Source organism: Gorilla gorilla, chromosome 4, assembly GCF_029281585.2.
Source record: "Gorilla gorilla gorilla isolate KB3781 chromosome 4, NHGRI_mGorGor1-v2.1_pri, whole genome shotgun sequence".
NCBI classification, from domain to species: Eukaryota; Metazoa; Chordata; class Mammalia; order Primates; family Hominidae; genus Gorilla; species Gorilla gorilla.
The window spans coordinates 136,037,816-136,163,863 of record NC_073228.2 but is presented as its reverse complement, the minus strand read 5'-3'; the positions used below and the strand labels follow the sequence as shown (position 1 = coordinate 136,163,863).

At 42.3% G+C, this 126,048-nt stretch overlaps 1 protein-coding gene and 1 long non-coding RNA gene across 21 annotated transcripts; one reads left to right on the top strand and one right to left on the bottom strand.

Annotated features, from left to right (window-relative positions):
* The first annotated feature begins 24,518 nt into the window (after positions 1-24,518).
* On the top strand, positions 24,519-59,976 carry P4HA2 (prolyl 4-hydroxylase subunit alpha 2). 20 transcript variants are annotated; one of them, XM_063706752.1, is made up of 16 exons: positions 24,546-24,652; positions 25,221-25,356; positions 33,813-33,912; positions 34,606-34,702; positions 35,107-35,258; positions 38,394-38,531; positions 41,922-42,161; positions 43,113-43,306; positions 44,665-44,841; positions 48,397-48,467; positions 48,702-48,801; positions 53,631-53,684; positions 54,292-54,357; positions 57,088-57,156; positions 57,553-57,649; positions 59,502-59,976. In XM_063706752.1, exons 3-16 carry the CDS (start codon positions 33,831-33,833, stop codon positions 59,570-59,572), a joined length of 1,608 nt encoding a protein of 535 aa, XP_063562822.1. In that variant the 5' UTR covers positions 24,546-24,652; positions 25,221-25,356; positions 33,813-33,830; the 3' UTR covers positions 59,573-59,976. The 20 variants fall into 20 exon arrangements, with proteins under 20 accessions (XP_030866512.1, XP_063562822.1, XP_063562826.1 ...); XM_063706756.1 differs by lacking the exon at positions 54,292-54,357 and adding an exon at positions 54,183-54,242; XM_063706754.1 differs by having other exon boundaries at positions 25,221-25,510.
* Positions 42,406-67,350, bottom strand: LOC134758587 (uncharacterized). The gene is made up of 3 exons (XR_010133939.1): positions 67,139-67,350; positions 64,881-64,959; positions 42,406-42,986 (listed from the first exon to the last, which is right to left on the bottom strand). It is a non-coding gene; the product is annotated as an uncharacterized lncRNA (long non-coding RNA).
* Positions 67,351-126,048: the final 58,698 nt, after the last annotated feature.

Below are 126,048 nucleotides of genomic sequence, written 5' to 3'. Positions count from 1 at the left end.
AAATTTAGCAGTGGCCTGGCCAGGACTGTCTGGTCTCTGGCCTGAGGCCCCTCCTTCTCTTCTTGACCACTAGAACTGACATCCAGGGCTACTCAGAAGGCAGGAGAGGCCCATGCTACTTCCATATTTCTTCCTCCCATCCTTCTTTTTTTTTTTTTTTAAATAGCAGCTAGAACGAGCTTGGAACACTTTCATATTTCTACATTCCCAATAAAATAAAAAAGGAAGAAATGTGAAAATAATGTTTCAAGAATTATGGCATTTGTTACTTCTGCTTTGTTTATTTATTCATCAGATATTTTTGAGAGCCTCCTATGTGTCAGGCACTGTTTTAGGCCTGAGTGTTAAACTATTAAGTTTTATTTATTTATTTACTTATTTATTTATTGTTATTATCTTTTAAAAAGACACGGGATCTCACTATGTTGTCCAGGCTGGTCTCAAACTCCTGGGCTCAAGCAATCCAACCACCTCGGCCTCCCAAAATGCTGGGATTACAGGCATGAGCCACTGTGCCAGGCCTTAAGTCTTTATAATACATATTTAAAATGGATAGCCTCATTTGGAAATAACTTCAAAGATTTAAATTCCAGTCTTCCTGGTTCTTCGTCTCAGGAGGGACCCCCATAACTCCTGATGCCCATGATTTTCTCACTGGTATAGATTAGGCCTCTGTCTCTTGATCCTGAGGGGTCCTGGGGGCTATGATTCAGATTGGCAGAGGTGGTGAAGCTCTCTTCAGGAGTCTGGCTAGCATAGGCCTGTCGCTAGCCTATCCTCCCTGCCCCATCCTTTCTATCTCTTACGATTGGCCCTCTCCCCTGCAGTGCCAGCTCCTTTAGTCACTGATTGGTCTTGGTGAAGTGCCCTGCCCCGTGGTGCCCAGCACTGCCCAGTGGTGACTGAGTCACAGGCTGGCGGTGACTGTTCAGGCTGATCTCACCTCCGGGCCTGGCCATAGGACGCCAGCTGTGGCCACCGGGTATGAGCCTGGCCGTCTGTGTTACTGGGAGAGTCAGGCAGAGCCATGTCGCCGAGTCCAGTAGCTGCCAGCTGGCCGAGAGCTCTGGGAATCCAGGTGCAGGGGGCCATAGGGATTAAAGTCGGAAGAGCCAGATCCAGGCCTGTGAGGGTGAAGCTGGGCTGAGGTTGCTGGAGGCTCTTGAGAGAATGGATTGGAGCAGGGCCCATGAGTCAGCCTCATGTCCTGGGTGGCTATTTTCTTGGCTTCTAAGAAAATCAAAATTCTTTCTCACTTCCCCTCCCAAGACTAGGTCCACAGCTGTGTAGATTCAGGATCAGCAGTGTGGAGTTGGAGGCAGAGCTTTCAATGGGAGTGGGACTGAAATCCTCACACCCTGCATCTCTCATACCCACCCGCAATGGTAAGAGCATTCACAGGACTTGAGCTTCCACCAAGAGGATGCCTGATCAAATTGTTTGCCCCCTGTGAAATCACCATATGAATGGGAAGATAGGCTTACTTAGGAACAACGGAGTCTGTGCCTCTCCTGCAGGAGAAACCAGGAGCCTAAGAGAATGTATAATGAGAACTTCCATGTGTGGAGAGTTAAACAAGAAGCTGTCTCATCCCAGGGAAGATGAAGAGAAAAATGGCGGATCTGGGCTTGAAGTGCACACAGTGTTGGAAAAGGCCCCACCTAAGGCTCTAGGACCAGCAGTCCCTGAGAAGTAGCTGTGTGTAGGATTAAGACAAGCTGACTGCGGAGAGCTGTGACATTGGGCATTCAAGCATGAAGCATTGTTGGCCCAGAGAGGGTGCACAAGCATTCTCCCTCAGAGAACCATGGTGTTCCAGAGCCAGAGAGAGATGGAGAGCTTCCACAATCCTTGTGAAGATCTGTTATCCTGACACCAATATATCCCCTTTAAGAAAATGGTGGCCCCCTCTAAATTGTCAATATAGCAAATTGGCTCCCATAATATATTGAAACACTATTACCACCTTGGGGATTCTTTTTCAAATTACAAGCTTGATTTAATATAAAACCTAATGATTAATACATTAGATTAAAATGAAGAAAGGAATCTTGTAATTATCTCAAAAGGCATTGACAAAATTCATCAGCCATTCACACAATAAAAGTTAGAAAACCATGAAGAGAGGAAATGTTCTTAACATTTTAAAGAACAGATATAAAAAACCAAAAGCCAGGGTTAGATTTAACAGTCTAGAAAGTTCTATTAATGGGAGAATCCAATGTCCTCTTCACTACTGTTGTTCAGTGTTGCTCTGGAAGTCCTAACCAGGACAATAGGGTGAAAAGAAGAAATAAGGGAGAAGTAAAGGAAGTAAGTAATAGAGTCAAAATGATCATTATTTGCAGATATTATGATTTTCCTTTCATAATATCCAAGAGAATCAATTGAAAAATGATTATGACCAGTAAGAGAATCCAGTAGGATGGAGCAGAGTAGAATAAATTAATATATGTATATAGATTTTAATAGCTTTTAAGAGTGCTAAGTCACAACTGATTGGAAAATGTGATGAAAACAATTTACCATTCATGATAATGGTGAAACATAAAAAATATCTAGAAATGAATTTTGAGTACATCAAAAGCCTATAAACTTTTTTCTTTTTTATTTCCTTTTTCTTATCCTAGTGGTGGTGAGAACAAAGGGCCTATGAACTTTGATCTAGGATAGATTTAGAAGAAGACAAAAGGTATGCATGCATATGTCATGTTTCTAGAAAAATCAATATTTTTAATTTATTAGTAAATTCAATACAATTCCAAACAAAATTCGTTTGGGTGGGAGGAATTGACAAGATGATTCTAAGGATCAACTGAAAAGTAAGTATGAAAAAAACCCACAAATATTGGATTAAGAGACTAATAAAGTAAGATTTGCCCTAAAAGTATCAAAGTATGCAATAGAGCTAAAATAATTAAGAATGTGATAGCAGCATAGGAAAAGACGAATATGTTAGTGGAACAAAAGAGAGTCCATAGCATGAGATAAAGAAAACATTTTAATTCAGGGAATAAAAGGTAGTTTACTCAATAACTCATGTTGGGGCCATTTACTATTATGCATAAAAAATAAGGCTATAATTCTATATGCTATATAATTTCCCACATTATAAAGTAAATCCCAAATGGATTCATGATCTATATATTTTAATTTTCCCAATGTGAATGCTTTTATAAACTACTCATATGCTTAAACTAAAGAAATGACTGGTAAAAAAATATATAGATTAATATTTTTATAATCATGGTGCTGTGGTTTGAATGTGTTCCCCAGAGTTCATGTGTTGGAAACTTAATCTACAATGCAACAGTGTTGAGAAGTGGGCTCTTTCGAGGTGATAAGGTCATGAGGGCTCTGCCCCCAATGGATTAATGCCAACAGAGGTGGGTTTGTTATTGTGGGAATGTGTCCTTGTGAAGGAGGAGCTCGGTCCCCCTTTTGTCTCTCTCACCCTCTAGCCTTCTGCCATGGAATAATGCAGCAAGAAGGCCCTTGAAAGATGCTGGCACCTTGATATTGGACTTCTCAGCTTCCAGAATTTTGAGAAATAAATTTCTTTTCTTTATAAATTACTCAGCTATTGGTATTTTGTTATAGTAACTTGAAGCAGACTAAGACACTTGAGGTGAGAAACATCTCTTTCGTGAAGATAAATACTTGAAATATGTTTTCCTGTTACATATAGATTTCAAACATCAGAGAAATATGCTGCAAACTGTTGGTAGTTTTTATTTCTGGGGATGGTATTTTGGGACATTTACTTTTTCTGAGTTATATATTTGTACAGTGTTTTAATTTCATATAAATAAATTTTACTGTTTGTAATTAGAAAAATGAAGATAATAAAAAGGAAAATAAAGACAACAGAAGGACAAATACTGCTTCTTATGTAAGAACCTTACAATAATACACTTCCATTTACTTCTCCCTTCTTTTTTGCTAATGTTGTTATGCGTTTACCTCTGTATTTGCTATAAACTCCATAATAAATAATCATTATTTTTGCTTTAAACAGTCAACTGTCTTTTAAGTAATTTAAAAAACAAGAAAACCTATTTTCTATTTACTTGTTAGGTTTACTGGTAGCACTTTTTCTTTTGTTTAGAGCTGAATTTCCAACAGGTATCAATGAGCCACCTCAGCAGAGAAATGGCTTATTTCCCTTCAGCCTTAAGAACTTCCTTTAGGCCATGTGCGGTGGCTCATGCCTGTAATTCTAGCACTTTGGGAAGCCGAGACAGACGGATTGCCTGAGCTCAGGAGTTCCAGACCAGCCTAGGCAACAACAGTGAAACCCTGTCTCTACTAAAATACAAAAAATTAGCCGGGCATGGTGGCGTGCGCCTGTAGCCCCAGCTACTCAGGTGGCTGAGGCAGGAGAATCGCTTGAACCCAGGAGGCGGAGGTTGCAGTGAGCTGAAATCGCACCACTGCACTCCAGCCTAGGAAACAGAGTGAGACTCCGTCTCTGGAAAAAAAAAAAAAAAAGAACTTCCTTTAACATTTCCGGTAGTACAGACGGACTGGTGATGAATTCTGTCAGCATTTTTTTAAGATCCTGAAGTATTTTTATTTTTCATTCCCCACCCTGTCCCCCCACCTTTTTTTTTTTTTTTGGAGACAGAGCCTTGCTCTATCCCCCAGGCTGGATTGCAGTGGCACGATCTTGGCTCACTACAACCTCTGAATCCCGAGTTCAGGTGATTTTCATGCCTCAGCCTCCCTAGTAGCTAGGATTACAGACACCTGCCACCACGCCCAGCTAATTTTTGTATTTTTAGTAGAGACGGGGTTTTGCCATGTTGGCCAGACTTGTCTGGAACTCCTGACCTCAGCTGTTCCACCCGCCTCAGGCTCCCAAAGGGCTGAGATTACAGGTGTGAGCCACCGTGCCCAGCCTCTCATTCCCCTTTTAAAGATAACTTCTCTGGATATAGAATACTAGGTTGCTTTTTTTCTCATAGATTATTTAATATTTAATATATAATTCCTATAATTTTATTGTTTTCTGTCTTGCATTACTCCTGGTAAGAAATAAATGGTGATTCTGATCGTTGTTTCCCTTATGTAATGTGCCTATATTCTTTTATCACTTCTAAGATGTTCTATTTGGTTTTATGATTTTGACTATGATGTTCCTAGATGTAGTTTCCTTGTTTTTATCTTCTTTGGAGTTTTAAAACCCCAGCTTCTTGGGATGGTGTATTAATAATTTTTTAAATCAAATATAGAATTTCATTTACCATTTAAAAGAATTTTTTTTGCCCTAATCTCTTTCTCCCCTTTCCTTCTGGGACTCCAAGTTTATGTATATATTAGATTACATGATACTGTTTCAAGGTCACTTTGTTGAGGCTGTGTTTGTATTTTTCAGTCCTTTTACTTTTAGATGTTTTCCATAGTCTTGACTTCAAGTTCATTGATCTTTTCATTTGTAGCATCCAGTCTACTCATAAGTTTATCTAGTACATTTTCCATTTTGTATATTGTATTTTTCAATTCTAGAATTTTCATTCAGCTCCTTTTTTATAGTTTTCATTTCTCTGCTGAGATAGCTCATCTGTTCATTTATTATCTCTATCTTGTAATTTAAACTTCTTTAACATATTTATAATAGCTGTTTAAAGTCCTCATCTGCTAGTTCCAATATCTGTGTTACCTCTGGATCTATTTCTGTTGATTATTTTTTGTCCTGGTTATGAATCATATTTTCCTGCTTCTTCATATGTTTAGTAATGTTTGACTGTATATTAGGAATTGTGAATACTTCATTGTTAAGAGTTTGGATCATGTTTAAAGAGTGTTGAGTTTGTTTTATTAGACAGTAAATTCACTAGAGGCTCAATTTGAGCCTGAGGCTTGGTTTTAGGCTTTATTATGGCAGGTCTAAGATACTGCGTATTACAGGCACAGAGTAGCCCTATTCTTAAAGCGTGGACTTTCTTGGGTTTTCATTGAGTGCTCAGGTGTTCAACAAAGTCTTTTCACTCTGTTGATCAGAACAGATCTCAGAATCATGAGCCCTCTAGAATCCCCACTTAGTTCTTAGACCCAGAGAGGTTTTTTTTTGTGTGTTTTTTGTTTGTTTGTTTGTTTGTTGTTTTTAATCCACTAGGCCTATGGAATCTTGCTCTGCATGTGAGGCTTAGACAAAGCCTCAGGAGCACCTCTGTATAGCTTTCCAGAGCTCCTTCTTTGTGTAGCTCCTTCTTCTTTGATACCCTATCCCACAAATTTCAGCCACCTCAGCGTCTGCTATCTATGATCTTTGTCTCCTTCACTTGATGAGACCATTGTTCTCTCTCTCTCTCTCTTTGGAGACAGGGTCTCACTCTGTTGCCCAGGCTGGAATGCAGTGGCACGATTATGGCTCACTGCAGCCTCAACCTCCTGGCCTCAAGTGATCCTTCTGCCTAAGCCTCTGGAGTAGCTGGTACTACAAGTGTGCACCACAATGCCTGGCTAATTTTTTAACTTTTGTAGAGACAGGGTATTGCTATGTTGCCCAAGCTGGTCTCAAACTCCTGGCCTCAAGGAATCCTCCCACCTCAGCCTCCCAAAGTGCTAGGATTACAGACATGAGCCACTGTGTCTGGTGCCATCGCTTTCTGGGCACCACTTCCTTATGCCATGGTTTGGAAAGTATCCTAGGCAAAGCACTTTCCCTTTTGTTTCCCTTCTCTCAAGGACAAAGGCTATTTTATGTTCAATGCCTATAATCACTGGCTATAAATATTTCATCGAGTTTTATGGTTGTTTACAGTGGGGAGGAGAGTTTATTACCAACTTATCAGTTATGGTTGGAACCTAAGGAAAGTTTGAAAACTAAAAGAAGAAAGAAAAGGAAAAGAAAATAGGGACCCCTAATTCAAGATGTGGATCTGATGTCATAAATGTCTAAGAGTCTGAGCTTCATCTCAAAGCAGCTAGGCCAGTTGAGCATACCCTGCTGTAGTTCTTTCTAACCTGGCATCAGAATTGGACTGAATAAAATGTACAGTTCTGGCCACTATAGCAGGTTGTGTCAGACTTATCCTTCTGCTGAAAACAACTATAAAAGTTGGACAAAATGTATAAAACAACTATTTGAAGGCATTTGAGAACAACCAATACAGCTAAGAATTGAGGAGTTATGATCCTGGAGAAAAGGGAATAATGTGTAGTGAGTTCCACATTTACCTTTGCTTTTTCCCTAGGGGCATTTCACACATTGTTACTTGAGGGAATAGGGGCCAAGCAGAAAGCATCAGTCTTACCAGACTGAGGATACAAAGGTCAGAGTTCAGGGCTGCCGAAGAAGATGGAAATTAAGAAGGAAAATTCCAGAAGGTAGGAAAGAAGAGAGAAGGAGCCCAATAATTGCATGCAAATTCCTCCAACTTTATTGGCTTTTTTTTTTTTTTTTTTTTTTGAGTCAGGGTCTTGCTTTGTTGCCCAGGCTGGAGTGTAGTGGTGTGATCTTGGCTCACTGCAGCCTCCCTCAACCTCCTGGATTCAAGCCATCCTTCCACGTCAGCCTCCCAAGTAGCTGGGACTACAGGCGCAAGCAATCATGCCTGGCTGACTTTGCTTATTTTTTTGTGGAGATGAGGTCTCACTATGTTGCCCAGGCTGGGCTTGAACTCCTGGGCTCAAGCAATCCTCCAGCCTGGGTCTCCTAAAGTGTTGGGATTACAGGCATGAATCACCATGCCCACCCTATTGGCCTCCTTTTAGCCTATCAGGCTAAAGAACTGAGCAAATTGTAGTAGTCTTAAAGTGTTGGGGAGACAAATTGGAATTCAACTTCTATCAAGGTAGAGAGGCCTTGGTAAATGCGTAGGTGTTCTGCTAAGTCCCAGAAGGGTCACACACTAGGAGAGAGGGTCACATCCTAGGAATAAGAGATATGTCCTAGGACAATAAAGAACCACACCAGCCAAAACATGACATAAACCAAAGCCTTGACAGGAGTAGGGTATTTATTTGGTACTCTGCCTTCCAGAAGTCAACTTAATTCTCTCTTTCTGGATGGGTACAACATCACCCAGAGACTTTCCAACTTTTCATCCAAAATGTGTGTCATCTGATAGAGAAGTATGAGACATGCTAAAAAAAACAAAACAAAACACAAACAAAAAAACAGGGCCAAATGACTAAAAATCAAGAGAAAAGGCAGACAATGGAAATAGACCCACAGGTGTTTCAGAAATGAGAGACTTCCAATAATTATGATGAAAATGTTCAAGAAAATAGAGGGAAAGTAAAAAAAAAAAAAAAAAAAAGATGAAAAGCTGGAGAATTTAAAAATAGAATTGCCAGAATACTGATAAAGATAGCAGATAGGAGGCAGGACTAGCTTGCAGCCCCTGCTCAGACAAACAGAGCAGTGTGTGGAGACTCACATCCTGAACTTTTGCTCCAAGAACTACTGCAGGAACATACCAGGAAAGCCAAGAGAATCCACAGACCCTTTGAAGGAACTGGATCACTACTGCAGGCTCCTCGAGATGCAAAAAAACTGTGAGTCTGCTTGTTTTCTCCGCAGGGAGGCTCATGGTCTGGGACAAGTTCTCAGCCCTGGGCACTGGCTACCTGGAAATAGACTCAGTACTGTTGTGGGGGCATGGTAGGAGTGAGATTGGCCTTTAGGACTGTGGGTTGCATGGGAGCAGGGTGAGGCCTGTGACTGCCAGCTTTCTCCCACTTCCCTGGCAAACCCGTATGACTCAGCAGAGGCAGCCACAATCACCCCCGGGAGTATAACTCCATCGGACTGGGAACAACACCCCTATCCCCCACGGCAGCTGCAGCAAGCCCTGGCCAAAGAGAGGCTGAGCTCTGAAACGCATATCCCTGCCCCCACCTGATGGTCTTTCTCTACCCACCCTGGTAGCCAAAGACAAAGGTCATAATCTCTTGGGAGCTCTATGGCCCTGCCCACCGTCTTAACCAGGTGTCCCTAGGGCAAATTTGCATTCTCTTTATAGGACTGCAGCAGATGTGCTCTTGAAAGCGCCACCTCCTGGATGGAGGCCAACCAACACAAAACCAAGTACCCTCACAGAGTCCACTTCACTCCCCTGCTACCCCCACAGGAGCAGGTGCTGGTATCCATGGCTGCAATATCTGAAGATGGATCATATCACAGGACTCTGCAGACACTCCCCAGTACCAGCCTGTAGCCCGGTAGCTCCGCTAGGTGGCTAGACCCAGAAGAGCAAAAACAATCACTACAGTTCAGCTCTCAGGAAGCCCCATTCCTAGGGGAAGGGGGAGAACACCACATCAAGGGAACACCCCATGGGACAAAATAATCTAAACAACAGCCCTTGAATTCCAGACCTGCCCTCTGACATAGTCTACCTAAATGAGAAAGAACCAGAAAAACAATTCTGGTAATATGACAAAACAAGGTTCTTTAACACCCCCAAAAGATCATACCAGCTCACCAGCAATGGATCCAAACCAAGACAAAATCTCTGAATTGCCAGAAAAAGAATTCAGAAGGTCGATTATTAAATTAATCAAGGAGGCACCAGAGAAAAGTGAAGTCCTACTTAAATAAATCAAAAACATGATACAGGATTTGAAAGGAATAGTGTCAATAGGGATGGTAGCAGTTCTTCTTTGAATGTCTGATAGAATTCAACAGTGAATCCATCTGGTCATGGATTTTTTTTGTTGTTGGCAATTTTTTTTTTTTTTTTAAAGAGATGGAGTCTCGCTCTGTCACCCAGGCTGGAGTGCAGTGGTATGACCTTGGCTCGCTGCAACCTCCGCCTCCCAGGTTCAAGCAATTCTCCTGCCTCAGCCTCCCGAGTAGCTGGGACTATAGGCACCCGCCACCATGCCCAGCTAATTTCTTTTGTATTTTAGTAGAGACGGGGTTTCACCATGTTGCCCAGGCTGGTCTCAAACTCCTGAGCTCAGGCAATCCGCCCACCTTGGCTTCCCAAAGTGCTAGGATTATAGGCGTGAGCCACCGCGCCCAGCCAGCAATTTTTTAAATTACCATTTAAATCTCACTGCTTGTTATTGGTCTGTTGAGAGATTCTATATCTTCCTAGTTTAATCTAGGAGGGTTGTATATTTCCAGGAACTTAACCATCTCCTCTAGGTTTTCTAGTTTATGCATGTAAGGTCTTCATAGTAGCCTTGAATAATCTTTTGTATTTCTGTGGTATTGAAGCAGCTTCATTGTCTGGGGAAATACCCTAGGTTCGTCTTGCACTGAGAAGATTAACAACACAGACACACACACGTGAAGCAGGTTAAGGAGGGGAAGTTTAATAGACAAAAAAGAAGAGAGAGTGAGCTTTCTTATACAGAGAAAGCAGGGCAGGTGGGATGTGATCCATTTTATAGAGAGGCTTGAGGAGGCGGTGTTTGATTTACACAGGGGCCAGGGGATTGGTTTGACCAGGTGTAAATGGTTACATAGCCCGAGAAGAAATTGGCCATCCCACCTTAATCTTTTATTATGTAAATGTGACCTCTACCTGTCTGGTGCCATTTGAACCTTGATTCCTCATTGTACCACACATAAAATTAATTTAAGATGGATCATAGACTGAACTATGAAACAATCAAGCTTCTAAAGGAAACCATGGAAGCATAGTTTCATGACCTCTGGGTAGGGAAACATTTCTTAAATGGGACATAGAAAGCACTAACCAAAATATAAAAGATTAATATGTTGGATTTGTAAGAATTAAGAACTTTTATTTATCAAAAGATCCTATTAGGAGAATGAACAAGCCAAAGCACAGATTGAGAGGGAATATTTGCAATACATATATCCAACAACAAACTCATATGCAGAAAATATACAGACTTCTACAATTCAGTGAGGAAAATGCAGAAATCCCAATAGGAAAATGGACAAGGACTTGAACAGTCATGTCACAAGAAATAACTAATAAACACCTAAAAAAGATGCTCAATATCACCATGGAAATGTTCTTTTAAATTGCAATGAGATATTGCTACACACCCACCAAAATGACTGAAATTGGAAAAGCTAACAATAGCAAATGTTGACAAAGATATGAAGCAACTGGAACTCTCATTCATTGCCATTGGGAATGTAATTTTGTTCATCCATTTAGAAAAATGGTAATATCTACAATAGCTCAATATATGCATGTCTTATGACCTAGGAATTTCACTCCTGGATTTTTATTATATTTAAATAAGTGCTTGTGCCCACCAAAAGACATGTGCAAACATATACAAAACAGTTTTATTTAACATGACTAAAAACAACCCAATGTTCATCAACAAAAATGGATAAATTGTGTTATATTCAAACAATGGAATACCACATAGCAATGAAAAAGAATGAGGAACTATTACAAACAAGATAGATGGATATCACAACCATAATGTGGAGTATAAGAAGGCGACCCGAAAGAATATATATTGTATAACTTCACTTTTGTAAAGTTCAAAATCTGACAAAACTAATCAAAAGTGAAAGAAGAAAAAATAGTGGTTAACTATGGGAGAGTTTACTGACTATGAAAAGGTACATGGAAGCCCTCTGGTATTCTGGAAATAGTCTATATTTTTATGTGGGAGGTAATTATGTGAATTTATATGTAAGCAAAACACATTGAGCTGTATATTCAGACATGTTTAGTTTACTGTATATTAACTATATCTTAATAAGTAAGTTTTTAAACAAAAGCACACTGGCTGCCCATGCCTCTCTACCCCTGCTAGTGGGGATTCGTGAGGCCCGAAGAGGGAGATACTATTAATAGCTTTCCAGTGTATAGAAGATGGGCTCATATTCGCACCCCTAGTTTATGGAGCAGGGCATACCAATTGCAGGTCACACATGGAACCCATTCATGCATACCTTCTTCCTCTCTCTGCATGCCACTATTGGTTCCCCAAATCAAAGAGGGCTTCCAGGGTGACCTGTGTGTTTGGCCTTGGGGGCTTGTGACAATAAACTGGGGAGATGTATTAGTGTGCTAAGGCTGCCATAACAAAATATCACAGCCTGAGTGGCTTAAACAATAGAAATTCATTTTCTCATAGTTCTGGAGGCCGGAAGTTCAAGATTAAGGTGTCATCAGGGTGGGTTCCTGGTGAGGCCTCTCTTCCTGGCCTGTAAATAGATGGCCACCTTCTTGCTATGTCCTCACATGGCCTCATCTTTGTGCAAATGTGGAGAGATACAACTCTCTTGTCTCTTCGTCTTCTTATAAGGACACCAGTCCTATTCAAGTAAGTCTTCACCCCTGCGACCTCACTTAGCCTTTATCAGCTTTATTAACCTCTTTATAGGTCTTATCTCCAAATGCAGTCACATTTAGGTAAGGGCTTCAACATATGAATTTTGAGGCTATGCAATTCAATCCACAGAAGGAGCTGATTTACTTTTTACACCCATGTCAATTTGGCCCCCTCCACCCCACTGATCTCAGAGCATTTCCTGGGGGTCACCTCAGTGTGTTCTGCAACAATCCCCTGCCTCTGAGCCAGACTGACAGCTCTGCCCTGCCACCCATTGCTACTTCTGCTGTCCATGGCTCTGGGAGGCCTCTGCTCTGCTGGAAGTATCATCTGTGTTGGTCACCACTGGGGAGAGATGCTGTTTACTGTTGATACCCCCAGCCCAGTCCCAATGGTGGTGGGGTGTATACTCTCTCATTAGGCACTTCTCTCTACTTCCTAAACACAGCAAGGCCCAGAGAGGAATGAGGCCCTGCCTGGCCACCATAGGTCTCCGTGGGAATGAGCCATTCCCTCTCCCAGCCTTTGCTCATTCTATCTCCTCTGCTGGAATACCATTCTCCCAGACCTCCAACACTTCCCCTGGCTGACTATGCAGGGAGGCCCACACCTCATCCTCCTACCTGACCACTCGGCAAATGAGCCTCCCCTTCTGTAGTCTCCCTCAGCCTCTGCGATTCACCGTCAATTTCTTCATCTGTGCCTCCTCTCCCCCCATAAAACAAAACAAACAAACAAACAAAAACCAACATGAGCTCCATGCAGGCAGGGTGTTTTTCTGACTCATCTCTGTGTCCCTGGGTACCCAGGACTGGACACAAGGGAGGTGTCAGGGGATGTCTGTTGACTGACTGAATGTGAGTAAGTGAGGGTGTAGAGGGTTCCTGAAGCCCTAGGCTGAGTGACCAAGTATGGAAACCCTGTTTGCCACACTTCAGCATGGCCAAGGCAGCTGGTCTTCTCCTTCAAAGGCAGTCCTGAGGCTTGACAGGTCATAGAGCCAGGCCTTCATGTCTAGGCTGCAGACAGCTTCCTCAAAGGCCATCTCCTCTTCCCTACTGATCTTTTCCTGCTACTCCCCATTGGTTGAACCCAACCAGAAGCTGCAGGGCAGGTGAACCTGTTGATGCTATCCATATAGGTCAGCAGTCAGGACACAGAGCAGGGGAAAGAGGAGACAGGAGAGGAGATCTGGAAGGGTAAGAAGATGACATCTGTCAAGTGTTAGGTAACACTTGGCACAGGGAGAGTGCTCCATAAATTAGCTGTCCAATCACAGAAGCATCCCAGAGCATCATAGAAACCCAGATGAGGACTGCCCATCCTGCTCCTCTGGCTCTTCTCCTCCAGGAGCTCCTCTCCACAGAGCCAGGATATGCTGGGTATGTTCAGAGTTCAAGGTCTCCCCATCTCCTTTCCTAACTTCACTGCATTACTAGTCCTTGGTGTTTTCTTAGGGCTACTGGCTCCTATGGCCCGAGGCTTCCCAAGGCTACAAGTCAACTTAGCTGACCATGAAGGCCCCTGATCACTATGGGCTGAGGAAAGGATTTGGGGTCTTCCCAATATCCTCCCTGCCTCCTCAGCCAGTGGAGGTCCCAGCATTGGAGTCATTCCCCAGGGCCTGGAAAACATCTCTCTCTTCCCGTTGCTCATGATTATGCAGGCCTAGTCACAGGTCTCAGCTAAACCTTGGCAGGTTGGAAGGATGGGGCACCAAGTGGAGGGGCTTTTTGAGCAAGGCTGGGGCTGCTCCTTTGAGTGAGCCCTGTTGAGCTCCATGCACCCTCTGGTGGCCAACCTCATTTTTGCAACTACAGCTCTGGACAAGAAGGAAGCAGCTCCCCTAAAAAGATTCTCCCAGAAGGCCTCACACACCTTTGCCCTGGGACAAAAATAGCTGTTGGTGCCCCAGGAGAGAGTGCAGAGAAAATTCCAGATCTTGATGAGGGCAGGGTGTCAACCTGGCCTACAGCTGTTGGGTGACCACTGGGGTGAGAGGGCAGTACTTGCCCCCAAAATTGCAGCCACCAATGACAGCATCTAACGGCCCAGCCAGTTTGAGGAAGCCATCTTTCCACCTTCACCACCTTGATCATTCACTCTTCAGCCAAGAAGATGTACTGTCCAAGCCATCCCTTCTCCCATGGGCTCTGATTTCTGCAGATGATAGAGGTAGACATCTTCCTGATTCCAAGCCTGCAACTAGCTGGTTCAGGGTCAGAGTAAGTAATAAGGCCAGAGCCTGGTCCAAAGTCAATATCAGGCTCTGGTTCAGAGTCAAGATTAAGGGCAGAGCCAGAGGACAAAGGACAGAACCTCCTCCTTCTCATGTGAAAGGCCAGATCCACACGCTTGTGTATGCATGTGAATCCCTCTGTGCGTGAGCATATAAATGTGTGTGTGTGTGTGTGCATACGTGTGTGTGTTTGTGGGTGAGAGCCCTCTTACTAGAGGCTATGGCCAAGTTGCTCTGTTTTTCAGGCACTAGAAGGTCAGGGATTATCAAGCTTCTCACAGGTTTATGCAAATGTTTGAAACATGAAAAAAACATAGAAAGCTATAAAAAATGTAAATACTAAATATAGTAAATGTTAACAGTATGTCATAGTCATAGTCAACTGAAGTTCAGCCATGTTCTTGTGTGGTCAAGTTTAAAATGTATTTATGTGGGATGTGGGTGTGTGGAATAGGTTTGATGTGGAATGAGGTAGTCAGGACCTTTGGAGGAATGAGTGCCCTGGCCTCCTTGTGATGGGTAAGAGTCCCAGGGCAGTGTACTGCAGGGCCACAAGGCAGGGCTGACTAGCAAGTTCAAATGCTGGTGTCTACTGAAGGGAAGGGGAGATTAGAGCTGCAGCTGGAGCTGACACTAGCAGGGCAGTTGAGGGCAGGAAAGAGGCCACAGGAGGGTTTAGGGTCCTTGAGACAGGAGTGAGCAGGCCTCAGCCACACCAGTGATTCAGGCTTTTGTGATTATGTGGTAGCAGACTGGGATTAGGGCTAGCCACTGACAGCTCATGTGGTGATTTTTTTTTTTTTTTTGAGACGGAGTCTTGCTTTGTCACCCAGGCTGGAACGCAGTGGCGTGATCTTGGCTCACTGCAAGTTCTGCCTCCTGGGTTCAAGCGATTCTTCTGCCTCAGCCTCCCAAGCAGCTGGGACTACAGGCACGCACCACCATGCCCATCTAATTTTCGTATTTTTAGTAGAGATGAGGTTTCGCCATGTTGGCCAGGCTGGTCTCGGTCTTGAACTCCTGACCTCATGATCCACCCACCTTGGCCTCCCAAAGTGCTGGAATTACAGCTGTGAGCCATCGCGCCTGGCCAATTTTTTTTTTTAATTAGCAAAAGATACTCCCTTTTCAATTCACTTTATTTCCATCTACTGAAAACTTATTGTAATGACTATGCACATCTATGATGGCTGCCATGTAAATGGAGACATCATTGTGCAGTGCACCAATTGAGCAATGTTTGATTGGGCTAGGATCACTCATGGATAGATTCATGGACGCCAGTCTTGCTCCTGAAAGGATATAAGGTGCCTTACAAACATGTTTCATTATAGCAAAGTGAAGTACATTCATTTAAAAATAGAGAGAGGCAGCCTGGGCAACATGGTGAGACCCCGTCTCTACAAAAATAAATAAAAAATTGGCCAAGTGTGGTAGCATGTATCTGTGGTCCCACCAGAGAGGCTGAGGTAGGAAGATTGCTTGAGCCTGGGAGGCTGAGGCTGCAGTGAGCCTCTGAACTCCAGCCTGTGTTTGTACACTGCACTTCAGCCTGGAGAGAGTGAGACCCAAAAAAAAAGTGAGTCTCAAAAAAAAAGTGAGTGAGTCTCAAAAAAAAAAAAAAAAAAAGAAAAAGAAAAAAGGAGAGGAAGGGTGGCACCAGGAGAGTTTGTGCTGAAACTGTCATTAAATGGGTGGTTACCTCGCAATGAAAGGAGTCTCGTATTTGAGGAAGCCAGACACTGTGATTAGGATTCCATGTCAGCCTGAAACCCAGAAGAGTGCTGGCGTGTTCTCTGGAGGCAGCCAATTTTCACTCTCTGTTCTTGTACTGTCTGGGGGCTGCCACTAATTTCCTTTAGCAAGGGCTGCTCTAGGGTAACAGGGCTGAGGGGGCTTGGATGACAAGTAGGACCTCATCCCTAAAAGGGAGTTCAGAATGGGGGGCAGAGCATTCAACAAATATTTACAGAATAAATGAATGAACAAAGGAACATAGCCCTTCCTACTTTACGTCACCAATTCTTGACTCTATCCACTTCTCTCTCTATTCATTGGCAGTTCCCAGTTCAGGTCACTATCAGCTGTCACCCCGCCTCAGCCAAGCTCTGCTCCTCCTTCTCCCCCTCTCACCCACAGTAGAAAGGGTGTTTTTCCCAAATCCCAAATCTTATCCTGCTTCTCCCCTGCCTTTGCTCTGGGGTGTCTGCTCCTTGTCTTCAGCCTCACATCCAAATCCTTGTTTGTGGTCCATGAGGCCTCAGGTGATCTGTCCCTGGGATCTCTGCAGCTTTACCTCTTATTACTCCCCTACTGTCTGCTCGACCGTTGTTCCCCAATCAAGAGCTTCCAGGGTTTGGCCTTGGAGGCTTGTGACAGTAAACTGGGGAGATGTATTAGTGTGCTAAGGCTGCCATAACAAAATATCACAGCCTGAGTGGCTTAAACAATAGAAATTCATTTTCTCGTGGTTCTGGAGGCCGGAAGTCCAAGATTGAGGTGTCATCAGGGCGGGTTCCTGGTGAGGCCTGTCTTCCTGGCTTGTAGATGGTCACCTTCTTGCTACGTCCTCACATGGCCTCATCTTTGTGCAAATGTGGAGAGATACAACTCTCTTGTCTCTCCTCTTCTTATAAGGACACCAGTCGTATTCAAGTAAGGCTTCACCTCTATGACCTCACTTAATATTTATTAGCTTTATTAACCTTTTTATAGGTTGTATCTCTACCGGCTTCCTGACATTTTAACAAGGCCTGAAAAAAACATTAAAAACACTCAACTTTCAGCCTTTTAGATAGTAGCTACATCAGATGCCCAATAGCTATCCTTAACCCTCACCTTATCACCTATCCCTAATCCCCACCCAGCCCCAATATAGGGTCAGGACTGGGGAAGGAAGGACGAGTGGCTGCTGGACTGTAATAATAATTCTAAAAGTGTGCTTTACAGTATATACATCAAAATATCAGATTTCAAGCACCATGCCTAGCTAACTCCTGCCCTCTGGACATTTGCACTAGTCCAGAGCCTCTCGCCCAGGATGGAGGTGAAGTGAGGAGGAAAGTTGTAGTGTAAGCTCACTCTTTATACCATGGGGGGCCTGCCCTGGACTTGCTGTGTAATTGCAGTTCCTGAAGGTCTTGGCATGCCTGTAATGACAACTCAGCCTGATTGCTGACTCTGCTTGTCTTGGGTTGCAGGGGTCCATGGGGGAGGCAAATGGTAGGAGAGTTGTAGCCTGCTTTGGTTTTTGCACCCACCAGATGGGTTCAGGGATTAGGGGGGCACTCTCTAGGGACACACTTGGTCCTGCCCAGCCTGTCCCCACAGGCTTCTGGGGATTCTGCCAGATTATCTTTCCCTTTTCCAGGGTCAACCACCAGGCTATAAGACCAGACTACTGGATAGGCCCTATTTCAGAAGCAGTAGGGCCACTACTAGGTAGCCCCACTCAAGCCACAAGTCTTGCTGTCTGTGTTTGGCCTTGAGTCAAAGCGCCAGCCAATTGAGACACACTCGGCCTTTCCTCAGTCTCTAAGGGGAGAAACCTAGGGTGGGTTGAGGATTGTTTCCAGGCTCCAGTGGACAGCTGCATGCGGAATGTACCGAAGAATACAGATGTGTATCCACATATACAATGCCCTCTGTGTGGCATTGGTTGAACCTGAGGGCCTTGCTCTGGGAAATTCCATGGAAGGCCAGATAGTCGTAAACCCTGACCAGACCTCCAGCTGCTGCAGTGGTTCCAGGGCCTGCAAGAGTCATCAGCATTCAGGGAGGCTTCAGTGCCAAGCAGTGGAGCTTGCCCCACTCCCCTTCCTCAAAACAGGGATCACAGGTGAATAGGAGTGGAGGAGACTGGGGCAGGGCAGGCTGAGTAGGCCCCTGTTTAGAGTTAAGGGCTATGCCACACCCACCCTCCTATTCATCCAATTTCCTGTCCGCCCAGCACAGATGTTTTTACTATCCCTTCTGGGGAAACACCAGGTTCTTCCTTCGGGGTGGGGATGGCAGGCAGACAAGTCCAGACTGCTTCGAGGAGCCATTGGCCAGGGATATTGCCTAGGGACAGCATGGAGGTAGAGCCTCATTTGGCAATGCCCTGGCCATGCTGGGGTGAAAGGTCATAGGCCATGCCTGATCTTGAGCCTAGGAAGGGTCTCTAAGACTGGGTCTAGGTAGGCAGTACCTCCTACTAGTAGCCTTTCCCAGCTGGAAAGGCTTGGGCTTTTCCCTCCCTAGGCAAAGTTGCTGGGCGGGCGTCTGCTTATCTACTAGTTTTTATACTAGACAGAACAGAGCCCCTTTGATATATGTGGTCCCTGAAACCCCCGCCTTGACCTCAACTGGCGATCAGCAAATGTTTGTTGAGGGAACGCATAAATGAACACCATAGAGCTGTTCCAGAAGGGAGGTATGGCCTTGTTCATACAATGGATCTGGGGAGAAGGGATGTGAATCTCTACAAGATGCTGTGATGTGTGGCTGTTAAAGATGGTTGTGGATTCATTAAGTGACACACACTGGGTGTACTCAGTGAGGTCTGCTAGAGGCCACAATAGTGGGAATGTCCACTCATTCATTCATGTATTTTTGTTCACCAATTTCTCTCTAGGCTCTGGGTGCCTGACCCTATGCTAGAGCTGGAGACACAGTGATGAACAGGTTAGAGGCAGTCCCCAGGAGAGCCAAATGGTAAATGAAGTAGACATTGAATGAGGTCAGGTAGCACGTGTGAAACTCATCCATGAGGAGTTTTGGGGCCTATGGCAGGATCTGGCTCAGGCTAGACCCAGAAAGCCTTTTGAAAGAAACAACCTCTTGGGAAGAGAGTGTTCTAGGCAGGAGGAATAACACATTCAAAGGCCAGGGAACTGAAAAGTGCCTGGAGTGGCTGCAGCATCAAGTTTGAGGCTGTGCATAAGAAGAGAGACCATCAGGGCTGGATAAAGGGGATTGGCAGCATTGGCAAGATTTGTGTCTACCCTTGGGTCCATGGAATACCTTTGAGAGGTTCTATACGGAAATAACATGATGGGAATCACATGGTTACAATGTCATTCTGCCCTGTGTAATGGAGTAAGGATAGAGGGAGTGGAGTAGAAAAGTGGGCTAGGATGGATTGTCCAAGTGAGAGATGGTGGTGTCCTGAATTTGGTCTGCGACAGCAGGGTTGGGGAGAAGTAAGTGAACTGAGAGAGATCCACCGGGTAAGATCTCCAGGGTGGGCATGCAGTGGGAAAGAAAAGGGAAGTGACTGGGAGATGGTGATATTTGCTGAGATGTAGGAAATGCTGGGGCAGAAGCAGTTTGGGTGGTGTGGGCTGTGGTATGGGGGAGATGTTTCATCCTGGCTGAACCTGCAGCTGGAGATGCCCCAAAAGCAGTGGCAGGGGGGTCCCCATACGGGACTACCCCAAACCATCCTGAAATGGTTGGGATTCCAAAGAAAGTAGCACCAAATGCCAGGGTGATCAGTCCAAAGCATTTATTAGGGAAATTTCTCGGTCTCTGAGGGGGTTGTAGTACATCCTCTAGGCAGACAGCGAGACAGGGATGTTCTATCTAGGTATGCCTGCTGCAAGGGGGGTCTGGGTATGGAATTTATATGAGATTTTAAGCAATTTGGCTCAGGGTCGGGGCTAGTTTCTTTCAGTGTTTCGGGCAACCATCTAAACACCTTTATCAGTGCCTGGGAATGTTTAAGGCCCCAGCTTGGGCTCAAGCCTACAGGAAAAAACCTTCGGCTGTCTGGGTCATAGAGTGGTCAAGGCATTTGGTATTTGTCAGGAGAGAGAAAAAAGTGAGGGAACCTGGGGGACCCTACATGAGATAATGAGTTCACTTATCAAGTGGCCATAAAGAAAAGGCTGTGACGATGTGGGTCTGGAGTGGACCCAGGCTGGAGATTCAAAACTGAGTGATAGATTTACATGGGTCCAGAAGCCTTTGAGGGCATGGAGGAATGTCAAATGTAGTGGATTAAATGGTGCCCCCCAACCCCACCAAATTGCATTCATGTCCTACTACCTGGATCCTGTGAATGTGACCTTATTTGGAAAAATGGACCTTACAGATATTATTAAGTTACAGGTTATTAGGGGAGCTGTTGCAGTGGTTCCAGGGCCTGCAAGAGTCATCAGCATTCAGGGAGGCTTCAGTGCCAAACCTCCCTGGATTACCTGGGTAGACCTCCCCATCTGCCCTGGATTACCTGGGTAGATGCTACAGCCAATGACAGTTATTTTTATAAGAAACAGAAGGGCAGAAGATGCAGACACCGAGGAGAAGTGCAGGTGAAGATGGGGCAGAGATTCGTGTGATACAGCCACAAGCCAAGGAACTCCTAAGCCACCAGGAGCTGGAAGAGGCAAGGAGGGGTTCGCCCCTAGAGCCTTCAGAGGGAGCACACCCTGGTAACATTTTGAGTTTGGACTTCTGGCCTCCAGAACTGTGAGAGAATAAACTTCTGTTGACTTAAGCCACCTAGTTCGTGGTAATTTGTTGTGGCAACCCCAGGAAATGAATAGATCAGGAGCCCAGATGGAGTCTGAGGGCCTTATGTTAAGGGCTGAGTGGTGAAAGTGAGGCCACAAAGGCAGAGGTCAGAAATGGTATCTTCTGGGTGGAGGCAGGTAGAGGAAAAGGAATATAAAAACAAACGAATGGCCACTTCCTGCAAGGCAGGAAGACCAAGGAGACATGATCCTCAGAAGTCCTGCCCCTTCTCAAGGCTGCAGATTTTTAGGAGGGTATCTGACCAATGCTGTGGTCCTGAGCTGCCAGGACTCCAAGACCCTGCGGAGGTCTTACTCATGCCTTTGGAGACTAAATCCTACAGTGTGGAGCAAGGTATTGAGGAGATATCCATCCATTCAAGGAGTTAGCAAATATTGAGCCGAGTTCGGTGGTGGGAAAATGGCAATGGACAAATGCATGCATAGTTTATGTACTCCCAGGCCTCCCAGGCCAGTCGGGGAAGACGTTACCCAAGCGATCATTCAGTTCTATCAACTGTGGCGAGTGTTACGAAGCACACGGGGACATGAGAAGCTGTTATGGGAGGTTTTGTGTGTGTGTTTTTTTTTTTGTTTCTTTTTTTTTCTGAGACAGAGTCTTGCTCTTGTCACCCAGGCTGGAGTGCAATGGCACGATCTTGGCTTACTGCAACCTCTGCCTCCTGGGTTGAAGTGATTCTCCCACCTCAGCCTCCCTAGTAGCTGGGATTACAGACACCGCCATCATGCGTGGCTCACCGCAAGCTCTGCCTCCCGGGTTCACGCCATTCTCCTGCCTCAGCCTCCTGAATAGCTGGGACTACAGGCATGCATCATCACACCCGGCTAATTTTTTGTATTTTTAGTAGAGACGGGGTTTCGCCATGTTAGCCAGGATGGTCTCGATCTCCTGAACTCGTGATCCACCCGCCTCGGCCTCCCAAAGTGCTGGGATTACAGGCGTGAGCTACTGTGCCTGGCCATGCCCAGCTAATTTTTGTATTGTTGCAGAGACGGGGTTTCACCATGTCGGCCATGCTGGTCTCGAACTCCTGACCTCAGGTGATCCGTCCGCCTCAGCCTTCCAAAGTGCTGGGATTACAGGCGTGAGCCACCGTGCCTGGTCTGTTATGGGAGGTTTTGACCTACTCAGGGAAGTAAGGAAAATCTCTCTGCCTCTGAGGGAATCTGAAAGATTCTGAAGGTTTTAATCAGGGAGGGAAAAATTTTTTCTAGACAGAAGGAACAGCATGTATAAAGGTCTGGGGTGGGGAGGGGGAATGGCCAGTTAGAGAGACTGGAGGAAGTTCGACGTGGTTACAGAAGTGAGCAGAGGCCAAACCATGTGGAACCTTATAAACCACTTTTCGATGTTTCTCAAGATCAAGGCAATTTCCCAGCTGCAAGTAATGGGCTCAGATCTGCATTTTGAGATCATCATGGTTGTAGTGAAGGAGAGATGAGAGGGAACAAAAATGGAGGAGCAGCCAGTCAGGAAAGCGTTGCCATCACTCATGTGAAAAAGATGGAGAGAAGTGGGTGGATTAGAGGGAGATTTAGGGGTAAAATTGAACAGACTTGGAATATAGGTAAATAGGGTCTGGGGACGAGGGAGAGGGAGCTGCCAAGTATGACTCCCAGGCTTCTGGTTAGGTAACTGATGGGAAGTATCTCCTTCAGTACAGCAGTGAAGACAGGATGTGTGGAGGGGGAAGATGTGGGGGGAGAACAATAACTCTGTGTTGGACATGTTGCCATTGAGGTGCCTGTGGACACTCAAGTGGGAATGTACACTGAACAGTGAGTTATATGAATCTGGGGTTCAGCAGTAAGGATAAGGGTAAAGAGAGAAATTTGTGTCACCTGCGTGTAAAGAGAAGCGTGAAGTGGAAAGCCTAGACCTGAGTTTTGAGGAACCCCCAACCTTTACTAATAGGGAGAGGATGCTGAAGAGGCTTGAGCAGAGGTGGCCAGAAAGGATGAGGGGAAACCAAGGGAAATCAGTGTTCCAGAGGGGCTGTGGTCATCGCTGGGTGTCAGACACTGCTCAGGGCCCTGGCAGATGAGGTCTGAAGAACAGCCGTTGAATTTGGAGATTGGAGGCTACAGTTTATTGAGACCTGGTTTGGTGCTGTTAGGGAGCTAGAAGGCTGACTGCAGGGCCTGAAGAGTGGGAGAGACAGCTCCTTTAGGGCCTGAAGAGTGGGAGAGATATGAGGATGGGGAGACAGCTCTTTCAAGAAATTCCGCTGCGGTTGAGAACAGAGACACTCAGTGGGGTCGAATGAGGGTTTTGTTCCCATAGTAGAGGCTTGAACACATTTACAGGCCAATGGGAAAGATCCAGTTGAGAGCGGGTAGTTGAGCCTTCAGGAGAGAAAAGGGATGTTCCATGGGGCAAACTCCTGAGAAGGGGGAGGAGATGGAAGGAAGCTTCTGTGGATGTAGCAGATGCAGGAGGGTTTGTGTAGTTTTAGCCGGGCTCGAGCCGGTGGCTGACGCAGGCAGGAACAATGGCTCACCCATGTTTTATGTGTATTTCCGTGTGCGTGCTCCTGCTTTCCCCAGGTCTGGGCCGCCTGCCTGGCCCGTGTGCCATAGGGAATATCCACACTGGGCCTGGGCGGAGGCTGGGCATCTTCCGCTCTGGGCTTGCTCCCTGATGAGATTCTCAGACCGTGCTTCCCCTCATTCATGAGAGGAAGGTTCACAGAGCAGGCGTGGGAACCTGCCTGGCCGCCAGGGCCTCCTCCCGCTCAGGCTGAGGTTTGCTGCATCTCTGTCCTTATTCCCTTCCAGACTGGATTGGCTGAACCAGGTGTCCACTCTTTTTGGCCCATGGCATAAAGAAGGGTTTGGGCAACCCAGTGTGCCCCAGGTTGTTACCGCCCCCCCGCCTCCGCCCCCACCCAGCCTTTGATGGGCCCGCTTCTCATCAATCCATCACCCCTGCACATGCCACCAGGACTGCCTGGACCAGAGCCCGGGACTCTCTGAAACCCACTGAGAGCTCGGCCCTGGGAATGGGCCTCCCAATCTTGGTCTCCAGGGGGTGGGCCCCAGGTCCCTAGTCTTCCTCAGGGTCTTCTCCACCGTTCTGCCTCCTCTCCTGATACCCAGTTCCTAGCCGGGGTGACCCCAGCCTCCCGTAACAGCCTCCTTGTGGTGGTGCTGGGAAGAAGGGGCCCGTGTACCCGGCAGGGCCCCCCAGGCAATGGGCATGAGCGCAGGCAGGGAAATCCGTCAGCCTCCAGGGACGCTCTCCCTACAGCCCCGGCGCGGGGATCGGGTCGTGGCGACCTCTCCAGACGCCCAGGGGCTGGGCAGGAGGGCGGGCCAAGGCCCGCAGGTAGGGGCGCCAAAGCCAGGCGGGCGCGGAGTACGTGCGGTGGGCTGCGGGCGGCATGAAGGGCGCGGGCGGCCAGCTCCGGCTCCGGCTCCCGCGAGGCCGGGTAGCCTGGGCGTTCCCAGGGGTCGCAGAGGACGGCGAACCCCGCCGGAGCCCCCGGAGCTGGGGACCAGGACGCAGGCAGGCGTGTGGAGCGTGAGGTGGGGACGTGGCGGCGGCTCAAGTGGGCGGAGCCCCGGCCGCGGCCGGAGGCGGAGTCGCCAAGGGAGGAGGCGCCGAGCTGAGCGGGCGACGCCGCGGGAAGTTCTGGAAACGCCGGGAGCTGCGAGTGTCCAGGTGAGCGCCCCGCCCGCTCATCGGCCAGATCAACCCTAGCGCTGGGGCGCAGGCTGGGGTCGCCAGGCGGTGCGTTCTGCCCGCGCGGGGCTGAGAGTTAGGGGCCGGGGCCGGGTCCGGGGCCGGGGGTCGCGCCGCTAGCCGCCAGCCGCGCAGTCCGGGCCGCAACCCTGCACCCTCCGCCCTGTTTCTGCACCCGTCTGGGTTCTTGTCCCGCCGCCCGCAAGCCTTCCCGAGCTCAGGGTGGTGAGGTCAGCGGCGCCCTTCGTGCAGTTCCCTCGGCGGTCGGGCGGGGCTGGGAACTTGGCCGCTCTTCCCTGTCAGGCTCCCGGGAAGTGGCGGCCTGACCCCGGGCTGCCGGCTGTTGGGAGCGGGGGCGCGGCGTCCGCCTGGCCCTGAGGGGCCTCTTCATATTGGCTAAGCCCGTTTTGCACCCTCCCAAGGGCTGGGAGTCCTAGGTCTTGTCCGGGCAGGGTCCAGCTTGGAGCCCATTAGATGGGCCATTGGATCAGAAAGTCTTTTCTCCCCCGGACATCCTTGTGGAACCAGCGTTGTTTTTCCTTGGCAGCTGCGGAGACCCGTGATAATTCGTTAACTAATTCAACAAACGGGACCCTTCTGTGTGCCAGAAACCGCAAGCAGTTGCTAACCCAGTGGGACAGGCGGATTGGAAGAGCGGGAAGGTCCTGGCCCAGAGCAGTGTGGTGAGCGCTGTGCTGGAAGGGAATGCGGGCAGTGGGTACTTGGTAGAGCACTGACTGCCTCCGGCCAGAGGACTTCCCGGAGGAGGTGACTCGTGAGCTGGAGTGGTCAGAGGAAGGCTGGCAAAAGGGCGGCGTGGACGGAGGAACAGCCTATGTGAGTGGGAGCAGAGACCTTGGCCAATGCCATTCCTTATGGCCTTGTAGTGGAAGCAAGGTGATGGGGAAGGAACACTGTAGGGGATAGCTGTCCACGGACGCTGTCTACAAGACCCTGGAGTGAGATAACGTGCCTGGTACTGTGCCCTGCATGTGTAAGATGCCCAGTTGACCTTCGCAGCAGGAGCCTGGATCAGGACACTTCCTGCCTCAGGTATTGCTGGGCAGCCCAGGTGGGTCCCTGGCCTTTGTATTCTATTTGACTTTAAGATGGTGCAGGAGAATACAAAAAACTATCCGGGCATGGTGGCGCGCGCCTGTAGTCCCAGCTACTCGGGAGGCTGAGGCAGGAGAATCGCTTGAACCTGGGAGGCAGAGGTTGCAGTGAGCCGAGATCGCGCCACTGCACTCCAGCCTGGGAGACAGAGCGAGACTCCATCTTAAAAAAAAAAAAAAAAAAAGAGAGATGGTGCAGGAGAGCACTGGGATCCCTCCCAAGACTGTGACTGTTGTCTTTTGCTGTAGAGTGACACCCCAGATTTGTGCTTCTTGATATAGACTACCTGGGGCCTCACAGCCCCAGCCCTCTTATAGGAAATCCTGTCCTAAGAGCAAGGGCTGGAGTCCGTTACGTTGTAGCTTGGGGCATTCTTAAATGTCCCAGACTTTGTAGAGATCCATTGTCCACCTAAGAATTTATAGGATGTTTTTGGGGTCTGCTGCTTGTTCTCAGCCTGTGTCTCATCTGACATTAGCAGGTTCCATAATTTAGTCTCTGTTAAATGGACTAGGATTTCCTTTGGCTTGTACTTAAACTGCCCCTGAAGTGTCCAAGGTGCAGCCGCTCACTGTGGTTCTGGGCCTCTGCGCCCAGTCTCTCTGGTTGCTTCTCCCCACTCACAGAATGTTTGGTCTTTGAATTCTTTTCTTTTAGGGCCTCCTTGTTCTTACACAGCCGAGTGTCCACTGTGTGGCCCAGCCAATGAAGCCACGTAGCAAGGATGGAGTGAGTTGGCTGGGGGCCTCATCCCAAAGATGCTGTCATACTGGATCACCCTAGTTCTCTGAGAGCTCAGCAGGCAGACTTGGTGACAGCTTAGCTGAGGCATTGTCTGTGGCATGTGATAGGCCCTTGTATCCTGTCGAAAGCTCTGCATTGGGGTACTCTAGACAGTGCTTACTTAGTCACTGGTTTAGACTGGCCCCAGCTGATCTCAGTTCATCCCTTGAGTGCCTTCTGCCTGTTTGGCTTCTGACTGGAGCGTGCCTGGGGCTAGAATGAGGGACGAGAGAGAGGAGGTGGCCGAGGCACTATTCTTGCCTGTGGGTAGCTCGTACTCTGAGATTGCTGCTTCATATTGGCAGCTGGCCATGTGCCAGGGGAGGAGCCCGGCTGTGAGTGCTCATCAAAGGAAGAGACTACGTGAGTGCAGCTCTGAGGAATGAGTCGGTTGAGGGAATCTAGGGTCTCCTCATTTCCTAAGAAGACCTCCCTTTTTCACTCTGCCCTCCCACATCCTTGGGAGGGTCTGAGACTGGAAGCAAGGCCTTGGCTGATGTGTGGCCACGCTGGCTGATAGTGTGCAGAGGGCTAGGAGGTGTGTCCCTGGCTCTTGGGGTCTGTCAAGAGTTTACTATTATGCAGATGGAAGTTGGCAGGAAAAGCTGTGATGCAAGTACATGCAAGCCCAGCAGAGTGCTGGAGTGAGAGTTAAACTTCGGGAAAGTTGCTCACATCTAGCAATTTGGACATTTGAAGTTCCTTAGAGTAAGACATCAGCCTGTCCTAGAGCAAAGAGGGCTGGAAGGTCCTGTGGTCTGTGGGCTTTGTGTTACGGACATGGAATGAGAGATAGAAAGACAGTTTTTTTTTTTTTGTTTTTTGTTTTTTTCCTCAGAGCAGAGGGGAATGAAAAGTCTGGATGATTTACTGGAGCCCTAGAAGAGAGTTCTTATTCAGCTGGTGTCATTGCAGGGCAGAGGATTAAGTGTTTGGGTAGAGTGCTCTCCAGCTCAGATGGAATCTATCTGATCCTGGTAACAGGCCAGCATCTGCTCTGGACCTTTCAGGAAGTGCTTGCTTAGAGTGTGGCCTGTTTTGTACCTGGCACTCTGAGGGCCAGGGTGTAGTGGAGATCCTCAGGCCTGGGTACTTGTAGGAGCCTGGAATGAGCAGGTCAGAGGCATATAAGTACATGAGTTCCTAGAGTATTGGTCCAATCCCCCGCCTTTTGCTAGAGAACATTGCTTGATGAGCTTTAGAGCCAGTGATTGACCAGTTCCAGGGTTATCCCCTGATGATCAATGTACTACATTATACCTGATTCCAGTCTCTCCTGAATTAAATGTTTCATTTCTTGTGGTGCTCCTGGAACGTGGAGATCGCCCAATTTCTGCCTTGTTTGCATCTTCACTGTCCCCTAGTCTGGACCTTCTTTCTCACCCAGGAATCAGCTGACTTGGGCTGGGCAGCTGGCTGCCTCAGGTCCACTGATGTTTCTCTGGTGCCCTTGGTACTAATGATTGACATAAATTATGCCTAGTGCGGGGCTACCTGCCAACATCTGTCATCACGTTCAGTCCTCCAACAGCCCTATGAGATATAGGTCCTAGTATTGTCTCTATTATATACATGGGGAAACTGAGGAATCCTGTAACTTGTCCAAGGTCACAAAGCCGGGAAGTGGTATAGAATTGGGGTTTAACTCTTAGTATGTCTGACCCTAGGGCAGGTGTGCCTGTCCATTTGACTGTACTGCCTTGCCCTGAGCTGGACTGGCTAGTTATTTGTGAGTGCTGTCATGTCTAAGGTAGGAGTGACTGCCCATCTGAACTTAAGGGACCATGTTACTGTTTTCTGGGTCCATGTTGCGTTCCTCCCTCTGGTGAGATCCAGCCAGGCGTGTCATGTACCTGCTTTATGAACCTTTGGTGTAACCCATGATAAAGTCCTTAACCTGGGCAGGCATGTTCTTCCTGGGCAAAGTGTGGCTTCCCTGTTTGGGAGTCCATTGCACTTTAAGGTAACAGATTATTGAGTAGGACTGGGTGGCTGCAATATCTAGCAGAGTGTGTTTTGGGTTTGACTCTTGGTTCTGTCATTGATTTGCTGTCAGATGTCAGATATGTAGGAAACCCTCTCTCAGCCTCAGCTGTTTGTCATTTGTATCTATCTTATATCTGAAATGGAGGTAGTTATCTAGCTTAGAAGGTTTGGGTGAGAATTAGATAGTAGAAATGAAAGATTTTTGGAAACAAATAATGCTTATCTCAGACTATGTTCCCAGGAAACAGCCTGAGACAGAGCTTAAGTACTTAATGCTTTATTGGAAGGTGTAATTGCAGGGCAGCCAGGGTGAGGGAAAACAAAAGTGAGGTGCAGGCCTGTGCGATGGCTCATGCCTATAATCCCAGCACTTTGGGAGGCCAAGATGGATGGATTGCCTGAGGTCAGGAGTTTAAGACCAGCTGGCCAATATGGTGAAACCCCATCTCTACTAAAAATACAAAAATTAGCTGGGCATGGTGGCACACACCTATAGTCCAAGCTACTCAGGAGGCTGAGGCAGGAGAATCCCTTGAACCTGGGAAGTGGAGGTTGCATTGAGCCAATATTGCGCCACTGCACTCCAGCCTGGGCGACAGAGCGAGACTGTCTCAAAAAAACAAAAGAAAAAAGTGAGGTATAAAGGAGGATGGGAGGTGGTGTTTTAGCAAGCTGGCTACTCTGCACAGAGATGTACTTGGTTACCCTATGAGGGCCCTTTGGTAGCCACTGGGGAGGCCAGTCTGGTACTTCAACAGAGTCTGGAGATAGTGAGAGGAGCCAGAGATTCTGGCGTGGGCCTGGATAGTCTCCTCCACTGGGCTGAGGCAAAGTAAATACCCTGGGACCTGGGAGATGGGTGAGACCAAGAGGTTGCAAGGTGGGACGTAAGATGCATCCAATATAGTGGTATATGGATTTTATCCTCAAGTGTAGTTCCCTTTTATGGGTTAGTCTCATCCAGACTGCCAAGTCTCTGCCAAGACTGTGACTGAAAACCCAACTTGGCTTTTGCATGTCAGTTTTAGCAGCCTTCTCTGCTACTTCATTGTCTAGTTACTGAAGCAAGACTTTGTGGTGGTGATGGTACCCAGGTGGGGAAGTGGAAGTCAACCACTATTGATGTACCAGACTGAGAAAGTATGTGGATAGATACAGATAAACATCTTGGCTTTATTAGGTTCTTGGTGAAGGAGAATATTTTTTCACATAAAGTAGTTGTTGAAGATACAAAACCTGGCATGGTGAGTTGAGGCTGGAGAGGGCAGTAGGGCCTGGTCACACACTCAAAAGGACCCTTTGGGCTAAAGAGTTTGAACTTTATCCTGATGGCAGTAGAGAGCCAAAGGAGGGCTTTGATAAACCATGCTGGCTACTTTGTAGAGCAGAGGTGGGAGGAAGGCCAGATGACATGTGGAGAGGCCAGTGTAGTGGAGGCCAGGATGCCTGTAGGGGAAGTTAGGGGTGGCTCAGATCAGGGTGATGACTGAGGCTAAGGAGAGTAGGGTACCCCCCATACTTGCCTAGGGTGCCGTGGCAGCAGCTTATAGGCCTGAATGGACATCCATGTGCTTTGGTGGCAGGGTCTCCTGGAGCCTCTGGATCCTCTTAGGCTGAACACACAGGTCCTTTCAGCCCTGTTATCCTAGAGTTGGAGGCAGCGGGGAGCCGTGTCCAGTTAGGTTTTCCCCCTTCACAGAAGGCAGGCAGGTTCTTGTTCAGTGCCAACTAAGACCAGTTTGTTCTCAGCAAGCTCATGTTCTGTCTCTAGGCTGTTAAATACATTGTTAAAACTCAGGCTGTTGCATTTGGGATGCAGCTGGGAGCTTGGCAGAGATTCTGCCTGATGAGGTAAGGAGAGAAGCTAAGGACGCTGCTGGTTTGCAGCTGGAAACATCTTTTCATGGCCATTTGGCCAGATTGTAAATGTCTTTTCCAAAGTTCAGGTTTGGTGGGACCTCTGGTTGTATGTCTTGGAATTGCCCTGTGTTTAGAAACAGTGCCAGTCGCCTGATGGGTGAATCACTGTTGCTGGGATGTTGGCAGGTTTTGCAGGACTTTCCTGTGGGGGTCCAAACACTAGGGCTGGCAGGGCCCGTTTGGAGTCTGTTTGAGAAGGGCCTGCTTTGTTTTCTTTACATTTTAAGCATATGATAAAATAATTTTAAAAATTGCTATAGAATTTCTTGTAGAAAGATTAGAGAAACAAGCATAAAAATAAAAAGAAATTATTTCACCAAGATATAGCCAGATGTATGACTCTTTTCTTGCATCTCTCTATATACACATATACATTAATTTTTCCTTACAAAAATGGAATTATAGAGTGCATATTATTTGGGGCCCGCTTTTCTCACTTAACAGTATGCTTAGATCTCTTCATGTTGATATATAGTATTCATTTTTAATATACTCCGTAAAAACTCATTGTATAGAAGAAATGTAAAATCTTCTATTGTTGTAGTTTCCTAATTTGAACAAGTCTGTGGTGAAGTATTTTTTGTTGTGTTCCTGGTATGGGACAGACATTGTTCTAAACTCTGGGGATGCAGCACAGATAAAACTCAGTATTGGTTTTCTGCTCAAGATGTCACTTTGTTTTTCATAAAAGTGGGTTTGACATTGTTCACCTCTAGACTTATTCCAGTTGGATTTTGAGGGTTTCTGGGAGGGCTTTTGGCAGCACTGGACACTTTGTAGGGGCACTCAGCAGGTACACATACTTTCACCTACTCTGTCTTAAGCAAGCTGTGGGCATAGTTATGAGATGGGTTGGAGGTTGGCCTTTCCCATATTGTGGGGCACAGTCCCTCTTGGATGCTGCCTCCTCCCAATCTGACTCTAATTAGAGGACTTTTTGTACAGAGCCTTTTGAGTTAAGGGGCCCAGGCTTGGGAGAAATGGGGTAGGGCTCCAGAATACCCATGCCAGAGATGTCAGTGTTGATGTGGTAGTCTGGGAGCTGCTGCTTGGAGGTGCCCAGCTCTCCAGGCTAGCAGAGTTAATTATCCCCTTCTCCCACCAGAGCAAGACTTTGCAGGCTCTTGGTAGGTAAGTCATCTGTAATTACCTGTGATTCTTTGAGGCTCTGCCCAAACCCCATCTGTGATTCTTTGAGGCTCTGCCCAAACCCCATCTGTGATTCTTTGAGGCTCTGCCTCCAGGCTGAGATTCAAGAATGGGCTCAGTCTAAGCCAGATTGCACATTCCAGAGAAATCACAGCTGGTATTCATGTAATGAAGAAACCTGGCTTTTCCCTGAGTGTTGTGAGGTATGAACCATAGATGATGATAGGAGCAGAATGATTTGAAAGGAATGGACAGACTTCCTCCCTGGAATTTATCTGGCCTCTAAAAAGGTATGCAACTGCAACTGGAGACACACCTGGGGAGAGATGCTGGGTTCCCCATTTCCAACCATGTCTGGTTTGGAACCTGCCTGGGCCCTGTTCTCCCACCACCCCAGCTCTGAGGAGCAGTCAGCTGGTCCCTTTCTGTTCACAGATACATCCTCCCAGCTCTATGTTTTCACTGTCCCCTCCCTACCTACATACAGAAGGTGCTGAGCCTGAGCCAGTCAAGCCTTTTGAGGAACAAGAAACAGACACCCAATCCTGTAGGTATAAGGGGCTTGTGTAAGCAAGAGAGAGGCCTTCTGAAATCCTGGGATAGAGAAGACAGTATAGTAAGGCCTTGGAGCAGACCTGTGGCTAGAACCAGGAGGGCCTGGACTCTGCCTCAGGGCAAGCCCAGGCTTACTCACTTTCTCTTGATGACTTGCTCTCTTCTGCTGCTCTAACTCCCTAATGGACCCCTCAGCACAATACGCCCTACCCTGCAGCAGGTTCCAGGTTGGAAGATAATTGTCCTGTGTCTTGGGACCCCCACACCTAGACTATGACAGGAAGACTGTCAGCTCTGCAGACATTTGGCATAGGCATGAACACATGGCGCCATTCAGTTATGCTTTCCTTCTGATAGAGGATCCATTTGCAGATGGGAGTTGTGGTTGGCCTTCTCTGAGCCTTACCTGGAATCTCAATGGATTAGGATTTCTTCTGAAAGAGTAAGATGAGGAATGGTGGGTGTGCTGTGTGTCTAATCAAGTATGGCGGGCAAAAAACTGATGAACTGGCATTAGCTTAGACTTAGAATTCTGTCAGATAAGGCTTATGTTTTTTGGGGGAAGCATTTGTATTTCCTTTGTTTTGCTTGTTTTGTCTTAGTGAATTTCCATTTGAGCACTCCAGTGGGGTACTCAAAAGCAGGGCAGGAAGAAGACCGGCAGAGCTGGGGTACAGATGGGTGCTAATCCTCCAGCACAGTCTAGGCTGCATGGCTGAGCTGGGAGACGGTATCGGAAGCTTCTGTTGTGGACTGAGGTTTACTGCCAGTGGGGTTTGTCTCAGGTTGTGCCTATTTCTGGGCTGATGAGAAGACAGTAGCTGGCCCCTTTCCCATGTCAGCAGCCCAGCCTGAGGTTTTGGCCATGTGTGGCATATTCATTTTTGTATCCTGAGTGCCTAGATCAGTGCCTGGCATCTGCGGGTCTTCAGTAAATATTTGTGAATGAGTGGTGACGGGCCAGTGAGAACAGTGTCTGCCAAGGAGCCTTACTACAGGAAGAACACTGTCTGCCTAGGAGACTGTCTCCTCTGACTGCTCTTTCTCTGGCAGGTGCAGACTGACAAGGGTTAGTTTTATTCCTCTTCTGGCTGGCCGTCTGTTGTACACCTTAGTTTGGGTGTTGGTACTCTGGAGGATCTTGTGTCAAATTATCTTTCTGTTATTGTCTCTCGTGTACTGTTGCCTCCTTGTGGGCAGGGACTGGTTCCCCAAAACCTGGCACTGTCCTGGCGTATGTGTTGGAAGGTAAGATAGAAACAAACAGCAGTCTGTGAAATAAGAAGGAGTGGGCCAGAATCTTGGACTGACAGACCATTGGAACCCGAGCTGACTGTACCCCACTGCGATTCCGCCTTCTCATGGTACAGGTGGTTGCTGGGAGTTGAGAGGATGGGCTCTCTCCACAGGGCACATGACTTCCCAGAGCAGGGCCCAGAATTGAGCACACATCACTGGCTGCACGCTCTTTGTTCTTTCTGCTGTTTGTCCTTTTTAGCTTCTGTGTGCTAGGCCAGGATTTTGATATGTTTGATTATCTGCATATGTGTGTACATGCCTATGTGTCTCCTCACCTAAATTAGTCTTTTTCACTTTGTTGATCCAGTGATTGTCATTGAATGCCTTTCAGACACTTCCCTCTGTGACCATGAAACTCTGGGTGTCTGCATTGCTGATGGCCTGGTTTGGTGTCCTGAGCTGTGTGCAGGCCGAATTCTTCACCTCTATTGGTACGTGCCAACAGGACTGTCGTCTCCCTGACACCTTGGCTCACATGCCATGGATGTCTCTGGCTGCAGCCTGTTCTCATTTAGAGTGGGATAGCCTTAACTACTGGTTTTGGCCAGTTCTGAGGAGAGTGGAACTGGCACAGTTGCTGTTTTCCCCTATAAGATCCCAATGATCTGGATGTTCAGGGAGCCAGATGTCTGAATTGGGTCTTTCTTCCTGGGAAGTGCAGGCTGCACTTGGGCTCTCTGGTCTTTTTGACCACCTTGCCCATGGACCAGAGAGTGGTTCTGAGCAGCAAATCCTTTGTATCCTGAGGATCAAGCTTTTCCTATCCTTCCGACGTAAAGTTCAGAGCTTTTTATCCTGTGGTGAGCCCCCAGGATATCCATGCCCCAGTGTCATGACCAGCTATGTAACAGTCGGAGAATGAGATTTAGGGCTGCTTCTTGAGTGACATCCAGTGCACTTATCTCAGACATCCCCTTGGTGCCTCTGCCTCTTTCTTCCTGAAGTTGCGAGATAGGACCCCATGAGTGCCTAGGCCCCCTTTAACTCCAAGTCCTCATGATCCCCAGAGAGCTGACATGTTCTTATCCCAGGGGACTTGCTTCTGTGCTGGTATTCTGTGCCCCAAGGAAGGAGGCTGGACATCCCTCATCTGTTTCTCACTGGTGCCTTTCTTTCCCTTGCAGGGCACATGACTGACCTGATTTATGCAGAGAAAGAGCTGGTGCAGTCTCTGAAAGAGTACATCCTTGTGGAGGAAGCCAAGCTTTCCAAGATTAAGAGGTGTCCTAAGTCCGCATACCATCCTTAGTTGGCCTTCCTTCCCTTCTGCCCCTCAAGGAACAAGGAAGCCATCCAGGGTGCCTATAAGAGGAAACCTTTGAGAGGGTGATGTGGGGCTGGCCTGGTTACTTCATGCCAGTGCTTGAGAGGAGCTAAGTACATGGGCTAAGGAGTCACTGTTTATTTTCTATTTAAGACCTTTTTCCTTATATTGGGGGTCCCAGCTGTTATCTAGATTAAGGGGCTAGAAGTATCTGTGGGGAGTTACTTTATTCATTTTTCATTGCCTCTTGATGAAAAGGGCCCCAGAACCTGGCACCAGGGAATTCTCACTAGGAAAATTGTCACAGGTCAAGACCTATGTGGGTGGACGCATTAGTCTTCCTTTTCCTCTGGTTCCACAGCTGGGCCAACAAAATGGAAGCCTTGACTAGCAAGTCAGCTGCTGATGCTGAGGGCTACCTGGCTCACCCTGTGAATGCCTACAAACTGGTGAAGCGGCTAAACACAGACTGGCCTGCGCTGGAGGACCTTGTCCTGCAGGACTCAGCTGCAGGTGAGGGACGGTGAGGAGGTGCTTGAGTGAGCCCATATGTTTGTGTGCTCATGCCTGGGTTGTTGTGTCTGAGCCTGTCTTGGGTCTGGGTGTTGGTGGGCAAGTGCATTGTGGAAACAGGACCCTGCTGATCTCATGGCTCTCTCCCTTCTCTGTGGGGACCTGGAAGTTGGCTGGCCTTGGTTTTTAACATGTAATGATGGTCAGTTCTTTTTTTAGCGTCTTTTTTTTAGTGTCTATCTTTTCTTATTTTTTGCTAATGACATTTTTCCAATTATACTTTAGTGATATATGTTTATAGAAAAGTCGGAAAACACAAAAACAAGAGAATTATAATTCTTAATCCAGTTGCCCAGTGGTGAGCATTATTAAAATTATAGTTTTTCTACCTGTGCATATACATTTAAAAAATGGAACTATACATACATACCAGGGCATGCAAACTCAGTTGCTTGGAGGGACAAATGAAGTTACAAGTGTCAAGTGGGCTGGATGGTGGGGCCAGGGCAAGTTGGGGAGCATAGGTCTGATCTAAATTCATTCCTATTCATATCTTTTACAAACAAAGCATATCTGTTGGTAGATTTGTGACAGAAGAAAAAATTCTTTCTGTGAATTTCTCAGCTTCTTTATATGCCATTCAATGTTCTTCTGCAACATGATTTTAATGGCTGGATGGTGATTACCTGTCAGATGGTGATAATCTGTCATACTGATAATACTGTCAAATGGGTCAAGTCATTGGATATGGGATTTTTTCTGAATTATCAGCACCTTTTTACATATTTCTTGGTGTATACTTCTGATTAGTTTTTTAGGGTAAGTTCCTAGAAGTGATATTTACAGATGAGAGTGTGAACTTTTTAAAAGCTTTAAACTATACTTGGTGCTTTTATTGTGATAATACTTTTTATGCCCTAATACTTTTCTGTCAATAAGAAGAGATGGTACGGTGGGCCTGGAGGTGGGCTCTCCTAACTCCTAGCCCTGGGTTTAGTCCCCTGGACTCACTGACTTTTTTTTTTTTTTTTTTTTTTTGAGACAGAGTCTCACTCTGTCACCAGGCTGGAGTGTAGTGGCAGGATCTCGGCTCACTGCAACCTCCGCCTCCGGGTTCAAGCAATTCTTCTGCCTCAGCCTCCTGACTAGCTGGGACTATAGGCACATGCCACCATGCCCAGCTAATTTTTTTTTGGTATTTTTAGTAGAGACAGGGTTTCACCATGTTGGCTAGGATGTTCTTGATCTCTTGACCTCGTGATCCACCCATCTCCAACTCCCAAAGTGCTGGGATTACAGGCGTGAGCCACCATGCCTGCTGCATTTTTTTTTTTTTTTTTTAAAGGGACAGGGTCTCACTATATTAGCCTAGACTGGAGTGCAGTGGCTATTCACAGGTGCGATTGTAGCACACTGCAACCTTGAACTCCTGGCCTCACGTGATCCTCCTGCCTCAGCCTCCTGAGTAGCTGGGACTATAGGCACAGTGCCACTGTACCCAGCTCTTCACTGCCTCTTTTCCCTGAGCTGTGAATGCTGATTAACTTCAGACTAGCTGTCTCTCTGGCTGAGACATTTTAGCCCATGTGGCCAGACTGGGTTGGGCCTGGGGGCAGGGTGGCCTCTGGAGAGGGATTGGTGAGCTCAGCCAGACTGGAGCTGTGCCCAGTGAGCTCACTGCCTCCAGAAACCACGGCTGCCTTTCCCAGACTCCCGCCTCTCCGCCTGGGCCTGCAGCTCGGGACAGGCTGTTCTGCCTGCATGGCAGGAGACTAAGCCTACCCAGATGACCTCCTCTCTCCAATCTTGTTCTCCACACCCTACACTCCCACCATCATCTGGTTCCTTTGGAAAACCTTATGATTACCTGGAAGGAGATAGGGCAGGCCCAGAGAATAATTGGTCGTTTTCATCTCTGACTTTGAGTTCTTGCCCCTGAAACGAGCGGGGCATGCTGACAGTGTGGCTTTTCCTGGCAGCATGTTCCCCTACTCCCACCCCACCAGATTCTAAACTCTTTAGAGTCCCTGACCATGTAGCTATGAAGACAAGGAAGGCAGGGTTACAGCTTCTTGGTCCCTGTCCCCAGTTATGGCTGAAGTGGATGTTTAGGTCTGAAGTCATAGGTGGCAGTGGATACAGCTACTCTTGGGAAGAGGTTGGGGAAGGAATGGCCTTGTTGTTCCCCTCTCACTTCTCAGCTTAGAGGCAGAATTGAAGGCCCTAAGTCAGCCTGGGAAGGCTTGGCTCCCACCTGGGATTGTAGGAGGTACACATCTTACTTTACAGCTAGGGCTTGGAGTCCCAGAAAAGCCTCCTTGGAGTACTTCTGTGGTCAAAAGCTCTCCCACGCTTCAGGCTGTGTTCTTGAGCACCATAACTGGAGAGCCCATGCCCTGAACTCATTGCAGGTCTGAGTGGTGGGAGTACAGAGGAGAACAGGCCCACCGTGGTCTCTTAGGGGATGGACCTTGCTGGGTTGGTGCAACCCCACCTTGGTCCTTGGCCTGTCTAGGTGGTCCTTCAGCTGTCAACCTAGGGGGAGGGGGATGACTTCCAGGACTTTCATCATCACCTTTCTGGATGATAAGTGCCAGTGGTCAGTAATGAGTGGCTAGCTCGGCTTCATTAGTTAACTGTCATTGTCCCTTGGACTCCTCAACTTGAAATGTGTGCTGGAAGTCTGTGTTTACCTGACTAGCCCAATTACCCTGGATCAAGGTTTTCCATGGGATTCATTTTCCACTGAGTGATTGACAGTTCTTCCTGAGTCCTCTCCCGTGCTCTTCTCAGTTACCCTCTCTATCCTCTGTTTCTTCTGTCTCCACCAGCTCTGACTGAATGATTTGGAGCCAAGACTTCTGGACTCCTAAATATTAACCAATATGGGGGGCTGCTTCTACTTAGTTCCAAAGAGCAACACAGGCAGTAGGTACGGTGAGGAGTAAGAAAGGAAAAGTCCCCATAGACTGGAGTCATCAGGGACAACTTCCTGGTGGAAGGGGGCAACAGCCTTTGAGGGAGGGGGCGGGGAAATTTCACTAGCCAGAGACCCTCTTTGTGGCTGCTCTGGTCCCAAGTGGAATTCTGCCCCTGGATCAAGGGTAATCTCTTGTTCTGACTCTCATTTGGAAGGTTTTATCGCCAACCTCTCTGTGCAGCGGCAGTTCTTCCCCACTGATGAGGACGAGATAGGAGCTGCCAAAGCCCTGATGAGACTTCAGGACACATACAGGCTGGACCCAGGCACAATTTCCAGAGGGGAACTTCCAGGTAACTCACCACTCCAGGCGTTGCCTGTCCCGCATGTGTCTCTTTAGTGGCGGGACAGGTTGGAGCCACCACCAACTTGTGGCCTCTAACCTCGGGTGCACCTCTGGTGCACCTCTTGGCTCACCAGTTTGTGCTGGACTCCCTCTCCCGTGACAGGTTTCTCCCTCAGTCCCTGCCCTGCCACCTCCCTCCATGTATTAGCCAAGGCCCTCTCCTCTTGCGTCTCAGAGAAAGCCAAAGTTGCTGCTCAGGAACCCCCTCCACGTCTGTCCCCAGAGCACCACACAGATCTGCATTCAGACCTGCTTCTTGTCTCCCACCCTCCAATGTCTTTTCATCTAAGGCTGATCTGGGCTTACTGTCCCCCTGTCTTGAGTCCTCTTAGTTACAGTCTCTGCTCCTATACACTGTCTCCACCTCTCTGGGTTCTACCCTTGAGCTCCCATATAGGCTCTATTCTTGCTCATCTTAACACTTGCCTCCCTCGGTATCTGAGAGTCTTTCGAGTCTTTGCTGCTGATTCATCTCTTCTCCCCTCCTGGTTAGGCTACTGGATAGAGTAATCTACACTCTGTCCACTTTCCTGGTTCCCATATACTCCTGAACTCACAGTATCTGGCCTTTTTCCCCACTGTCACTGATGCTGTTCTTGCAAGGTCATCAGTGGCCACTTGGCTGGTAAACCCAGCGAACAAGGTTCACACATAATGTTCTTTAACTTCCCAGCAGCATTTGACAGATAGATTGCCTCATTCTTTGTGATGTTCTCTCCTCCTTTGAATTCTGGCATACTGATATCTGCTTCTCTTTTAGCCTCTCTGGTCATTTTCTCTCAAGTGGCCCCTCTCCCACTGACTTCCCAGTGTTAGTGTTTATAAGAAGATGTTTTGAGGGCTGCTGGAGACCAGTAAACCCAGCGATTCACTGTGTGAGGCCCATGCAGACCCAGCTTATTCCAGCTCCAGAGCCTCAGCTGCCCCCTTTAGACTCCATTAGAGAGAGGGCAGTTCAGGGCACCTGCAAGATCTGTTCACTCTGTAGCCTTGAGATTGGTTGCTTGGAGGAGGGAACCACACCCTGGCGTTGACCTCTCACGTTCACTCAGCAAACCCATGAGTGTCCTGAATAGGGATATGGGGCAGAAGGGAATTACTCCCTAGGACTCCATCCTTACCTCATCTTCTCCCTGAGCACCTTCCCCAGGTGAGCACAGCCATTTCCATCACCTGAGGTGGATGACATCCAGATCTGTGTTTCCTGCCAAGGCTTGTCTCCTGAGCTTCTAACCAGCGTAGACGGATGCCTTTGGGACATCTGTACTTGAATGTTCCATGGACTTCTCGAACTTCATGTGTCCTGAACTGAAATCCTCATCTCCTTGTAAACACTTTACCTTCCCCCTCATCCTTCTATCTCAGCAAAAAGGACCTCCATCCTCTGGCTGCCTAAGCCAGAAGCCTAAGGCCTATGGATTCTACCTCCTTCTCTCATGTCTTCCGTGCTTATCCCCTGACTCCAGCCTCACAGCTACTTTTTTCTCAATTTGATTATCAAAATACCATTCTGACTTGTCTCCTACCTCCAGCTTACTGCTTAAGACCATCTTCCATGTGGTCTTAAGCACACATTTGTTCACATGAGTTCCTGATTACTGTGCTTAATTTCCAAAGCTAAACCCAAACTCCTCCTGTGTGTGGTCTTTGGGGTCCTGCATGACTCCATTTTCCTGGCTTCCTTGCCCATTGTACTCAGCTTTCCCTATCACTCAGCTCTTTTGTCTCAACCCCTCTATAGGAATACCTTTACCCATGTCAGCTAGGCTACTCCATGTCTGATTGCCTATCAGCACTCAGCTCGGCTGTCACTCTCCCAAATGCTCTCCAGGGAGTAGACATTCGAGTTGGCTCTGGGGAGGATGCTGAGTGCCAGGGAGCCATTCTTAGCATTCTTGGCATCTGGGAGACATGTTGATAATAGCTACTGGTCATTAGCATCCTGGGGATCATAGGAGACATCTTCATATGTCATCTTATTGAATTCTTGCCACAAGCTCTTTAAAATTGATGATATTATCTTTATTTAGAGATAAGGGGACTGAGACTTAGATATGGTAACTTGTCTATAGTCACACAGCTGGTTGGCGCCCTAGTGAGGCCAACACAAACCTAGTTTAGTTTAGCTCCAGAGCCCCAGCTCAGTCAGCTATGTTACTCTGCCCCAGCAATGCAGGTTCCTGGGCCTGCAGAGCCAGAGGAGACCTGTGGAGAGGGAAAAGGGGCTCCAGGAGCCCCCCTGTCCCTGGCCTACCTAGGGACTTCATCTTGTGTTTACTGTCCCCAACTTCCTATTCCTCGTTATTGGTTCCTGAGCCACTGGGGTTAGCAGACCCTGGTCTCTGAAGCATTTAGCCTACTGTGTAGTGGTTTCATTCCAGGCAGAAAGAGCCTTCTCTGAGTTCTTTTGTGTCAGCCATGCCCAGGTTGCTGTTAATGGGGCTGTGGGGAGTCTTCCTTGCTTTCCAGGGAGAGTCACAGCCCCCACTTCCCCTCCATTGTATCTGCTTTCTCATTTTTCTCTGAGGAACCACACACATAGTCTTTCCCATCTTGAGCCCACCCTAAATCCTGCATCTCCCTATAGCTGCTGCTTCATATTGGCTTGAAACTATCTTCATGGTCACTTTCCAGCACTCCCTCTACAGCAGATGACCTTTGGTCATAAGACCCACTGAACTGATACTCACCAAGGTCCCTGCCACTTAACAGCCAAAGCTGGCACTGCAACCTTGGCTCTTGGCCTCCCTTGGTGTCTCTCACACCACTCCCGCTCCCTCTGTTTCTCCTATCTTTAGTTCATTCTCAGGGTTATTCACTGTCTGTTCTTTCTGGGTAGGTGCTCCCTGGAGCTCTGGCCTTAGCCATCTTCTCCATTCTTTCCTTAGAGTTCCTGCAAGCTATTTTCCTCACCCATGGCTTGGTTGCCACCTAAATTTATGTTTTTTATATTCAGCTAATTTTTCCATCCTCTAGACTCATATGGCAAACTGCCCACCAGACATCTTCTTCTCTGTGGTCCACAGGACCTTCCCACTGTCCTCAACAATGCTTCCTGGTGGGTTTCTGGGGCTCCCCCTAAAAAGGCCTCTTCCCACTTGGGAGATGGGGAATCTGAGGCTAAGAGGTGGCTGTGAACCCCAGTCCAGGGCAGGGCTGGGCCATCTGTCTGTGCTCACTGTGTCAGTGGCCCTTTAGGATATGCAGTCTAAATGTCCGATGGAGTTCTGCTTGGTGATGCCCCCTATCCAGTGGCTCAGGCTTTCCTTGAAGCGGGAATCTCTTTCCCTAATCCAGAGGCTCTTTGGAGCCTGACAATTTACTTCCCCTGCTGTAGGAACCAAGTACCAGGCAATGCTGAGTGTGGATGACTGCTTTGGGATGGGCCGCTCGGCCTACAATGAAGGGGACTATTATCATACGGTGTTGTGGATGGAGCAGGTGCTAAAGCAGCTTGATGCCGGGGAGGAGGCCACCACAACCAAGTCCCAGGTGCTGGACTACCTCAGCTATGCTGTCTTCCAGTTGGGTGATCTGCACCGTGCCCTGGAGCTCACCCGCCGCCTGCTCTCCCTTGGTAAGGAGATTCTAGGGGAAGGTAAGATGGGAATGGAGAGTGGCAGAGGAACTGCACTGTGCTGGCATCTGCCTGACCCCTCTCCTGGGACTGAGTCAGTTTACCCTGTCACTTGGCCAATGACTAATGCCTTACTGACTTTAGGACCAGTCCAGCTTCTTACTAGCTCCTTACCCACCTCAATCCTGACCTTAGCTTTGCCCAGTCGCTGATAGATACACTCAGGCCTGTGGCACTTGTGGGCCTTTTTAATAAGGACTCTGTTATGGTGTATCTGTCACCATGCAGGACTACACAGGGTGGAACCTTTACTGCATCAGGAGCAGCTCAGGAGTCAGGTTGTACTTTAGGATTGCTACAGTGACAAACAGTAGCGGTGCTATTAGAGGCCTGAGGTCTAATAGTAGGACTTCATATGGCATTGATACTTTGTGTGCCTTGTGCTGTTGGACTGAAGAAGGCCAAAAGCACTGTGCCTTTAAAACTCATCTGCCTTTTTTTTTTTTTTTTTGAGGCAGAGTCTCACTTATCCAGCCTGGAGAGCAGTGGCACCATCTCAGCTCACTGTAACCTCCGCCTCCCGGGTTCATGAGATTCTCCTGCCTCAGCCTCCCAAGTGGCTGGGATTACAGAGGCACATGCCCCCATGTTGTATTTTCTTTAGTAGAGATGAGGTTTTACCATGTTGGTCAGGCTGGTCTCGAACTCCTGACTTCACGTGATCCACCCGCCTCGGCCTCCCAAAGTGCTGGGATTGCAGGTATGAGCCACCGCGCCTGGCCTCTGTTGGTTTTCCAGTTACGACCAGCATACTCTGGTTAGATGCTGTGGAAGGTAGAATGCAGCATGCAGGTGAGCTGCTGGGAGAGAAACCCTTACAGAATAATTTCTCTAAATGACCTAACAGATGTTTGTGGTTTCCTTTTCCTTCTCATTCCTTGCTTTTTCTAGACCCAAGCCATGAACGAGCTGGAGGGAATCTGCGGTACTTTGAGCAGTTATTGGAGGAAGAGAGAGAAAAAACGTTATCAAATCAGACAGAAGCTGAGCTAGCAACCCCAGAAGGCATCTATGAGAGGCCTGTGGACTACCTGCCTGAGAGGGATGTTTACGAGAGCCTCTGTCGTGGGGAGGGTGTCAAACTGGTGAGATGTGTGAGGGGGCCAGGGTGCCAAAGCTGTGGACCTGGACTCTGGCTCTGGGCAGGCAGATTTGGGGAAGGTGTTCTTCATTCTGTAGGTGCTTTTCTCAGTATATCCCCCAGTTTTTCATGGCATCTCCTGAGGCTGACATGTGGATATTCTCTGAGGTGTAGGAAAGGAGACTGTCTCCCCTCGTGCCCCAGGTAGAGTGTTGCTCCTCTAAGTTACCAGTGAGCTTGCCTCCTTACCCCAACATGTCCCACGTTTTGCTTCACTCACTGTTGGGAAGAAAACAATGGGTGGACGTACCTCAGGCCCCAAAAGAAGTCATGGTATAAGTGGAGAGTAAGTCTCTGTGGTAAAGACACCAGCGTGTACTAGAGCTTGGTATCGAGCCTTTGAGAGCCCTGGGATCCTAGTGCTTCCTGAGGAGGCCCAGGTGTGACCGGCTCTCAGCCTTTTCCATGCCCCTGTCTGCATGGCTTCCACTGGCTCCTCCACCAAGAAAGGTTTCTCCTCTGTCCCAGCCCTTCAGACCTACTCAAGTCTTCACGAAAAGGGTCAGGAATTACTTTCTGCCATGGGACTTGAGGATGTGAGGTGATCTTGGGAGAGAAGAAAAATTGCATGATTTGTGGGGTGTTATTTCATGCAAGTTAGGCTGAAGGGGCTCTCCTCTCCTCTCCCCTCCCCTCCCCCCCTTCCCCTCTCCCCTCCCCTCCCCCCTTCCCCTCTCCCCTCCCCTCCCCCCTTCCCCTCTCCCCTCCCCTCCCCCCTTCCCCTCTCCCCTCCCCTCCCCCCTTCCCCTCTCCCCTTCCCTCCCCCCTTCCCCTCTCCCCTTCCCCTCTCCCCTCCCCTCTCCCCTCCCCCTTCTCCTCCCCTCCCTCCCTCCCTTCCTTTCTTCCTTCCTTTTTCTTCTCTTTTTCCTGTTTCCTCTCTTTCCTTTTCTTTTCTTTCTTTCGTCTCACCCTGTCGCCCAGGCTGGTATGCAGTGGTATAATCATAGCTCACTGCAGCTTTGACCTCCCAGCCTTGAGCAATCCTCCTGCCTCAGTCTCCTGAATAGCTGGGACTACAGGTGTGCACCATCTTGCCTGGCTAATTTTTTAGAGACAGGTCTATGTCATCTAGGCTGGTCCCAAACTCCTGGTCTCAAGCTATCCTTTGGCCCCCCAGAGTTCTCGGATTACAGGCGTGAGCCACTGTGCATGCCCACCTGCTGGGACTTTTGTTTTCTTCTGTGGTGTGGTGGGAGGGAGCAGCTGCTGGCCATGAGGTGAGTCCAGTGTCTGCAGACAGCCAGACTGGGACCGAGGATTAGGACTCACTCAGCTCAGGGCCTGTTACTCTGTGCTTTCCAGACACCCCGTAGACAGAAGAGGCTTTTCTGTAGGTACCACCATGGCAACAGGGCCCCACAGCTGCTCATTGCCCCCTTCAAAGAGGAGGACGAGTGGGACAGCCCGCACATCGTCAGGTACTACGATGTCATGTCTGATGAGGAAATCGAGAGGATCAAGGAGATCGCAAAACCTAAAGTAGGTGTCACTGCAGGTCCTTCTCAGGTCACTGAAGGGGGCAGGTCCTTTTTCTCATCCCTAGCACTATGGGTGGTTGGTTTGCCCATCTAGCCACCCTTTATCCATATCTAGCATGGGCCTACCGTGGGGATACAGAGATGCTTCAGACTCAGCCTGACCTTGTGAGTTCATCGTCCAGTGGAAGAAGAACAGGGTAACCAATGTGGACAGCCAAGTGCTATCCACAGGTCACGCTGGGAACAGGGCAGGTCTACACTGGTGTGTCAGTTCACCTGGTTGGGAGACTGGTGCGTGGGTGAGTTTTTTGGAAATGTTCCATAGGATGCTATGAAGCTGGGTCCTGTGGAGCTCCTGATTAGGACTGTAAATGAGGTGAATGACTTAGAGGAGAATGTATATCTTTATAATATTGGGTCTTCTCATCCAAGGGCGTGACAGATCTCTCCATATCTTTTTAAGTTTTCTTCATATAAGCCTTGAACATTTCTTCAGTTTATTTCTAGGTAGTTTCTTTGTTACTGTTAATTTACTTTATTTCTTCATTATTATTTTTAACTGGTTACATTATTTTATTAGTTTACTATTATATGCCAAACTGTTGATTTTACAAATACATTTCATAGTAAGAGCTAATGTTTACTGAATTCTTAACTGTGGCAGGAACTTCTAAGTGCTTAACATATATATTAAGTGTTATGTCACAGTTATGAACAGCTGCTCATAACGGTGTCACTGTCTCTGTTTTACCTATGAAAAAGCAAACTCATACAGATTGCAGCTAGTGGTTGAATTTACTTATTCCTTTTTTGGTTTTTAGCTGATTTCTCTTTGGTTGCCTGGATAGCATTAACACCTGGAAATAAGGAAAATTTTATTTTCTCCTGATACTTGTAGTTCCTTTGTTTTTATAATGTTACTGAATTGCCCAGAACTTCTAGAGCATAATTACGTAGAATAGGCATCCTTGTCTCATTCCTGAATTTCCTGGAAATTCCTATGGTATTTTACTGCTAAGAATGCAGTTGGCTGTTGGTTTTGTATATATGCCATGTTTTAAAATTATTCTTCTGTTTCTAGTTCATAAAAGATTTGCTCCCCATTTGACATCTTTCAAAGAGACCTGTTTGCTGCCATATCCCATCACTGATGATTGGGAGGGAGGATTTAGCTCGATTCTCTATTGCTCTGCTCCTAATAGAATTGTAGGGGCCGAGGTGACCAGGAGGCCCGACACTCATGGAGAGACCTGAAATAGGTTCCTATCCTGGCCCCTGGACCTCATCTTGGAACAGCTTTGGCTTGAGGTACTAGGACATCTAGGGCTTTGAGTCAGTGGTTGGCATCATTGATGTGGCTGAGGAAGGGGGCTAGCCAGATGTATGGAGAATGGGGACTAGGACTCCCCTTTCTACTCAGCTCCAGAGTCCTCCAGGAAAGAAAACTACTTTGTTGGTTGTGCCAGGATTTCCTGAGAGATTTCTTACCTGTTCTTCAGTTCCAGACACTGAGAACATTTCTCTGTGCATGTGTGCATATGTGTACACATGTGTGTGGCTGGTCAGGGGGTAGTGTTAGGAAAAGATATATTTGAATAGAAGCCATGCAAAGAGCCAAACAAGGTTGGCAAACATGTTTGGCTCTTAACATGGCTTCTATTCAAAGATAAGCTGACCCCTCCTTTCCGGAGACCGTGAGGGACAGATGCTAGTCTGGCTTTGAAGTAGAGCCAATGAGCTTAACTTGGCCTGTGGGGAATGCCTGGCAGCTGTCTGTGGGGTCTCTGGCCTGCTTTCAAAATAGCCCTGTGCTTCCCCTGGGGCAGAGCACAGCTGCTCAGAGCCTCTTTGTGGGTGTCAGGCCAGTGCTGAGGCACAGATGTTTGGATGGGGTCTGGCTGTGGCTGCAGTTTTCAGGGAGGGACTGACGTGAGCTGAAGCTCAGGAAGGGCCATGAGTAGGAGCTTGGGAGCTGTCTGTCCTGCTTGTGCTGGCCATCTTACACCAGATCATGCCATAGCAGCACAGTGTCCAAGTTGGTCCATCTCACCCCCTTACTAGCCTTCTGGTCCATCTACTCCTCTCCATCCCTTCTGCCACCACTTGGCCCGGGCCACCATCATCTCTTGCCCTGACCTCTGCCGTGGCCTCACTAGCCTCCCAGTCCCCACTCTGGCCCCTCGTTAGTCAACTCTCCATGAGGTATTCACAGTGATCCATTTTACATTCACATTTTGAGTGTCCCTCCCCTGCATAAAGCCTTCCCCATTTCTCGTTGGCCACAAGGTTGCATCTAGTTCCTAGCCCCTGCTTGTCTCTTCAGCCTATTCTCTCTTACTACTTCCCATAACCTTTAATCCACACCTACTGCAACACCCATTTTCATTCCCAGGCCACTGGATTGCTGCTCTTTCCCTGTTCCTGTAATGTTCCTCTACTTGGATAACTCATGTTAACCCTTCAGGCCTCAGCTAGGTGGTCTCCTCCCCTAGGAAGCTATTCTTGACACTATACCCTGAGCTTCCACAGGATGGTAAGTTCACCCATGCTGTGCTGCAGTTACCTGACTGGTTTTCTGCTTTCCCCACTTGACTGAGTTGTAAGAGTGCAGGGGCCATGTCTCAGTTACCTAGCATAGTGCCAGGCACAAAGTAGGCACTCATCAATATTTATTGAAATCAAGGGGAAGTGTGTTGGGGTGGGAGTACCTGGGCCTGTGGCCCCACGCATGTGAGGTCATGAGGACAGTCCACAGCTGAAGCACATGGACCTTTGCCATGTTGGCTGGCTCTGGGCAGCGAGTCCCCCTTGGGGTTTCACTAAGCCTAACTGTGGAGGCTGGGGGAGATGAAGTAGATGCAGGGAGTGCATGTGTAGTGTGTACATGTGTGAGTGGGTGGCTTCCAGGCAGTGGTTCACTTATTTTAACTTACAGAATCTTTTCCTGGTTTTATCATCTGACTTGTAAGGATCCCAAGGGAGCGAAAACTGTGCCATCTGTCTTTGCTTCTTGAGGCTATGGGAACCCAGTGTGAGGTGGTGCAGCAGGAGAGTGTTTGGATGGGTTTCTTGGCAGAGGAGCCCACTGAGGTTCGGAAGGATGGTGGAACTTGACCCAGTTGAGAGAAGTACATAAGGCGGAGGCTCAGGCATGGTGGCACAGTCTGAATATGGTGGGAGTAGCTAAGCTCAGGCAGGCTGTGTTCAGGCAGGGGTGGTATGTGGGCCTGGCAAGGAAAGGGGCTAGTCAGGCAGATGCATGGATAGACAAGGCAGGCATAATTCTGCAGGCAACGCGGACCTGGGGAGGAGAAGGGATGAGCAGTGACCGAGCAGGGCAATAGCCAGGAACTGATTGCAGATTGGGAATGTGGAGGCCTCAGACTCTTGCCCTCAACTGGCCTGCAGGATCTTGGGGCCTTGGCTAGAGCCATTGGCTGCAAAGCTTCCTCCACTAGCATGGCAGTAAATCTGGTCCCAGTGCTCTCTGGGAAAATATTCAAGGCAAAACAAACAAACAAACAAATCAAGTCTTCCCTCACCTCCTTCCTTCCAGCTTGCACGAGCCACCGTTCGTGATCCCAAGACAGGAGTCCTCACTGTCGCCAGCTACCGGGTTTCCAAAAGGTAAGCAAAGAGCAGGGGTTCGTAGCTGCTCAAGCCCCAACTTCAGGACTTCTCAGTGCCTACCCTAGGGATGGGTGGCTTGCCTTTTCCTGCCTGCTGGCACCTCCTCACCCCCTTGCAGCAGGCATCCTGTACTGCCTGTTCATGCTGGCCCTGACTCTGGGGACAGAGTTCAGGACCTCATGGAAGCCTGCCCTTCCATCTTCTTTTCTCTGCCCTTTTCTTTTTGCCCAGCTCCTGGCTAGAGGAAGATGATGACCCTGTTGTGGCCCGAGTAAATCGTCGGATGCAGCATATCACAGGGTTAACAGTAAAGACTGCAGAATTGTTACAGGTACAGATAGTCCCTGGGACTGTAGGAGTTGGGAAGTGGGTATTTGTGGCTACATGGTCTCACATGGTGTCCAGAACTGGGCCAAAAGAGGCCCAACTGTATGACTACTGCCTGATGCTATGAATATGGAGTGATCTCATTTTAGGAAACCAGAATTAATCATGCCTGCTGGCTTTCAACAATTAGTGTTCAACAAATATCTATTGAGCATCTGCTGTGTGCCCAAGTGTGCTGCAAGCTAGGGATCAGGGGTAGTTATGGTAGGTTCGTTCATGTCTTCTTGACAACAGAAGCTCAAATCCTGAATGGTCTTAGGGACATCTCTAAGAGAGCTAAAAATGACTTCAGAGGCCATGGTTCTGTGTCATAATCAAATACATTTGAAGGTCAAAGTATTCTGTGTGTTTTCTCCTGCTGAACCACAACTGAAGTTGCTCCAAAAGCAGCAGCAGGGGAGTTCCCATGAGGGACTGCCAAGATGGGGTCAGTTGAGAATTCAAAGAAAGCGGCACTAAACCCCTGGGTCTTCAGTCCACAGCATTTATTAGGGAACTTGCAGAGTGGGCCGCAGCAATCCTCAAAATGGACAGCAAGAGACAAGAATTGTTTTACCTAAGTATTTCCACAGTGAGGGAGTCAGAGTGTGGAGTTTATTTGAGGGTTTAGGGAATTTGGTTCAGGGCTGGGGCTAGTTTCTTTCAGTGTTTTGGGCAACAACCTAAACACCTTCATCAGTGCCTGGGAATGTTGAAGACTCCAGCTTGTGTTCCAGCCTGAAGGGGAAAACCTGCAGCTGGCTGGGTCACAGAGCTGTCAAGGGAGTGTGATTTTCAGTCAGAACAAAGAAAGAAAGGCGGGGTGGGTCTGGGGGACCTTACACTGTGATATGTAGGTGGAAGTGAGAGGCCTGGACTGGTTAAGCTGGTGCAGGTGGAATGTTCTTGTCCAAGTACTCCCACTGGGACCCCGGCTTCCTGCCTTTATTCAGAGGTGATTTTGAAGAAATGTGGCAGCACCCTGCTGAAAGGTTTTGGGTAAAGCTCCTTATTAAAGTATCCTCTTGGGTAAAGCTTAGTAAAGTGTCCTCTTGGGTATTGAGTTCAAATCAGCACTGGCTATGTTCCCTCATAAATATTGGAACTTCTGTGTTCTGTTGTAAAATTGATGACCTGAGACACCGTCAGAGAAGTTTCACTGGCATCTTTCTAGAGGCCTCTGGGTCTCTCTGTTTGGCCAAAGTTTCTGTATACTTAAAGGTAGCAGCCTTTACCTTTAGGATTGGCATTTGGGTCTGATCTACCATAGATCTCATTAGAATATTGACTAAAGATCATTTGGAAAAGATTTTTTGAACTTTTGCTTGGACACGCCTAAGCAAATCAGCCTTCTTTGTGTTGTTGTTTTTTTCTGTGTAGCTGCATCAGCAATTGGAAAATCAATTTTGAAGGTCATCTTTATGGATTGGTGTGAAGTCTACCAGAGTTTTAAAAAGCATACTGATTACCTTGCAAATAGTACTGTGAAATTTTAATTTTTTTTTCAGTTCAGCTCAACTTAGTGTTTTGTAATTTTTAAATAAATTCTGCAGATAAGCACATCCATGGAGGACTTCTGCCTCATCTCCCACTTGCTGCGTATGTGTAAGAGCACCACCATTTCAAGAGTGATAGGCACTCTTGATGTGCTAGATGAGTCCCTGTTGGCATTGTCTTGATTCATATCTTCTTGGAGCAGGTTTTTGTTTTTGTTTTTGTTTTTAAAGACATCTGCCACTGCTTCCTCTGTGTCAGAGCCAGTCTTCAGGACTTTCATGGTCCTGATCAACGACCACAGTCTGCTTGGCTGATTTCATACCCTGGACCAAGAGGCTGAGTAGACAGGACCTGTGGCTCTGTTGCTTTCCTGGCTAGCTGTGCGGCTGTACTCACTGTATCCCTGTCTTACACTCACCCGTGGAAGATAGCAGCTTCTTGCCTATGGACTGACTTCTCTGCTACAATTCAGCCTTTATCTTGTCTGGCCTCTCATTGTGTTGTAGCTCAATTGTCTGGGGCCTGAATGCCAGACCTCTTGGTAGAGGGGCTCTTATAGTTAAGGATCTTCTGGAAATTCAGACCACAGCTGCCAAGTGGTTGAGATGCCATTTTTGTTTGTATTCTTCTCCTAGGAACTGTCTTGACATTTCCTTTGCCAGTCAGTGGTATTGAAGGCTTTGATCCTTCATGGTCTGGGGAACAGGAACCTGGGTTTCAGCATGTATCCCTAAGTGCTTACTCCATATGAAATGCTTGTGGTATGATACATGCCTAGGCACCAGCAACAGCCCTCACACCAGGTCCTTTAGGAAATGCTGCAGGCCTCTGGAAAGGAGCTGGTTCTTCTATCTGTTGACATTCTTTCAGCTGTAGCTCACATGTTTGCTGTAGATCATTTGAAGGAAAAAGGTAATTGAGGCTTTCTGGTGAATTGGATGAGGGCTTATCTGATAGAGAGGAAGAGATGCTACACCTCTAGGATTCTCTAAGATTGAAGACTTTGGCGGCATGATGTCTCAGCCTCACCAGAAAAGTGATTTCTGACCTTTTTAATTTTGCCTTTACTCTGTCCTTAGCATTGTAAATACCCACGTCTTTCAAATAACTGACTCCACTCTTACAATAGTAAGTCTAAAGATTTAAGTGAATACCTCCTCACATGAATCAGTCTTGACATACAGTTTCTTGTTATTAAAGGCGTGAGCCTGGGGACTTGAGTATGCCTGGATAGGGAATCTTACTGCTGCAAATCTAGATGGTCCTATGCATTTTGTACTTATTTGGGAACTGTATTAAAGAATGTAGGTACGGTGGCTTCAGAACCATAATCAAATATAATTCTCCAAACCTAAATGATGAGCCAGCTCTCGCAATGCAGCTTCTTTCACTGCCTGGGATTTGTAAATTTAAGCAATCCATTTAATAAGTGGAAGTATTGGAAAATGCAGTCATACTTTGCAGCTCCAGCAACAAGCACTAATTGAATTTTCCTGAGTGTACCTGCACAGCAGTCACAGTTGTGTTTAAAATTTTCTTCCAGGCCAGGTGTCGTGGCTTACATCTGTAACTCAGTACTTGGGGAGGCCAAGGCAGGAGGATTGCTCGAAGCCAGGAGTTTGAGACCAGTCTGGGCAACATAGTGAGACTCTGTCTCTACCCCCTCCTCCCCCCGAAAAAAAGGAGAGAGAAAAAAATTTTCTTCAAGCTCTTGACTACAAAAAGAGATATGCTTTCTCAGCTGCTCTGGCACTTCTCTCCTTAGATGCATCTCCAGCCTTAGGGCCACCTGCTGAACCAGGCATCCTTGTGCTGTTGACAGGATTTCCAGGTATTTTTGGTGCAGGAATCTTAAAGGCTGAAGCAATGGATGACAACATGTTTTCATCCATGCTTTGTATTAAAATTTTTATTTTTGTAGACATTGAAAATGATACTGCCAACATTTTGTGCTCTAATAAGAGGATTTCCTCTCTTATAAAGTCCACTGTCTCTTTCTTTCTTGCATTTCTTTTTTTGTGTGTATGTGAAACAGGGTCTCACTCTGTTGCCCAGGCTGGCGTGCAGTGGCACAGTCATAGCTCAATGCAACCTTGAACTCCTGTGCTCAAGCAATCCTCCTGCCTCAGCTTCCTGAGTAGCTGGGACTACAGGTGCACGCCACTGTGCCCAGCTAATTTTTTCATTAGTAGAGACAGATAGGGTCTTGCTATGTTGCCCAGGCTGGTCTCAAACTTCTGAGCTCAAGCAGTCCTCTCACTTCAGCCTCCCAAAGTGCTGGGATTACAGGCGTGAGCCAACACGCCTGGTTTCTGTCCCACGTTTTTATAGGTCTCTGTTATTGCTAGTTTTGTAGCATCTCTCACCTGACTGTTGGGATTGCAGAAAAGGATATACAAAAAATACCAACTTTCTGAGAACTTATGGCCTAGCCCCAGAGGTTTTTATGTTTTCAGTGAGACACAATAGCCAACTGTTCCCAGATGGACATTGGTGGTGCTACTTGATCCATCAGCTTCCATATCAGATTCTGTGCTTCATCTTTAACCTTGTCTCTCATTCTGTCTACTGAAGCTGAGACAATAATTGTGATTTAGGACTTAACATTGTGCTGATAAGCTGTCCACAAAGGCATTTACAATTTCTAATCCAATTTATGACACCTAGTAGTTGCTCAGATGTTACTTCAGGTCCAGGGTCACACTGGGGTTGCTGATGTAGCACGGTAATTCTTGACTGCCTGTCAGCTGGCCACCCATGTTGTGCTGTTTCACTCCATGCAGTAGACCACTGTGGGAGTCTGCCCCACTCAGTCTCACCAGGAATAGCAGAGGTGGTAGGAACAGTGCCAGGTGCTGAGTACCTCCAAAACTAGTTTAAAAAAGAAAATCCTCGTCTTAAATTTGTTACTCACTTTCCTCTGGATTACTTTCTTAATATGTCCCAAACAAACTGGGTCCAGGCCAGGGCCCGCCTCAAGCAGTGCTCCCTTTGCTGCTGTCTGAGTGTCCATGAAGGGCTGGTGCTTTTCCTCAGTGATCATATGCAGTTCACCCATCTTGTTTTGTTTGGGAAACCACATTTGTGCTGCAGCCTTACTCTTGGACAGAACTGTAGACTTGTTTGAGATGTTTGCTCTGCCTGTGCTGCCAGGGCATGGTTGTCTTCCGCCTTAGAGAGGCTGCTCTTGGGAGTTCTGGTTGTTTTCAGGCCTGGGAAGATGGTATCCCTAGAGTGATTGGCTGCTACAGAGCTGTTCATGCTGCTTACAAGGTCTAATGCTGTTATTTCCCACAGGTTGCAAATTATGGAGTGGGAGGACAATATGAACCACACTTCGACTTCTCTAGGGTAAGGCCTAAATCACAGGTGCTTTCAAAGGGCCCTGCTCTAGCTGATTTGAGAAGGGTGGAGCTTCTAGGAGCATTTCAGCCTCCACATCAGTACCCCCACCCCTTGTCCTCCCTCCACCTCTGCATCACCAGGGGAAACTCTTCGTTACTGGTGAATCCCAAATCTGGAACCCAGGGTCCTGCAGAACGCAGTAGAGCCTGGCTGTCTCCCCTGTAGATGTGGGGAGTTCGTCCCCTGCCCTAATTCTGTCACCCTTTGCCCTGATTCTAAAGCAAAGAGCCTCACTAGGTCTTTGTGAAAACTGTTCTTGTCCCTTTTCCTCTTCCCCGTCTACTCCATGCCCTAGCCAGAATTTACTTTGCAGCCTTGGCACATATTCCAGGCTGATTTATGGAACACACACTTATTACTTTTCCCTGACCCTTTTGGTCCTAGTCTTGTGGGTGGTGGATGAAGCCTGTTGTAAACTTGGGTGAAAGTTGTTGTCTGTTGCAGCGACCTTTTGACAGCGGCCTCAAAACAGAGGGGAATAGGTTAGCGACGTTTCTTAACTACGTAAGTACTGGGTCCAGGCCCACCTGTTCATTCTCACTTAATTTTGTAGAATGATGAGCGAGATACTTTCAAGCATTTAGGGACGGGGAATCGTGTGGCCACTTTCTTAAACTACGTGAGTATGATGTGTGCTGATGGGCCCTAAGGGGACCCTGGGTCCAGAGGGCTGCCTTATATCCCACCCCCATCAGGGCTGATATCATCTGCTGTTAAGTAATGGTCAGGTCCTTCTGGCTCTCAGCACCCTTCTTGGCTGCAGTAGGGAGAGTTGGCCTCTGTTTCTATTCATTTTCCCCACTGCCACCAGCAGGACTTTAACATTCCTGGCTCCTATTTTTTTTCCCCAGTGTTGAAAATTGTGATAAAACAGACATAACATAAAACTTACCATCTTAACCATTTTTTAAATGTACGGTTCAGTGGTATTAAATACATTCATAGTGCGCAAGCATCACCACCATTCATTTCCATCTATTTTCATCATCTAAAACTGAAACTCTACCCATTAAGCAATAATTCCAGATTCCCCTCCTGCAGCTCCTGGCAGCCACCATTCTGCTTTCTGTCTCTGTGATTTTGGTTACTTAAATAAATGGAATCAAAGTATTAACACTTGTCTTTTTGTGTGGCTGGTGCATAATGTCCTCAAGGTTTATCCATGTTGTAGCATATTCTGGCTGCTGCTTTCTTCTTTTTTTTTTTTTTTTTTTGAGATGGAGTCTTGCTCTGTCACCCAGACTGGAGTGCAATGGTGGGATCTCGGCTCACTGCAACCTCAGCCTCCCAGGTTCGAGCGATTCTCATACCTCAGCCTCCCAAGCAGCTGGGATTATAGGCGCTAGCCACAACGCCTGGCTAATTTTTGTATTTTTAGTAGAGATAGGGTTTCACCATGTTGGCCAGGCTGGTCTCAAACTCCCAACCTCAGGTGATCCGCCCCCCTCGGCCTCCCAAAGTGCTGGGATTACAGGCGTGAGCCACTGCGCCCTGCCATTCTGGTTCCTTTTTGATGGGTCCAGTGCTAGTCTGGTCTTTTGGGATGGGTGCCCTGGAGGGTTCCCTCCTTGGCATCAGAGTGAGGAGATAGCCTTAGCTCTCTCTAGATGAGAGCTGCCTTTGTGTTCTCCAAGGCTTAATGGCCTGATTCCCACCTCTTGCCTCTGTTCTATCCATAGGTTGTAGGGTTTATCTTTCACATGAGGAGCAGTTTCCTCTCCCCTCTGCTGAGAGCCAGCTCTAAAGAGGCATAGAGGCAGTAAAGTAACTTACAGACAGAAGCCTGTGTGCATTTTTTCCTTTTATGCTTTTATTGTGTGGTTATTACATGCTGGGGATTGTGCTGTGTACATGCTGGTGAGCAGAACATATGTGGTCTCTCTTGTGCTTGAGGTCCAATATGAGAGACTTATTTTAAACATCAGAGAGATTCTTCTTCATCTTTTTTTTTTTTTTTTTTTTTTTTTTGAGACGGAGTCTCCCTCTGTTGCCCAGGCTGGAGTGCAGTGGCGCTATCTCAGCTTACTGCAAACTCTGCCTCCCAGGTTCAAGCAATTCTCCTGCCTCAGCCTCCCAAGTAGCTGGGATTATAGGCGTGCACCACCATGCCCAGCTAATTTTTGTATTTTTAGTAGAGATGAGGTTTCACCATCTTGGCCAGACTGGTCTCAAGCTCCTGACCTCAAGTGATCCACCCGCCTTGGCCTCCCAAAGTGCTGGCATTACAGGCGTGAGCCACCACGCCCAGCCTAAACATCAGAGAGATTATTATGTAGTTATGGAGACAGGTGCTGTGAACCCCAGGCTTGGGGTTCAGTGGAGGCCTCTCTTTGGAAGTAACATATCAGTTGAGACTTAAAAGTTGAGTGGAAATTAGCTGGTAGAACATGGTTTCTGGCAGAAGAGAGAGTGTATATAGTCCTGTAAGAGAAAAGGAACTTGGGATGTTGGAAAGGTAGAAAAAGGCTGGTGTGTCTGGAGAGAGGCTAGTGAGACTGACAGGGCCTTGGGGTTCTAGAAAAGAATCTGAGTTTGATCCACAGGGCTGTGAGAAGCCATCAGAGCTTTTGTCTTATTCATTTACCATATGTCTGTCAAGTACCCTTCAGTGAGTCTGCTATGTGTCCTGTGGAAATATTTTTTACCTCCAATTTTTATTAAATTATGGACAAAAAAAGTAAGAGAGCCAGATGGGAAAGAAGTAGTGCTTTGGCCACTAGTCAAGGCATGCTCTGTGGGCACGAGTACAGCCTTGCTAGTGTGGAACTTGTGTTCAATGTAGTTTAAGGCCTTACCATAGGAGAAAGCAGGGCCTCTAGAGACACAGTGCCCCACCTTTCCACTCAGTTGGCCCCAGGAAGGGTGGCTACTCTGGGAAGGTGAAGGTCTGACTAGAGCAGCAAACTACTAGAGCCAGAGAAACAGAGCTGCAGTGGGGACTGCACATGGTGTTGGAAACAGTACGGAGCTCCTGGTCAGGGCACTTTGCAGAGTACAGTGGCTTAGGCAAGGCCAAGGCTAGATGGGGATTCAAAGGGTGGGGGTCAGAACAGGCATTTTCTGAGTATAGACTCAGATTATTTTCATCCAAGGACAGCCCGGATGTGGGTCTCCTGTGGGCCTCAACTCTTGAACACTCATGACATGGAGACTGTTCCAATGAATCACACTGGTTAAGTAGGCATGGGAAGAGCCTTTCTTGGCTAAAGGGCTGGCCATGGAGCAGACACCAAGTAGTGTCACTCATGCTGAGAGGAGGGCAATCTGTATACCTTGTCAGGTCCTTTGTGGCTCAGTTGCTCTGAGAGCCTTGGGTAGGAGGGTCAAGCTCTATGTCTTATATTTCCAGATGAGTGATGTAGAAGCTGGTGGTGCCACCGTCTTCCCTGATCTGGGGGCTGCAATTTGGCCTAAGAAGGTAAGTTCTGATTCTTGTGGGTCAGAGGTTGAAGCAAGGCTCAGACTTTACTTTGTCCATGTCCCCCAGTACCATTACCTGGCCTGCCTGATTGTCACTGTGATGTGCCTTAGCCCACCTGGGGTCTGACCTGGTAGCCCAGCTTCTCCCTGTGAAGAAAGGACAGGGAGGGAAGTCCCTTCAGGGGCGGGTGAGTTCCCAGACTCCAGACTTCTACCTCAGAAAGGTAGGTGCTTTCTGGGAAATGTCTCTGTTGCTGGAGTCCCAGAGCCCTATCCCCTGTCCATGGGAAAATGAGGGTGTTTCTGCTCAGGGCAGAGCTTCTGTGATGCTTGCAGTCAGGTCCCTGAGAACAGTCTCTTAAGAATGTGTTCTGAAAGGCCATCTCTTTCCCAGGGTACAGCTGTGTTCTGGTACAACCTCTTGCGGAGCGGGGAAGGTGACTACCGAACAAGACATGCTGCCTGCCCTGTGCTTGTGGGCTGCAAGTGGGGTGAGTGTCTTAAGGGGTAGTGTTGGTGTTGGTGGCCTCAGCTTGGGCTTTACTTATTGGCCTTAGATTCTGAGCTGGGAGGCAACTGCTGCCAAATTTGCTGAGACTGTCTCCCTTCTTAGGTTTTTTTCTGCTGTTACTACCATCCAGCCATGTAATGTCCATGCAGCTGGTAAATGCCAAGGCAGCTGGTTGGAAACACTCAGAGATACACAGGGAGCTGAAGAAGGCCTGAGGACGAACAGCTGCATAAGCACCATAGGTCCAGGACCCTCTGGCAAGGCTTCTGAGGGAGCAGAGTGGAGAGCTGGAAGCAGTGAGGGGAAAGAGTGTCTCAGGCAAACAAGGCCCATATGGATGGAGGCACAGGCTAAAACCAGCATACGGGTGTGGGGGCTGGCTCCCTTGTCACTTGAAGAAAGGGAGGCCTGTGGCACAGGGGCCAGAAGATGAGGCTGGAGGCTGGGACCAAACTGCAGAGGCTCAAGCTTGAGCCTTATCCTGGGAGCAGTTGTGGTGAGCCTCGGAGAGGCTCAAACCAGGATATGACAGGAAGTGTTTGTAAGGAGATGAGTGTGTAGCCCCCTTGGAGAGTTTTGAAGATAAATAGTGATAGGTTTGCAGATAATTAAGCAAATGGAAAAGAAAACAAGGCAGTTGCTGAATTCAGGGGAAAAAAAAGTTGTACAAGAAAGGAAATGTAAGTATAATCTACTAGATGGCTCAGGTGTAACACATGATATAATTATGTACACACTGAGTATTACTTTAACTAAAACTTATGATTTACCTATACTGGAAAGATGGGAGGGGATGAGTTTGTGTTTTAGGGGTAGAATAAAAGAATTCCAAAGTTGAAAGTCAAGGAATAGAACTATAAGCATCTTATCTAGAAAAATGAGGTTAAATATCAGAAGAAACAGCTAGAGGAGTTTAATGTTCCCTGGGAGTGGAGATTAGGGATGGGAAGGAGAGACTTAGGAGGAGTGCTATTTATCATTATAAGCCTTGTGACAATTTTATTTTTTTCAATGAAGTACATGTATTACTTTATATTTTAAAAGCTCTGTGACTTCAGTAGTGCATTGAAATAAAATTTTTATTCATTATGAGAGAGTCTGTGAGGAACAGAATCATGGTTCCTGTGTGTTTGAAGATATGGCGTAGGGTGATAGTGCTGGCAGCAGCTCTGTTGCTCTTGTGCCCATGGCATACAGACTGGATCTGCTGGTCCACGGCTCCTGAGGTTAATGTCCAAGCCCTCTGCAATGCTGACAGTCTTCCTCATCCTCACACCCTACCTCTCAGTTTCTACCTGCCACCTCCCCACCTCCCAGTAATATTAGGCCTCTTGAGTCCCCAACACATGTCAGGGTGGCTCCTGCCTTGATTACTTTCTCATCCTGTTGTCACTCCTGGGACCCTCTTGGTGAGAGAACCATCTGGGTATGCCCATCTTCTTCCCAGGATAACTTCTATGTAGCTTTATATTCTAGCCCTAGGATTTCCTCTTCCCTCTAAGAGCAGGAAACATGTGTGCAGGTTGCCATGGGAATAGAGCCAAAGGGCATCAAAGGTCATGGGCATGAAAGGGCATGATTAGATGCCCTTGGGTGCTATTCCCATGGCAACCTGCACACATGTATCTTGTCCCACTGGCAGAATTTCATACAATTATCTGTTTACATGTGTCTTCCTTACCAGTTCTTCAGCAAATTGAGGCCTGAGATCATGTCTTGTCTTATTTGTGTCTGATTCCAGGGCACAGTGCAGGGGGTCATCATGAAGGAGTCATTCATTCAGCTACTAAACTGACCAATAGGATTGTAACATGCTTGCTTTCTTTTCACAGTCTCCAATAAGTGGTTCCATGAACGAGGACAGGAGTTCTTGAGACCTTGTGGATCAACAGAAGTTGACTGACATCCTTTTCTGTCTGGCCTTCCCCTTCCTGGTCCTTCAGCCCATGTCAACGTGACAGACACCTTTGTATGTTCCTTTGTATGTTCCTATCAGGCTGATTTTTGGAGAAATGAATGTTTGTCTGGAGCAGAGGGAGACCATACTAGGGTGACTCCTGTGTGACTGAAGTCCCAGCCCTTCCATTCAGCCTGTGCCATCCCTGGCCCCAAGGCTAGGATCAAAGTGGCTGCAGCAGAGTTAGCTGTCTAGCGCCTAGCAAGGTGCCTTTGTACCTCAGGTGTTTTAGGTGTGAGATGTTTCAGTGAACCAAAGTTCTGATACCTTGTTTACATGTTTGTTTTTATGGCATTTCTATCTATTGTGGCTTTACCAAAAAATAAAATGTCCCTGCCAGAAGCCTTAAAGAGCCTTACTTGGAGTATTTTTAAGACTGGAAGCTTTTACCAGGTTCATCATTTCCTATGCATCACCTCCATGTAGGCAGAGTCTGGATAATGAATGCTTTAGCAGCAAAAAAGCATCTTGGGTCTTGCATTTCAGACCTGGTTTCAACACTTGTGTTCCCTCTAAGTGTCAGTGTCCTTTTCTGGAAAGTAGGGTAAATAGTTTCTCTTTGTCTCCCAGAGAACATAGCACATGTGTTCATGATTGTAATGCTGTTATAATGTGTACTTCATTTTTAAATTTTGAGATAAGAATTGTTCATGATACACAGATGTATACTTAAAAAAATATGAAAGTGAGCAGGAGCACCTGTGTCAACACCAAGTTAGAAAAGAGAACGTTTTCAAGTCGGTGCCTCAGGAGCCCCTTGGGAACCCCTCCTAGATCACATCTCCTTCACTGCCCCCAGCACTCTGGAGATAACTCATTGTCTCATGATGTGTGGTACTCATTCCTTTGCTTGTCTTTATAGTTTTACCATCTATGATTAGATCCCTAAATAAGTAGTTATTCTGTTTTCCCTGATTTTGAACTTTTACTAATAGAATGAGAGTAAATATTTTTGGGTATGTGGCTTCTTTTGTTCAACATTGTTTTAAGATTCATCTGTGTTGCTTGTGTAGCTGTAATTTGTTTTAATCTTTATAGTACATTCAGTTTTGTTAATGCTTATTGTAGGACTGTACCATAATACAGCCAGCATGCTGCTGATAAACACTGGAATTGATTTCAGTCTTTGTATATTGTGAATAATGCTGTGATAAACATTTTTATACATGATTCCTGGTGCACATATAAACACATATTTCTGTAGGATATATATCTAGGAGTGGAAATGTGGAGTCTTAATGGTGTTCCAACTTTACTAAATAATTTATTCCAAGGTGGTTATACACATTCTCACCAGGAGTAAATGAGAGTTCTTATTACCCCAATCTTTTCCAATATTTAGTATTTTCATACTTTTGAATTTTAGCTAGCTTGATACGTGTTACGGACTAAATGTTTGTGTCCCCCCACCAGATTCATATGTTGAAATCTTAACCCCCAATGTGATGATATTAGGATGCGGAGCCTTTGGGAGGTCGTAAGCATGGAGCCCACATGAGTGGGATTAGTGCCCTTATGAAGAGATCCCAGCCCTCTTTCTGCCATGCGAACACACAGCAAGAAGATGCCTGTCTATGAATCAGGGGGCCCTTACCAGAAACAAACCTACTAGCATCTTGATCTTGGACTTTCCAGTTCCCATAACCATGAGAAATAAATGTTTTTAATTCAATGTATGGTATTTTATTATAGCAGCTCTACCTAAGACAGTACATGTATAGTGTCTATTTGAACATTATTGATAATGTTGAACAACTTTTCATGTTTATTAGTTATTAGGTTTCTTCAAGTGTTCTTATTGATTCATACAAATTTTAAAATATGTACACAAGTTCTTTGTTATATATTTTGCAAATATCTTCTGTGGCTTGTCTTTTCACTATTTTAGTTCTGTCTTTTGATAAACAGGAGCTTTTAATTTTTATGTCAAATCTATCAAGCTTTTTCTTTTTGATTTATGTTTTTTATGTCTTATTTGAGAAATCCTTCTATACCCCAAGATCATGAGGATGTTTCCTGTGTTCTCTTCTGAAAGCTATATAGTCTTTGTCATTTAGTTTTATCTTTATACGTGGTATGAAGTGTAAAGTTCTACTTTTAATTTTTTGCATATTTTATTAGGATAGGATGGGCTTTTGCTATAGTAATAAATAATCCCTAAATCTCAGGGGCTTAATATATAAAATTGTCTCATGCAAAAAACCACTGGGTCTAGGGCAATTGCTATCTACTGCCGTCTAATCTCCCTCTAGTGGCTTCCATTGGTAGACCCTAACAGGAAGCCAGCTGATAAGGGAATCTGGGAAATGTAGTTTACAGAGTGGCAGCTACAGTAGAACAGTAGAGACTACAAGGATGAGCTTGCAGCTGAGAATAGAAACGTGACTGGCGCACTAGGTGGTTTGTTTGTAGGTTTTTTCTTTTCCTGTTTGAGACTTTTTTGGCTTCTTGAATTTGTACAATGGTATCTTTAATCAATTGTGGAAAATTAAATGATTTTTTCTTTCAGCATTGTCTGTTTCTTCTGTAACTGATTAAATGTAAGTTGGATCATATGATATTATCTCTTAATCTGTCTTTCATATTTTTATATATATGCTATATTTGGGGAGAACTTTATAGCTGTTTTGTACAAAGTTCTCTAATTCTGTCTTCTATCAAGTGCATACAGGAGTCTGTTTAAGGACTTTAAAGATGTAATTCTTTGTTTTCTGGCTTATACCATTTCTGTTGAAAAGTCGCTATCTGGTCCTTTGTTGTTCTTTTGAAGGTGATTTTGCCTTCACCTGGCTGCTTTAAAGATTTTTTTCTTTTTGGTTTTCAGTAGTTTTACTATGGTGTACTTAGTATGGGTTTCTTTTTCTTTTCTTGCTTGGCATTTAGCTTCTTGAATTTCTGGGTTGATGTCTGATCAATTTTGGAAATTTCTCAGACATTATATCTTCAACTATTGTTTCTGTCCCATTTTTTCTCTATCCGCTCTGAGACTTCAGTAATCTGAATGTTAGAACTTTTCATAGTGCTCTATATATCTCCTGTTCTTGTGTCTCTCATGCTTTTTTCTTTGTGTTTCAGACTAGATATTTTATATTGATCTGTCTTGCAATTCATTTATTACTTTTGCTGCTAAACCCATCTACTGAGTTCTTAATTTCATTTTTCTTATATTTCTCAGTTCTAAAATATCCATTCATGTCTTTTTTTTTTTTTTTCCTTGAGACGGAGTCTTTCTCTGTCACCCAGGCTCGAGTGCAGTGGCGGGATCTCAGCTCACTGCACCCTCTGTCTCCCAGATTAAAGCAATTTTCCCACCTCAGCCTCCCAAGTAGTTGGGATTACGGGCACGCACCACCACGCCCAGCTAATTTTTGTATTTTTAGTAGAGATGGGGTTTTGTCATGTTGGCCAGGCTAGTCGCAAACTCCTGACCTCAAGTGATCCACCTGCCTCAGCCTCCCAAAATGTTGGGATTACAGGCGTGAGCCACTGCGGCTGGCCCATTCATGTCCTTTTAATGGATTTTAATTCTCTGGAGAATCTGTCTTCTGCTTTCTCTGTGTTTTTCTCGGACTGATAAATCAGTTATGTGAATTTTTTTGTCCGATAACGCCATGATTTCGATTTTCTATGGCTCTCTTTCTATTGTGTTTTTCCCTCCTTAGTTTCTGGTCATTTGGTCCACTCTGTTGATATGCCTGGCAATTTTTGATTGAATGTGTATGACAAATTGTAGAGCCTCTGGATGGATAACCTCCTGCACAAAGGGCTCACCCTTTCCTCTACTATGCAGAGTGGGGATCGATCACCTTAATCCAGTAAGGATCTGAGCTGACTTAAAATTAAGACTGGGTGGTAGTTTTCTTAAGAGTCTATCTCTGGTTTACCCTTATTTCCCCCCTTATAGGATATAGTCCTCCAGGATTTTCTAATTGAGAGCCTAGTGTGTTCACTGGATCTGTTTCCACTGGCAGTTCCTCAACTCTAATTCTTGTCTTCTCAGTACCAGACTCAGCCCAAAAAATTTATCCTCCTTTTCAAAGAATTTGAATTTTTGAATCTAAGCAGATATTTTTTGCTTACCTTCTTAGCCTTCCATTCTGCACAGCGTCAGAATTCAGAAAATGCCTCAGTGGGTAAACAGGCTGAGTGGCCAAGTTCTCCACTCCTCCCTCTTATTCAATATTCTGAGAAACTACTGGCTAATTTTGGTTTTTCAATGCCCCTTGGCACTGTCAAAAATTATTTTGGTTTCTCTGCCTCTTAGTAGTTGCCCATTGCTCTGGATCCTCATTCTTACCCCATGGCTACAATCAGTAAATTATTATTATTATTATTATTATTATTATTTTGAGATGGAGTCTGGCTCTGTCACCCAGGTTGTAGTACAGTGGTGCAATCTCGGCTCACTGCAAGCTCCGCCTCCCAGGTTCACGCCATTCTCCTGCCTCAGCCTCCCGAGTAGCTGGGACTACAGGGGCCCACCACCACGCCCGGCTAATTTTTTGTATTTTTTAGTAGAGATGGGGGTTCACTGTGTTAGTCAGGATGGTCTCGATCTCCTGACCTCGTGATCTGTCCGCCTCGGCCTCCCAAAGTGCTGGGATTATAGGCATGAGCCACCGCGCCCGGCCAGTAAATTGTTTAAGGATAAAAGAGACTACAGACTTTTGGCTCACCCACAAGATTTATCCTTCTTCAGGATCTTGATGCTCAAACTCTTTTTGCTTCAGCAATTGACTGATGTCTTCCAACAATTTTAAGAGATTTTATTCAGCTTTATTCTAGGAATGAAAATTGGTCTACCATAAGCTACTCTATCTTGGAAGTAGAAGTGGCCTATTCATTTTTTAAAAAATCATTTTTCCTATACTGATACAGAAAACCTTATCTTTCATATCTTCCTTTGTTACCTAGTATAACAAGACGCTCCACACTCATCTTGAGCATTTCTGACATTAAGCATGGAATCAGCCGTTAAAGAATCTTATTATATGTTGATGTCTGCCTATCAATCCCAGCATGGTCCTGGGAACAAGCATGAGATAACTTCTGTCTTAGAGCCAGGGCACTGCTTTCAGCAATCCTTATTAATTGAGCTTGGCATTAATATGTTCACTAGGGCAGTAAAGAGTTATTGAGCGTTTCATTATGCATTTGGTACTGTGCTAGGGATGTTACAGTCTATTACTGCATTCAGCAACTCTTCAGAACGAATACATAAGAAGCAGAACGTCAGAAAGTTTAGGTAATATACCTGAGGTCACATGAAGTCTCATTGCTGGTAAGTGGAGGACCTGGGAATGAAACTCTGGCAGCTTCCAAAAGCCTTTGCTCTAAAACAAAATTTATATTTTCATGCATTTAACAGTTATTAAAGATTTGATGGGGAAACATAAAGACGTCTTTATCTTTAAAGAATTCTGAGCAATGGAAGGGACTCATAAATATGTGTGTGAAATGTGAGAAGTCTGGTAACAGAGAATATGCTTGAGGAGCACAGTAGAGTGAAGGTCTACTTTAACCAAGAAGTTGGCACTACAGTCGGCACCGTTAGAGCTGGGTGTTGAAGTATGAGCAGGAATTTGTTTACTGTGCTATCCTAGTTTAAAATACATGCACGTGGCTTAAAAAATAGGGGACAAAGGAAATTACCCTAAATAGTTGCTGTCCCACCTTACTGCCAACTCCTAGTCCCCCTTCCTAGAGGAATCTTTTCAAATTATTTTAAATTTTTTTGCCTATTAAATGCTTATAAAATGCTGTTCCTTGATTTTTCCAATTCAGAAATTTGAGAGATGATCATTTAGTTTATATTCACTATCTCTCATGGTACCTCCCCCTGCCTTTGCCATTTTTTGATAGTTATATTTTGTATAGTCCTCTCTTGTTTGCCTGGCAACATAAATTTTTTTGTTTGGTTAAAACTAAGATGGTGAGATGAAGATCTAAACTAGAATTTTACCAAACAAATGATCACTATTGTCTAGCCAAGTTGACACATAGAATTAAGTATCATATACCCTTTTGTCTCCCAACTGCTGGTCAGTTATGCTTTGGACATAATTTTAGTAGCCATAGTAAGTTGCTTCTAAAAGTGAAAAACATAAATGTTGTGTTTCTTAATTTAGTTGAATTAGTCACTATAATGTTGATGTAGCTAATCATAAAAAGGAATTTGTGTCTTATTTGTCTAATAAAATTCAAAATGAATTTATAATGTATATAATTTGCTAGGGCTACAACAACAAAATACCACACACTGGGTGGATCAAACAAAAGGAATTTGTTTTCTTACTGTTCCAGAGGCTAGAAGTCTAGGATCAAGGTGTCAACAGGTTGTGTTTCTTCTGAGGCCTCACTGCCTGGCTTGGTCTGTGTGTTGTCTATGTCATATCGGATTAAAGCCTGCACATATGAACTCATTTTACTTTAATTATGTCTTTAATGCCCTGTTGCCAAATACAGTCACATATTGGGTTAGGACTTTAGCATATGAATTTTGGGAGAACACATAAAACTACTAGGAAATCATGTTAGATCTGATGTACTATTGAGACTAAAGCAAAATACTTTTCCTTACTCTTTGTACATCAGATATAGCCCATCTTGAACAAATGTATCTGATTATTAAGTATGTTTGCATAAGAATAATGTCATAACACTAAAAGTTTTTTATTTTGAGAAAAGAGATATAGGCTCTTTTATGAAATTATTAATAAATTGAAAAAAGATATTGACATAAAATATCTTTGAGGCCATGGATATAATTGGACAAATACAGCAGGTGTGTATATAAGGGTGGAAAAGCCATTATTTTCCCCCAAAATGGTTATGCCAAATAAGTTCATAATCTGTGCAAAAATGCTGCTTCTATGAATTAAAATATAACCTTTTTAGTGTGTACAAATGATACATAATCTTTTATGAATTCATTGAGCAGTGGAATGTTATGCTTGTTCTAAAAACTACATTAAAAACATAAATCCTGAGAGGCATCAAAGTCAAATATGATCAAGGTACTTTACACAAAGATGTTTGTCAAATATTAAAAGAACATAAAATGACAAAATACAATATCCTGAAATAGGAACCATCTTTGTGTGAACAGATTACAAATTTTCATGTAACTTGTCTATGTGGCATGGTATTTTGAACTAAATATAGTAGAAAAAGGTTTATGAAAAAAAGACTATATACAAAGCTGCATGCTTAATAAAAGGCCTATTCCTTTGCTTATAACAAATGAGAGAAAGTAACTTAAAGTTATGTTTGGTTAATGTAAAACTTTAAAAGATATAAATATACTTAAAGAAAAATCAGAAATGTACAAATTACTGAATGAGTATATCAATTATTGTGGGAAAAGTGTTCGTCAAGTAGAAATTAAAGAGATTACAGATGTCCTAGAGATGGAGATATGAAAAATCAAATGAAGTATTTTTGTATTTTAACTTGGAGAAATTTTCTACGAATACATCTGATTAACAAAAAGCAGCCATGCCCTTGACTTACCTCTTAAATTGTCCAATGATTTAAATCCTGTGGCAATTTCATCTGAAATAGTGGTAAATAGCATGCAATATCAATAGTTTGCATGAACAAATGTGACCCTGAAAGAGCCAGTCCTTCAAGATGGACCTTAAGTGGCTGAGTGGGCCTAAATTTAAAGCAGAGCCAAGAAGCCATTTGGTGACTAGAGGCCACACACCTATTTTGAGTTCCCTGAAAACCCACACCTCTTTAACTTTGGAACTTTCAGAGCTCACCTGAACCAACCAATCAGAGCCCACCTCCCTTACTGCTCAGTTGTATCAACCAATCAGAACTGTGTTTCCATCTCATTTGTATCAGTGCACCTGATTGGGAACCAGGGCAGGAACTTTTGCTATAAAGCTAGAACCCTTCCTTTGTTCTTTGGACCACACCTTCCTTTTACACTGAAGGCTCTGTTGGACTCCCTAGTTTGCAAACTATTCACTGGAATAAAGTCTCTTTCTTCCAGAGAACTTTTGTTCACATTTGTAATATAAAATCATGATGTTTGTATCCTCTAAAACGGATTTGCAAATTTTTCTTCGGGCAGCCTTACCCAAATTTCAAAATGGTCCTGAGAATTTTTTTAAAACAATACCAGTCACAGTGTGATACAGTTTGGATCTGTGTCCCCACCAAATCTCATGTCAAATTGTAATCTTCAGCGTTGGTCATGGGGCCTGGTAGTCGGTGATTAGATCATATAATGGAGGTGGTCCTTCATGAATGGTTTAGCACTATCCCCTTGGTGCTGTTCTCTTGATAGTGAGTTATTGTGAGATCCGGTTGTTTAAAAGTGTGTATACACTTTGGGAGGCTGAGGCAGGCGGATCGCTTTGAGCTCAGGAGTTCAAGACCAGCCTAGGCAATATGGTGAATCCTCATCCCTACAAAAACTACAAAAATTAACTGGGCATAGTGGCTCACTCCTGTAGTCCCAGCTACTCAGGAGGCTGAGGTTGGAGAATTGCCTGAGCCCGGGAAGTGGAGGCTGCAGTGAGCCGAGACTGTGTCACTGCACACCAGCCTGGGTGACAGAGACCTGTCTCAAAAAGAAAATGTAGCACCTCCTCTCTCTCTCTCTCTCTGTCTCTCTCGCTGTCTCGTTCTCTTGCTCTTGCTCCTTCTCCAGCCATGTAAGATGTGCTTGCTTCCCCTTTGCCTTTAGCCATGATTCATAGTTTCCTGAGGCCTCTCCAGAAATGGAAGCCACTACACTTCCTGTACAGCCTGTAGAACCATGAGCCAATAAACCTCTTTTCTTTATAAATTACCCATTTTCAGGTATTTCTTTATGGCAATGCAAGAACAGACCAATGCACCATGGTATCCTGCAAAATCCTGAAGTTAATTAAGAATTATTTAAGAGGCGCGGTGGCTCACGCCTGTATCCCAGCACTTTGGGAGGGTGAGGTGGGCGGATCAGGAGGTCAGGAGATTGAGACCATCCTGGCTAACGTGGTGAAACCCCGTCTCTACTAAAAATACAAAAAATTAGCCGGGCGTAGTGGCGGGCGCCTGTAGTCCCAGCTACTCAGGAGCCTGAGGCAGGAGAATGGCGTGAACCCGGGAGGCGGAGCTTGCAGTGAGCCGAGATTGCGCCACTGCACTCCAGCCTGGGCGACAGAGCGAGACTCCGTCTAAAAAAAAAAACATTATTTAAGATCGTCACTTAAGAAGAGTAGATTTTGACAATTTTATTGATCAGTTTACTTCCATTAAAGTCGTTGGTATAAAATATTTAAACAATATGAGTTTTAATATACCAACTTTCAATATTGTCAACCAATTTAATGTGTAAAAATGAACAAAAACACGAAAACGTACATAAGAAGCATACATTTTTCATTTTGCCTCAGGCTTCAATATAGTTTGGCACAGCACTGCTCTTAAGTTTCCAAACTTGGCATTTTGACTCCAATATTAGATTTGCCAGATTCAGCAAATGAAAATACAAGTAACACCCAGTTTAACTTTAGATAAATAACACATAATTTTTGCATAGGATATATGCCTACTAAAAAGTTTGTTGCTTATCTGAAATTTAACTGGGCATTTTGTATAATATCTGGTAATTCTAAAAATAATTATCTTACATGGTCGAAAAAGCTGCCTGCTTCTTAGTACAATGTAACTGTTGCACCAACACCGTCTTGCCTGTTTGATTGCTGGTTATGTGGATGACTGAAGCGCACACACGGGGAGTCATATGGCTTCTGTGTCACACGTCCAGCCTGTAGGTATGTCCAGTCCTTACCAGGTCTAGGAGAACACAGCAGCCTCACTCCATCCGAGGGCAGAGGAGCGAGCATATTCCCCACTGCCATGACCCTCTCCCCAGCTCCCTCTGCTTCAGTCACACTGACGGCCCCAGTACATTCGTGCTTGTTGGTCCTTCTGCCTGGAAGGTACCTATACCTAGTAGTTTCTACCCTCATTCCTTTCAAGACTGGTCAAAGATTACCTTATCCAAAAGAGTTCTTCTTGTTTCACTGCTGTGCTGCTCGGGCTGGTCTGGAATTCCTGGCCTCAAGCAATCTTCCCAAGAGGTTCCTCCTTTCCTCCCTCCCTCCCTCCCTCCTTCCTTCCTTCCCTTTCTTTCGACAGTCTTGCTTTGTTGCCCAGGCTGGAGTGCATGGGCGTAGTCTCGGCTCACTGCAATCCACTCCAAGAGGCCTTCATGACTACTACGAAGGATTTACGTTCTCATTCTCTTCCTCCTTAGCCTGTTTTCTTTCTTTTTTCTTTTTCTTTTTCTTCTTTTTTTCTTTTTGAGATGGAGTCTTGCTCTGTAGCCCAGGCTGGAGTGCAATGGTGCGATCTCTGCTCACTGCAACCTCCGTCCCCTGGGTTCAAGCGATTCTCCTGCCTTAGCCTCCCGAGTAGCTTGGATTACAGGTGTGCATCACCACGCCCGACTAATTTTTGTATTTTTAGTAGAGACAGCGTTCCACCATGTTGGCCAGGCTGCTTTCCAACCCCTGACCTCAAGTTATCCGCCCGCCTCTGCCTCCCAAAGTGCTGGGATTACAGGCGTGAGCTACCACGCCCAGCCCTGTTTTATTTTTCTTTAGAGCACTTATCACTGAGGTAAAAGGTGGGACTTGACTCCAGAGGCAGGCGTCGGACACCGGACCAGATTGAGGACTGGCTAAAACAGGGCCAGGGCCAAAGTAGCTTTCAATCAGACAGCCCAACAGGTGCTACGTCGGTTTGCAGTTGCTATGACAACACCCTGGCGTTAGGGCCCCTTTCCATGGTAATGACCCAATGACCCCAAAGTTACTACTCCTTCTCTGGAAATGTCTGCATAAACCTCCCCTTAATCTACATGTAATTAAAAGTAGTAATAAACATGACTGCAAAACTGCCCTGAGCTGCTACCCACTGTCAATGGGGTAGCCCTGCTCTGCCTCTTCAAGAAAGCTGTTTTCTTCTACCTCTGGCTTGCCCTTGAATTCTTTCCTGGGCAAAGCCAAGAACTCTCGTGGGCTAAGCTCCACTTTGGGGCTCACCTGCCCCACATCACTACCACCCGTTAAGGGATTTAATTTGTTCGTGGTCTGTCTCCCCCATGGTATAGAAGGTCCTTGAAGGAAAGAACTTTGCTTTTCCACTTCTCTATCCCCAGTGCCCAGAATGGGCCTTTGGAAAGCATCGAGCAGCCTCTCTTGCTCAGTGGGCACTGAAATGGCACTCGGAGCTCAGTACCCAGATAAAGGACACCCCCCAGATAAAGGACAGCACCCCTTCCCCCGCGCAGGCCTCGGGAAAGGGCGAGGCCGTGCGAGGCCACAGGAAGGGGCGTGGCCTCTGAGGACCTGGGGGCGGGGTCTGGCAGGGCCAGAGGTTTCTGGAAAGGCCTTTGACCTGTGGGCGTGTTCCTAGAGGTTAGGTGGTGAGAATGGCGGGGTCAGCGGACAGCAGTGGGGCTACAGGCTGTGTCTGTGGCTGCCCTGGCTTAGGGCTCTGGCTGGCCCCTCCTTTCGGACCTGGTCTGGCAGAGCAGCCCCGCAGGACCAGCTCGCAAGGCTCCTGGGGCCAGTGGGGCTCTGTCCTGTGAGGCGGTCCCTCCCCAAGGACAGAGTCAGAGAGAGGCTGGTGAGTCAAGGATGTGCTCTGAGGGGGGGTCTGGGTGCGTCAAATGATGTCTTGGACGTAATATCTAAGGCTGACGCTACTTTGAAGAGGTTTAACTTTTGTGAAGATTCTTTATTCTAAACTCGGGGGAAACTTTTTTTTTTTGATCTGCAGTCAAATGCTCTACCACTAAGCTATACCTCTTCTGCCAATTTTTTTTTTTTTTTTTGTAAAGCATTTGGGGGTTGTGAGAAGATAAGTGGTAGGAAAGGCCATGGGTATTTGGCAAGCTCAAAGTTTTTTGTTTTTAAGGCACTTTTCAGTGTCTTTCTGAAAGTGCGTTTATAACATGGAGGATCAGCCCCCTCCCCACACCCCAGCTTGGTCCTCCCTTCTCTTACTCTTCTCTGAAAAGTCCATCTCTTTCTCTTGAAATTTGCAGCCAACGGAGCCTCACTAAAGTAATGACCCAGACTGCTTTTGTACCCAGTGGGCTCACAGCTGTCATCTTGCCTGCTTCTTTGATTTCAAGAAGCTTAAGGCAAGCTGCTTATGCTAGATTTACTGTCCTCACCTTCCATTCTTAATTTTTTGACGCAGTGAGTCTACCCCAACTAATTCTCTGGAATTGCCTGGTAAAGTGTTCTGGGTCCTCCTAGTGGCCAAACCCAGTAGACACTTCGGACAGTTTTTTTTTTTCCTCTAGCGAAGCACTTCGTGATTCAAGTTCTCCTTTATTTCCGGCCTCCCTGGCTCCTTTTCATCAGCCTAGGCTTCTCATATATATGTTCCCTAGTCTAGTTTGTTTCCTTTTCACGGTAGTACTGTATACTATAGGAGGAAGGATCTTTACTTCCACTGCTTTAACATGTACATGTTTATGATTTATTGAATTGTCTTTTTGTACTCAAATCTTTCTCTTGAGCTCTGTTTTAGACCCTTATATCCAACTTTCTAGAGGACATACCCACCTGGACCAACATCTAGAATAGGTGTCACAAATTATTCAACAAATGATCACAAATAGGGCCTGATGTAGGAAAAATACAATTACAATGACTGTTAACCTTTTGGGGTGACAGACCCTCTTGAGACCCATATGAAATTTCAGGGTCTTTATCCCTTTAAAAAGTGCACACAAAATTTTGCCTGTTTCAAAGCTTCCTAGACCTTCTGTAGTTCAAGAATTTGAGCCTTTGGTTAGAGCTTCCTGATATGATAATGATAAAATGAAAAAGTGTGTTTTCACAGATAAGCATCAGATTTAGAAACTTACAATGGGAATGCATTGTATTCCAGCCTTCATCAAACGTTAACCCTGATTAATCACATCAGGCTGCTTTATGGAAACATTGTCTTTAGCAGTAGCAACATAGAATGAAAAATCTGGAGCCCTAGAGTTGAAATATACCCCAGCAGACTCCCTGTGGCTAAAATGAGACATACCAAAACCAGAATCTAACGGCCACAGCAAGATGAGGGCTTGGTCATGTATCCCTGTGTTACTAACTACCATAAGGTTTTCTTTCCTGTAAGCAGAAACCAGGTCCTGAAAAACATCACAGAAACTACAGCTGGAAATTTCCTGTTGACCCTGATAGACTACTACTTGTCACCAGCCGACCGATCTGCTGGCTGCCCACCATGGTCCTGCCACAATTCTGATGGGACAGAGAATTGGCCTTACTTTCTTTCCTGATAAATAGCCATAGACCTCAAGCCAGCCAGTTTTGGCCAGCTTATAGAGACTGTACACAAACTGTCTTTGTGCCCTGTAGTTCACCTTTTTGATGCAAAGAGCCAAATTCACCTTACTTTAATGCTAAAACCCCACCCCAAAGTGAACATGGAATGCATATTACATATATGTTTACCCACTGCACACATGCTTGACTTCCCTCATGAATATTCACAGATTCCTTCAAGCCTGCTAAATATAATACGTAAGACTATCCCTGTAAGGCATAAATACCAGCTTCCTATTCCCTTTTGGAGTATGTCCTTTTGGTTTTCCTGGGAGGTTGCATTCCCCAATTTGTAGATTGTTTCTCCCTCTGAAAATAGTTTTTTTTCCCTTTTCTTCCTCTGTGCATCTCATGGTCTTTTGTTAACATTTCAAAGAGAGTTTCTGATTAACTGTGGGTTGCATGTTTCACAGTCCAAGTAGCCTTAGCCTGGTCAGAGACCAGGGCCTGCTTCAGAAAATTTACAAAGTTGTTGCTATTAAGAGTGTAACCTGGCTGGGTGCAGTAGCTCGCGCCTGTAATCCTAGTACTTTGGGAGGCCGAGGTGGGTGGATCACTTGAGGCAAGGAGTTTGAGACCAACCTGACCAACATGGTGAAATCCTGTCTCTACTAAAAATACAAAAAAATTAGCCAGGCGTGGTGGCACACGTCTGTGATTCCAGTGACTTGAGAGGCTGAGGCAGGAGAATTGCTTGAACCTAGGAGTCAGAGGTTGCAGTGAGCCAAGGTTGCGCTACTGCACTCCAGCCTGGGCGACAGAGTGAGACTCTCTTGAGGGAAAAAAAAAAGAGTGTAATCTTCTCCCCTCCAGCTGGACGGGAATACAGATAAGGTTTTGAGGCCTGGTGCCTTGTAGGAGCCCTGAGTGATCAGGCAGTCGTAGAAGTGCATGAGGTGCCAGGGGTTTCCTTCCAGCAGAACTTGCCTTCTTTGTTTATTTGTTGGGCCAGTGACTTCTCAGTTCCAAAGTTATTGCCTTGATGGTCCATGAGTGCTGTTTTGAGATTGACCCCCACTCTCTCTTGAATGAAATATATTTCATCTCTTTTCTTCTTGTATTGATATGTTAATATTTATTTTTTAATAAAGGTGAGATCTAAGGAGACATTATCCACTTTGTTTAAACCCTTCTCTTGGCTGCCATGATCCAACTATCTTCTGGTTTTTCTTCTATCTCTGCCTACAACTTCTCAATACTGTAGTCTCCTGTGGCCCTCCTTTCCCAATCCTCAGTTGTGGCTCAGAGTTTCTTTATAGCCATTTTTTTTTCTCTGAAGGCTCATGACTTCCAAATACTTGATATTCCAAATACTTGATATCAGTATATTGATATTGATAACTCTTGAGTCTTTAATTCTAGCTTTTATCACTTTCCAACTTCCAGCTCCAGCTCTACTTAGATGGCCCACAAGTTCTTCCATTTTAATAGATCCCTAACCAGGTTCATTATACTTACCTTAAATGGTTCCTATTTCTGTTTTACTTATCTTTGCAAATGGCAAAAATGACTGATCATTCTCCTAGCCTCAGCTAGGAGGCGATTCTCTCTTCTTTCTTCACTGTTCTTGATAACTATTCATGTGAACTTCCTTTTTCACTTTGCTTGGTATTTTTCCCCCACTGTTCCAGGAAATTGGTAACTTGTTTCTATTTTGCTCTTAATCTTTAGAGCAACCTTAGAGTTTAGGTATACAGTTCCCATTTTACTCATGAGAAAACAGGCTTACTTTTAAAATTATTAATTACACAAAGAAAATGTACATGCGTGTTACCTCTAAGCAAATTTAGGCAAAACAGAAATAGAATAAAATATTACAGTGCCCCCTCCCTCCCATTACTCTCCTATGTCTTTAGCAGTGGTTCTCAGCTGGGGAGATTTTGTCCCCTAGGGCAGTGGTCCCCAGACTTTTTGGCACCAGGGACAGTTTCATGGAAGACAATTTTTCCATGGATGGGGGTTGGTGGGGGATGCTTTCAGAATGAAACTGTTCCACCTTAGATCATCAGGCATTACACTCTCATAAGGAGCATGCAACCTACATCCCTTGCATGTGCATGCATAGTTCACAGTGGAGTTTGCGCTGCTATGAGAAGTTAATGTTGCAGCTGATCTGACAGGAGGCAGAGTTCAGGCAGTAATGCTCACTCACCTGCTGCTCACCTGCTGTGCAGCCCGGTTGCTAACAGGCCACTGACCGGTACTGATTTGCAGCCTGGGCATTGGGGACCTCTGCCCTAGGAGATATTTGACAAGGTCTGGAGACAATTTTGATTGCCTTGACTTAGCGGATACTACTGGAATAAAACTACCTATTGGGCACTAAAATATATATATATATATAAATATATATAATATGTAAATATATATATAAATATATATAATATGTAAATATATAAAATATATAAATATATATAACTATATAAATATATAAATATATAATATATAAATATATAATTTATATTTTTAAATATATATTTTAAATATATCTAATATATATTAAATATATATTTTAAATATATCTAATATATATTAAATATATATTAAATATATTATATATGTAATATATTATATAAATATATATATTTATATATAATATATTATATTTATATATAATATTATATATATTATATATAATATATTTAATATATATTAAATTATATATAATATTATATATATTATATATAATATATTTAATATATATTAAATTATATATAATATATATATTTTAAATTATATATTATATATATTATATATTATATATTATATATATTTTAAATTATATATAATATATATATTTATATATTATATATATTTTAAATTATATATTATATATAATATATTAATATATATAATATATAATTTAAATATTATATATATTATATATTATATATTATATATATTTTAAATTATATATAATATATATATTTATATATTATATATATTTTAAATTATATATTATATATAATATATTAATATATATAATATATTAATATATATAAATATATAATTTATATTTTTAAATATATATTTTAAATATATCTAATATATATTAAATATATATTAAATATATTATATATGTAATATATTATATAATATATTATATATATTATATATAATATATATAATATTATATTAAAATATATTTATAATATATTTATATATAATATTATATATATTATATATAATATATTTAATATATATTAAATTATATATAATATATATTTTAAATTATATATTATATATAATATATTATATATAATATATATTTTAAATTATATATAATATATATTTATATATTATATATATTTATATATAATATATATATTTTAAAATATATATTATATATATAATATATTAATATATATAATATATAAATATATATAAATATATAATTTATATTTTTAAATATATATTTTAAATATATCTAATATATATTAATATATTTAATATATTAATTAATATATAAATATATTAATATATATTATTTATTAATATTTATATAATATATATTTTATATAATTTATATAATATATATATTTATTATATTATATATATTTATTATATTATATATATTTATATATATTTATTATATTAAATATATTAAATATAAAAATATATTTTAAATATATATTATAATATATATATAAACAACACCATCACCCACAGTTCCCATTACCTGTTTACAGTCTTGTTTCCTTCCTTTGTTCTTAACACCTTCTAAGATATTATATCATTACCTTATTATGTTTATTGTTATGGTTTGGAGATATTTTCAAATTTTTACTCTGTATGATATGTATTTGGCACACTATTCAACAAAATACTGTATTTGGAATCCAAGTGTTTATTATGGCTTTTAAAAAAATTAATACATAGATTAAAAATAAATACATAAAGCTAGCCAAATAAATATGGATTTTGCACTGTAATTGTAAAAAAAATGTGTTTTGCACTGGTAATCCAAAGGAAACAAAATAAAAATAAAAAAAATAATTCTCCTGTCCCAAATGTCAGTAGTGCCCAGGTTGAAAAACTGCTCTGGAGGTAATCTGTTATATATCATTTTCCATAATTACACTATCCAATACTGTAACCACTAGCCACGTGAGGCTATTTACACTGAAATTAATTAAAATTAAATAAAAATTCTGTTCCTCAGTGCTATTAAGTACATTTTTAAGTGTTCAATGGCCACACATGGCTACAGAATTAAACAGCATAGATTATAGAACATTTCAATGATTGCAGTAAGATTTGTTGGACAGTGCTTTAGGTATATATCACGCAAGTAGATGTTCTGTTTTACATAAATAGAATCATATTATACATACTGTTCTATAGTTTTGTTAATATGTCTTGAAGATTTTTCCATCTAAGTATGTATAACTAAAATATGTACTAAGTACATATAACTAAATATTTAAGTTTAATGGTCTGTGATATAGTTCAGTTTTATTAAATTCATAAATTTAATTTATAACAGCAATGTGGTTTAATTTTGCCTTTTTTTAAGTTTATGTGTATGGACTCATATAATACGTATTATTTTTATCCAGTTTATTTTACTCAATGCTATGTTTTTAAGATATATCCATGTTATTTCTGTATATCTATAGTTATTCCTTTTAAGTGCTTTATGGTATTCCATTGGATGACCATACCATAGGTTGTTTATCCATTTGACTTTTGTGGGCATTTGAGTTTCTTCCAGTTTGGGGATATAATGAATAATTCTGGCATGAATATTCTGTACTTATTTCCTGAAAGTATATTTTTATGCAGGTTATACATGGGAATGGAATTATTGGTCCACTGAAATTTACTAGATTATGCCACTTTCTTAAAATAGTTGCATTCTTCTTCTTATTATTATTTTTGAGGTGGAGCCTTGCTTTGTCGCCTAGGCTGGAGTGCAGTGGTGTGATCTCAGCTCACTGCAACTTTCATCTCCTGGGTTCAAGCAATTCTCCTGCCTCAGCCTCCTGAGTACATGGGATTACAGGCATGTGCTATCATGCCCAGCTAATTTTTGTATCTTTGGTAGAGATGTGGTTTCACCATGTTCCAGGCTAGTCTTGAACTCCTGACCTCAGGTGATCTGTCCGCCTCGGCCTCCCAAAGTGTTGGGATTACAGACGTGAGCCACGTTGCCTGGCCGCATTTTTTTCTTAATAGCAGTGTGTGAGAGTTCCCCTCTAAACTGCATCCTAAGCAGTATCTTTGTGTTTGTCAGACTTTGAAAGTTCAAACTTCCTGGTGGCATGTGGTTATATCCCATAGTTTTATTTTGCACTTGTTTGATTATGAATGATATAGAACACTTTCATGTATTTATCAGTCTTTTGAATATTTTCTTTTATGAGTTCTTTTTGAGTCTCTAGACCATTTATCTATTGAGTTGTTTTATTAATTTGTAGAAAGACTTTGTATATTCTGGATACAAGCCTTTTATTGGTTGTATAGGTTGTGTAGATATTCTCCACCTTTAGTGGCTGCTTGCCTTTTCTCTCTCTCTTAATGGTGATTTTTTATTTGTTTTGAGAAATATCAACCTTTCTTCTTAAGATTATTCAATAACAGCAAAGTAACAGTGAGAAACTACTGTCAGTTTAAGTGGGTTTAGCTCCTCAGTTCCAAGGTATATAATCACTTAAATATAACCTGGAAAAAAAACCAAAAATATTTCTCTAAATCATGGTCTTTGTAAAAAAATGAATTAAATCTTCTCTGTTCTCTCATATTGTATTCCAATTTTGGATGTAGCCACCAGTGAGATAGCAAATGTCTAAATTTCAATACATCACTTAAATATTTAGAACATCATTGGTTTCTTCAAACAGTGGAAAATTCTTGCCATGCCTACCTTATAGACTTTGTATAATGCTATTATCAATGCTAGCTGATACTAACTTAGAAGATGATTATACATTTTTAAAAAGCTCTTCCTATCCTGGTTCCACAATAAGATACTGACTCCACCACATACTGGATGACCTAGAGCAAGTTAACTTAATGACACTGTGCATTAATTTACTTTGCTATAACAATGGGATAATATATCAATTCCATGTTATTGCAGCTATTGTTCAGATAGAACAATTGAGAGAATTTATAAACAAAATGACTAAGCAGATGAGTTTTCCTAATTGGCCAGCTCAAGGGAGAGAGTTATAAGGGCTATAGAGTTCTAGATGAAATTATAACATCACCTCAAAGAGAGAGCAACTTACCTCTGGTCAGGCTTTCTTCCTGAAGTGTTTCTTGGGAGAGGGTGAGCAGAGTGGTCAAGAGCCTATCTATTTATTTCAGTGGGCTAAGCATAGATGTCCTTGAGAGAGACTTCCTTGGTCCTTTAGGTAATGTAAGTCCTTCAACTTCATTCTTTTTCAAAATTGTTCTGACTATTCTGGGTCCCTTTTATTTCCATGTGAATTTTAGGATCAGCTTGTCAATTTCTGCAACAAGCCCAGCTAAGATTTTGATAGGGTTTACCTTGTTCTTGCTCTTAGGAGCCAAGCAGCCCATCTTTCACCATTAAGTATGATGTTAGTTGTGAGAGTTTCGTATCTGTCTTTATCACATTAAGAATGTTCTCTTCTATTCCTAGTCTGTTGAGAGGTTTTTTGTTTGTTTGTTTTGTTTTTTTGTTTTGTTTTTTTTTTTTAGACAGAGTCTCACTCTGTCATCCAGGCTGGAGTGCAGTACAATCTCTGCTCTCTGCTCTCTGCTCTCTGCAAGCTCCACCTCCCGGGCTCAAATGATTCTCCTGCCTCAGTCTCCTGAGTAGCTGGGATTACAGGTGTGCGCCACCACACCCAGCTAATTTTTGTATTTTTAGTAGAGACGGGGTTTTACTGTGCTGGCCAGGCTGGTTTCAAATTCCTGACCTCAGGTGATCCACCCGCGTTGGCCTCCCAAAGTGCTGAGGTTACAGGTCTGAACCATCATGCCCAGCCTAGATTTTTTTTTTAAAAATCATAAATAGGTGTTGAATTTTGTCAAATGCCTTTCCTGCGTCTGTGGAAATAATCATGTGTCCTTTATTCTATATAGTCTCTTACATTAATTGCATGTTAAACCAACCTCATATTCTTGCAGAAATCTCACTTGGTCATGGTGTATACATTCTTTTTACATATTCCTGGATTTAGTTTGCTAATAATTAAGGATTCTCATGATGATGTTCATGAGGGTTTTGTAGTTTTCTTTTTGTATGATGTCTTTAGCTTTGGGATTAGGGTAATAAACATCTTAGATTTAATTGGGATTTGTTCTCTTCTCTATTTTCTGAAGACTTTGTGAAGGATTAGCATTATTTTTTGGTTAAATATTTGATAAAATCCACCAGTGAAGTTATCTGGGCCTAGAATTCTCTTTATGGGAAGATTTTACATTTCTAATTCAGTTTCTTTACTTTTTATAGGCCTATTTAGATTGTTCTGTATATTTTTTAGTTCATTTTGGTAATTTGTACCTTTCTAGGAACTTTTCCACTTCATATTAGTTGCCTGCTTTGTTGGCATAAAGATGTTTACAGCATTTCCTTGTAATTTCTATAGGATCAGTAGTCTATTCTTTATTTCATCCCTTTATTGGGTAATTTTTATCTTCTCTATTTTTTTCTTGGTCAGTCTAAAGGTTTGTCAATTCTGTTGATCTTTTCAAATAATCAGCCTTTAGGTTTCTTTGGTTTTCTCTATTTTTCCATTTTCTATTTTGTTGATTTCTGCTCTTATCCTTATTATTTCGTTTATTTTGCTTGCTTTGATCATTTTAACTTGCCCCTCCTTTTTTAGTTTCTTAAGGTGAGAGCCTGGGTTATTGACTAGATACTTTTTTTTAAATATAGGCATTTAAAGCTATACATTTTCTTCTAAGTACCACTTGAAACTGCATCCCATAAATTTTAATATATTGTAGTTTTGTTTTTATTTAGTTCAAAATATATTTTAGTTTTCATTGTGAATTCTTCTTTGACCTATGGGTTATTTAGAAGAATGTTGTTCAATTTCCAAATATTTGAAGATATTCAAGATTTCTTTCTATTTTTTATGTTTAATTCCATGTGGTTGGACAGCATATTCTGTATGAGTTAAATCTTTAAAATTTATCAGGACTTGGTTTGTGACCTAACATATGGTCTTTCCTGGAGGATGTTCTGTGTGAGCTTGAAAGGAATGTGTATTCTGCTGTTTTTTGATGGAGAATTCTATAGGTGTCAGGTGAAATTGGTTGATAGCATTGTTCAGATCTTGTATATCCTTCCTGATTTTCTGTGTGGTTGTTTTACCAGTTCATAAGAGTGAGGTATTCAAATATCCAGCTATTATTGAATTACCTATTTCTTCTTTCAGCACTGTCAATTGTTGTTTTATGTCTTTCGGGGCTTTCGTTAAGTGATATACATCTATAATTATTACATCTTTTTGATATATTGACTCTTGTTACATTATAAAATGTCTCCTTTTGTCTCTAGCAGTATTTCTTATCCTAAAGTTTATTTTGTCAGATATTAATACAGCCACCCCATCTCTCTTGTAGTTGTTTGCATGGTACATCTTTTATGTCTTTTTTTTTTTTTTAAGACAGGGTCTCACTCTGTTGCCAGGCTGGAGTGCAGTGAGTGGCGTGATCTCAGCTCACCCAAACCTCTGCCTCCCGGGTTCAAGTGGCTCTCCTGCCTCAGCCTCCCAGGTAGCTGAGATTACAGGCACATACCACCACGCCCAGATAATTTTTGTATTTTTAGTAGATATGAGGTCTCACCATGTTGGCCAGGCTGGTCTCAAACTCCTGGCCTCAAGTGATCCGCCCACCTTGGCCTCCCAAAGTGCTGGGATTACAGGTGTGAACCACTGCGCCTGGCTTACCTTTTTTTTTTTTTTTTAACCTTAAAAACCTTTTTAGATTATTTGAATCTAAAGTGTGTCTTTGTATATAGCATGTATTTGGATCTTGTTTTATTTATTCAATCTGAAAAGCTCTGAGTTTGCTAAGAAAAATCAAGGTGGTTCAGTGGTAGAGAATCTCAGAGCGGAAGGGTTTCAGATAGATTGTTTAGGGATGATCTCTTTGTAGAGGTGACATAAAGCTGGTACTAAAGATTAGAAGGAATCAAAGTGTGAAGAAGGGAAGGGAAAGAAAAGAGCATTATAAATCAAGAGAACAGACCCTGAGTGATAAGAGAGCTTGACATTTTTGAAGAACTGAAAGAGAAGCTGGTTCATAGTGAGCAAAGGGAATGTGGTGGCAGATGAAGGGTAGTATGCTAAACAAGGGTGACACTGCAGAATCCTGAAGTCTATGGTGAAAAGTTTGTATTTTATTGAAAAAGTAGTGTGAAGTCATTGAAATTTTTGAAGAGTAGAAGAAACTTGATCCAATTTGTGTGTACGAAATCTGAATCTAAACCTTGGTAAGCAAGAAATAGCATATTGTAGGCTGGGCGCAGTGGCTCACGCCTGTAATCCCAGCTCTTTGGGATGCTGAGGTGGGTGGATCGCCTGAGGTCAGGATTTCGAGACCAGCCTGGCCATCATGGTGAAACCCCATCTCTACTAAAAGTACGAAAACTAGCTGGGGATGGTGGCAGGTGCCTGTAATCCCAGCTACTCTGGAAGCTGAAGCAGGAGAATCACCTGAACCCAGGAGGTGGAGGTTTCAGTGAGCCGAGATTGCGCCATTGCACTCCAGCCTGGGTAACAGAGTAAGACTCCATCTCAAAAAAAAAAAAAAAAAGAAAGAAAACAAGAAGTAGCGTATTGTAATTTTTTTCCTAATTCAAATTAAATTTGACTTAGATACTCTTCCCTGCTGAACTGGTGAGAAATGTATTGTCAGTCACTATTAGGGCTGTGTCACCTCAGAAGTTCCCACCAAACAAACTAACAAGGTTGCTAGAAAATAGAAGGAAAACTTCTAACTTTGAGTTTGTCATGGTCATTGGGCTAGTATGTGGATGTTTGTCCATATCCACAGAGTTTCCTTAAAGGATGGTAGTTTTCTGCTTCTATACCACTTTGGGGTTCATGAAACTGGAGATGACAAGTCCTGGTACTCTTTTTGGTGTACCATGGAACCACCATTTTTTAGGTCTAATTCTTTCTTAGAGATGTTGCCTGTGAGTGTGGTAGTCAGTTCTCTTTATTATACTTTTTCTTTTTTCCTCCCTCTTCTGACCTTTTCTTTTGTTTTCAGAAATTACTCTAGAATGTATACTCTTCTCTTGTTACCATTAAAAACTTAACAGGATTTTACTTTGATTTTTACAAAAGACACGAAGTGCAATTACCTGGATTAGCTTCTTCTATGAAGAAAAATAAAGCAGCCTAACAGGGTAGAGATTGATAGAGTCTACTATCTTAAATAGAGAGACTGGGAAACTGTCTCTTAGTAGAGTCATTTGAGTAGAATCCTGAATGCAGTAAAAGAAAATAACATTTCATGCAAAGGGAATAACAAATACAAGGTGTCTGGGAATGGAGAGTAGTTGGTGTTTTTGAGGAAAAGTAAAGGTCAGGCTACTGTGGCTGGAACGAATGAACAAGGTTAAGGAGCTTTAGTAGATGAAGTAGCCAGATATCAGAGCATGCAGAACCTTGAAAGTCGGGGGAAGGACTTTGAGGTTTTACTATGAGTGAGATCATAGAAGATTATTTTGTAAAGAGTAGACTACAGAGGGGACAAGGGCATGCAAGAAAAAACCAGACTGGACACCTAGATATTGAACGTACTAAGTAAAGACATTAAGCCAACTGTTATAAATATTTTCAAAGAACTAAAGACAACTATGTCTAAAGAATTAAAGTTTGAGAATGATGTCTTACTAAATAGAGAATATCAATTAAAAGATATAAATTATTTTACAAACCAGATGGATATTCTGGTTGACAAATACAATAACTGAAATGTAAAATTCACTAAAGGGACTCATCATCCTTTTTGAACTTGAAAAATAATCAGTGAACTTAAGGTCACCCAGCCTGAGGAATAGAAAGAAAAAAGAATGCAGAAAAATGAACAGAGCCATACAGATTTGTGAGAAACCATCACATGTATCAATACATGCATAAGGAGAATCCCAAAAGAAAAGAAAAAGAAAGGGCAGAAAGAATAAGTGAAGATATGATGGCAAGAAACTACAAATTTGATAACAAACACTAATCTGCACACTAAGAAACTAGTGAACTCCAAGTAGGATAAACCTAGAGACACATCATAGTCAAACTATTGAAAGCCAAAGATCAAGAAAGAATCTTGGCCAGGCACAGTGGCTCATGCTTGTAATATCAGCACTTTGGGAGGCTGAGGTGGGCAGATTACTTGAGCTCACAAGTTTGAGAGCAGCCTGGGCAACGTGGAGAAACCCTGTCTCTACAAAAAATACAAAAATTAGCCAGGCGTGGTGTTGCATGCCTCTAGTCCCAACTACTCGGGAGGCTGAGATGGGAGGATGGCTTGAGCCCAGGAAATAGAGGTTGTGGTGAGCCAAGATTGTGCCACTGCACTTCAGGCTGGGCAATAGAACCAGACCTCTCAAAAAGAAAGAGAAAGAGAGAGAGAGAGAGAGAGGGAGAGAGAGAGAGAGAGAGAGAGAATATTGAAAATAGAAAGAGAAGGCAGCAAGGCATGTTCAATAAAATTAACAGCTTTCTTTTCATTAGAAACTGTGGATACCACAGAAGGCAGAGGGATGATGTATTCAAAGTGCTGAAAGAAAAGGACTGTCAACTAGGAGTTGTATATTCAGCAAAGCTAGTCTTCAAAAATTAAGGTGAATTTAAAACATTCCCATGTAAACAAAAACAGAGAATTCTTCACTAGCAGACATGCCCTATAAGAAATATGAAAGGGGGTTCTTTAGGTTGAAATGACAGGACACTAAATAGTAACTTGAATCCACACAGAGAAATAAAGAGTACTGGTAAAGATAACTCTATAGGTAAATGTAAAAGTCAGTATAAATATTATTTTTGTTTGTAACCTTTTTCTTCTATCTGATTCAAAAGACAACTACATAAAGCAATAATTATAATTATATATTTAATAATGTGTAAGGATATTCTTTTAATGCCAATAACAATAAAAGGAGAGGAGAAGGAATGGAGCTGTACGGGAACAGGGTTTTTATATATTATTGAAATTACGTCAATATTAATCTGAGCTGGATTGCTTTAAGTTAAGATGTTAATTGCAGTCCCCAGGGCAAATACTAATAAAAGAACTAAAAAAATGTGGTAAAATAGCTAACAAGTGGATTAAAATGGTATACTAGAAAACTAACACAAAAGAAGGCAGTAATGAAAGGATAGAGGAACATAAAGGCATGTACAGAAAACAGCAAAATGGCAAATGTAAATCTCATCAGTAATTCCAAGAAATGAAATGGGCACTACAGTCAAAAGGCATAGATTAAGAGAATGAATAAAATAACATAATCCAACTATATGCTATCTATGAGACAAATATATATTCAGAGAAACAAATAGGTTAAAAGTGAAAAGATGGGAGAAGATATAGAATACAACAGTTCTCCAAAAAAGAACTGGAGAGGCTGTGCTAGTATTAGACAAAATAGACTTTAAGACAAAAATTGTTACTAGAGACCAAGAAGAACATTTTATATTAAAAAGGTCAGTCCATCAAAAAAACATAACAATTATAAACATATGCACCTAAGAGCAGAGCCTCAAAATAAATGAGGCAAAACCCAGCAGAATTAAAGGGAAATAGACAATTCAACAATAATAGTTGGAGATGTCAATACCTCACTTTGAAAAATGGATACAACATGTAGGTAGATGATCACTGGGGAACTAGAAGACTTCAGCAACACTATAAACCAGCTAGTCTAATAGACACCTATAAAACACTGTCCCCAACAGTGTAAGGCACATTCTTCTCAAATACACATTTAAAATTCTTTTCTCCCTTTCTTTCTTTTTTTGGACAGGATATTGTTCTGTGGTCTAGGCTGGAGTGCAGTGGCATGATCACAGCTCACTACAGCTTCAAAGTCCTGGGCTCAAGCAGTCTTCCTGCTCCAGCCTCGCAAATATCTGGGACTATAGGTGTGCACCACCATGCTTCGCTAATATTTTTGTTTTAGTAGAGAAAGGGTCTCACTATGTTGCCCAGGCTGGTCTTGAACTCTTGGCCTCAAGCAGTCCTCCCACCTGGCTTCCCAGATAGGGAATTATAGGCATGAGCTACTGCAGTCAACCTCTAGACCTCATGTCAGACCATAAAATAAGTCTCAATAAACTTAAAAGAATTCAAATTATATAAAGTATGTTTTAACTACAACAGTAGAAATTCGAAACCAATAACAAGAAAATTTGGGAGATTCACTAATATGTGGAAATTTATTAACATACTCCTACATAACCAGTAGGACAAATAAGGAATCACAAGAGAAATTAGAAAGTATTTTGAGATGAGTGTAAATGAAAATACAATATACCAAAACTTAGAGGATGTAGCTAAAGCAGTGCTTAGAGGAACATTTATGGATGTAAACACCTGTATTTAAAAAGGAGAAAAATATTAAATTAAAACATAATCTTTTACCCTAGGAAATCAGAAAAGAGCTAACTTGAGCCAAAGCAAACAGAAGGAAATAAAGACTAGCACAGAAATAAATTAAGTAGAGAATAGAAACACAGTAAAAAAATCAGTAAAACCAAAAGTGGATTTAAAAAAAAATCAACAAAATGTACAAACCTTTGGCTAGGTTAACCAATAAAAAAATACAGAGGACTCAAATAACTCAACTATTAGAAGAAAATATTGGACTAAATCTTCCTGACCTTGGGTAGGTAATGATCTCTCATATATTACATCAAAGGCATACAGAATCAAAGAAAAATTTGATATATTGGTTTCAAATATATATTGGACTTCATCAAAATTGTAAAATTCTGATGTTTTACAGGACGCTGTTGAGAAAGTGCAGACAGACTCCAGAATAGGTAGGTGGTGGCGGGGGAGGGCAGCGGATATTTGCGAATCACATATCTGAACTTGTATCAAGAATATATAGAGAACTGTTACAACTCAACAATAAAAAGACAACCCTATTTGTTTATTTATTTATTTTGAGACAAATTCTCGCTCTTGTCCCCCAGGCTGGAGTGCAGTGGCACAATCTCAGCTCACTGCAACCTCCGCCTCCCAGGTTCAAGCAATTCTCCTGCCTCAGCCTCCCAAGTAGCTGGTATTACAGGCGTCTGCCACCACGCCTGGCTAATTTTTGTATTTTTAGTAGAGATGGGGTTTCACCATGTTGGCCAGGTTGGTCTCGAACTCCTGACCTCAGGTGATCCGCCTGCCTGGGCCTCCCAAAGTGCTGGGATTACAGGCGTGAGCCACCATGCCTGGCCAACAACCCAATTTAAAAGTGGGCAAAGAATTTGAATAGAAATTTCCTCAAAAAAGATATACAAATGGCCAATAAATACATGAAAAGATGCTCAGCATCACTAATCATTAGGGAAATGCAAATCAAAACCACAGTGAGATACCACTTCCTATCCAGTAGGATGGCTAAAATAAAAAAAGACAGAAAATTACTAGTGTTGGCGAAGATGTGGAGAGATTAGAAACTTCATTCATTGCTGGTGGGATTGTAAAATGGTGCAGCCACCTTGGAAGACAGATTGGCAGCTCCTCATACAGTTAAACATACAGTTACCATATGACCCAACTATTTCATTCCTGGGTACATACCCAAGATAAATGAAAATATATATCCACACAAAAACTTGTACATGAATGTACATAGCAGAATTATTCATAATTAACCAGAGAGTAGAAACAATCCAAATGCCCATCAGCTGACCAATAAATAAACAAAATATGATATATCCATACTATGGAATATTATTCAGCAAAATAAAAAGGAATGAAGTACTGATGCATGCTGTAATATGGATGAAACTTAGAAAAATTATACTAAGTGAAAGAAGCCAGACACAAAAGGCCACATATTGTTTAATTCCATTTATATGTAATATCTAGAATAGCCAAATCCATAGAAATAGATATTAGACTAGTGGTTGCCAAGGGATGGAAAAGGGGGATCAGGGAGTGATTGCTGATGGATACGGGCTTTCTCTTTGATATGACAAAAATGCTCTGGAATTAGAGGTGATGGCTGTGTAATTTAAAACTAAGCTTTACTTTAAATGAGTTTTATGGTATGTGAATTATCAGTAAAGCTGTTAAGAAAAGTAAGTTCACTCAATTTTACATTTAAGACAAAAGATCCCCAATTGTGGTGGATGGAAGAACATCCTCACTCTTCATCAAGGCCAGTACATTAACCAAAGAGCATTTGATGAAGGAGTCCGTCAGTTCTTGAATTTCCTGATGAAGAAACAACTGGTTGGCTAGCAAAGAAAAGCTGTACTTTAGAAATTTATCTTTTTGTTTCTTAGATGGTCTACTAAACTATGCTTCAAACATAGGATTGTAGAAATCTGAATATAATAGTAATTACAAGAAATACAAATGCACTGAACTTAGCAATTAGAAGAGACATATTCACTTAATGTTCAACAAATACTCAGTGCATATTATATGCCAGGCTCTGCTGTAAATACATGGGGCATCAGCAAGCAAACTAGACAAGAATTTCCACCCTCATGGAACTAATGTTCTAGTTAAGGGAAAAAGTCCAATAAAATACACTGGTTAAGTATGTTTTTTGTATGTTAAAATATATTAGGTGCTATGAATAAAATAGAGTAGTGTGAGCAAGGCTGGGGGTGCTGGGAAGTTGTAATTTAATGTTCTCAGATTCAATAAAAAATTTAGCTATATTATGTTTACAAAAGACACATAAAACTCAAGAATACAGAAAGGTTGAGTGTAAAGGAATTATATATACGCTAGACAATTAGAAAAAAGTATGCTGATATGGCAATATTAGTATCAGACAAAATGATCTTTAAGGCAAATGATGTTAAGGATTCTAAACTTGCTTGGGCATTATAATACAGCATATAAATATTAAAACAAATACAAAATTACAAGGAAGAATTGATAAAGCTGTAATTATTGTGGGATATTTTAATGTACCTATTCAGTAAATAGAGCAAATCAAAAAATAAAGCAAATAAATAAAGCAAATCAAAGCACAGTAAGGTTATTGATAATTTGAATAACACATTTCACAAGGTTGATATAGTGAACACATAGAGAACCCTGCATGTTCATTTCAAGTGCTTATAGAATATCTTTTAAAAATTCCCCACATACTAGGTTATAAAACAAACCTCAGCTTCCCAAAATAAGGAACTGAACAGACCATGTTCTCTGATAATCATTCCTTAAAGTCAGAAAGTAACAAAAGTGACTTTTAAAAGCTCATGTTTTAAAAATTTAAATATACAGTTAAATAGCTAATGAAAAAGTTATGATGTCACTATAGAAATTAGAAAATATTAGAATGGAATGAATATAATAAAAATATATATCAGATCTTGAGGGATGCATTTAGATTGTCTTGGAGCGATATTTACAGCCTTTATTTATTTATTTATTTTTTTTTTATTATTATTATACTTTAAGTTTTAGGGTACATGTGCACAATGTGCAGGTTAGTTACATATGTATACATGTGCCATGCTGGTGCGCTGCACCCACTAACTCGTCATCTAGCATTAGGTATATCTCCCAGTGCTATCCCTCCCCCCTTCCCCCCACCCCACAACAGTCCCCAGGGTGTGATATTCCCCTTCCTGTGTCCATGTGTTGTCATTGTTCAATTCCTACCTATGAGTGAGAATATGCGGTGTTTGGTTTTTTGTTCTTGCGATAGTTTACTGAGAATGATGATTTCCAGTTTCATCCATGTCCCTACAAAGGACATGAACTCATCCTTTTTTATGGCTGCATAGTATTCCATGGTGTATATGTGCCACATTTTCTTAATCCAGTCTATCATTGTTGGACATTTGGCTTGGTTCCAAGTCTTTGGTATTGTGAATAATGGCGCAATAAACATACGTGTGCATGTGTCTTTATAGCAGCATGATTTATAGTCCTTTGGGTATATACCCAGTAATGGGATGGCTGGGTCAAATGGTATTTCTAGTTCTGGATCCCTGAGGAATCGCCACACTGACTTCCACAATGGTTGAACTAGTTTACAGTCCCACCAACAGTGTAAAAGTGTTCCTATTTCTCCACATCCTCTCCAGCACCTGTTGTTTCCTGACTTTTTAATGATCGCCATTCTAACTGGTGTGAGATGGTATCTCATTGTGGTTTTGATTTGCATTTCTCTGATGGCCAGTGATGGTGAGCATTTTTTCATGTGTTTTTTGGCTGCATAAATGTCTTCTTTTGAGAAGCGTCTGTTCATGTCCTTTGCCCACTTTTTGATGGGGTTGTTTGTTTTTTTCTTGTAAATTTGTTTGAGTTCATTGTAGATTCTGGATATTAGCCCTTTCTCAGATGAGTAGGTTGCGAAAATTTTCTCCCATTCTGTAGGTTGCCTGTTCACTCTGATGGTAGTTTCTTTTGCTGTGCAGAAGCTCTTTAGTTTAATCAGATCCCATTTGTCAATTTTGGCTTGTGTTGCCATTGCTTTTGGTGTTTTAGACATGAAGTCCTTGCCCATGCCTATGTCCTGAATGGTAATGCCTAGGTTTTCTTCTAGGGTTTTTATGGTTTTAGGTCTAACGTTTAAGTCTTTAATCCATCTTGAATTGATTTTTATATAAGGTGTAAGCAAGGGATCCAGTTTCAGCTTTCTACATATGGCTCGCCAGTTTTCACAGCACCATTTATTAAATAGGGAATCCTTTCCCCATTGCTTGTTTTTCTCAGGTTTGTCAAAGATCAGATAGTTGTAGATATGCGGCGTTATTTCTGAGGGCTCTGTTCTGTTCCATTGATCTATATCTCTGTTTTGGTACCAGTACCATGCTGTTTTGGTTGCTGGAGCCTTGTAGTATAGTTTGAAGTTAGGTAGCATGATGCCTCCAGCTTTGTTCTTTTGGCTTAGGATTGACTTGGCAATTCAGGCTCTTTTTTGGTTCCATATGAACTTGAAAGTAGTTTTTTCCAATTCTGTGAAGAAAGTCATTGGTAGCTTGATGGGGATGGCATTGAATCTGTAAATGACCTTGGGCAGTATGGCCATTTTCACGATATTGATTCTTCCTACCCATGAGCATGGAATGTTCTTCCATTTGTTTGTATCCTCTTTTATTTCCTTGAGCAGTGGTTTGTAGTTCTCCTTGAAGAGGTCCTTCACATCCCTTGTAAGTTGGATTCCTAGGTATTTTATTCTCTTTGAAGCCATTGTGAATGGGAGTTCACTCATGATTTGGGTCTCTGTTTGCCTGTTGTTGGTGTATAAGAATGCTTGTGATTTTTGCACATTGATTTTGTATCCTGTGACTTTGCTGAAGTTGCCTATCAGCTTAAGGAGATTTTGGGCTTAGAAGATGGGGTTTTCTAGATATACAATCATGTCATCTGCAAACAGGGATAATTTGACTTCCTCTTTTCCTAATTGAATACCCTTTATTTCCTTCTCCTGCCCAATTGCCCTGGCCAGAACTTCCAACACTATGTTGAATAGGAGTGGTGAGAGAGGGCATCCCTGTCTTGTGCCAGTTTTCAAAGGGAATGCTTCCAGTTTTTTTCCATTCAGTATGATATTGGCTGTGGGTTTGTCATAGATAGTTCTTATTATTTTGAAATACGTCCCATGAATACTTAATTTATTGAGAGTTTTTAGCATGAAGGGTTGTTGAATTTTGTCAAAGGCCTTTTCTGCATCTATTGAGATAATTATGTGGTTTTTGTCTTTGGTTCTGTTTATATACTGGATTACATTTATTGATTTGCATATGTTGAACCAGCCTTGCATCCCAGGGATGAAACCCACTTGATCATGGTGGATAAGCTTTTTGATGTGCTGCTGGATTCGGTTTGCCAGTATTTTATTGAAGATTTTTGCATCAATGTTCATCAAGGATATTGGTCTAAAATTCTCCTTTTTGGTTGTGTCTCTAGCCCGGCTTTGGTATCAGGATGAGTCTGGCCTCATAAAATGAGTTAGGGAGGATTCCCTCTTTTTCTATTGATTGGAATAGTTTCAGAAGGAATGGTACCAGCTCCTTCTTGTACCTCTGGTAGAATTCGGCTGTAAATCCATCTGGTCCTGGACTCTTCTTGGTTGGTAAGCTATTGATTATTGCCACAATTTCAGATCCTGTTATTGGTCTATTCAGAGATTCAGCTTCTTCCTGGTTTAGTCTTGGGAGAGTGTATGTGTCGAGGAATTTATCCATTTCTTCTAGATTTTCTAGTTTATTTGCATAGAGGTGTTTGTAGTATTCTCTGATGGTAGTTTGTATTTCTGTGGGATCAGTGGTGATATCCCCTTTATCATTTTTTATTGCGTCTATTTGATTCTTCTCTCTTTTTTTCTTCATTAGTCTTGCTAGCGGTTTATCAATTTTGTTGATCCTTTCAAAAAACCAGCTCCTGGATTCATTGATTTTTTGAAGGGTTTTTTGTGTCTCTATTTCCTTCAGTTCTGCTCTGATTTTAGTTATTTCTTGCCTTCTGCTAGCTTTTGAATGTGTTTGCTCTTGCTTTTCTAGTTCTTTTAATTGTGATGTTAGGGTGTCAATTTTGGATCTTTCCTGCTTTCTCTTGTGGGCATTTAGTGCTATAAATTTCCCTCTACACACTGCTTTGAATGCGTCCCAGAGATTCTGGTATGTTGTGTCTTTGTTCTCATTGGTTTCAAAGAACATCTTTATTTCTGCCTTCATTTCATTATGTACCAGTAGTCATTCAGGAGCAGGTTGTTCCGTTTCCATGTAGTTGAGCGGTTTTGAGTGACATTCTTAATCCTGAGTTCTAGTTTGATTGCACTGTGGTCTGAGAGACAGTTTGTTATAATTTCTGTTCTTTTACATTTGCTGAGGAGAGCTTTACTTCCAAGTATGTGGTCAATTTTGGAATAGGTGTGGTGTGGTGCTGAAAAAAATGTACATTCTGTTGATTTGGGGTGGAGAGTTCTGTAGATGTCTATTAGGTCCGCTTGGTGCAGAGCTGAGTTCAATTCCTGGGTATCCTTGTTGACTTTCTGTCTCGTTGATCTGTCTAATGTTGACAGTGGGGTGTTAAAGTCTCCCATTATTAATGTATGGGCGTCTAAGTCTCTTTGTAGGTCACTCAGGACTTGCTTTATGAATCTGGGTGCTCCTGTATTGGGTGCATATATATTTAGGATAGTTAGCTCTTCTTGTTGAATTGATCCCTTTACCATTATTTACAGCCTTAAATGACTAAATTTGAAAGGAAGAAAGCCTGGAATTAATGAGCTAAGCTTTGTTAAGGTAAGTGAAAATTCTGTATTGTATTTTAAGGTTCAAGTGCTGAAATCACTTTATTTTTTTAATTGCAAAATTGGGTTTTTCTTGCATTTAATCTCTTGAACCCAAATCTGCCTTATTGACCTCCTTGGGTCTCTTCTACCCCTTGAATTGTTAGTGAACTCCAGTGACATATATAGTGACAAACAGGAAGTATGCTGAAATCTGAGGCAATAAAATAGGTTTACAACCTAGTGTAATCCTAGACAGAATTAATAGTGGTCTGGCATTTAGAATGAGAAAGTGGTGGCTGTTTCTCAGTTGGACCAGCCTTCCAGATATATATTAATAGCTGTACATTATCGTTTAATTCAGAAGAAAGTAGCCTGGATGTTAAAGGGTTATGTGAACATAATATGAAAAACAGCATGTGGAATAGAGACATAGAGAATGAAAAAGAAAAAAACTTCATTGGATCATAAAGCAACAAGGCTCACAACTGGGGCATTCTCTCTCCTGAGAAATCTGCTCTGACATCCTTCTCCTCTCCCCAGCCTCCCAATAGGTGTATCTTCCATTTGTTCCATAGTAGCCCGTGATTCGCTCCACTACAGAAGTTGGTTATATTTAATTTTAATTGTCCATTTACATCTATATTGCTTTTATTAAACTGTTTCCCTCAGTAAGCAAAGACTGATTTTTAAATCATTTTTGCATTTTCAAGCCCAACTGTGGTGCTGAGTACTTAATTTGATCTGTATTGAATGAAATTGAAGTTATTGAAGGAAGAAAGGATGAACTAATGAATTAAAGCAATTGATTGTATTTTTTTTCTCTGTGGCCCTGAGGATTAGCCCTAGAGCACATATGTAGAACATGCAGACAGATATACTTGGGTTCTGTATGAAGATAAATCTTAACTGCCATGGGCTGGCAAGATGGCCGAATAGGAGCAGCTCTGGTCTGCAGCTCCCAGCGAGATCAATGCAGAAGGCAGGTGATTTCTGCATTTCCAACTGAAGTACCCAGCTCATCTCAGCCCACGGAGGGCGAGCTGAAGCAGGGTGGGTTGTCTCACCCAGGAAGTGCAAGGGTTCGGTGAACTTTTCCCATGGTCTTTGCAACCCATAGACCAGGAGATTCCCTCGGGTACCTACAAACCAGGGCCCCGGGTTTCAAGCACAAAACTGGGTGGCCATTTGGGCAGACACCGAGATAACTGCAGGAGTTTTTTTTCATACCCTAGTGGCACCTGGAACACCAGTGAGACAGAACGGTTCACTACCCTGGAAAGGGGGCTGAAGCCAGGGAGCCAAGTGGTCTAGCTCAGTGGATCCCACCCCCATGAAGCCCAGTAAGCTAAGATCCACTGGCTTGAAATTCTTGCTGCCAGCACAGCAGTCTGAAGTTGACCAGGGATGCTCAAGCTTGGGTGGGGGGCGGATTGGGGGGTGAGGGGGGTGGGGCATCGCCATTACTGAGGCTTGAGTAGGCAGGTTTCCCCTCACAGTGTAAACAAAGCTGCCTGGAAGTTCAAACTGGGTGGAGCCCACCACAGCTCCACAAAGCCTCTGTAGACAGACTGCCTCTCTAGATTCCTAGTCTCTGGACAGGGCATCTCTGAAAGAAAGGCAGCAGCCCCAGTCAGGGGCTTATAGATAAAACTCCCATCTCCCTGGGACAGAGCACTTGGGGGAAGGGGCAGCTGTGGGTGCAGCTTCAACAGACTTAAACATTGCTGCCTGCTGGTTCTGAAGAGAGAAGTGGATCTCCCAGCACAGCCCTAGAGCTCTGCTAAGGGACAGACTGCATCCTCAAGTGGGTCCCCAAACCCCATGCTTCCTGACTGGGAGACACCTCCCAGTAAGGGTCAACAGACACCTCATACAGGAGAGCTCTGCCTGGCGTCTGGCGGGTGCCCCTCAGGGACGAAGCTTCCAGAGGAAGGAACAGGCAGCATTCTCTGTAGCCTCTGCTGGTGATACCCAGGCAAACAGGGTCTGGAGTGGACTTCCAGCAAACTACAACAGACCTGCGGCAGAGGGACCTGAGTGTTAGAAGGAAAACTAACAAACAGAAAGAAATGGCATCAACATCAACACAAAGGACGTCCACACAGAAACCTCATCCAAAGGTCACCAACATCAAAGACCAAGGTAGATAAATCCATGAAGATGAGGAATACCAGCGCAAAAAGGCCGAAAATTCCAAAATCCAGAATGTCTCTTCTCCTCCAGAGGATCACAACTCCTCACCAGCAAGGGAACAAAACTGGATGGAGAATGAGTTTGACAAGTTGACAAAAGTAGGCTTCAGAAGGTGGGTAATAACAAATTCCTCTGAGCTAAAGGAGCAAGTTCTAACCCAATGCAAAGAAGCTAAGAACCTTGAAAAAAAGGTTAGAGGAATTGCTAACTAGAATAACCAGTTTAGAAAAAAGCATAAATGACCTGATGGAGCTGAAGAACACAGCACAAGAACTTCATGAAGCATACACAATTTCAGTAGCTGAATCAATCAAGCAGAAGAAAGGATATTAGAGATTGGAGATCAACTTAGTGAAATAAATTGTGAAGACAAGATTAGAGGAAAAAAAATGAAAAGAAATGAACAAAGCCTCCAGGAAATATGGAACTATGTGAAAAGACCAAACCTATGTTTGATTGGTGCATCTGAAAGTGAGGGGGAAATTGGAACCAAGTTGGAAAACACTCCTCAGGATATTATCCAGGAGGACTTCCCCAACCTAGCAAGACAGGCCAACATTAAAATTCAGGAAATACAGAGAACACCACAAAGATACTCCTCAATAATAGCAACTGCAAGACACATAATCATCAGATTCACCAAGGTTGAAATGAAGGAAAAAATGTTAAGTGCAGCCAGAGAGAAAGGTCAGGTTACCCACAAAAGGAAGCCCATCAGACTAACAGTGGATCTCTGCAGAAACTCTACAAGTCAGAAGAGAGTGGGGCCAATATTCATCATTCTTAAAGAAAATAATTTTCAAGCCAGAATTTTATATCCAGCCAAACTAAGCTTTATAAGTGAAGGAGAAATAAAATCCTTTCCAGACAAGCAAATGCTGAGAGATTTTGTCACCACCAGGCCTGCCTTATAAGAGCTCCTGAAGGAAGCACTAAATATGGAAAGGAAAAACCGGTACCAGCCACTGCAAAAACATACCAAATTGTAAAGACCATCAACACTATGAAGAAACTGCATCAACTAATGGGCAAAATAACCAGCTAGCATCATAATGACAGGATCAAATTCACACATAACATTGTTAACCTTAAATGTAAATGGGCTAAATGCCCCAATTAAAAGACACAGACTGGCAAATTGGATAAAGAGCCAAGACCCATCTGTGTGCTGTATTCAAGAGACCCATCTCACGTGAAAAGACATATATAGGCTCAAAATAAGGAGATGGAAGAATATTTATCAAGCAAATGGAAAGCAAAAAGAAGCAGGGGTTGCAGTCCTAGTCTCCAATAAAAGAGACTTTAAGCCAACACAGATCAAAAAAGACAAAGAGCGGCATTACATAACGGTAAAGGGATCAATGCAACAAGAAGAGCTAACTATCCTAAATGTTTATGCACCCAATACAGGGCACCTAGACTCATAAAGCAAGTTCCCAGTGACCTACAAAGAGACTTAGACCCCCACATAATAATAGTGGGAAGACTTTAACACCCCACTGTCAATATTAGACAGATTAATGAGACAGAAAATTAACAAGCATATTCAGGACTTGAACTAAGCTCTGGACAAAGTGGACCTAATAGACATCTATGGAACTCTCCACCCCAAATCCACAGAATATACATTCTTCTCAGCACCACGTCACACTTATTCTAAAATTGACCACGTAATTGGAAGTAAAACACTCCTCAGCAAATGCAAAAGAACAGAAATAATAACAAACAGTTTCTCAGACCACGGTACAATCAAATTAGAACTTAGGATTAAGAAACTCACCCAAAACTGCACAACTACATGGAAACTGAACAACCTGCTACTGAATGACTACTAGGTAAATAATGAAATTAAGAGAGAAATAAATTCTTTGAAACCAATGAGAAGAAAGACACAATGTGCCAGAATCTCTGGGACACAGCTAAACTAGTGTTTAGAGGAAAATTTATAGCACTAAATGCCCACAGGAGAAAGTGGAAAAGATCTAAAATTGACACCCTAACATCACAATGAAAAGAACTAGAGAAGCAAGAGCAAACAAATTCAAAAGCTAGCAGAAGACAAGAAATAACTAAGATCAGAGCAGAACTGAAGGAGATAGAGGCACAAAAAACCCTCCAAAAAATCAAAATCAGTGAATCCAGGAGCTGGTTTTTTGAAAAGATTAACAAAATAGACCACTAACCAGACTGATAAAGAAGAAAAGAGAGAAGAATTGAATAGACACAATAAAAAATGATAAAGGGGATATTCCCACTGATCCCACAGAAATACAAACTACCTTCAGAGAATACTATAAACACCTCTATGCAAATAAACTAGAAAATCTAGAAGAAATGGATAAATTCCTGGACACATACACACCCCCAAGACTAAACCAGGAAGAAGTTGAATCTCTGAATAGACCAATGACAAGTTCTGAAATTGAGGCAGTAATTAATAGCCTGCCAACCAAAAAAAGCCCAGGACCAGATGGATTCACAGCCGGATTCTACCAGAGGTACAAAGAGGAGCTGGTACCATTCCTTCTGAAACTATTCCAAACAATAGAAAAGGAGGGAATCCTCCCTAACTCATTTTATGAGGCCAGCATCATCCTGATACCAAAACCTGGCAGAGACACAACAAAAAATGAAAATTTCAGGCCAATATCCCTGATGAACATTGATGCGAAAACCCTCAATAAAATAATGGCAAACCGAATCCAGCAGCACAGCAAAAAGCTTATCCACCACAATCAAGTTGGCTTTATTTCTGGGATGCAAGGCTGGTTCAATATATGCAAATCAATAAACATAATCCATCACATAAACAGAACCAATGACAAAAACCACGATTATCTCAATAGATGCAGAAAAGGCCTTTGACAAAATTCAACACCCCTTCATGCTAAAAGCTCTCAATAAACTAGGTATTGATGGAACACATCTCAAAATAATAAGAGCTATTTTTGACAAACCCACAGCCAATATCATACTCAATGGGTAAAAGCTGGAAGCATTCCTTTTGAAAACCGACACAAGACAAGGATGCCCTCTCTCACCACTCCTATTCAACATAGTATTGGAAGTTCTGGCCAGGGCAATCAGGCAAGAAAAAGAAATAAAGGGTATTCAGATAGGAAAAGAGGAAGTCAAATTGTCTCTCTTTGTAGATGACATGATTGTATATTTAGAAAACCCCATCATCTTGGCTGAGCACAGTGGCTCACGCCTGTAATCCCAGCACTTTGGGAGGCCGAGGCGGGTGGATCACAAGGTCAGGAGATCGAGACCACCCTGGCTAACACAGTGAAACCCTGTCTCTACTAAAAATACAAAAAAAAAAAATTTAGCCAGGTGTGGTGGCGGGCACCTGTAGTCCCAGCTACATGGGAGGCTGATGCAGGAGAATGGTGAAAACCCAGGAGGCGGAGCTTGCAGTCAGCCTGGATCGTGCCACTGCACTCCAGCCTGGGCTACAGAGAAGACTCCATCTCAAAAAAAAAAAAAAACAAAAACAAAAACCAAAAAAAAAAAAAAAAACCCATCGTCTCAGCCCAAAATCTCCTTAAGCTGACAAGGAACTTCAGCAAAGGCTCAGGATACAAAACCAATGTGCAAAAATCACAGGCATTCCTATACACCAGTAATACACAAACAGCCAAATCATGCATGAACATCCATGCACAATTGCCACAAAGAGAATAAAATACATGGAAATAAAATTTACAAGGGATGTGAAGGACCTCTTCAAGGAGAACTACAAACCACTGCCCAAGGAAATAAGAGAGGACACAAACAAATGGAAAGACATTCCATGCTCATGAATAGGAAGAATCAATATCGTGAAAATGGCCATACTGCCCAAAATAATTTATAGATCCAGTGCTATCCCCATCAAGCTACCATTGACTTTCTTCACAGAATTAGAAAAAACTACTTTAAATTTCATATGGAACCAAAAAAGAACCTGTATAGCCAAGACAATCCTAAGCAAAAAGAAGAAAGCTGGAGGCATCATGGTACCTGACTTCAAACTATAATATAAGGCTACAGTAAGCAAAACAGCATGGCAGTCATACCAAAACAGATATATAGACCAGTGGAATAGAACAGAGGCCTCAGAAATAGCACCACACATCTACAACCATCTGATCTTTGACAAACCTGACAAAAACAGGCAATGGGGGAAGGATTCCCTATTTAAAAATGGTGTTGGGAAAACTGGCTAACCATATGCAGAAAACTGAAACTGGACCTCTTCTTTACACCTTATACAAAAATTAACTCAAGATGGATTACAGACTTAAATGTTAGACCTAAAACCATAAAAACCCTAGAAGAAAAACCTAGACAATGCCATTCAGGACATAGGCATGGGCAAAGACTTCATGACTAAAACACCAAAAGCAATGGCAACAAAAGCCAAAATAGACAAATGGGATCTAATTAAACTAAAGAGCTTCTGCACAGCAAAAGAAACTATCATCAGAGTGAACAGGCAACCTACAGAATGGGAGAAAATTTTTGTAATCTATCCATCTGACAAAGGGCTAATATCCAGAATCTACAAGGGACTCAAACAAATTTACAAGAAAAAAAAAACCCATCAAAAAGTGGGCAAAGGATATGAACAGATGCTTCTCAAAGGAAGACTTTTATGCAGCCAACAAATATATGAAAAAAAGCTAATTATCACTAGTCATTAGTGAAATGAAAATCAAAACCACAACGAGATACCATCTCATGCCAGTTAGAATGGCAATCATTAAAAAGTCGGGAAACAACAGATCCTGGAGAGGATGCGGAGAAGTAGGAATGCTTTTACACTGTTGGTGGGAGTGTAAATTAGTCCAACCATTGTGGAAGACAGTGTGGTGATTCCTCAAAAATCTAGAACCTGAACTACCATTTGACCCAGCAATCCCATTACTCGGTATATACCCAAAGGATTATAAATCATTCTACTATAAAGACACATGCACATATATCTTTATTGCAGCACTATTCACAATAACAAAGACTTGGAACCAGCCCAAATCAAATGTCCATCAGTGATAGACTGGATAAAGAAAATGTGGCACATATACACCATGGAATACTATGCAGCCATAAAAAAGGATTAGTTCATGTCCTTTGCTGGGACATGGATGAAGCTGGAAACCATCATTCTCAGCAAACTAACACAGGAACAGAAAATCGAACGCCGCATGTTCTCACTCATAAGTAGGAGTTGAACAATGAGAACACATGGACACAGGGAGAGGAACTTCTCACACCGGGGCCAGTCAGGGGTGGGGGACTAGGGGAGGGATAGCATTAGGAGAAATACCTAAGGTAGATGATGGGTTGATGGGTGCAGCAAACCACCATGGCACATGTATACCTATGTAGCAAACCTGCACATTCTACACATGTATCCCAGAACTTAAAGTATATATATATAAATATCTTAACTGCCAAAAAGTGGAAGGAACTGCTTGACAGGTAGTACACTCCATTTCTATCCAAGGAGATGTTCTGGCATAAAGTAGACAACCAACAAATGGGGATACTACAGAGTCACCTCATTTTTATTGAATTCGGTAAACTTATTAACATCTGTTACATACTAGGATGCTGTACTAGGCAAAAAAGTGAAACATTTATGGCCTGTGTCCAGAATATCTTATGGTCTATTGGGGATGGTGGTGGTAGACTAGATGTTTAAACAGACGTCTTCAGTTGATTGTGTGGCAAGTCATAAAATGGATGTTCAGAGTACTGTGAGAGCTCAGGGAAATGTACTCAAATGCTGGATTTATAATTTTATAATCACTGTAGCTGACCAAAGGGCAACTTCTAATTTGACTGCAATATGTTTTCTTTTAGTTATACCATCATAAAAACCTGTTTTAGATAATCTTGGGAAGATTTTACACTCTTCTCTTTTCCTTTTTTTTTTTTTTTTTTGAGACAGTCTTGCTCTGTCACCCCGGCTTGAGTGCAGTAGCATGATTTCGGCTCACTGCAACCTCCTCCTCCTGGGTTCAAGTGATTCTCCTGCCCCAGCCTCCTGAGTAGCTGGGATTACAAGCGTCCGCCACCATGCCCTGCTAATTTTGTATTTTTAGTAAGGACAGGGTTTCACCATGATGGCTAGGCTGGTTTAACTCTTGATGTCAGGTGATTTGCCTGCCTCAGCCTCCCAAAATGCTGGGATTACAGGTGTGAGCCACCATGACCGGCTGATTTCACACTCTTAGATTTTGCTGCGCTAACTCATGTTAGGAAAATCTTTCTTCTATTGACGCTATTGCCAGTGTCCTGTCTTTGACTTTGGCTAGCATGGGAGAATCCTTCATGACTGCTGTAAAAAATAAGCTTTGTAAATTCCTTCAATTATTTGGTAAGAGCCTTGGAAGGAGTTAGACGTCTAGGCTCCAATTCTGATCTGCCCCTCTTTTTTTATATGACCTTGACCTAAGTTCCTTGATTACTTTGGGAATCAGTTTTCTTATCTGAAGAATGGGAAACCAAAACATTGGCTGGACTTTTCTCTTCGGTATTGTGAAGGCAGATGAGATGATGATACCTGTGGAAATTATCAGGGAAGGTATAAGTTATCTGGGACTCTAGCGTACATTTTAACTATGGTCAGCGGTGTAAAACATAACATTGTCATGAAAACATGTTAGGAAGCAGATGTGATCGCATGAATGTGAATTGTGAGTGAGAGGTAGGACAACTGTCTGTCTGTCTGTGCTAGAGACCTTGGGACTAGTGGGTGAGGAAAGGTGGGATGGGTTTTCTCCACCCTAATCTTTATTTCTCTTTCGATTCTAATTCTGGACAATGTTCAAATTCTACACGGTTTTGTGACAGTAGTTTGAAAAAGGGATTTGTAGAGCTTCTCTAAGCGACCTCCCTAATTGCTGGCCATTTCCTACCCTCTCTTCTTTCCAATGTCCAGACTCCTCTCACAAACAAGCCTAATTGAATCTGCCAGCTTTAAGAAGTTGTTAGAGGAAGAAAGGGCAGGAAAGCTTGGATACAAGGCATCAAAGACCAAGAAGGAGACATTGAGTAGTGTCCTTGAGGACTCTCTGGACCGTCTGGAAAACTGGGAGGTCTATGAGGGCCTCTGCTGTGGAGAGGGTATCAAACTCATTGCTGTGCTCTAAATGTTTGTGTCCCCCTGGAATTCATATGTCAAAATCATAACCTGCAAGGTGATAGTATTAGAAGGTGAGGTCTTTTGGGAGGCGATTAGTGCCCTTGTCAGAGAGACCCAAGAGAGCTTCCTGACCCCTCCCACTATGTGAGAACACAGCTAGAAGGCTCCATATGTGAACCAGAAAGCAGGCTCTTACCAGACAGTGAATCTGCTGGGTGCCTTCATCTTGGACTTCGAGCCTCCAAAACTGTGAAAAATAAATTTCTCTTGTTTATAAGTCACTCCGTCAAAGGTATTTTGTTAGAGCAGCCCGGCTAGACAAAGACACTTGTAAAAATGGGAAAGGAGGTGGATGGGGTTGAAAGGGCTGCTTAGGGTCCTTGAGAGACCTTCAGATCACCTGATAATATGAATGCTTGGGACCTTGGCTTTGAAGGGCCAGATTTGGTTGAGAAAGTATTCCAGTCCTCAAACCTGTCCCTTAAATGCACCTCTGGGTCTCTCTCAGTGTTACAGTTATATTGAACACTTATTTTTATTGATGGCTAATTAGGTACTAGGCATTAAGACCATTATTTATATTACTTTTTGACAATTTTTTATTAAATGGCTATAGAAAAAAATTAAGTATTTTCTCAGTCTTTCATCATATCTGAATTATTGCACTCACTGTGATTAATTCATGGGACATTTTCTTAATAGTTTGTTAGTTTATTGCCTTCGGAAAGTTCCTTTTTGCCTGTATTTTGGCATGATTAGTATTAATGTTTTGTACTCACTTGTTTCTGGTTCAGTACTAGTGATACATGTGGAAAAATGAATTAATATGTGCCCCTTCTTTGGTAGAGTGTAGTCTATTAAAGGAAAATTTAAAATGTAAATCAGTGATTTTAATATGGTAGTGGTATGTGCAAAGTCTGGTGGCAACACAGAAGACGCAATTAACTCTGTTTTAGGACAGAGAGGATTGAGAGTTCACAAGGAAAGGACTCTTGAATTAGAATTTCATGTAGACAGTGGTAGTAAGAGAAGTTTTAGGCTGATGCTGTTTCATGTGCAAATGTACAGTAAAAAAATTACACTGTATTTTGAGAACAGCAATAATTTTTTCTATTAGAAGAACATAAAATTTGAAAAAGGAAACTATGGTGTTCAAGATGTTAATATATGCAAGCTTGTATTATGGAGGGTCAGGTGGATCATGACATAGAACTTGGATTTTGCTTTGTTAGGCAGTTCTCAAACTTAATTGTGCATAGGAATCACCTGAGAATCTTGGAAAAGTACAGATCTTGATTCAGTAAGTTAGAGTACAGCCTGAGAATCTGTATTTCTAACAATCTCCCTGCTACACTGGGAGTAGCAAGGATGTACAGAATAGAAAGCACTGTAAGGTTCAATCAGGGGAGTGAGCCAGTTACCTTGGACATGATAGAAAGATGACTGGAAGAGAAACGCTGTTTCTTTCCAGCCCCATAGAAATTGAATTGTTACCGTTGTACAAGTCCTGTGTAAGTGTGGCTTCCCTCATAGAGCTTGTAGATGTGAGGAGGAATGTTCCTGAGAGATAAGAAGCTGTTGAATGGTTTATGTTTGTCATTTGTGCCAACCAAGAAAAGGACTTTTGTTTCAGTTCTGAGGGGTGAAGGAGGTGGGCATAAGGAGTGGGGCTAGTGCCTACAGCCAGAGGAGACTGGTACTTAAGCGAGAGCCTGTTGCTCTGTGCTCCCCAGGCACCACAGAAGCAGCAGAGGCTTTTCTGTAGGTACTACCATGGCAAGAGGGCTCCACAGCTTCTCATCACTCACTTGGAAGAGGATGATGAGTGGGACATCATCAGGTATTATAATGTCATGTCTGAGGAGGAAATCAAAAGGATGAAGGAGATTGTGAAGCTCAAAGTAAGTTTCTCAGTTGGTTCTCACCACATTTTCCCTCTGCCGCTTCCTGAGACCTACCTTGCTGTCATTATTTTAGAGAAACTTAAGGAAAAAGCTGGTAGCAGAGTTGCAAGCAGATTTATTTTTTAATGACCTGGTCCTCCAGAAGAAATAAATATCATTATGTATTATTTGGTGCCTCAGTTGAGAATTTTAAAAATCTCTTTAAATTTTATTAATTTTCAACATTTTATCTTAGTTTTAAAGATTGCATATGGCTTTTTAGGGTTTGTTGCCTTTTTCATTTTAATTGACATAATTGTATATATTTATGGGGTACAGTGTGATATTTTGATATGTGTATACAATGTGTAATGATTAAATCACGGTAATTAGCATATCTATCACCTCAAACATTTATCTGTGTGTGTGTGTGAACATTCAAAATCTTCTCTTCTAGATATGTGAAAATAAAAAATTAATTGTTAATTATATTTACCCTACAGTGCTATAGAACACTAGAGCTTATTCCTCCTATCTAGCTTTTACATTTGTATCTATTAACCAACCTTTGGCTATCCCACCCTTTCTCTTATACTTCCCTGCCTCTAGTAACCACTACTCTACTCTCTTCTATGAAATCAATTTTTTTTAGCTTAAATATGTAAGTGAGACCATGTGTTATTTATCTTTCTCTGCCTGGCTTAATTTCCCTTAACATAATGTCCTCCAGGCTCATCCATGCTGCTGTAAATGAGAGAATTTCATTCTTTTTGTGGTTAAATAATATTTCATATATATATACCAGATTCTCTTTATCCATTCATGTTAATGGACACTTAGGTCGATTCCATACCTTGGCTATTGTGAAGAGTGCTACAATAAACATGGGTTTGCAGATATTTCTTTGACATACTAATTTCCTTCCCTTTGGATATGTACCTAGCGGTAGGATTGCTGGATCATAAAGTAGTTCTATTTTAGTTTTTTTGAGAACCTCCATAATGTTTTCTATAATGGCTTTATTAATTTACATTCCTACCAACAGTGTATAAGAGTTCACTTTTCTCCACAGCCTTGCCAGCATTTGTTATTTTTTGTCTTTTTTAAAATAGGTGTGAGAAAATATCTCATTGTGGTTTTGGTTTGCATTTGCCTGATGATTAGTGATGTTGAGCATTTTTTCATATACCTGTTGGCCATTTCTATGTCTTCTTTTAAGATGTCTGTTCAGCTTATTTGCTTATTTTTTAATCGGATTATTATTATTTTTTGCTATTGAGTTGTTTGAGTTCTTTGCATATTCTGGCTATCAATTCCTTGTCAGATGAATAGTTTGCAAATATTTCCTCCCATTCTGCAGGTTGTCTCTTCACTCTGTTGATTGTTTCCTTTGCTGTGGAGAAGGTTTTTTTGTTTGATATAATCTCATTTGTTTATTTTTGCTTTTGTTGCCTGTACACAAAAGAGATCCTTGCCATAAAAATCTTTGCCCAAAGGATATGAACAGACACTTCTCAAAAGAAGACATTTATGCAGCCAACAGACATGAAAAAATACTCATCATCACTGGTCGTCAGAGAAATACAAATCAAAATCACAGTGAGATACCATCTCACGCCAGTTAGAATGGCAATCATTAAAATGTCAGGAAACAACAGATGCTGGAGAGGATGTGGAGAAATAGGAATGCTTTTACACTGTTGGTGGGAGTGTATATTAGTCCAACCATTGTGGAAGAGAGTGTGGCGATTCCTCAAGGATCTAGAAGAAATACCATTTGACCCAGCCATCCCATTACTTGGGTATATACCCAAAGGACTATAAATCATGCTACTATAAAGACACATGCACACGTATGTTTATTGCGGCACTATTCACAATAGCAAAGACTTGGAACTAACCCAAATGTCCATCAATGATAGACTGGATTAAGAAAATGTGGCACATATACACCATGGAATACTATGCAGCCATAAAAAAGGATGAGTTCATGTCCTTTGTAGGGACATGGATGAAGCTGGAAACCATCATTCTCAGCAAACTATCGCAAGGACAGAAAATCAAACACTGCATGTTCTCACTCATAGGTGGGAGTTGAACAATGAGAACACATGGACACAGGGAGAGGAACATCACACTCTGGGGCCTATCATGGGGTGGAGGGCTGGGGGAGGGATAGCATTAGTAGGAGAAATACCTAATGTAAATGATGAGTTGATGGGTGCAGCAAACCAACATGGCACATGTATACCTATGTAACAAACCTGCACAATGTGCACATGTACCCTAAAACTTAAAGTATAATAAAAATAATAATAAAAATATAAATAAAAGTAAGTCTTGGTGAAAAAAACAAAACAAAACAAAAAAAACTTTGCCCAGACCAAATGTCTAGAAGTGTTTCCCCAATATTTTCTTCTCGTAGTTTCATAATTTGGGGTCTTACATTAAAGTAGTTCATTCATTTTGAGTTGATCTTTGCCTATGGTGAAAGAGAGGGGTCTAGTTTCATTATTCTGCATGTGGATATTCTGTTTTCCCAGCACCATTTATTTAAGAGGCTATTCCTTCCCCAGTACTGTTTTGGCATCTTTGTTGAAAATCAGTTGGCTGTAAATATATGAATTTATTTCTAGGTTCTTGGTGCTGTTCTATTTTTATGCTAGTACCATGCTGGGTTTGTTTAGCTTCTTGAATCTGTAATGTTTATGTCTTTTACCAAATTTGTGAAAATTTTGGTCATTCTTTCTCTAGTTAGTTTTTCTACCACATTCTTGTTTTTCTTTTTCTGGGATTCCTCTTACACATATGTAAGACCTTTCATTGTTGTCTGATAGTTCCCTGAGGCTCTGTTAATTTGTTTCTGTCTTCTCTCTTCTTCAGATTATATAATATCCATTGTCTACTGCTAATCTCAATGATTCTTCCCTCTGTCATCTCTATTTTCATGTTAACCCTATCTATTAAAGTTTTAAATTCAGATACTGTATTTTTCAGTTCTATAATTTTTAGTTAATTCTTTATTGTTGTTTCTTGTTCTTTTCTGAAACTTGTCTTCTTTTCACTAACTATGAGTATTATTTTTCTTTATGTCATTGAACATGACTCTAACCACTCTGAAATCCTTGTCTGTGAATTCCAACATCTGTTTCATCTTTGGGTTGATCTCTGTGTCTTTTCTCTTGGAAATAGGTCACATGTTTCTGGTCCTTCACATGCCAAGCAACTTTCTATTGTATCCTGGTTGCTACTGAGGGAACTCCAGATTCTGTTATATTCCTTTGAAGAATGTTGTCTTGAACTCCTGACCTCAACTGATCCACCCACCTTGGCTTCCCAAAGTGGTGGAATTACAGACATGAGCCACCATGCCTGGCCGGAAGAATGTTGTTGTTGTTAATTAGCAAGCAATTAACTTGGTTGGACACAAACTGCAAACTGTTTTTTTGTGCAGTATATTTCTTTTATTCCTGGCTGGGCTACTTGCAGTATAACCTACATATGTGTTGTTTAGCAGTCTGCCAGAGATTTGGGCAGAGTTTACACACAGATGGAGTGTCTCCATGCCTCTCTTTTTACTGGGATTTCCTTTTTACTTTTCAGAATTTGTGCTTGCTCCAGACTCTGTAGTCTGATATTTTAGGTTAAGAAAACTGGGTTTTCTATCAAAATTTTAGCAGCTGTATATGCCATCAACTATGGTATGTCCTGAGGCTAATAGTCATTTTAAAAACAGGAAATCACCCTGTACTGTTCTCTTCATTCAAGGGTCAACTTCCACCCATTATCTGCCTGCTTTTGTTTACTCTCCATTGACTTCTACTAATTGTATTTTGTATTTTATCCAGAGTTTATAGTTGTTATCTGTGTGTGGGTCACTGTGATAGAAAAATATTCAACCATATTTTTCACATCTTTTATTTTTAATAAAAATAATTTACTCATAGTAATTTTTTATTCTTATGATTGATATATTTGGTTTCAATTTGACATATTATTCCAGGTTAATTTTCTGTATTTATTATTTTATATTTTCCTGTTTTACTAGGATATATCTTGGAATTGGCCATTCTAGGTTAACTCCGTTCTTTGATTTTTCTTCTTTCAAGGATTCCAATCATACCTATGTTGCTCTTCTTTGCGATTCTTTTATATTTATCACTATTTCTGGCCCTGTTTACCTCTGTGTTCATTTTTGCTTCATTTTCTTGACTTTTCTCATCTTCCTCTGTGTTGTTTAGTACAGTTTTGGTCATATCTCTTTCTTTCTTAGGCACGTTATAATTTAGTATTTGTTTCTACGATTATTTTATCATTTTCTTCAATAACTTTCTTGAGTTTGATCAGTTTCTATTTTACATCTTTTGTTGTCCATATCCATTCCGAGTTTTTATATTTCTGATTTTTGGCATTCTTTCATGTCTACAGTTGTTTGCTTAATTATATTTAATTAATCTTACTGTATTTTGTTATAGTTTTTCTCTTTTTTTTTTTGGATAGGGCAGGATTGTTTTGTTGTGTTTTCAACTCCTGAAAAATTTTGATTATATTTTATGTTTTTCTATTTGTAGTAACTTATGTGGATGTTGGGTTTAATTTTATTTTTGTTGTTCCTATGTTTATTTGTGTTGGATTTTCCTGAACCAGTGATCTTGAGTCAACTGTTTCTTTTATTTCTATAGTGAAATGCAGTTTTTTCAATTCAAGGTACTTTTATGGTATGTCTTCTTCAAGTTGTTTCTTAATGTATAATTTTAATAGGGCTCTTACTCTCAGCCACTTCATTCTCTTCACCACCACAACTCCAATGGACAGTTCACTTTTCATGGTTCCTCTCTCACCCCAGGAACAGTGCCTTCCTTATACTATCTCTATGCGCTTTACAAGCTCTTGTGTTTAAAATATCCATAAGCCAGTCCTCTGATGCACTAAGTCTCAGATGTTCTCTCTGTACTTTTCCACTCAGGGTGGAGCCCTTTTCCTCTGAAAGCAGGACCTTAGATGATATATATGTTACACCACATTAAAAGCACACTGCACCATTTACTCTTTGTGCAGTCCCAGACTGGTTCTTTGCATAGTTGTCACTGGAGTACTCTGCTGACATTTAATATTTATTTATTCACTTCTACGGAAACAGAAATTTGTACTATTCTGTGTTTCCCAGTTACAATGTAGGCATAAATAACGGGTAATTTTTTTCTTCGTTGGTGGTTTTCAGAAATTTATGTAGTTAAAATTGCTTTTAGAAGGATATCTTTTTCTATGACACCCTGTTACATTTCAAATAATCAATGTCACTAACCAGAACTTTTTGAGCTGTTTGAATTTGCTTTTCTTTTCAGCAAATGACATATGCTATGCATGAATGTTAAAATAGCTGAAAAGAATTGCCTGTATTTAAATATTAAAAGAATTGCCTATATTTAAATACTAAAAGAATCACCTATATTTAAAGAATTGCCTTTTATTTGAATAAAATAAATATATTGCCTATGTTTAAATGAAATAGCTGAAAAATTGCCTATATTTAAATATTTAAATACATAAATCTACTATTTTTTATGTTAAGTATTTTTTTTATCAATACTCATTTAGTCCTTACTAGATCATCCCTCGAGAGCAGTGCCTTCTTTGAAAATAGTCAAGGGATGGAAGAGGCAAGCTTATTTGAAAAAACTTGTATCACTTCTACTGTCATACTTTATAAAACATTTTTATTTAGAATATCTCAACAGGGGCCAAAGTGCCTCATTTCTAACTGCCATACTTCATACAGAAATATAGGCATACCTCAGAGCTATTGCAGGTTCAGTTCTCGACCACCACAATAAAGTGAATATCACAATAACAAGAGAGCCTGTCCATTGAAGCCAGGCATTGACATCTCCTCTCTAGCTATGAAAGTCCTAGATGGCACCTTCTTCCAATGGAAGAGTGTTTCATCTACATTGAAAATCTGTTGTTTAGTATAGCCACCTTCATCAGGGATCTTAGCTAGGTCTTCTGGATCACTTGCTGTAGCTTCTACCTTGCATTCTTGGGATTAAAAACTTTATTCGATCATGATGTCTTGTCTGATATATTGATGGATTCAACTTACTAATGTTTTTCTTGCAGATTTTAAAATCTATGTACATGAGGTATATTGCTCTTTAATTTTCTTTTTCTATATTGTCTTTCTCTGGTTTTGTTATCAGGGTAATGCTCACCTCATGAGTTGGGAACTATTCCATTCTCTTCTAGTTTCCAGAATAGTTTATATAGAATTGCTAGTATTTCTTACTTACTTGGTAGAATTCACTAAATGGACCCATTTGTGCTGGAATTTTCTTTGTTGCAATATACTTTAATAAGTATGGGATCGTTCATATTATTTCTTCTTGAATGAGCTTTTGGTAGTTTGTGTCTTTCAAGGAATGTGTTTGTTTCATCCAAGTTGTTAAATATATTAATGTCAGAGAAATCTGTAGTGATAGTCCTTTTTTGATTCCTGATATAAGCAATTTGTTTCTTCTTTTTTTCAATATCAGTTTGACTAGAAGTTTCTTTAATTGATCTTTTCAAGGAGTTAACTTTTTAAAAAATTTTCAATAGGTTTTTGGGGAACAGGTGGTGTTTGGTTACATGAGTAAGTTCTTTAGTGGTGATTTTTGAGATTTTGGTGCACTTGTCACCCAAGCAGTGTACACTGTATCCAATGTGTAGCCTTTTATTCCTCATCCCTTCTCACTTACCCCCGAATCCCCAAAGTTCATTGTATTATATCATTCTTTTGCTTTGCATCATCATAGCTTAGCTTCTACTTATGAGTTAGAACATACGATGTTTGGTTTTCTATTCCTGATTTACTTCACTTAGAATAATGGTCTCCAATTCCATCCAGGTTGCTGAGAATGCCATTATTGTGTTCATTTTTTATGCCTGAGTAGTATTCCATCATATGATTTATTTTCATATATCTTGTGCTACTATAAATATGCATGTGCAAGTATTTTTTTGTATAATGACTTCTTTTCCTCTGGGTGGATACCCAGGAGTGGGATTTCTGGATCAAATGGTAGATCTACGTTTAGTTCTTTAAGGAGTCTCCACACTGTTTTCCATAGTGGTTGTACTTAGTTCTTTAAGGAATCTCCACATTGTTTTCTATAGTGGTTGTACTAGTTTACATTCCCACCAACAGTGTGAAAGTGCTCCGTTTTCACTGCATCCACACCAACATCTATTATTTTTTGATATTTTGATTATGGCCATTCTTTCAGGAGTGAGGTGGTATCATACGGTGGTTTTGATTTGCATTTCCTTGATCATTAGTGATGTTGAGCATTTTTTTAAATATGTCTGTTGGCCATTTCTGTACCTTCTTTTGAGAATTGTCTATTCATGTCCTTAGTCCACTTTCTGATGGGATTGATTTGTTCTTGCTAGTTTGTTTGAGTTCCTTGTAGATTCTGGATATTAGTCCTTTGTTGGATGTGTAGATTGTGAAGATTTTCTCCCACTCTGTGGGTTGTCTGTTAACTCTGCTGATTATTTCTTTTGCAGTGGAGAAGCTTTTTAGTTAAGTCCCATCTGTTTATCTTTTGTTTGTTTGTTTGTTTGTTTGCTTTTGGGTTCTTGGTCATGAAGTTTTTGCCTTCTAGTCAGTGTCTAGAAGGATTTTTTCAATGTTATCATCTAGAATCTTTATGGTTTTAGGTCTTGGATTTAAGCCTTTGATCCATCTTGTTGATTTTTGTATAAGGTGAGAGATGAGGATCTGGTTTCATTCTTCTACATGTGGCTTGTCAGTTATCTCAGCACCATTTGTTGAATAGGGTGTCCTTTCTCCACCTTATATTTTTGTTTGCTTTGTCGAAGATCAGTTGGCTGTAAGTATTTGGCTTTATTTCTGGATTCTGCAATCTGTTCCATTGGTCTATGTGCCTGTTTTTATACTAATACCATGCTGTTTTGGTGATTATGGCCTTATAGTATAGTTTGAAGTCAGGTAATGTGATGCCTCCAGATTGTTCTTTTTGCTTAGTGTTGCTTTGGCTGTGGGGGCTCTTTTTTGGTTTCATATGAATTTTAGGATTATTTTTTCTAGTTCTGTGAAGAATGATGATGGTATTTTAATGGGAATTGCATTGACTTTGTAGATTGCTTTTGGCAGTATGGTCATTTTCACAATGTTGATTCTACCCATCCATGAGCATGGGATCTGTTTCCATTTGTTTGTGCCATCTATGATTTCTTTCAGCAGTGTTTTATAGTTTTCCTTGTAGAGGTCTTTCACCTTTCAAGGAGTTAACCTTTGGTTTCACAGATTTTCTCTATTGTGTCTCTTTTTCATATTTCATTGATTTCTGCCCTTCTACATAAATTTTTTCCTTCTTCTTGCTTTGCATTTAATTTGTTGTTCTTTTTCTAGGCTCTTAGAGTAGAAGGTTAGGTTATTGACTGGAAACTTTTCATAAAAACATTTAATAATCTACATTTTCTTGTAAGCATTGTTTTGACTATATTGTGCCAAAATTTGAAAAAAAATTCTTACATTGGGATAAATTTTAGATTTATGTAATAGTTTTAAATAGAATATAGAGTTCTCTCATATATTTCATCATTTCCTCTAATGTTAATAACTTACATAACCATGGTACATTTTTCAAAACTGAAAAATTAACATTGATATATTACTATTACCTTAAGATCCAGACTTTATTCAGATTTAACCAACTTTTCTACTAATGTCCTTTTTCTGTTCTAGGATCCAACCCAAAATACCACAGTGCATCTAGTCATCATGTCTCTTTCATTTATTCTTTCCTTATTTTTAAAGACCTTGATGGTTATTAAGAGTCATATGTTTTATAGAAGGGCCACCAACTTAGATTTTTCTGATGTTTTCTTATGATTACACCAAAGTTATCAATTTGAGGGAAGAATGTACCCTTCATGTTGCATAATTTTAGGGGAACGTGACTGATGAAGTAAACTTTGATCACTTGGCCAAGGTCATCACACAAGTATGATATGTTGTCCCTACATGTAAATGCAACTCAGAATGTTTTCTAATTTCCTTTATGACTTCCACTTTGACTCATGAGTTATTTAGAAGCATGTTGCTTATTTCACAAATATTTGGGGATTTTCCAGATATTTCTGTTATTCTAATTTTATTCTGTTGTGGTCAGATGACATACTTTGTGTGCTTTCAGTTATTTTAAATTTGTTGAGGATTGTTTTATGACCAAGAATATGATTTAGCTTGATGAATGTTTCATGTGCACTTGAAAATAATGTGTATTCTGCTGTTGTTTAGTTGAATGCTCTTTAAATGTCAACTAGGTAAAGTTGGTTGATAGTGTTGTTCAGGTCTTCTGTATCCTTATTTATTTTTTCTCTATTTTTTCTATCATTTATTGAGGACTGTTGAGGTGTAACTGTAATTGTGGGTTTGTATGTTTCTATTCAGGTCTATCATTTTTGCTTCATGTATTTTGAAACTCTTGGTTAGGTAAGTACATAATTAGGATTGTTATGTATTCTTGGTTAATTTACCACTTTATCATCCTATAATGTCCCTGTTTTTATATATATATATATATATATATATATAAACAGGGACAAGAAATATTTTATATATATATATATAAAATATTTCTTGTTCTGAAGTCTACTTTTTTGATACTAATATAGCTGCTCTAGCTTTCTTTTATGTTTCAACAGTATATCATTTTCCATCATTTTATTTTTATTAAATTAATGCACTTCATTTTTAAAAGAAGTTTTAGGTTTACAAAAAACTTAGCATAAAGTACAGTGCTTCTATAATCCCCTACCCCCATATAGTTTCTCCTATTATTAACATCTTGCTTTCACGTGGTGTATTCGTTACAAGTGATGCACAAATATGGATACATTATTATTATTATTATTATTATTTTGAGACAGAGTCTCCCTCTGTCACCCAGGCTGAAGTGCAGTGGCATGATCTCGATCTCGGCTCACTGAAACCTCCGCCTCCTGAGTTCAAGCTATTCTTCTGCCTCAGCCTCCCGAGTAGCTGGATCTACAGGCATGCACCACCATGCCTGGCTAATTTTTTCATTTTTAGTAGAGACGGGGTTTCACCATGTTGGCCAGGCTGGTCTCAAAGTGCGGGGATTACAGGCATGAGCCACAGCACCCAGCCTGATACATTATTATTAACTAAAGTCCACAATTCACATTAGAGTTCTCTCTTTGTGTTGTACAGTTCTGTAGATTTTGACAATTTTATGACATGTGTCCACTGTTACAGTTTTATACAGCATAGTTTCATTGCCAAAAAAATGTTCTGTGCTCCACTTACTCATCATTCCCTCTGCCCGCAAACTCCTGGCAACCACTGGTCTTTCTACCATCTGTATAGTTTTGCCTTTTCCAGAATGTGATGTAATTTGAGTCATACATTATTTAGCCTTCTCAGATTGGTTTCTTTCACTTAGCAACATGCATTTAAGGCTTCCCCCTGTCTTTTTGTGGCTTCATAGCTCATTTCCTTATATTGCCAAATAATATTTTATTGTATGGCTGTATCAGTTTGTTTATCCATTCATCTATTGGAGGATGTCTTGGTTGTATCCAGGTTTTGGCAATTATGAATAAAGCTACTGTGAACATTTGTATGCAGGTGTTTGGGTGTACTTGGATTTTCAACTGATTTGGGTAAATACCAAGCAGCATGATTGCTGGATTGTATAGTAAGACTATGTTTAGCTTTGTAAGAAACTGCTGAACTCTCTTCCAAAATGGCTATAGCATTTTGCATTCCTACCAACAGTGTATAAGAGTTTCTATAGCTATATGTCCTCACCAATATTTGGTGTTGCCTGTGTTTTGGATTTTCATCATTCTGACAGATGCATAGTGATATCTCATTGGTGTTTTAATTTGCAATTCCCTAATGACATATAATATTTAGCTTTTTTTCCCCCCCGAGATGGAGTCTTGCTCTGTTGCCCAGGCTGGAGTGCAGTGGTGCGGTCTCAGCTCACTGCAACCTCTGCCTCTCGAGTTCAAGCAATTCTCCTGCCTCAGCCTCCCAAGTAGCTGGGATTACAGGCGCCTGCCACCATGCATGGCTAATTTTTGTATTTTTAGTAGAGAAGGGGTTTCACCATGTTGACCAGGCTGGTCTCCAACTCCTGACCTCGTGATCTGCCTGCCTCAGCCTCCCAAACTGCTGGGATTACAGGTGTGAGCCACCACGCCTGGCCAATATTTAGCATCTTTTCATATACTTACTTGCCATTTGTATATCATCTTTGATGAGGTGTGTTTGTTTAGATATTTTTGCCCATTTTTAAAGTTGGATTATTTATTTTCTTATTGTTGAGTTTTGAGAGTTCTTTATATATTTTTAATAACAGTCCTTTATCAGATACATGTTTTGCAAATATTTTCTCCCAGTCTGTGGCTTTTCTTTTTATTCTCTTGACATATTTTACTTTTAACCCATCTTTGCCTTTATGTTTAGAGTGAGCTCCTTATAGAAAGCATATAATCATGCCTTACTTTTTCATCCAATTGGACAATCTCTTTTAATTTGTATGTTTAGATCATTTATACTTAATATAGTTATTGATATAGTTGGACTAAAATCTGTCATTTTTCTTGCAATTTTTATTTGTTCCATCTGTTTTTTGTTCTTTTTTCCCCCTTTTCTGCCTGCTTTTGAATTGGCTATTTTTTTAAATTATACTTTAAGTTTTAGGGTACATGTGCACAGTGTGCAGGTTTGTTATATATGTATACATGTGCCACGTTGGTGTGCTGCCCCCATTAACTCGTCATTTACATTAGGTATATCTCCTAATGCTATCCCTCCCCTCTCCCCGTACGCCACAACAGGCCCTGGTGTGTGATGTTCCCCTTCCTCTGTCCATGCGTTCTCATTGTTCAATTCCCACCTATGAGTGAGAACATGTGGTGTTTGGATTTTTTGTCCTTGTGATAGTTTGCTGAGAATGATGGTTTCCAGCTTCATCCATGTCCCTACAAAGGACATGAACTCGTCATTTTTTATGGCTGCATAGTATTCCATGGTGTATATGTGCCACATTTTCTTAATCCAGTCTATCATTGTTGGACTATTTTTTATGCTGTTTTTTTCCTTCCATTATTGGCTTATTTATAACCTATTTTGAGAAAATTTTAGTGGTTGTCCTTAAGTTTACAGTATGCACCTTTAATTAATCACAGTCAGCCTTCAAATAGTATGTATAATATATATAAGGTTTAAGAACCATATGATACTCCTAATTTTCTCTCCCAATTTTGTGCTGTAGTTTTCATGCACTTTATTATATGCTGTATTCCAACACACTGCTACTATTTTTTGCTTTAGACAATTATGTTTTAGATAATTAAAAATAAGAAAAAATATTTTATGTTTATCTTCATTTATCCATTCCCAGACATCTTTATTACTTTGTGTAGATTCAAGTTCTTATAGGGCAGGTCTGTGGATAATGAATTATCTCAGCTTTTATTTGTCTGAAAAAATATTTAGGAATTTGAGTTTCCAGTCCAGCATGTTAGGAGTTTTAAAAAGTTGCCACTCCATCCTAACAACAAATAAAAACTGAACAAGCTGAAGAATTAACAACTCTTCTTAGATCTATAAGACAGGTGAGGTCACAAGGTAAACTCCTGCCCTCAGAATTGGGGAGAAAAACAGGCAGATAACAGAAAATCACAACTTACCAGAGTGGAAACTCACCTCCATGAGAAGAAGTACCGGGATAGAAAAACCTGAACTATAGTTGACAAATTGTGGAGGCTCAGTGTGGACAAGCCTGAGTAATAAAAACCCCAGGGGATCCCAGTCATCAGGTATCCCTCACACTTCTGTAAGTTTTATGTGAAGATTGGAGAAAAATCTCCTTACGCTTCCAGCAGGGGGAGGAAAAAGGAACGTTTTTGTAATATGTCAAGAGCATTCTGTTCTTGACCAGACCTGAGCCTAACCTGCTGAAGTTTTATAAGAGCTCGACCCATCTGGGGCAAGGGAAATAACTCCAGCCCCCTCTGGCTATCCTTTCCCATTTAAAGGGGGGATAAAAAGCTGAAAAGTACTGGTGAAGTTCATTGTCTAGCAACACAGGCTCACCAAAAGACTGAGATCTAATCATAGGACTATGGAACACTTCCCTGCCCTCCATATCTTACCACTACATTACTAAAAGCCTATGTAGCCAGGCGCGGCGTCTCACGCCTATAATCCCAGCACTTTGGGAGGCCGAGGCGGGAGAATCACTTGAGGCCAGGAGTTCAAGACCATCCTGGCCAATATGGTGAAACCCCATCTCTACTAAAAATACAAAAAAATAGCTGGGCGTGGTGGCACACACCTGTAATCCCAGCTACTTGGGAGGCTGAGGCAGGAGAACCACTTGAACCTGGGAGGCAGAGGTTGCAGTGAGCTGAGATCACGCCACTGCACTCCAGCCTGGGCAACAAAGTGCGACTCTGTCTCAAAAACAAACAAATAAACACAACCTAAAAGTCTTTTTACCACAATTCCTTTTACCCCGTACACCTTTCAGCAGTATACTACAAGGCATATTAAAAGGCAAAAAACACAATTGGAAGAGACAGAGCAACCATCAGAATCAGACCCAGATCTGGCAAGGATGTGAGAATTATCAGACTGGGAATTTTAAACAACTATGATTAATATGCCAAGGGCACTAATAGAAAAAGTAGGTAACATGCAAGAACAGATGAGTAATGTAAGCAGAGAAATGCAAACTCTAAGAAAGATTTAAATCAAATGAAGATGCTGGAAATAAAAACATAGTAACTGAAATTAAGAATACCTTTGGTTAAGCTCATCAGTATACTGGACACAGATGAGGAAAGAAACAGTGAGACTAAAGATATGTCAATAGAAATTTCCCAAAATGAAAGGCAAAGAGGAAATAAAACTTTAAAAAACAGAATATCCAAGAACTGTAAGACAACCACAAAAATGTAAGTACATGTAATGATAGTATTGGAGAAGAAACTGAGAAAGGAACAGAAGCAATATTTGAAGCAGTAAGGAAATAATTTTCCTCAAATTAATGTCAGACATCAAACTACAGATCTAAGAATCAGAGAACACCAAATAGGATAAAAATTTAAAAAGCCCCCAAAATGAAAAACTATACCTAGGCATATCATATTAAAACTGCAGAAATTTTCAGATAAAGAAAAAAAAATCTTGAAAGAAAGCTGGGGGTGGAGGGGGGAATCTTATCTATAAAGGAGCAAAGATAAGAAATATTTCTGCCTCCTGAGAAATCATGCAAGCAAGAAAAAATTGGAGTGAAAAATTAAAGCATTGAGAGAAAAAAAAAACCCCACCAATCTACAATTCTGTCCTTGCAAAATTATCCTTCAAAAGTGAAGATGAGATAAAGACTTTCTCAGATAAACAAAAACTGAATGAAATTGTTGCCAGTAGATCTTCCTTGTAAGAAATGTTAAAAGAAGTTGTTCAGGGAGAAGGAAAATGATATAGGTCAGAATCTCAGATCTATATAGAGAAAGCATCAGAGAAGGAGTAAGTAAATATAAAATAAACACATTTTTCTTATTCTTAGTTGATGTAACTGATAACAGTTTAACAATATTAACAATGCATTCAATTTTGTGTGTGTATATAAATATACACATTTATGTGTGCTTATGAATAAGTGAAATGAATGACAGCAATGATGCAAGGGATGGGAGGGAGAATTAGAAATACTTGGTTATTAGGTACTTGCACTGTATGGGAAGTGGTATAGTATTATTTGAAAATGGATTGGGGTTAGTTATAAATGCATATTTCAAACTCTAGGGCAACCACTTTAAAAAGTAAGAAAAATAAGTATAATTGGTATGCTAAGAAAAGAGAGAAAATGGAATCATATAAAATGCTCAATTAAAACCACGGAAGGCAGAAAAAGAGTGGAAGATAGAAATAGGAACAAAGAACAAAGGCAACAAATAGAAAATAGTAACAGATATGGCAGATCAGTAAACACTTCACAGTCACTCTGGAAGGCAGTTTGGCTGTCTCTTACCAAACTAAACATGCTCTTAGCACGTGATCCAGCCATTGCACTCCTTAGAATTTACCCAAATAAGTTAAAAACTTATGTTCACCCAAAACAGCTGCATTCAGCTGTTTATAGCAGCTTTCTTCATAGTTGCCAAAACCTGGAAGCAACCAACACGTCTTGCTTCCAGGTTTGGAAGGATGGATGGGTAAATAAACTGATACATCCAGGCAATGAAATATTGTTCAGTGCTAAAAGGAAATTCACTATCAAGCTATGAAAAGACATGGAGGAACCTTAAATGCATATTGCTGAGTGAAAGAAGCTCATCTGAGAAGGCCAGCTTCAAGGGATTCTCATGCCTCAACCTCTCAAGTAGCTGGGATTACAGGCACGTGCCACCATGCCTGGCTAATTTTTTCATTTTTAGTAGAGACAAGGTTTCACCATGTTGGCCATGCTGGTCTTGAACTCTTGACCTCAAGTGATCCACCCACCTTGGCCTCCCAAAGTGGTAGGATTACAGGCATGAGCCACCATGCCCCCCACCCCCATTATACGTTTGTCAAAACCCACAGAATGTACGCCACCAAGAGTGAACCCTAATATAAACTGTGGACCTGGGGTGATAATGATGTGACAATGTAGGTTCATTGATCTAACACATGTACCACTGTGATGCAGTACATCAATAGTGGGGATGTTTATGCATGTGTAGGGGCATGGATAGATGAGGAGTCTGTACTTCCCGCTTAATTTTGCTGTGAACCTAAAACTGCTGTATTTTAAAAGATTTTTTCCCCTTCAGTTTAAAAGATTATTTCACTTGGTGTAGAATTCTGGGTTGATAGCAATTCTTTTTTCTTTTATTCCTTTAAAGATCTCACACCATTGTCTTCTGGATTATATAATTTCTGAATATGTCTGCTGTAATTCTTATCTTGTTTATCTGTGTGTAATGTTTCTTTTTATCTTGTCATGTTTAAGATTTTCTATTTGTTTTTGGTTTTCAGCAGTTTAAATATAACGTATCTTTCTAAGCGTGATTTCTTTTAGTGGTGGTGGTGGGGTATTTATCCTGATTGTGACCTCTGAGTTTATTTTTTAAAAAAAATACATGTATATATATATTTAATATATATTTAAATATATATTTTTTATATATTTATTTATTTTAGAGACAGGGTCTTGCTGTGTTGTCCAGACTGGTGTTGAACTCTTGGTTTCAAGCGATCCTCCCACCTGGGATTACAGGCATGAGCCACTGTGCCCAATCATCTCTCTGAGCTTCTTGGATCTGTAGTTTGTATCTTTCATTATTTTCTGAAGATTCTTGGCTAATTTCTCTTTAAATATTTCTTCTTTAAAAAATATCTACTTCAAATACCTAATATAGATGACGGGTTGATGGGTGCAGCAAACCATCATGGCATGTGTATACCTATGTAACAAACCTGCACATTCTGCACATGTATCCCAGAACTTAAAGTATAATAAAAAAATTTTTTAAAAAGAAAAATTAAAATAAAATCTACTTCCTTCCTCTGGAATTTTAAGGCTTAGGAGAAGAGTTGTGTACACTTCCAGAAGCAAAGTGGAGTTGAGTCAGTTTACTAGGATGTGGTGTGGGTTTGGGATTTTTTTGTTTTTGTTTTTGTGGTTGCTTTCAGTGTACCTCCAACTTCAAAGCATTGTGCTTAGAGTAGAGGCTGGGTTTCCAGAGGTTTTTTGTTTTGTTTTCTTAAAATGTTCCTGCTTTACTTGCAGCTTTCAGAATTCCCAGTGGACCTGTACCTTGGAGGGATGTTTCTTGATGCATGCTTGCCCCTTGTCCAGCAGTGGTCTCCTGTTCCTTGTTACTCATGCTTGCTAGTCCAGTGATGGGGACCAGTGAGGACTCTCTACTGTCCTGGTCCAGCCTCACTATTAGACAGGCTAAAAGTTCTGTCAGCCTGTGGGAAGGGCGGGAAATGGTCTTGCCCAAGTTCATTAGAGGTTTTTGTTATTGGTTTGTTTGTTTGTTTGTTTTGAGACAGAGTCTTGTTCTGTCACCCAGGCTGGAGTGCAGTGGTGCGATCTCAGCTCACTGCAACTTCTGCCTCCTGGGTTCAAGCAATTCTCCTGCCTCAGCTCCTGAGTAGAGGGGATTACAGGCATGTGCCACTATGCCCAACTAATTTTTGTATTTTTAGTAGAGAAGGGGTTTTGCCATGTTGGCCAGGCTTGTCTCAAACTCCTGACCTCAAGTGATCCACCCACTTCAGCCTCCCAAAGTGTTGAGATTACAGGTGTGAGCCATCGCACCTGGCCATGAGGTGTTCTATCACTGTTGGAAGGGTAGAATGTTCTTTCCAGGTCAAGATCCATCAAAGAAACAAGGAAAAGTTTGGCTGTCTCGGAGAGGGGATCAGGATCACCAGGAAATCTCCAGACATGGAGAGCCAGTCTTTCTTGTGAGCATCCAGTAAAGGTCTGTGGAGAAAAATGTATGAGAGAGGTGTGAATTTTTCTTGTGTCTGTGACTCCCAGGAATTTCATATTCACACATTAGCCCACAATTTGCCTTTAGTAATTTTTTTTTTTTTTAAAAAGCTCCAGTCTGCAGCTCCCAGTGAGACCAACGCAGAAGGTGGGTGATTTCCAGCTGAGGTGCCTGGTTCATCTCATTGGGACTAGTTAGGCAGTGGGTGCAGCCCACAGAGAGCAAGCAGAAGCAGGGTGGGGCATCGCTTCACCTGGGAAGTGCAAGGAGCCAGGGGACCTCCCTTCCACAGCCAAGGGAAGTGGTGAGGGACTGTGCTACCCTCCCTGGATACTACACTTTTCCCATGGATTTTTGCAATCTGCAGATCAGGAGATTCCCTCGTGAACTTACACCACCAGAGCCCTGGGTTTCAAGCACAAAACTGAGTAGCTGATTGGGCAGGCACTGAGCTAGCTACAGGAGTTTTTTTGTACTCCAGTGGCACCTGGAACCATAATGAGACAGGAGACAGGAGAGACAGGAGAACCGTCCACTCCCCTAGAAAGGGGGCTGAAGCCAGGGAGCCAAGTGGTCTCGCTCAGCAGGTCCCACTCCCACAGTTCCCAGCAAGCTAAGAACCACTGGCTTGAAATTCTCACTGCCAGCACAGCAGTCTGGAGTTGACCCGGAATGATCGAGCTTGGTGGCGGGAGGGGCATCCACCAGTACTGAGGCATTAGTAGGCGGTTTTCCCCTGACAGTGCTAAGGAGACTGGGAGGTTTGGAATGGGCAGAATTTACCACAGCATGGCAAAGTGACTGTGGCCAGATTGCTTCTCTAGATTCCTCCTCACTGGGCAGGGCATCTCTGAAGGAAAATCAGCAGCTCCAGTCAGGGGCTTACAGATAAAACTCTCATCTTCCTGGTACAGAGTATCTGGAGGGAAGGGCAGCTGCAGTCACAACTTCAGCAGACTTATATCTTTCCTGCCTTCTGGCTCTGAAGAAAGCAACTGATCCTGACAAGGGGGCTTATTCCAGCACAGTGTACTAGCTCTGCTAAGGAACAGACTGCCTCCTCAAGTGGGTCCCTGACCCCTGTGCCTCTGACTGGGAGAGACCTCCCAACAGGGATCAACAGACACCTCATACAGGAGAGCTCTGGCTGGCATCAGGCCAGTGCCCCCCGGGACGAAGCTTCCAGAGGAAGGAGCAGGCAGCAATCTTTGCTGTTCTGCAGCCTCCACTGGTGATACCCAGGTGAACAGGGTCTGGAGTTGACCTCCAGCAAATTACAGCAGACCTGCAGAAGAGGGGCCTGACTGTTAGAAAGAAAACTAACAAACAGAAAGCAGCAACAACAACAACATAAAAAAGATCCCCACACAAGAACCCCATCCAAAGGTCATTAGCCTCAAAGATCAAAGGTAGATAAATCCATGAAGATGAGGAAAAACCAGTACAGAAATGCTGAAAATTCCAAAAGCCAGAATGCCTCTTCTTCTCCAACTGATTGCAGCACCTCTCCAGCAAGGGTGTAAAACTGGACAGAGAATGAGATTGATGAATTGACAGAAGTAGGCTTCAGAAGATGGGTAATAACAAATTCCTCTGAGCTAAAGGAGCATGTTCTCACCCAATGCAAGGAAGCTAAGAACCTAATAAAAGGTTACAGGAACTACTAACTAGAATAACCAGTTCAGAGAGGAATATAAATGACCTGATGTAGCTGAAAAAACAGCATGATAATTTCGTGAAGCATAAACAAGTATTAGTAGCCAAATCACGTGGAAGAAAGGATGTCATAAATTGAAGACCACCTTGCTGAAATAAAGCATGAAGACAAGATTAGAGAAAAAGGAATGAAACGGAATGAACAAAGCCTCCACAAAATATGTGACTATGTGAAAGGACCAAACCTACAATTAATGGGTGTACCTGAAAGTGATGGGGAGATTGGAACCAAGTTGGAAAACACACTTCAGGATATTATCCAGAACTTCCCCAACCTAGCAAGATAGGCCAACATTCAAATTCAGGAAATACAGAAAACACCACAAAAATACTCCTCGAGAAGATCAACCCCAAGACACATAATCTTCAGATTCACCAAGGTTGAAATGAAGGAAAAAATGTTAAGGGCAGCCAGAAAGAAAGGTCGGGTCACCTACAAAGGGAAGCCCATCAGACTAACAGCAGATCTCTCTGCAAAAACCCTACAAGCCAGAAGAGCAAGGGAGCCAATATTCAACATTCTTAAAGAAAAGAATTTTCAACCCAGAATTTTATATCCAGCCAAACTAAGTTTCATAAGCAAAAGAGAAATAAAATCCTTGAGAGACAAGCAAATACTGAGGATTTTGTCACCACCAGGCCTGCCTTGCAAGAGCACCTGAAGGAAGCACTAACTATGGAAAGGAAAAACTGGTACCAGCCATTGCAAAAACACACCAAAATATAAAGACCATCAACACTATGAAGAAACTGTGTCAACTAATGTGCAAAATAGCCAGCTAGCATCATGATAACAGGATCAGATTCACACACAATAATATTAACCTTAAATGTAAATGGGCTAAATGCCTCAGTTAAAAGACACAGACTGGCAAATTGGATACAGAGTAAAGACCCATCCATGTGCTGTATTCAGTAGACCCATCTCATGTGCAAAGACACACATAGGCTCAAAATAAAGGGATGGAGGGATATTTACCAAGCAAATGGAAAGCAAAAAGTAGGCGTTGCAGTCCTAGTCTCCAATAACACATACTTTAAACTAACAAAGATCATAAAAGACAAAGAGGGGCATTACATAATGGTAAAGGGATCAATGCAACAAGAAGAGCTAACTATTCTAAATGTACATGCACCCAATACAGGAGCACCCAGATTCATAAAACAAGTTCTTAGAGACTTACAAAGAGACTTAGACTCCCACACAATAAAAAAGGGAGACTTTAACACCCCACTTTCAATATTAGATGGATCAACGAGACAGAAAATTAACAAGGATATTCAGGATGTGAACTCAGCTCTGGATCAAGGGGACCTAATAGACATCTACAGAACTCTCCACCCCAAATCAACAGAATATTTATTCTTCTCAGCACCACATGGCACTTATTCTAAAATTGACCACATGATTGGGAGTAAAACACTCCTCAGCAAATGCGGAAGAATGGAAATAATATCAGTCTGTCAGGCCACAGTGTGATTAGCATTAAGAAGCTCACTCAAAACCTCACAACTACATGGAAATTGAACAATGTGCTCCTGAATGACTACTGGGTAAATAACAAAATTAAGGCAGAAATCAAGAAGTTCTTTGAAACCAATGAGAACAAAGACTCAACATGCCAGAATCTCTGGGACATAGCTAAAGTAGTGTTAAGAGAGAAATTTATAGCACTAAAGGCCCACATCAGAAAGCTGGAAAGATCTCAAATTGACACCCTAACATCACAATTAAAAGAATTAGAAAGCAGGAGCAAACAAATTCAAAAACTAGCAGAAGACAAGAAATAACTAAGATTAGATCAGAACTGAAGGAGATAGAGGCACAAAAAACCCTTCAAAAATCAGTGAATCCAGGAGATGGTTTTTTGAAAAAAAAAATTAACAAAATAGATAGACTCCTAGCTAGACTAATAAAGAAGAAAAGAGAAGAATCAAATAGACACAATAAAAATGATAAAGAGAATATCAGCACTGATCCCACAGAAATGCACACTACCATCAGAGAATACTATAAACACATCTACACAAATAAACTAGAAAATCTAGAAAAAATGGATAAATTCCTGCACACATACATCCTCCCAAGACTAAACCAGGAAGAAGTCGAGTCCCTGAATAGACCAATAACAAGTTCTGAAATCGAGGCAATAATTAATAGCCTGCCAACCAAAAAAAGCCCAGGACCAGACAGATTTCACAACCAAATTCTACCAGAGGTACAAAGAGGAGCT

What these genes read in the sequence shown, in the direction of transcription:
- P4HA2 (XM_063706752.1), top strand. Translation starts at nt 33,831, where the DNA reads ATGAAACTCTGGGTGTCTGCATTGCTGATGGCCTGGTTTGGTGTCCTG. An exon ending in TTCCAGAGGGGAACTTCCAG is followed by an intron (nt 38,532 to 41,921) that starts GTAACTCACCAC and finishes CCCCTGCTGTAG; the next exon opens with GAACCAAGTACCAGGCAATG. An exon ending in TGGCCACTTTCTTAAACTAC is followed by an intron (nt 54,358 to 57,087) that starts GTGAGTATGATG and finishes TTATATTTCCAG; the next exon opens with ATGAGTGATGTAGAAGCTGG.